Raw genomic sequence first — 144,179 nt, 5'->3', positions numbered from 1 at the left:
CACTAACCAATAGTAGCAATATTCAATTAAGATTTTAAAATGTAATAAAGTCAGTGACCAAGATTCATCCCACTTGCATAAATTCCCAGTAGGGGAAGAGGATGTGAAGGGGTTAAGCCCAGGAAATTTATCACTACACAAACAGGCAGCTGCAGAATTCCACTCCTATTGCTTCGGTGAGTCTATGCTGAGCAAAGCCTCCCACTGAACAGGAGTTTGGGGATAGGAGAACAGAAAAAAAATCTTTCCTCCAGTCCTTTCTGATTCACCTGTCTTACAATCTTTTGCATTTGATATTGTCCTTTGATTGGCTGATGACCTGATGATTCTCTCCATGCAGTTAGGTTTTGATATTTTACATCACACATCTTTATAGTCACCATCGTTACATTTCACCATTTTCTTCATTAACACAATGAAAACTGAATTACAGTGAGCCTCTATCTGAATAGAAAACACCTAATCTATCCATGGATATTCAAGAGAAATACAATTAATATAGAAAAATCTACTGGGTAAAAAAATCTTGATCCAAGCATGTAAAAATAAATTGATCTGATTACAGAGATTACTGAAAACTGGTCACCTTGGCTACATTAGGACCTTTAAAAGCAAACACAAATCAGTGAATCATTTTAATCAAATTTAATTTAGATTATACACTTTCACATAAAATCTAATTTAGTTGGAATTACTCGGTCATGACTTGTCTGCTCCCCACAGGACAAGGTTAAAGAGATTACATTTGGGTTCATGTCAGCAGCATCTGTTATTTAGCCCTCTGAATGCTGATTTAATGAGAGAGGTTATGCTTAGTCTCTTGGAAAGACTTCTGGTTTAGGCAGGTGCTTGAGAGATGTTATTAATTTAGTATGATACAAGGAGTGATGTTATCGTACTTGGAAAACTCTTGTATCATTATTTTCATGTGTATAAAATACCCTGGTGTTTTTGTTTACATCTGTTCAGCAGCTTTTGAAGGTTTCCGTCTAATCTGTCTTTAATATACTGCTTTAGAAAGATAGAAGATTCCTGTTAAACAAAGAACAGCTTTTTTAATATGAACAATTATCTTGGGGCTTGTCTACAAGAGGCAGCAAGTGAGCATTAAGCTACAATATGAATTTACAAAGAACTAGAAGATATCAACTTTACATGTAGGCAATGCCTTATTGTCTCTCACCTATAGAAAATCTACACCTACAGTCAGATCATTCACAGAGAGCACCTTGCGTGCTAGCCCACTTGCTCTACAAACAGACCTTTTATTTCTGTGTATTCAGCTATTCAGAGCCAGATTCTATCCCCCTTTGATACATAGCACTGAGTTTTTATGTTGAAATGAATAGGATGCATCGCAGTTAGTTACTAATTCATGAAAAAAAGTCTAAGTGAATTTAGCCTTTGGTGTTGTATGTAGGAGGGCAAGCTCCATTCTGATGGAGCAGCTACTTCGCAGCAAAGACAGACATAGGGGTCTCTACTTCTGCTTCTTCAGCCCAGTTGCAGAAGGTAAGAAGGTCAAAATAATTCTGAAAACCTGTTGCTCAGTACCTCACTCTGAACCAGAAAATTTACAATGGCATCATGAATCACCAGGGTTGCCGACGATACGCCCATGATTCTCCAGCCAGAAATCAGTGCACAGGCACAAAATGCAGTGTGCATAAGACAGGCTTACTCAGGTATCTGCTGCTCCTCCAACTTAACTGCTGGATGTGCAGAAATCAGAGACAAAGAGGCTAAGTCCACAAATTCTTCCTGGACAGAATTTCCACAAGGAAAGAAAGGACAGACAGAGACACTCCAGACATATGTAACCTTAACTGATTCCCTAACCCAGGAGGTAAACAGTGGACTCAAATGGACTTCACTGCCGTAAAGTATGTCCCTGCCTATCAAGGAGCCTTTCATCCTAAAGTAGTTTTCTCCCACATATAGAAAAGATGAGCCAGGAATTCATTTGGGGTAAATCAGCACCATTTCACTGAAATCAATAAGAGTTGCATCAATTTTAGACATACTGCATGTTTTCTGCTGTTTTTTTAAGCACTGTTTATGGTTCTCCAGAAGGAAAAAAGTACTGGAACTATTAACTCCCAAAGTTCTGATAAAGAATTTTGAATAACAATTGCAATTCATTACAAAATTTTACTATTTCAATGCATAATTTCCCTGGTGGAGGGGCTTAAAACCCTCTCTGTAATTACCATAACAGCATAAGGGTCGAGCCATTAAAATAATCTCTAGCAATTCTGTGTGATTCATGTTATTTATGAAGAATGCTGCAGACACAATGTTCTTTGCTACACTGTCTGTTTTCTGTATGTCTCCTACCCTTTCTCTTCCCCTATGTATAAATGGTCAATTCTTATATAGGTACTAGAAGAATGTACATCTCCAAAATTAATAAATCCACCCTGAAGAAATAGCATTTATATATAACATCCATAATCATACCAAAGAAAACTGGGCAAAATTGAGAAAAATGGGGACATACCTTATTACAATTACCTTCTATTCTAGCATATTTTTCTTATTAGCAGTGCAGACAAAAGGCAGCCCTCCTATTTTATTTTCAATGAGCCTGATAGAAATATCTCACCCACTTCATTTTCATATAAAATTGCACTGCAGAGCCTGATCCTCCTGCCTTTACTCAGGCAAAATACCTAGTGCTGTCCCTGGAAACAATGTCTATGTAAAGAGTACAAGGTTAGGACCTGGTACTTACACTTTTGCCACTGTTATTCATTCTGTGTTGCATGTGGCTTTCCCAAATCATCTTTGAAAGAGGGAAACATGCAAATGATGTACTGAACTGGGCCAGCCTTTGATAAGAAAAATATAAGCACCCAGTGATTTCATTTAGAAATGGCATGGTTCTGTGACCATGTTGTGACAAGGTAAGGATGTGTTAAGCTTGTGTGAATATATTTTCTTAGATGGTACTAGTGTTGAAATACCAAATGCTTTTTGCATCCAAATTACCTATTTGAGTTTACAGAAGTCTTACATTCACAAAAGACAGAAGAGGAGATCCTAAAGTTTTCTGCCAGTGTCCTACAGATATGCAGGCAAACCTTGGCTGGTTGAAATTTGGGAAGAACCAGCAAGGACAATAGAACCGTGCTGTTTCACATAGCTCGGCCATAGTATGGCTAGAGACGATTTATAATAAGAATTGCTGATTCTGGTGAAATTAGGTAAATCTGAATTTGAAGAAGCATTCACAAATATGCTATACAAACGTTGTGTAGCTAACACAACTACCTAGCTGATTACCTGTATGGAAACAAATTCCAAATTTAGTTGTGTTTGCGTAATCCTGATACAAACGTGCATAATTTACAGCATGTCCCTGCTGCCCTGAAATGTGTTTCTATCCCCAGAATTCACCCAAGTGAAATTCAAAAAGACAAAAAGGAAATTAAGTGAAACACAGTCAAGTTGTGCAATATTGCATTCTAAATTAAATATCCTATGCATTGACAAATAGATTTTTGACACATTCTATATTTGAAGTATAAATTTCAATGTTGGAGCAGTATGAAAAAAGGAATGCAATAAAAAATAAAAAAATGCTGACCCTAACAGTGCCAAAAATCAACAGAGTTCATACGGAGTTCTGAACTTCCTGATTTGAATCTCCTTCTGTTAAATTACCACAATAAACACACAGTCTAATCCAAAATACAGTACAGACACCAAACAACTCCTGCTTAGTTCAAGCTCATGAAGGAAAGATAAATAGCATTGCCACTCATCAAAATCAAGACTTTTAGAAAACTGGAAAAAAAGTGCTGAGTTTAATTACTCTTTTAATTAGCTCACTAGATAACTATTTAATGCCTGTGATTATAGAAGAACAAGCAGAGCCTTTCACATACTGTTTCTGTCAGAATTCTTCAGATGCAGAAAGACAATTTTCCCTGCTACTGCAGTAATTTTTATTTATAGACCATTTCTAATGCAAATAATGGCCTAAAATCAAGTACTAAGGAAGCTGACTGACTTGGCAATGGAGATAGAGTAGGAATGTAAAGGATTAGAGTGCTTAATGTACTGGAAAGAAGTTTATCAATACTGACAATTCTCACAGTGCTTAATCAAACATTTAAGACAAGTGGAGAAGCAGACAGTAAAGACTTTGGAGCTTTTGAACAATAAAAGCAAACAAACTGTCTTGTTAGAACATGTCAGTTTATGGTGGAATAAAGAAACACCTATAATTTAGTTACTCTTTTTATATCGATAACTGGTGGCTTTAGGTAACTAGCTAAAGTGTACTGAGTTTAAAATGACTGTAAGTAACTCCTGAGGAAAATGAAGCATAACTTTTCCCCTTTTTTTAATCGAATTCTGCCGTTAAGCTTCATTTACAGCTTGATGAGTATTAAGAAGGATTATGATTTTTTTTCCTTAAAGTGAATTTATCAATGGATTTTTTTAAAATCAACATGCAATAACAGACATAAGGGTCTGATTCTTCAGTCACACATCTGGTGTTTACCCTACCAGAGCTTGAGTCTGTGCTAGAGACAGGACCAGGACCAGATCTGGCAGACAAGTGCTGCTCTGTATGTCTCTGCAGGGTTCATTTGGGAAAGAGGCTCATAGACCTGAATTGCCTGGGCTAGATCTTCTCAAATAACAACAGTCTGCAGATCCCCTAACTGAAATTTTGCCATTGACTCAGGATATCTAGAATCCTATCTAAAAGGCCTGACTTAAATCCTACTGCAGTTTTGAGTAATATTCTTAGTGAAAATCTGGATCCAATTCAAAGAGAAAATAGATTCCGGTTTCTGGCTGGATTTCAGTGGCACTGAGATAAATGTAAGGTAACTTAGCAGTAATCACAGAATCACGGAATCACAGAATCACTAAGGTTGGAAAAGACCTGTAAGATCATCAAATCCAACCATAAAAAAAAAAAAAAAACCACACCACCCACACCCACCCACAAAAAACCAAAACCACCCACAAACCACAAACCACACCACAACCCACACCAAAAAACCCACCCACAACACACAGCACCATGCCCATCAAGCCACATCCCACAATGCCACATCCACACGCTCCTTGAATACCTTCAGGGAGGGTGACTCTACCACCTCCCTGGGCAGTCTGTTCCAATGTTTCACTACTCTCTCAGTAAAGAACTTTTCCCTAATATCCAGCCTGAACCTCCCCTGGCGCAACTTGAGGCCATTTCCTCTTGTCCTGTCACTAGTCACTTGGGAGAAGAGACCAACACCCACCTCTCTGCAACCTCCTTTCAGGTAATTGTAGAGAGCGATGAGGTCTCCCCTCAGCCTCCTCTTCTCCAGACTGAACAACCCCAGTTCCCTCAGCCGCTCCTCATAAGACTTGTGTTCCAGACCCCTCACCAGCTTCGTCGCCCTTCTCTGGACACGCTCCAGCACCTCAACGTCCTTCTTGTAGTGAGGGGCCCAAAACTGAACACAGCATTCGAGGTGCAGCCTCACCAGCACGGAGTACAGAGGCATGATCACCTCCCTACTCCTGCTGGCCACACTATTTCTGATACAAGCCAGGATGCCATTGGCCTTCTTGGCCACCTGGGCACACTGCTGGCTCATATTCAGCCAGCTGTCAATCAACACCCCCAGGTCCTTTTCTGTGGGGGAGCTTTCCAGCCACTCATCCCCAAGCCTGTAGTGTTGCCTGGGGTTGTTGTGGCCAAAGCGTAGAACCCGGCACTTGGCCTTGTTCAACTTCATCCAATTGGCCTCGGCCCATGGATCCAGCCTGTCCAGATCCCTCTGCAGAGCCTTCCTACCCTCAAGCACATCAACACTCCCGCCCAACTTGGTGTCGTCTGCAAACTTGCTGAGGGTGCACTCTATCCCCTCATCCAGATCATCAATAAAGACATTAAACAAGACCGGCCCCAAAACTGAGCCCTGGGGGACTCCACTTGTGACCAGCCACCAGCTGGATTTCACCCCATTCACCACAACTCTCTGGGCTCGGCCATCCAGCCAGTTTTTAACCCAGCGAAGAGTGTACCTGTCTAAACCACGAGTCGCCAGCTTCTCTAGGAGAATACTGTGGGAGACAGTGTCAAAGGCTTTACTGAAGTCCGGATAGACAACATCAACAGCCTTCCCCTCATCTGCTAGGCAGGTCACCTGGTCATAGAAAGAGATCAGGTTGGTCAAGCAGGACCTGCCTTTCGTGAACCCGTGCTGGCTGGGCCTGATCCCTTGGTTATCCTGCATGTGTCCCGTGAGCACCCTCAAGATGAGCCTCTCCATAATCTTCCCCGGCACCGAGGTCAGGCTGACAGGCCTGTAGTTCCCCGGATCTTCCTTCCGACCCTTCTTGTAGATGGGCATCACATTAGCAATCTTCCAGTCGTCCAGGACCTCCCCCGTTAACCAGGACTGTTGATAAATGATGGAGAGTGGTTTGGCAAGCTCCTCTGCCAGCTCCCTCAGCACCCTTGGGTGGATGCCATCAGGCCCCATAGACTTGTGAGTGTCCAGGTGGCATAGCAGGTCGTTAACTGCTTCCCCCTGGATCATGGGGAGCCTATTTTGCTCTCCATCCCTGTCATCCAGCTCAGGGAGACGGATACCCTGAGGATACCTGGTCTGACTATTAAAGACTGAGGCAAAGAAGGCATTAAGTACCTCAGCCTTTTCCTCATCCTTCGTGACAATGTTCCCCGTGGCATCCAGTAAAGGATGGAGATTCTCCTTGACTCTTTTTTTGTTGTTAATGTATTTATAGAAGCATTTTTGTTGTCCCTCACGACCATGGCCAGGTTGAGCTCTATCTGGGCTTTTGCCTTTCTAATTCCCTCCCTGCATGACCTAACGAGGTCCTTGTATTCTTCTTCACTTGCCTGCCCCTTCTTCCAGAGGTGGTAAATTCTCTTTTTTTCCCCGAGCCTCAGCAAAAGCTCCTTGTTCAGCCAGGCCGGTCGTCTTCCCCGCCGGCTCTTCTTACGGCACATGGGGACTGCCTGCTCCTGCGCCTTCAAGATTTCCTTCTTGAAGAAGGTCCAGCCTTCCTGGGCCCCTTTGCCCTTCAGGACCCTCTCCCAAGGGACCCTCTCAACTAGTGTCCTGAACAGGCCAAAGTCTGCCATACTGTATCATTTGATTTACATTCATATCAGAATGCTCCTAATCTGGCACTTAGTATCCTGATACCAGAACTAAAGATCAGTAAACATTTTTAAGAAAACAGGTGCTATAAGACCAGGAATGTTAAATTCCCATGTGACAGAGCAATAGGAACATACTACAGACTATGTGAGCAGAGAGAAAGGGAAGTTACTTCCTTGAGATAATCTCAGCAGCCACCTAAATAATAAAAATAGCGATGACTGTTTATCAAACTACTGGTAGTATGACACTTACTGCAATAACATATTTGTCATCCAGTAACTTAGTTAAATTCAACTCTCAGAAGAAGAGTAGAGCAGGACCCTGATCTATGTTAGCTAAAAACCACAAAATGCAATAAAAGATGTTCAGTTCAAGAGTTAAATTAATTAGGAAGCAGTAAGCAATTGAAAAGCAGTGAGAATTTTTATTCACTTTTTCAGAACTGAGTGAGTATAATTTCGTTTATCTTGAGTTCCTTTATGTAGTCTGCTGCTACAAGCAAATACCCTGTCCTTACTACCTCCCCACACTGCCTGAAGCTCATGGAAGCTGTGTATCAAATTCCCCCAAAACACTTCTGGCATTTTAACTTCATTTGTATCTATTAGTCTTTAACTACATAGCACATGCAAGCATTACCAGAGTTCAGATTAGTTACTGTTTGCTACTTGATCTCAATTAGCACTCAAAAATCTTGTTTGTCAAGAGGCTACGCTCCTGTTCAGCTCATGTTTTTCCACAAAACTGGATGATGCTACCCCAATCATAATTGTTCTAATGCAATTGTTTTTGACTACATAACAAATGTCCTAAAATAGAATATTTTCTCTCAAAGAGCAACAACAACAAAAAAGATAATTTACCTAACAAACAAGATTAAATTCTTCATCTAGACAGAATGCATATTTGAACTTTCTTGACATTGCTATCAAACTTTGCATCATCAATAGTATGTAAGGTGGTAGTAAACTGTAGCTTGATTTCAATAATAAAAAAATCAAGTATGCATTTTGGCAACCTAGTGATAGTTGTGTTTACACCAACTCTTCTAGTTTAGAATTTAATATGACTTTAGGCATGTTACAGTTGGACCTTGTAGGTCTGGTACTCAAAACTTAAAACTGCCCTGGCTACATATCTAATATGCAGATGTGAGCTTAAGTTGTGTGTCTGTTTACCATTATCACACATGCAAATAGACAACTACCTTGTTGGCCATTCACACCTGCTAATACCCCATGCGCACACACAAACATGGTAATTTCACATGCAGATTATAAGCACTGTTGCATGTCTTGAAGACCGAAAAATCCCATGTAGTAGTAATACCACTGTGGTATTTGTACTAAAATGGTTTTACCTTATTATGTGTAATCCTGTTCTTGTTCAGCCATTTACATTTTTCTGGACTCCATGTTTACGTGGACACATCTAGTTTTTTGAAAGAAGCTATTGCACAAAATATCGCATTTATTGCACTAGTCTATTAGCTGGAGTAACATCACTAAACACATTCCTGTTACACAGAATTCATACCAAGCAAGTGAAAATATGCTATGTGCAACCTTTTTATTTTTTTTTTTTAATTTTCATGTTATGGAGTCCTATTCTTCATAGAGAATATGTAGGTGGAAACATCTATTAATTTAACCAGTTTTAATCAGTCAGTTGCAGCCACTTGTAAAATCATACCATCAATGTTAACTTCAGTGAATTAAATTATCATTCTTCTATCCATTTTATAAAGGTGGAGTAAAGGGACTACTTATTGGTTTTCTAAAAAAAGCAGTAAATTGTATTTTCTTATGCTGTAATTTGCAGGTGCAGTAAGTCAATGGTATAATGACATTGTAAAATTTACATCAATAGATGACTTATCCTGGAGACCATATACCTTACCGTCTATTATTTTGATCATGTTTCTTTTACTACTCTTTCCCCAGAAACTCAGCAGAGAATAATACAAAACAGATAGTCTTCTCAAACTTGTCCTACTCCTATGCCTCAAACTTTAGAAATGATAACGCAAACTGACTTGTTCGCAGAACAATTTACTGGGAAAGGCTGATAATTCTGTATAATATTACCTTAAGTCTAGGTGAAAAGAATGACAGAACAAAATATGTTCTGCTATTAATAAATTAGGGTCTATGCTGTATAGTGCCTCGCCTGACCTGACCTGATGCCACGAGCATAATAAGTAAAAATCATAATTTTAAAAATCCCTCCCATTTTGCAAGCATGTAGCTGACAAAAATGGCAGGTGTGGGATTAGTATAACCATTTCAGGTCTATTCTAGGCAATAAACCCAGGGTCAGGTATTTCTTCAAGTCTATAAATAAATAGTTCATGTTGCTGGTTGTCTAATTAGCTCAATGGAAAATAGATCAAATTTGTTGTGGTAGCAGGGCCAGAAGGTGATAAATGACAAGGAAAATTTGAATGTTACTTTATATTGCAGCAACAATTTTTCTGATATAATTCTGAATGTGGAAACGTTGCTTTTTTATGTGTGTGATGTTAACAGGGGAATAGGGAGAAATACCGGATCAGCATTTTTTTTCAACTCAAAAGTCCTCTATTTCATCACAAACGTAATGGTATGAGCAGAAACAAGACCTGTTTATCCACATTTGCCTGGCAATTTAATTTGGAGGGCTCTTTATGTGCAGGAGCACTGTGTACAGTCCCCTTACCACATTCAGTTGATGATGACTGAGTTCCAATTGCAAGTTATTGAAGAGTTAATGATGCAAAAATGAGTACAGAGTAAGAGAACTAAGGGTTTCCAGCTCAGTGTACATAAGCCGGCGACACCTACCAGGTAGTAATGGTTTCCTTTTGTAACCCTCTGGGGACAGGCCCAAAGACCTAGAAATAAAGGGGTTTCTTTTGACCGGTTCACATCCTCTGTGCCGTCTTGTCCTTTTTTGAGCGGGAAGTTAGCACATGTCAGCAAACAGTGGAACTTGGCTTTGCTCTTATCTTCAAACAAAGTTTTTTAGGTAAGCTGTAACAGCATAAGTATCAAACCTGTGTAAATCCAGCAGGTCTCACATCAGCCTTCAACGTGGAAGTGTGCAGGTTTCCCTAGCACAAGGTAGTAAACCTTAAAAATGTGTGGTTGGTTCGAGCTCACATCTTTACTTGATTAATCTAGAGTCATGGTGTAACAGTTCTCAATGGCAAATTATTAGTCTGGGAAGTTTGATTGTTGCTTAATTCTGATTGTGCATTTTCATGCTATACAAAAGCACAGACATCTTTTCTCTGTAGCTCTCATTTCCTCAGACACTTAAAATTAAGGAAATCCAAAGGAATAATGACACTGTAAATTTAAATATGTTCTATGGCTTGTGATTAGTTTTGAATAGGAAAAATAGTAACACTTTCCCTCACATGAGGGAATGTTCTACCTGGTAGCTGTGCTTCCTGTGGCAGCACTTGAGAAGCACCCGACCGCTGTGGGAAGCACGGAGTGCCCTCGCCTGCATTAGGAAATCGTCCTGTTAACCACACAGCGCAGGAGCCACGGGACCTTTGCAAAGGAGGGACATGTGATTACTACTCCCATTTATGCTGGTACACGAAGGTGTAGGTTTTCTGTGTTTCAGTAGACAACCTAGCTGTGAGCCAAGACCATCTATCTTCATCTGTCTTGCATGAGCTTGAAATTTTTTTTTTTTTTTTGCAGACTAACTCTTACTCTTTAGAAAGTTTCACCTTTTTTGTTGTAATTACTGTAATAAAATATTTTCCATGCCACTCTAGTCAGGCCCCAGCTCATTCAAAACATATTCTTTACATACCATTTAACAGTTACAAATATGTAGAGCTTTAGATGGGACTGATAACATTTTCTTCATTCTCTGGATTCTTTTGTCCTGGTGTTTCATTTAGACTGTTCCCAGTGAGTTACAAAATGTAGATCTGACTGTTCCCTTTCCATTAGTTCACGTTTGCTTTGAGTCCTTTTCAGCTTGTAATATTTATGGGTATGATCTATTACAGGTATGCAAGATGATCAAGCCCTGGGCTAATCTGATCTAGCCCTATGTGATTCCACATTTCCTGTGTCTTTCGGGAAGTTTTCATGCATTACTATTACGCCCACTGTCTGAATCTCTCATCTGTCGATACAGCCAGTACTTCCTTACCCCACATAGAATGCTGTTAAGTAAAAACTGCACTGATTATTGTAATATATTCAAATACCATGATGGGAAGAGCCATAAAAGCATCAAAATAGAACCTGCAGTTCATTTTATTTTATGGACTCTGAAGAATGAAATAATAAAGTCATCATTTTTATTTAAAGACTGTATATGAATGTTGCAATGCTCTGTGTGAGTTAGCTGCCATTCTTCATGCAGTTTAGCTTGACTGAACCTGCAATGAGAAGTAGTGTCACTGTTGATAAGAACACTCTGGTTTTTCCATGCAACACTAGGGCACAACTACCTCCCACTAATTTTCCATTAGCGTTACTGGGAGCTGTTGGTGTGCAAATAGTGCAGGCTTGAGTCTTTATGGAGTTTGTGTATGGAAATTGGAAACCGGATACAGAAATCAAATCTGTATTAGCACTGATTAATCATAAATAGCAAATGTTTTCTTATCAACCTACAATTATTTTTCAGCTCCAATCCAAATATCCTCTAATAAATAAATAGGACTGGACAATCCTAAGGATTAAGTAACCTCTGACAATATACTTCCGAATGCTAATCCTAACACTTCACTGGATAGCCTTTGTATATGCCTTGTTTGTGAAGTTTTCAAATCAAGTTAAATCAAAGTCAAAGTTGAGTATGTCAGTTTTGTGAGATTACACTATTTTGCAGGGGGTCATGGAATCCTTTTCAAAAAGAAACTACACCTTATATTGTTGAGCTATTTTGCAAAAGTGTGAATGGGGTGGGCCAGGAAGACAGTGGCAGCTGACAAAAGAAAAAGATAGCAAAAGGAAAACCAACCATGCCACAGAGGACATAAACTGCCCCACAGACTGCATGGTATCCCACCTGGCTTCCCTTCTCTGCCACTGAATGTTTCCTTTTGAAGCCTTTTCTCCCTGTAGCTTCTCCCGCATCATAAAGCATCCTCTTCCTCACTTCCTAACAGGGTTCTTCAGGTAGTAGCCTCAGGACAGCATGCCAAATCCCCTCTTCCCCTCTGTGCTACACTCACTGAGTAGCCTTTTGTTTTCTTCTGCCAGAACACGGTTGTGTTTGGTGGGGTGTTTTCTCTTTTCTGACATGATGAGGGTCCTGTGACCCTCACCCACATTCAGATACAATGACTAATCCACCTGGAAACACCTTTACATTCCCGTACCTCATCACTGTCCCGTAGAGCAAGGAGCACCATCTCCCAGTAATTACTCTGCACATGGTTCTGATAGGTCTGGAGAAGGGAATCTAGTGGACTCAAAAGGGCTTCCTAACCACGGAGAACTGGGTTTTGATCAGATTCTTTGGCTGAGAAAGGTGATGGGTGTACCAGCAGTGAGATCCACCATGTGCCTCTAGATGCATATTGTGTGACTGGTCCACCTGTTTCAAAACTGGCCTTGAAATACCTATTTCACAAGTCCTTAACTTCTGTATCATTGCTGATTGATGCAGAAGTTCTTCCTCTGCAAGTGCCAACTGTACTTGCCCTTCTGGGAGAAGAGTGTAGTTATGTGTGACCTATGCTCAGGTCAGAAATGTGTTTGTGCCATGAAAACAGTCCATATAGTAACTGATTCTTCAGTGAGTTCCATTTCTGTTGCTTTGTATCTTTTGTATATGTATATGCATACATTTGGTTTACAAAAGACTGTGGAGCACATATTGCCCTCATTTATCAATATATGTTAGGAAAAAAAAGAGCAGAAAGGATCTTCTGGTCTAGAGAGTGGCTCTCATGGCTGGCCATGTCTTCTCCATGGTAGACTGGGAGGGCTAAAGCAATTGAAACCTCTCCCTGCTAACACTGAGCTTGTATTGATGTCTTTTACATCTGATCATGTCCAACCCCTCCAACACAGCCCCACTCACAAACTGTTCACTCTAGCTTTCACAGCTCTTTAGGTTCCCTACTTCTGTATTCTTAGTAGAACTTTGCTCCAAAATCTTGTTGCTCTGATACTTCAACAATTTTAGGTGAGATTTCGAGATTTTGAGAGTCAAGGTCAGTTTAGATTCACTTGTTATCCTGCAGACAGTTCTTTACCCTCCACTTGTTTACAGGGACTGAAGATGCTATCAGAAGTAAAACATTGCTGTGAGGTGTGGACTGAGAATTGCAGCACCAGTGCTGGGTTTTCCCAAGTTCTTCATCTCCTCACTGATGCAGATCTTTATGTAGGTTTTGTATTGTGAATTGCAGAAGTCGCAATGACACTTGAGCTGTCTATTTGCATGGAGGGAAGTTTTTCCCACTAGCTGGTATGGGTAACTTTTCTCAGACAAATTCATTTCAAATAAAATGCAATTTTAATTAGGATCTTACAAAACAAATGGAAGTTTTGCCCCAGTAAAAAATGAGGCAGAGACTTGCATTAATCATAATCTTCTAACTAAACTCAAGCAGGGATATTAGTTCAAATATTGACGTTAGTGACTCTAATTTCTGAGTTAGGAGATCATTCTTAACAGATTAATCTATTTCGTATTGTTTATTCCTACATATCACAAGGCCAAAGCAGGAGTGAGGAGGGATACAGACACTCAATAAAAAGCTGTCATTCATATCTCATATTAAAATCACATCTAGGTAGAAGACAAATGTGATTTAGTTTTCTGTACAATGAAAGTAATTTTTATTGAACACTTACTTGTTTGAGGGTGAAAAGGATAATTATAAGACACCTTATCACAACAAAAACAATTCATATATATTTGATTACCCCTTTGAATTAGCCGTGTAGCCTTATTTCCAAACAAATAGCACAATAGGGAGAGAGAGAAAAAGATACAAATAAAAGGAAAGGAAAAGGAAAAGGAAAAGGAAAAGGAAAAGGAAAAGGAAAAGGGAAAGGGAAAGGGAAAGGGAAAGGGAAAGGGAAAGAGAGAGAAAAGGGAGAAAGGAGAGAGAAAGGAAAAGGGAGAGAGAAAGAAAGAATGAAAGAAAGATAAATAAATAAATAAATAGATAAATAGGAAGAATGAAAAAATTAAGATGGGGGGGAATCTCTGTGATTTTATGTTATTTGTTAAAGAGATCTCTATAGTCCAGCTGAGGCAATATAAGAACAGGGCTTTTTTATGATAAAGCATTGTGACTATTATATGTTCAAATCATCACTGAAAGATTATTTCAATTACAGTACATTGCATGGCTAATAACAAATTATCACCTACTTGTTACACCTAATCATAAAAGTATGGTTAGGGAGAAATGCTGGAGGAAGAAAGGTGTGTTTTTATGATTGTGTCTCAGATTCATAAGAAAACTTACATTAGTTTTATATTCAGGAGAAATAACATGTTCAAAAATACTGTCCAAACGAAATAATTTGAAAGACAACCCATGTTTTAAAGTTATTACACAAGAAGTTAATTTTAAATTTTAAAAGTAAGAGTATGATTTCTAAAATAACCAAGATGTAAAAGTTAAAAGTAATGTGGGGAGAACATGTCTGAAATAATCTCTCAGTCCTGAGTATAATGAAAGAACATCAATTTCAATTCAGAAGAACTGGAGTTAGTTTTTTACTATAACCAAAAGACAGTGGAGTATTGTTCAGCATTTTCTTTTCCTCGAGTTCTTCAGTCTTGTTTTGTTTTCTCTGAAAAATGCACACAAGAATGAGATGCACATGCAAAATGTATTATTCAATGTGCAGCGGAACCATCCAACTACCTAACTTAAAGTTTCTCATGTTTTACTAGTTCCTTTACTGAATATAGTCCATCTTGATTGCTTGATTGAGCTAGAGAACGCAATACTGGATACTCTTGGTATTATAAAATATATAGTATTAGTCAACTGATTGCAATAAAAACAAAGGGAAATGGGAAGACTCCCTGCCTGCCCTATCTTGGGCTTTTTTGGTGCAACAGAGTTTATATTCCCCCTGTGTTTTTCCACTTTCCTTATATGAAATGAACAGCTGTAATTGAAAAGCAAGAAGCTCCGTGGTTTATAGAAATAGGTGTTGTTAAGAGCCTTAGCCATCTAATTTTCTTCCTATTGCAGGGCAGGCTTCCTATTGTCTGTCCTTTAGAGCTAATTTCTTTTCTGATCAAAAGGCCCACATCATTGAAAAGGTAGTAATGACTATTCATTTGGTTGAAACCTCCATTCTGCAGCCTGCAAAGCTTTATTTAGAAACTGCTATTTCTTTCTAAAAGGAAAACCTCATTTGTGTTCTCTATAATGTCAATTAAAGTAGAATATATTTTAATTATTTATCCTGGAGAGAAACCTTTCAGGGTCTCAATTTGCTGTGCCAGTGATACAGGCTGTAGTTTGAAACAATATGTGCCTTCAAAATTGTATGTCAGAGAGTAGGAATAAGGTGTGTTTTGATTTTAATTTGCCACTAATGAATAGTTTATTTGCAGCTAATTAGCAAGTTAGAGTTTTACAATTAATGTCTGATTTCTAATCTAACTCATAAAGAGGAGCCTAGCCATCATTACCAGCAAATAAGGTGGGTTACTGGATCTCTATGGAAAACGTTGTAGGAAAGATTCACGAAGTTTTAAATGGGCAAAACAGAGATGACTGGGGTGGGTTTCTCCTGAAGAAGGAGTGCCGCGACGTCTCGGTTGCCACCCGCGCCTGGGAAAGAGTCATTAAAGCACCGCAACAAGTAACCGGGGGGGACAGGCGGGTTCCCGGCACGGGGAGGCCCTCGTCCCGCGGCAGCTGCTGCGGGCGGCTTGAAGCGAGGGCCCGGGACGCGGGGGACAGGGCTTCCCTTTTGGGGGGCTCCGCTGCCCCACGCGAACACGCGTTCCGCGCGCGCAGGCGGTGCCCGCGGCAGCCGCGTCCCTCCGGCAGCAGCGCGCTGTGGGCAGGGCTGCTCCCGCTCGCGCCCCCTCTCCACGCGTGTCCCCGCGCCACGCTTCGGCGTGGGGGGCTCCTTGCACCCCAGTGCCGTCCCGCCCGGGGCCGTGTGAAGGCCACCGCGCACGCAGGGCTGCTCCTCCTGGAAGCCCTCGCCTCCGGGGGGCCGGGGGGCCCCGCCGCCGCCGGGAGCTCCGGGGAGACGGAGAAACGAGGGCGCTCGGAAACGCCCGGTGCGGTGTCCTCCGCTGCGCAGGGGCAGGAAGGATAAACCGGGCGGAGCTGAGACGTTAGAATGACAGAATCGTGGGATCATTTAGGCTGGAAAAGACCCTAAAGATCATCGAGTCCAACCGTAAACCTGGCTCTGCCAAGGCCACCACACCGTGTCCCTAAGCGCCCCATCCACACCTCTTTTAAACACCTCCAGGGACGGTGACTCCACCGCCTCCCTGGGCAGCCCGTTCCAGCGCTTGGTGACTCTTTCGGGGGTGCTGTGCAGTTGGTACTGTAACAGCGGAGGGAAGTTGCAGAAAGTTCTGGTTACTGGCTCGTCTCTTGGGAAAGATTCCTGCCGGGCTCGGCACAGGCTGCCCCGCAGCAGCCGCCGCCGGTGCAGGGGGCAGCCGGGGTCTCCGTAGCATCACTTTTCGTGCTCGTTTTTTCCTCGCTGTTTTTGCGTGAAAACACATGAGCTAAGCCTGTCGTTTCCTCGGGGCTCCGCAGCGAGCCCTGGCGAGTTGTCCTGTGCTGGTGGTCCTCTCCACAACTCTGTTAATTGGTAACTCGGAGATGGAGAGAGTCCTTATTAGCGATGCCCCCCCGCACCCCTCCGCTCCCGCTGAAGCCAACCCCATGAGGCGATTGCCAGGAGGAGCTGTTTGTCAAAGGCTAATAAACAAATTCCTCGCGAACACCTGAATGAACGAGGGCCAGGAACAACCCAATTAAGAAACGGAGCTACTGGTTGTTTTTTGTGGCGGTGGAAACAATCCGGGCTCGAAAAGGGTCTATTCAGCGGGCGCCCCAAGAGGTCTGTTTGCAGCCCGCTATTGTTGTCAGAAGCCAAATAAAAGTTCAGCTGGGGGGGGGGGTGGGGGTGTGATTAAAAACAACATTCGCTGCTGCCTCCTAAATGCACTGGGAGGCTCGGTTCAAAGGAATCGATCTGTACCCAAACGACGCTGCCCGGGTTTTTACCCACGCACTTAAGATTTTTGTTCTATTTTTACTATTTTTACTGATGTCGTCTAAAGCACCCCTTGCTTTCGCGTATACGTAAGCAGCAGGGACAACTGTAGCCTCTAGTGCAGCATCGATATCCATGCGGCGAGGTGCTGTGGAAGTCACAGAAAGGAGTTGGAGCTCGTTTGTCGGAACTAATGATTTGTCCTCCCTCTCGCTGGGCTGGAAGGTCGGTCCACCCATGTCAGCCCCGCAGTGAGGCGGGCAGCCTCGCAGGCAATCTCAAGCTGTATTTTTTTGACGTGACACTGTTAGATGGGGAATAAAAAATCTCTTAACGACCTTGGGCTGCAGAACCAGCCTGAAATGATCCATTTAGCAGCCACGTTACCACGCTGGAAATTTCTGGGGGAGGACGTGGATTCGAGCCTAAAACAGGGATCAAACAGAAAAGCACGTGAACTTTTATCTTAAGCATCGCTAAAAGCCTGGACATTTTCGGAGGATCATCCTGGCGAGGGTCAGCAGGGTCCGAACGAAAGGGGCGCTCAGCGCCCTTGTCTGGGCAAGTTTCGAGGACAAGCCCTCGCTGATCTCGGTCGGAAGTTAGGCTGGGGACCAGGGGGGATGTTTTAATAACAGAATTAAACGGGGCCGGTTTGGTGCATAGCGTTATTCTTTAAAAGCCAGCCGTCCTCCCTGACACGGTTCCAAGATTCCCCCAAGCTCTTCTGGAGCTGCAATTAACATATATTAACGGCTATCGCTTATTAAGCAGGGATTGCGTAAGAAGCAGACGGTCCCTTTCAAATATGCCTTTTCAACCGTGGGGTTTCTCTCGCGTTCAAGTTGGATCGTGCTGTAAACTGGTTTCGCCTTACGCTCCTTTGTCACCCAAAAGAAAAAAAAAATAAAAAATGTGTGTTTCTCTGCCTTTGACAACTGTGACAACTGTATTTACACGACCCCAAGTGTTCCCCGACCCCCACCTGACAGACGGGGCTCTCCGGCCCCGGACGGCTTCTCCCCGAGTCCCAGCCGCCGCCGGGGAGTGAATTTAAGAAAATGGCCCCAGGCATGAGGCTCCCCCCCCCGCCCCGTTTATTGCGCTGGCTGGGTCCTCTCCTGCTTTCTGTCCCTTGCCTACTTCAGGGCAGCTCCGCAGGCTCCGTCCCCTTTCCCGGCGTTCGGGACGGGCAGGACCGAGGAGCAGGGGGAGGCTTCGGTTCGCTTGTGGCTGCCAAGGGGGTGGTGGGGTTGGACCTTTTAAAGCGCTCTGCAGGTAACTTTCGGGAGCAGCAGTTGGTACAGCGGGGCTTGCCCCGCTTCCTCCTCTCCCCCACCCCGCCTCCCCGGCGATTTGTAGTTTTCAGACCGGAGGGAGAAGGAGCTGCTTCCACTCCCTGCGGCCCCGCTTGCGTTTGCGGGAGGGGTGGGATGCCAGCGCCGGAGGTAGCTCCAAGCCTCCCTTCCCGGCCCCGTGCTTCACTTCCCACCCTCTCGACCCGCATCAGCGGGCCCTTCCCCAGCCGCAGCCCCGGTCCCTCCAGGGGGGCACCGGCCGCAGGTGCCGCCCCGCCGCCGTGCAGCCGCGGGGCGGGCGGTGGGGAGGAGCCGCCCCGGCTGTGCTGCTGGCGGAGACCTGTGAGCGGCGACAGCGCCGGGCTGCCCCCGCGAGCTCCGCGCCCCGGTGCGCAGCGGCTGCGGGGCCGCGCCCGGGCGGGGGGCTCACCCGTCGGGCGGGGAAATACGGCTCCGAGGTAAAGCACCGCGACGAGCGCGGGACTCGGCCAGAGCCTGGGAGAGGAGCCGGCTTCTGGCTCTCCTCTGGGGTGCTCAGTCCGCCCAAGAAATCCTGCTGAGCTTCCGATGCGCACCCATCACTCACGCCGCGGCAGAAGGGTGCGAGCAGCGTGTCCCCTCTCACCTCTTCTTCTGGAAGTAGAAATCGGCCAAATTTTTAAGTATTTCTCAGAACATGTGCGGCGTGGAAACCCCAGTGCAGTGGCAGCATTACAGGGACCTGTGGAGTGTGGAAATACACGAATCTGTACTTACTTTTTTATTCAGTCAGGTTCAGTTCATCTACAAGGAGATTAGGGCTGTTTCAAGAGAAATGTTGTCTTGCTTTGAAATAATATGGATCTTAAAGTGTTAAATAGCGTGGCCTTTAGGAAAAAATGATGCAACTGGAGTCTCAAGCGGTGCAAAGACAAATCGAAAAACAAACTAAGAGTCTGAAGCTTAACGTTGTAATGTTTATTTAAACATCGAAAGAAACACCGTTCACAGGGCTTTCAGCATGTCCTCTAATCCATATACCGCCTCATTTTTCGGTGCGTGCAAGCGTGTTCAGTCCCTCCAACAAACTTCTATATAAAGTCATTTCAAAGAATTGTCAGGATATATATCAGTGCACGTTCCAGCCCAGCCTGGCACGACTTAAACCTCAACTGGAGCGGTCAAAATATTTGGAGGGGGTTGAGGTTAATCACAGCTGTCTGAAGCTTTTCCAAAAAAGTTGCAAAACTCACAAGCGAACGGCTCCCGAAGTGTGCTTTCTACTGTGGTACCGCCTGAAACACCTTCCGCTGTCACCCTGTCCTCTCGGGCTGCAAAATTTTGACTTCACCCAAGAACACACTAGCAGCAAAACAAACAGTAACAAAGACAAAATGCTGACTACACCCTAGCTCGTCGCAAGTGGGATTTATTTCCCCTTCGACTTTGTTCGACAGATGATTTTGTCAAAAAAGAAATCGGTACAAAACGAGTGACACCTTAAACTGCTGAATCACAGTAGTGCTCAGATCCAGTCCAACAAAAACCCCACCACGACACCGCGCTGTTTCCAGAGCACCGCCAGTGCCGGTTTAAGCGGGCTCGTTTGGCTCCCCCGGCCGCGGGGAGCGCTGAGGGGGCTGCGCGGTGCCGGGGAGAGCGGTCCCGTCCCCCGCCCTGCTGAAACCTCCCCGGCCCGGCCCGGCCCGGAGCCCCCTCCCCGGCGTCCGCAGCGCAGCGGGCTCGGGGCTGGCGGCACCGGCTTGGGCTGTGCCGCCGGGTCCAGCCTGGGGCTCGGCCCCGGGTGTCCTCTCCCCCGGTACCGATTACCGTCGTTATCCTCGCGGTCTTCTCTTTGGGACACCACCAACGGCTGCCAAGCCGAGGAAGCTGCGCCGCGAGCATCCCTCCTCGCCGGACCCCCCGGTACGGGACGTGATGCCCAGACACGTCCTTACCTCAAGCCCCCCCGACCCTCCCCTGCGCCCCACACGCCCCCGGGCCAGTTTGCTCAGGGCTGCACCGGCGGTGCTGCCCACCTCCTCCGGCACCGGGGCTCTCCCGGCGCGGCTCCGAGCAGACACCAGGCTCGGTTTGCCTCTCCTCCCCCAGCGCGCCCCGGCCGGGAGAACGGTCCGGCTTCCCCAGACGGAGCTGGACGCGGGGGGGGGGAGACGAGGAAGAGCAGGGACAGGGCAGCGCGCCCCGATCTCCCCCCCGACCCCGCAGAGGCAGGGCGAAGCAGGCTGGGCAGCTGTGCCCGCGGTGCTTCCAAAGAGCTGCCAGCCCTGTCCGTGCGGTTGTCCGTGCCTCTGGGAAGGGAAGGGAAGGAGGAAGGAAGGAAGGAAGGGAGAGAGAGAGGAAGAAAGGGAGGGAGGAAGGAAGGGAGGAAGGAAGGGAGGGAGGAAGGGAAGAAGGAAGGGAGGAAGGAACGGAAAGAGAAGCCAGTGATTGACAGCTCCAGTGAGCTCTGCTCCACTCACACCCCCTCCGCCAAAGTTTTCTTTCACACGGAGGGAACTTTGCTCTTGCCATGAAACTTGGGGGTTTTGCAAGCGCCATCCCCTCCCCCCCACTCTTTCTGGGGCAGCCCAGAGGGAAAACTCAAGTGGCAATGGGGTCGGCGTAGGTGGGGATGGCCGGGAGCGCCCTGCCGCCAGCTAGCCCGGCGCAGCTCGCATCCGCACCGCCGCCTCTCCCGGGCTGCGCCGGCCTGCTGCCGCGGGGCAGCCCGCCTCCCAGCGGGACGGACAGCTCGGCCGCCGTGCCCGGTGCCGGCAGGGCAGTGCGGGTTCTCCCCCAGGAGAGGGCTCGGAAGCGGAAGAGTTTGGCCCGTCCCCCCTCCTTCGTGCGCTCCGGGGGGGCGTCCGTGCAGCGCGGGCTCGCTCCGTCTCCGGGCAGCTTCCCCGGGCTTTGCACAGGGCTGTGCATCCACCCGGGAGCCCCAAATCTCTTCGTGGCAGGCAAACGCACGGCTCCCGCTTGCAGCGCAGCACCCCGCCCCGCCCCTCCTCCCCGCGCCACCGGAGAGCAGCCCCGGCCCTCCCGGCGCCAGGGCCCGCTCCTTCCCCGGCGGCGCGGCCGGCAGCTGCGGGAGCCCCCCGGCCTCTCTGCGCCGCGCAGCCCCGGCTCTCTGCCCCGTCCCGCCGCTCGGGCCGCCAGCTCAGAGCCGGGGGCAGGCGCAGGGCCCGGGGGTCGCGGCGCTCGGGGCGGCGGCGCGGGGGGTCCGGCACCGGTAGCCCCGAAAGGCCAACTTTTTGGCTCCCCCCAGCTGGTCAGCTACCGGCGTCGGGGCTGTCGGGAACCGCTCGCTGATTGGCTGCCGCCCTCTCATTTATAGCCCGTCAATCAAATACCCCCGGGACTGGTGTGCGCATCGCTTGGCGCTGCCCGCGGGAAGAGCTCCGCAGGCGCGGCCGCCGCCGCCGCAGCAGGAGCAACAGCAGCAGCAACACCAGCACCAGCAGCACCTCGAGCAGGAGCACCTCGGGGAGCGGCACCTCCGCCCACCAGGCAGAAAAACTTCCTCCTCCCGCAGCAGCCGCCCAGGCAGGTTCTTTCCCTTTCTTTTTTTTTTTATTTTTAAATTTTTTTAACTTCCTCTCCCTATTGGTGCCCGCCTGCCCGCCACCCTGGCGCACCTCTTGCCGGCTCCGGCCATGTACAGTATGCTGGAGACTGAGATCAAGACGCCGCAGGCCACACCGGGCAGCGCCGGGGGCAACCCCGCTCCGGGGAGCAACGGCAAAGGCGGCGGAGGCGGCGGGGCCAGCAACGGAGCGGGGGCCGGCTCGGACCAGGACCGGGTGAAGCGCCCCATGAACGCCTTCATGGTGTGGTCGCGGGGCCAGCGGAGGAAGATGGCCCAGGAGAACCCCAAGATGCACAACTCGGAGATCAGCAAGCGCCTCGGGGCCGACTGGAAGCTGCTGAGCGACGCCGAGAAGCGCCCCTTCATCGACGAGGCCAAGCGGCTGCGGGCCGTGCACATGAAGGAGTATCCGGATTACAAATACCGGCCCCGAAGGAAGACCAAGACCTTGCTGAAGAAGGACAAGTACTCGCTGCCCGGCAATCTGCTGGCCCCGGGCGGGGGCAACGCGGTGAGCAGCCCCGTCGGGGTGGGGCAGAGGATTGACACTTATGCCCACATGAACGGCTGGACCAACGGGGCTTACTCACTGATGCAAGACCAGCTGGGCTACAGCCAGCACCCGGGCATGAACAGCCCCCAGCTGCAGCAGATGCACCGCTACGACATGACGGGCCTGCAGTACAGCCCCATGATGTCCACGGCCCAGACCTACATGAACGCCGCCTCCACCTACAGCATGTCCCCCGCCGCCTACGGCCAGCAGCCCTCCACGGCCATGAGCCTGGGCTCCATGGGCTCGGTGGTGAAATCCGAGCCCAGCTCGCCGCCTCCTGCCATCACTTCCCACTCGCAGAGGGCCTGCCTGGGAGACCTGCGGGATATGATCAGCATGTACCTGCCCCCGGGGGGGGATGCCACAGACCCTTCCGCCCTGCAGGGCAGCAGGTTACACAGCGTCCACCAGCACTACCAGAGTGCCGGGACTGGCGTGAATGGTACCGTACCACTAACTCACATATAAACTTGCTGCTCCGGACGGCTCCCCGTCTTAATCCCTAACCCCACCACAGCTCCCTGACCACACCGGGACGTGCGGCAGTGTTGCTCGGCTTAGCAGACTTAATACTAACTTTGGAGAAATTTTAAAAAGGAAATCCGTTAGTTGTGTCCTTTTTTTTTTTTTGTACAAAAAAAGATTTGAGCCGGCTGTTATTTTAATAGATCACAACTCCTGCCTCCTAGAAGCCGCTGTGAGGTTTCTAAACCACGGCAACTTCTTTCCTGGTTTCTGCTAGGTTGGGCACTGTTTTATTTGCTTAAAGGTTTTTAAAACGTCTTGCATCTTCCAGTTTGATTTCTAGCGTTGCAATGACATAAAAAAAACGGCGGGCTTTTGTTTTTAAGCTCAGTTGTTCACATTATCGTTGTGGTTTCTTAAGTGTTTTGTTCTTCCCACGTTACCGAGCGTCACTTGGTTTCTATCCACAATCTGTAGCTTTCACGACTTTTTAACTTTAGGGTTTTGCTCCTTAAATAAAGGGGAGGTGGGAGAGAGCTGTGCGGGTCGCAAACGCATTTCTTTTATTTATAGTAAGTTGTGTGTCTTGGTTTATCTTAAGCTGTAAACTTATGTAAATTGGTTTGTGAATTTTACTGTGAACCATGTTTTGACATATCAGATGAAGAAACGTTTTAGTTTTGTTTACCGGATTTCTTCCCCCCCAAAAAAAAAAAAGTCATCGAAACACTCCTTCCCTCTCCCTGTCCCTAGTCCTCGTTTGCTTCCTTCTTCCAAACGAAGAGAGATCAATAAATTTTATATCAGGCACGACGGCAGTCTCCGGGCGCTTTGTGCGGGGTGGGCGCGCAGCCGGTCCCTCCGCGGCGGCGGGCAGCGCGCAGTGCGGGCAGCGCGCTCCTTCCCGGGGCTCCCCGCAGCAGCCGCGGAGCTGCCATCGCCTTTCGGCCGGGTTTCTGCGGCTGCCGCGCCGCGGTGTGTTTGGGGCGGGGGGCAGCCCTATTTCGAGCTGGTTTTCTTCTGAAGGAAAGCAGGAGCCGGGCCGGGAGAGCGGCGCTGCTGAAGCTGTTGCGCCCCGAGCCGCCGGCCACTTGTTGCCTCTCCGCCTGGCTCATCCCGACGGGGAGGGAAGGGGGTTACACGTGTGCGCCTCGGTTTTTTGGTTTTGTTTTTTTTTTTTTTTCTCTGGAAGATTTGCCTAGAAATCCGAGCTCGTCTGAAATATTTACAGAAGTAAAACCCGTTGGGGAACTCTTAATTAGACTCTATTAAAAATGAATGGTTACAGGAGTCCCCAGAGGAAATAAATAATTCAATCTTTTCAGCATGTTTGACGAGTGTGTTTTCAGTCTGGACAACTTTCCTTTCCTTTCCTTTCCTTTCCTTTTTTTTCCCCCTTTTTTTTTAGGGGTCTGCGTTATTCCTGGCTTGTGTTCCCGTGGGCACTGCGGAACTGCCCCGAGCTGCAGCCCCCGCGGAGCCCCGGGGCCGCCGGCCGAGCGGGAGACCGCTTATCCCTCCCTCTGCTCGGCGGCAAAAGGCGCGTTCCCGGGCGTGCCCTCGGCTCCTCCCGGCTTCGGGCGGCGGCCCGGCGGGGCCGTGGGCCGGCTCAGAGCCCGCCGGGTCCGGACGGCCGCTCCGCAGCCAGAGCGCCCTCGCAGCCGGTCAGGGCATCTCGCGGCGCAGCCCCCCCCGAGCCTCTGCTTTTCGCCCGCTTCGACCAACCTTTTCGCGATTTCTCTTGGTACGGAAGGAAGGGGAACGGGAGAATGCTTTTATTGTTTGGTTTGGCTGTGGTTACAGGGGCCTGCTCTGCTCGCCCCTTGCCAACAGCGGCTTCGGGGACACTTCGCGCCCCTCCGCTGCCCGCCTGCGGCGGCCGAGATCTGCCGGGGGCGGTGGGAGCCGCTTTCCTGCCCCGCTGCTTTCCACCCTCAGCCCCGGCCGGGCCGGGGGCCCCGCGCTGCCTCCCGGTCCCGCCGCGTAGATGCCCCGGCGGTGTGGATGCCCCGACGACGGCGCCTGCCTTGTTTTCTGCACGTCCGGGCTCGGTCAGGGCCTTCCTCCGGCTCTTTCAAGAGAAAAATCAATGTTCTGCAAACCACACCGCGAGTCTCCTTCCGTGGTGCGGGGTGCCTGGCTCCTGGCCACCCGGGGAAGGGGGAGTGCCGGGAGCAGCTGCTGCAGGTCCTCGACCCGGGGAGAGACCCCGGGCCACGCACGCTGCCCCCTGCACAGACAAGCCCCGGGGGCCATCCGCCTTCTGGTCCGTGCGGTAAGCCCCTGGCACCACACACGCTCCCTCTGCTCAGGAACAGCCGTGCCGGAATTGGCGGTATTCACTTTGCAAAGGAGAACCCGATGTGTTTAATACTCTCAGCTCAACTCCTTCCATAACATTTCTGGTGAAATCTGGCAACCGTGTGGCATTGCTTTCTCCTGTTTGCGCTGCTACCTTTCAGGTAGGAGCATGCCTGGTACTAGCTCTGTGAGGAGAGGCAGCCCCATAACCCGGAGCTCTGAGAGAAGGTGGTAAGACCAGTAGTGTTGGTACGGTACATGGAGATATGCAGGGGAGGCAGCAGCAGGTCCCATTTCATCCCAGCTGGGGGTCAAACTGGCCCTCAGTGCTCTCCTGAACAGGCAGTGCCAGGACAGCTCTGGGAGGGGAAGCGTGACCATCCTGTTCCCTAAAACAGGTCTTCCTCAGCCTTCCTAGACAGGCATGTGGTGCCAGCCTGACAAAAGTGAGGACTGCCGAGCAGGTGAGCTGCTGCCATCACTGGAGTTGTATTTGATAACTTCAGAGTTGACTTGCAGCTGCATTTTTATAAGTAGTTGTTCTCTTCATCTGAGTTCTCTGGAAGTGGATTCTGTGCCGTGAAAGGGGAGAAACACTGTTCTTCAAAGGTTTGCAGTATTTAAGTTCAAGTTATCCTCATTTGCCTTAAGTCAGGGCCTAAGGAGAGTTTGTGAGCAAGTCCCTGTGGGGTGACAGAGAGACGCCTCTGTATAAATTACCTTGTTCTCTCTGAAAACTCATCTTAGTGGATGCTTTTCCTGAGCTATTGATTTTGAGATGCCCAGGCAAAATCCTTCATGCAGTTTTCAGCTCCCTGGGGCTGAACTTTATCCTGAAGTTCATAAGTTGTGGGCAGAGCTTGTGGAAAGGGTTGTAAACAGGCACACACCACTGGATGGGGCAGAGACCCACTGCAAGCTGAAAGCAATGCACCAAGCCTTGTACATAAGTACAAGTACAGATACAGCCTCTTCTTCCCTGAACAGGAGTGCATATTCCATCATACCAACAGCAGAGAGGGAGACGTTGCCTGAAAGACAACTTTTTTCAAAGAGCACTGTTACATCCTTCGCTTGGACTCAAGAAATTTGCCTCAAGAACAAATGCAGAAACTTGTTCCTTTTAGAATTAAGGAAGGTATGTTTTATTTGTGCTGAACTTCATTTTTAAATTTTCAGTTTATTCTGGACATAGACATACATCCTGCATGCATTAAATCTAAATGCCTTTTGAGCAATGCCCATGTGGGATTTCATACTCCTGCATGTGTGGGAGGGATCAGAATCGAGCCACTAACATTCTCAGGGAGAGCAGGTGAAGTTACAAAGAGTTATGTACAAGACATGTTGGCTCTGTGGAAGATGTGCCTGCATAGGATCCTTTGCTCCAGAAATCCACAGCACTTTGCAAGATAAGGCTGTATCAGTGAAATGCTGAGTTGTTGCATGTGCAAAATCATTAGCAACTATTTGCACAGTTAAAAAAACTACAGCCTTATTCTAGGACATCTAGAATAGATGCAAGTGCATTCATTATCCCTAGAAAGACTGAACGTCGGCGTGGAGAGCTTAAGAATGTTAGCATTTCAGTGTAATGACAGTATTTAGGCTTTTGCATTAACACTTTTTTGAATGGAAGAGTGGAAGATCACACTTGGTGCTACTGTTAGCCTGTCAAAAAACAGCGTATTGGGTTACATGTTGATGGTTCCTCCTATACCAAAGAGCTGCAGAGTTAATTTATTTCAACAAAAATTGGTAAGTGAAAATATTTTAAATTAAAGTTTCGAGACGGTCTGTCTGGGGAGTAAATTCTCATAATTAGCAGAGGAATCTGATTGTGGGTATTTTAAGAATATTTTTTAAACCAAACGTTTTTGTATTTCTAATATTTTTTGCTATAAGAAGAGATTAATATTAAATTCAGTAAAAGGCATACAATTAGCATAAACACTTTATGAAAGCATTTATACATCAGTGCTTTCCCATATCAAACATGAGACTAAGAAAGTATACTTAGAAAGTATACTTTTCAGGAACATTAGAAAGATAGGAACTTGTCTAAGTATCTCCCGATGTTAATAGAAAGAATTATTTCATTGGAATGAATACAGCGGAAGAGATGAAGTTAAGTGATGCTCAGGACTGGAATGTTGCTGCTATTCCCAATGCCTGCGAAAGTATGAAGTTTGATGTGGCTTCTTTTCTACTTATATACACCTTTATCCTAGATTTATTGTAGTCAAGTCCAGTTAATTTACATGGTGCAGATTCAGACTATTTCTGCGGTAAACCTGGAGTGACAAAACACAAAACTCTTGAAGAGAAAGAGATAAAATTTGAATCCATTTCTTTTAAGATTTCTCAAGGAAGGAGTGGAGAGCTGTTACTGCAGATCTGTTTGCATGGGGTAGTTTAGTGGTTAATGCAGATTAGGTTTTCCAGAATAGTTTCCCATATGCTTCTCAATCGTGACTTTTTACTGATGCCACTGGATGCAACAATAATTGCAACACAGTGACTTATTTCACAACAGAATGTCCTCAGGATGAGGAATTAATTATTCTTTGCTGTGAATATCATTCACAGCCAATTTCTTTGTGTTGCTAGTCAGGTAAACAGGATTTCAGATTTGCCTCCTCTAAAGACATCCTCAGAAGCTCTTTATCCATTTTATACCTCAGTTTTCCTGTTTCTAAAACGAGATCTATACCTGCTTAGTGCAGCAGGGGAGGTTGTAATGCACGTGAGCAAGTGTGTATGTGTGAGCAAGAGAATGGGGGTGTGTCACAGTAAATCTATAAAGAGATGTATTTATACCTCCTCTGTGATTAAAAAAACTGTATGTATCACTTAAATGCTGTTTAAGTCAGCGTTATGCTCAGGATGCTCATCTTCATTGTTGTTGCTGAGTTCAATTATACCATATTTATGCCAGGTTACTTTTATTTGGTAATACATCAAATTAAGCTAAATCAGTCTGAGCATGATTTGGCCTGGTTTAAAAATGCTTATGCTAATGTAACTGAAGTCTCCGATTCCTGTCCACATGATGAAGCAGTTGTGGGCTTTTAACACATTACCGCCCCAGAGCTGTTTGCTCAGTTGATCTTCTGGAAATCACTACACCTTTTTCTGTGCTTTGGCCATCACATTTCACATGCTGGCGGACTGGTGCAAACTCACCCTGGCTGATGGGGAGAAGTGTGAAACATAAACTACTGCATAAACTGTGCTGCTTCCAAAGAAATGCAAAGTGAACCAGGTTCTCAGAGCCCCAAATGGCAATGTGTGTATTCCACGTGCACAGCAGCCCAGAGCTTGAAAAGAATCAGGCATAAGCGGGGAAGGGCCTAGAAATAAGGGGGAAATTAAGCAATGTTAAAAACTTGTGAGCTTCTCTCATTTATCTCTTCTGGGGCTTCTGATTGAGACTTCTGGCCTTGGTGAGCTTTTTTCTTTGTCTCCATGAAGAATATTATGCATCTTTTCTATACAGGCCATAGGAAATAGTATAGCAGTGATTGCACCAAGCCTTCAGGATTTCCACTTTGTACTAGACTCAGCTTATTCATTTCATGCATCATCATTCACAGCTTGCTGTGCTGATTTCAAAAATTCTATACATCTACTTGATACAAAGGGGAGAGACAGAACATAGTGGTGGACGTGTCTTAGGTGCATGTAACGACTGTTCTTGAATGCCATTTGCAAGGGAAGAAATCTTGAAAGTCAATGGGAACTTTGCCCATTCAGAGTTCAGGATAAGGTACTTGGCATTGATTTCATTTTCATTGTACTGTGCTGCCTAGTCAGAAAAGCTTCTCTTCCACAAAGTTAAGAAAAGATATTTTAATCCAAATCATTCTTTTCTTTTTTTTTTTCCTTCCTTTTTTTTTCCTCCTTTCCTTTTTTTTCCTTTAAGATGCACCGGGCAGTTTTCATTTTAGAGCCTGTAAACAGCAAATGTCATAGTAGGAATTCCTTTTAAAAAGTAAGTTATGCTTTGATTATTGAGCAAAAAGTTACTTTCTTTTAAACTTTAGTCTGTTAAACAGGTGAACATTTGTGAAACAGGGGTGAATTTTTTATGAGCATACCAGAGCTGGGATAGTAACTGAATTAATTGTCATGCCCCTAAAGTAAAATGAAGTAGAGGAGCTGAACAAACTGTCAAACGTATGCATCAAGGTGATTCTGTGTAGTTTTCCAAGCATTCAGCAGGTCTGCATGAGTTGCTGCAGTAAAGATTAGCCCTGTCTGCTTTCTCTCGGGGGAATGTCCTAAGAAGAGTTGAAGTTTTTCTGACTTGGCCGATTTTGTGCAGAGCATGCAATGTTATTAACAAAAGGTTTTTTAAAATATTCTCAAAGTAAGGAGACTAACTTCTTGAAAGTATTTTGCTTCCTTTCTCCACTAACTCTCCTGCTCTTCTTCTCTCAATAGATTTCAGTCTGTACTTGTGTCAAAGGGGAATTATTCTAGCCAAGAACAAGATGTTTTGATTTGAAAGTAAGCAGGTACTAATAATTTTGGATTAATTGTTAAAGGAAATAAGGATTCTTTTGCTGTTTTTTGTTTTGACAGCAGTATAACAAAAAGATTATTTAAGAATTTAGACTGTGGTGGTATTGAAAGATCTGCTGGAGATTCTGGAGTAGGAAACACGATTGTTTTGGCCTCTAGCAGAGGACTGTCCATCTGTGCGCTGGAGCTACTTTGTTATTCAATGACTGACAGGCCAATTAACGATAGGAAGAGAGTTGTGAGCTACCTGGAGAAGCATGGTGCTGCCAAAATCTGGCAGATTGTTTGGATTTCCTGTTACATGAAACTTCTCCCACAACCATTTTGTCTTCAATTATTCAAGAGAGGACTAGAATTTAGGCCAGCCTAAGCAGATTTCAATAGCACTGGACAAGTATTAGAAGAGATTTTGCAGTCCTATGTCTAATTCCTGTTCTCTGGTTCTGGTTGGCTCCATCTCCCTCCTCAAACCTGCCAAGATTCAGAAACTGGATAGAAACATAGCCACCACATCTAGGGGAGTACTGACCATGCAGTCCTACTCTTTTTCAGACAAATGCATTTTCACTGGGCTGTCAGAATGTCAGTTCAGGGTACTGCTCTGATACACACAGTCTTAAGAAAGTTCATTTCTCCTTACACTGAGGTTTCATCATGGGAAATCCCTCCTTTCCTAACAGAACTACTGATCTCTAGTTTTCACGAAATTATAGTTCCAAACAGCTTCACACCCGAAGCTTGTTGGTAGCCCCTAGCCTGTTGCTGACAAGATATGAAGTTATTGCTGACATCATGATACTGCAAGAGTTGGGTGCTGAGCACCGCTGTACCTGGCTCAGTATAGGACTTCAAGAGGAGGAAGGAGGACTAATGGAAAATACTGCCTAGGAGTGGTGTTGGGAAGGCACTGGCACAAATTCAGTGCTTGATTTGCTTCATCTTCAGTGCAAAGCAGGTAAATGAGTAGCAATGTCCTTTTGTCTGTATCCCCTTACAGGCAAGCCGGTCTGGGTTGAAACCATTGCTAAGTGAAACAAGAGTTTCTGTATCTGGATATAAGCCAGAAGAAGGAGGATAACTTGATGCTGAAGTAAGCATGTATTAACATTCACTGAAAGTGCTTTGTGGTTATAGCACTAGATTGTCTGCTTTGATTTGTGACAAGGAAGTAGGTGAATGTGGTCTGTGAACGAGAAGCAGTCCATAGGGTAACCTCCTTGGTGAGTTTCAAAACTCTGATGGCTGAGTTGATTGTTACCAACCTCTGAGAGAATTTCCTGAACAACTCCTAATAAGAACCACTGCCAGTTGTAGGTTTTAACATTTCTACCTTGGCTTGCCCATAGAAGCACTGGGGAGAGAAGAAGCAAATAGAACAGACCTTCATCATCAGGGAGATAAGGAAGTCAGGGTTATAAGCATAGGGCTAACTGCTCAGGTGGGAGGGAGAGGATTTGGGTTTACCTTGCCTACCTCATGAGAAACAAGAACGCTTCCAAAGGGGGAGCAGATAACTTTAACAAACTGCATCACAAGTTTTGTTGCAAAAATAACCCTTGAGCACTTTTTATTTTAACATGCTTTAGACTGTGAGCTTTTCAGAGGAATAGGGCTTGTTTTCCCCAACTTCTAAAGCATTAGGTGTGATTTTGATGATCACACTCATTCATATATCTAAGCAGGTTTAATCACCATTTGTGCCTGTCTTAATTCCAGCTCCAAAGACTGGCAGCCCAAAGGGAAGTGTGGGAAAGCAAATAGTAACCCACAGCATGGGAGGTAAGTGAAAGCTGTGGCTCTGTGAAACTCATTGTTCCAGCTAAACTGAGACGCTTTCCTTTTCTTTGAAGCCTTATAAGGCAGCGTTCATGATCTGCAGTGGTGCATGTGGAAGGGAGGACTAGAGACAGAATGCCAATTTAAAAGTAGGCTTTTATGATTTAATCACAAATATCATTCTCTTGCTGCAGACATGGGAAGTATGCATGTAGAAAGTGGCATTGTGACAAATAGTACCAAGAGGTTTTTTTCTGAGTCCATTTAGTGAAGGCTGGGCAGGGAGGTTAGATGTAAAAAAGGAGAATGATACAACTAATGGAGATGGAGGGGAAGGTCCAAAGATAATGGGATGAAAGGAGTTTATCACCTTGAAACATGTATGTTTCACTTCTAAGGATTATTTAACGCTGTGAAGAAAACAATGCAATGTTATTTTGTATTTAAAATACATCTGTATTTTCTATGTCTCATAGTTACTTTTCCAATATGCACAACGTGACCAGAATCTAGCTTATCCTTACCTTGAAGTGTGAACACAACAGAAAAATCAGTTGTAGCTAATGAATGAACAGGAACAATAGAGATCTACTGGCATTTGTCCCTAAAATCTCTGTGTGAAGGGGAGGATAGGGGAGCTTTGGGAGGGAGCTAGCCCAGATCTGCTGAATTTCGATGAGGATTTCTCTAGTTTGTCTCCCATTCTGGTTGGCTGCATTATTATTTATTTCATCACTCAAATTGTGGTAGGTGCTGCTTGCCTTACAGTATGAATAACAAGCTGTTGGGCTCAGCAGAGTTCACTTATGCAGTAGGCGAGAATAATTCTCTCCTCTGCAGGAACTGCTGGGTAAAACTTAATAGTCTCGGCTGTGCCCCAGGGGGTTAAGGTAAAGGATCATAATGGTCCCTTCTGACCTTAAAATATATAAGTATATAACAATATCTAAGTATATACCAGGATTGTATCCTGGCCACAGTACAGTCAACGGATTCCCCCTACAGCGTCTTCTCTGACACATTGCAGTCTAAAGGCTTGAGAAAGACACAGCATGGAGCAGCATGACTGCAACGGATGATGTAACAGAACAGACAAACTACTAAAAGAAGGTCCTCTGGTTATTTGGATATGTCATATGGCATACATATATGAACATATGCCCTTTGGCACAGGAAGTATCAGTAGATTATGCATAAATGTATGTGTTCATGTATATTCCCTTGTATCCCTGCAATAACTTTTGCTAAAGATAGGACATAAACATTACTGAAATAACTGTTGGATTAAGTAATACAGAAAACAAACATACTATCAGGTCCCCATGTTATCCCACAAATGGCTGCGTATTCCTACTTCTTTATTTGATAGCATCATTCATATTCATTGTTAAACTTAACCTGAAGAGGGACATTAGTAATAGTTCTCTGGTAAAATCTGACTAATCATAAACTGAAAATAGCAACTTTTTCACCTGAAACATCTGTCTGAGCACATTGTTGTTCCTTTAGTCCAGTGAAGTGCGTCATCTTCAGATTGGAGTATTTGTCAGTAGGATCAGCTGTTAAATGTTTGACAACATTTCTATTTCAGTGGCCTTAAGTACCTTCCACGTTTACAGGCTCCTGAGGTAGGAGGGAAAGGGAAGATAACACCCAGCTAGTGCTAATGATTCTGATGGCTGAATACCAAAGAGCTAATTAGGATTGCATTATCGAGGTGTCTTTCGAGCCAATAGGCTAGGAAACTATTTTTGTTATGAAAATCCAGATCATGTAGAAATTGCCATGCTTATCAGAGATCCTTGGGATCTGTGAATTTATGTCCTTGCTGGCAGGTAGAGAAGATGGCAGATTTCACAATCCAGTAATGATTTGTCATATGCTCTTAAGGAATCTCTCAAATGTCATGGCTGTGATAGAGGCACTGTACAGATGTACAGGAAGAGTGTGTGCTTTCAAGAAAGAAAACTAAATCAGGTAAAGGGAGGGTGACCAGGATGTTGATGCAGCCTTCCCACGTGTTGGTACCTGGGATGTAGCATGCATGTCTGTGCCACATTGTCAGTCACACAGAGCAGTTGGAGAAGGTTGAGACCGCAGCTAAAAAAATTACTTTGGGGTAAGAGGTCTAGAAGACATTCTCAGGAGACATGTAAAGAGGTGGATATATGTGGGACTATGTGATGACTAGTGAATGCAGTAAGAGGTCTGCATAACACCTGAAGGATGCAAAAAGAAAAACTAGTTCTGCTGGGTGGTGCCCTGTGACGCAGCCAGGAAAAATGGGTTAGATTTAAGGAGGATTTTATCAAAGGAATACCAGGAAAATAAAGGTCACATCCACGAGGTTCTTTCTGCGATAATATTTCAGATGTTAAAGCATGACTGGATAAAATATCTGTGGACTGCAGGGAAGAATCTTGTATTGGAAGAAGGGGAGATCAGTGCTTCATGGCTGTTCTCTGCACGTAATTTCTATGAGTCACCACTGGCAGTTAACATAGGCTGGTCAGTTTGACTTGTGTTTCCAGTAAGTTTCTCTGTATTGTTCTCCTGCCCTGCGTGAACTCGGGCTTTGTCTGAGCTCGAGCACTCGGTCATTTGTAAAAGAATTGATTTGCTCTGATTGAAACATACTCGATCAGGTGCATTCCTGACTGTCATGGAAGCCTGGGCTATACTGAGACAGAACTTGTGATTTGATAATTTGGGGGTTGTTTTCCCTGTTAGATCTCAAAGCACTTTGCAAAGGAAATCAGTGCAACTCAGTTACATTAGGAAAATGGTCCAGGGACACCCAGTAAGGCAGTGGCAGAGCCAGTAGTCATCCCTTGTCTCATGTTGATGTTCTGCCCACTGTTTGGAAGAGAAATTTCAGAACTGGGCTTATTATTGTCCTGTCTGCAGCATGATATGTTGATGATGGCTCCAGAAAATCTCCAGCAGCTCTAAGAGGGAATTGCTCCCAATTTTCTCCTTACACCTCTGCTAAGGGTTATTGGCCTTGGAGAGGGAAGTATACATACGCCAGCATTTCAGCTGCTGCATACTAGCTTAAACTAATCGTGTTGTCAGATACACTGGCCTACTTATGATAGAGGGCTGGTAATCTTGGTGTGTCATATTGGCTTTGTCACCCTGGTAGAGGCACAGCAGTCATGTAGTTGTTCCCTATTTTTCCCCAGCATGGCCTGCCAGAGCTTATCTAGGGACAGCCCAACTAGTAGTGTGTGAGGATGGCTCAGCCACTCAGCACTGTCTGGGCCTTCTTGGAGGCTTTGTGTGATGGCTTTGGAGATCCAAAGCATCTGCACGCCCTCCCTGGTGCAGACAAGGCCCTGTGTGTGTTTGCAATTTGCAGGAGGTGCTTTGTGCTACCAACTAGGTGGAACTTCAGAAACCAGTCAATACAAATTCACTGAAGTATTTTTAATTTAAAGATACCCATCCTCCTCCTAATAAAAAACCACACTTAAATGTTGGGCTTAATTTCACTAAAAATATAATCTCTTGAAGCGTGTGTCATGCTTTTCATTAAACACAAAAGGCATTTTATGTGTTTTGCAATGAAATATACAGATGAATCCTAAAGACAAGGAAAGATAATGGGAATTAAAGTCTATCAGTGTTCCCTTGCAAAATTTCTAAATTGCGGGGATTTGATGTAAGTTTATTTTGTTTCAAATCAGTTCTGTGGAAGGGTAACTTGTAGCTGAGTTTGCTGCTGGTTTGATACATCCGTTGAATCTACTAGCAGCTGCAAAATTCCAGGAGCCTGGCCTTTTCATGATTCAGTGACCATGTAATTGGCCATGGGATTTATTCAGCCTTTTCATTCTATGTGACCCTTCCGTACAACATCCTCCCAAAATGTCCTGGTAAAATTCTGTGGATTGATGTTGTGCATTCTGAATGAACAGCTCACAATTTAGAATCAGTTTTCCTTGCATATACAACCAGATAAAATATCATAATAATGACTGTCTACTTGTTTGCATCATCGTGAAAGCTTAAGTATACAACCTGATTTTAAAACATAGTGAAGCAAATGACATTGGATTTATTCTCTGTGTCTGCTTTGGGTACTGCCTGGAGTCAACTGACATCAGATATTTCTGCAAGCCAGTTACTAAATGGACCATCAGGAATGGACATAAGCACATGCAGAGGGATGAACAGTCAAGTACATACTCAGCCCCCATCCTGCACAAGTCTTAAAATACTGTGACTTAAGCGTTTAGCAACACTATTTGAGCAGTTTCAAACATAACTACTCTTGGGAGCCAGCTCCCTTGTCTTTATCCGCCCTCTGGCTAGGAGCTCTGGGTGTGGGAGGAATGCAGGATTGGGTGCTTATCTCTTCATCTCGTCTCTGCTGTGTTTTGAGTTGCTAACTTGAGTGGTAATGTGCCTGGAAATGATTGGCTGGGGGAGGTCACCTACTGCACTGGTAGGCACTGGTGGGAATGGAAGTGGAATATATACGGGGAATATAGTTTTTGTATTGTGGTCCAGATTCTTTATTCTAAAACCATGTAGTATAATTGAAATTACATACTTTCATGTGCATGATGTATGTCTTTATTATGTAAGCAATGGGTCACAGCTGGGAGTCTACCCAGAGGTTATCATCTGTGTGAGAGTTGTTGCTTCTAGCACTACTGGTCAAGATTTCCATCTCTGTTATATGCTTTAGTGTGGAATAACTAGTTTTACAAAGGTGTGGCTGAAATAAAAATTTACTGTAGGTTTCACTTCCAAGGCCTATAGTGTGACAGGATTACAACTGCAATATCATCCAGGAGAACTCTGCAAAACCACCAAAAGTGCCTTTTATATGTGAGAATTAAAGTTGTTGTAGGTTGTTTCAGGAAAGAAGGGAGAAACGAGTGCCTTAAAATGCTGCTGTTATTAAAAATATAAATAGAAAAAAGTCTTATGATAGTGAGGTGTCCTTTCTTAAACTAAGTCTGATTTTTTTCCAGAGCAGTGAAGCTCATCTTATACCAGCTGTTGCTGACTTAATTCGGAGGTGAAAAGTGATTATGCCAGTTACTCAGCTAAAGAAGCATTATCAATGTCTCAGTGAGCAATGACTGCTGCATGGTACGTGAATGGAGAGTGGTGAGGAAGAGCTTTGCTCAGGTCTCTAGTAGAAGGACAGTTGAACAGGACTGTAAGCACTCTGGCAGCCAACAGGACTGTCGGAGAAAGTATTATGATGGCATTTGCCATGTTACTCCTTCAGGTTTACCATATTTCCAGCCAGTGTTAGTGGATCCAAAATCTTTGTTGAAAAGAGCACTTTTAACCCTTCAGGATCAGCCTGAAACCTCTGTGATGGATTGCTCACCACTGCTTGGCAGGTCTGCTGTCTTTCACATTTTCTTCCTCTCTGACGAGTGAGACAGCTATCCATCCACCATGTGATGGTGAGCACTGGTGTGCCAGCTCACTTGAGAAAACTAAACTATTGCAAAGTGTGCCATACAGAAAGGCTCACTTGAGTCCAAGGCTTTCTGAGTGCTGCTACACAGCACCACACCTCCTTCCTCGTTTTCTGATCCCAGGGGCTAAAAGAAGGTCAATGGTCCATCAACCAAACGGAGAATTGGAAAAACCTAAAAATGGGAGACGGTTAGCTGTAGCTGTAAGGGAAAAAGAAACAGTGCAGGGCTAACAGTGCTGCAAAAATCTCAAGTTAAAGGCGACTCTGAGCACATTGATTTGAGAGACTCTTTTCTAACACTTCTTCAATTCTATAATAGCTGCTGGTCAGCCTGGCTCACAGTACAGCATTGAAAAGCACAGCTGCCGTATGAAGTAGGCTCATAAGACAACTCAGGGGTTTGCTATTTCTCAACCTTAGATGAATTTTCAACATTTCTGAGTTAAAATGGCAGATCACACAAGGTGATAGCAAATGCGCAATGCCCTAATTATCACTGGGTTAACCTCAGGGATGCCAGAATGCCCCATCAGTCGCAGTAAATGAGTGAGCCATCGAGGGACTGGAAGCTGTCGGATGGCATCCTGCATCTGCATTCATATCTTAAGAGGCTTTGGTTTCCCACATCGCATTCCACCCAGGAATGACCTCAAATCACTGTGCAGACTTCAGTGAGTTCAGCCACAAGTACCTGTACTCCCTGGTGCCCAGGATCCTAGCAGTCTTACAACATCCCCGGATAATGATAAGAGATCCCTAGAGATTAGAAATATGTAGCTTTTGCATAGACTTACAGATGATAAAGCCAAAATGTGAGAGCCTGAATGCATAAGGAGAGGGTGTTTTCATGCACAGAAGATAACTCAGGTTAAGATTATGCCTTTAGCTGAAGTAGTACAGCTTTTGATAAAATGCATTTTATTAATCTTCTTTAATAGATTAGAAAACCTGTTTTTTTTCTGCCAAACATAGTCACTTAACTTTTATTCTCTTTCTACAGGTGTTATGCATTTTTTTTTTCACTCTTGAGAGCTGGGCAACTGATTGAGGCATCCCTGAACTGATTTATGTAATTTAAAAGTTCATCTTCAAAAATCTTTACCTTGAACCAGGGCTGAATTAGAACAGTTATTTATTAGCTTCCAGACTCAGGACCTAGACCATCTTTTCTCTTTATTTCCAAGCTGAATATTTTTCTTCTCTAGCTTTCTGGGTATCCAGTGGATGCCAAACATTTTCACACCCATCTTCTATTATCTTGCCCCAGAGATAAACCCCATGTTCTCTTAGGCTCTAAACCTTCTCTGGTAAATTCCTCTCTTCCTTCTGGGAAAAAGAGACTTGTTTTCCAAGCCCATTATGGCAGGTGTAAGAGTAATGAAATTAAAATACTGTCAGTTTTTTTTTTTCACATATCAGAAAAGACACAATTGCAAGATTGGGACCTACATATGTGTTGGAGAATACAATCAGTGGCTAACTTACAGACACCAGCCATTGATATACACTACAGTCTTAAGTGTTAGAGAAGGTGTTAGGAAGGATGCTGTAAAATAAATAAAATTCATTTGGCTTAGAAAAAGCATTAAAGTCAGGCTTTTATTTTTTTCTTCTTTACATCCTCTATACAATGACACTTCTGTGGAAAGTGAATTCTAAGTATTGTAATGAAAAATATGAAGGCGTTATTATGCTGTGCCAGTTTAAGTGATGAATAACTGCAATTAATTTAACAAATATTGACTATATGCAATGACTCTTTGTGATGCCAAGCCATAGATCAAACTTATAACCCTCACTGGTACCTAACAAGCTCAGCCTCAGTGCAGTTAGGGGCATGCATGCATTGGGAATGCCCTCTTCAACATTTTGGCGACACATGGAACAATTCAGCTGCCTTTCCTGCTCCTCTGCCTGAGATTACCTGTTGCCTAAAGCTGAACTGCAGCAGGGATGTGCTCCTGAACTACTGGAATTCACAGGTTTGGTTTATCAGCATAAACCACCGTTAGTCCTGCTTTATTGTTCACAGCCCAGAATATTTGCATAGCGTTTGAAGGGAACACCTCTTTAGCTTCCACTGCTGAATCCAGTGGGAACTGTGCATCAGAGCCCTCAGGGATTTACAGCACCTTTTCCAGTCCCTAAATGAACAGCACAGAATGTAACTTTTTAGAGCTCCCAGCAGCAGAGAGCATGTGAATATTAGTGCCTTGTGCTGAAATCCTCGAGAAGAGTAGGGTGCAAGATCTGATTTATTCGATACCTGTCTTTGAACTGATCCGCACAGTGCAGCGCAGCCAGTTCCCGCTGGCTGCTGCAGAGACATGATAACATGAAATTGTCATCTTATGTGCCACTGGACACAACCTTGGTACTGTTAAACTCTAGGGCTTGTTTAATGCTATTCAAGGAATACTAGGGAGGCAGTTAGTTTTGTAATTCCAATTTTAAGGACTAGGAAACTTGGGCCAGCGGAGCCCAAGGCGATTCTGAAAATTCTTGCAGACAGTGAAGACCAGCAGGATTGGTGCCTGGTCCCCGCCACCCAGGGCACTAGTGCCGCCCCCCGGGGCAGTCACAGCAAAGAACTTTTCTGCCCTGTGGCTTCTGTGCTTTGTGGGCTAGTGAGGGCCACGGAGGAAGGTGCTAAAGTCTCACCCTTATATGTAGAAGTGCAAATGAGGCTTAGTCATGATGTGGACGTAAATGTTCCAGCTCAGAAGGATTTACAGGCAGGATCTGAATGAATGGAGGCCAGCCGCATGTTGACGGCTGTTTAAGTGAAGGGATTGACAAGGGGATCCATAGCTGCAGGCAGTGGACCAGCTCACCACTCCCAGCTGTCCACCCCACCCACATTGCCCACGCAGCTCAGCAGCTCATGAATGGGTTGCTGAGCTGCTGTGTTCAGTTCAGTGGCATTTCAGAGGGAAACGGACTGATTCGAGCTTGCCTTAAAATGTGCGACGCTTGAGCTCAGCAGCTGCCTTGCTTGTGGATGTGGGTAGCCTTAGCTGCCCCACACTGTGCCATCCCCATTTCCCAGCCAGTGCCCTCAGCATAGCGAGTTTTGCACTAGCAAACAGGCAGGACAGTTCCAGGGACTACTAATAAGCAAGCCGATAATTAATGCTGTTCTAACAACATTGCCTGCCATGCAGAAATGTGTTTTGGAAAACTCAAAAGGTGCTGAGAATGATTTCACATGAATTTGATGAATGAATAAGCAACCCTGGCTGAACAATTCCAGCAGTAGTCAAGGCTTCCCCAAAGCCCACGGTCTGGAGACCACACCATCCGCTGTTCCCCCCCACTGACTGGGCATATGGGACACTGCCAGCGCGGGCGAGGTGTCAAACCTGTGACCTCCAAGTGTGATAAACCCATTATTGAGCCCTAAAGCAATCTTCTTATGTACTTGGCGTTATTTGTTATTGTTATCTGTGCCGATCAGAAGACGGGGGAGTGGGGGCACCCTGATCTGTGAAGTCCCCGTTGAAAGGTGCTGGCCAGGGAGGAGGTGGAGGCCCATCCCGGTCTGGCTGCTGGGAGGGGACTGCATTCCTCCACTCTCTTCCACCCAGGGGTGGAGCAGGGTCGGAAGCAACATGTTTGCTTTCATCTGTCCCGATGATAAGCAGACAATACCCAGGTAACCCTGAAACATCTTTCCCCTGGCCTTTCTCTTCTGGAAAAGAGACATTCATATTTATCCTCTACCCAGGATTAATAAAGACATGATTGGGTATATAGAAAAAAAGATGCTGAGGATTGGATTAGGGCTGATCAGGGCTGATTAACTTTACCCTGAGCTACATCAGAAAAGACCTCTTATGACAGCCTAGACTTTTGCAAAGTGCTGCTCAGCAGTGGCTCTCCACGCTGGCCTCACCTGCACTTCCCTGCATACATAGTGATGCCTCCTGTTGTACCATGATATAAAAATGAAATTTCAGAGGAACAAGAAGAACAAAACCAAACCTCTCAAAAATGTTGTGATTGCCAAAATTGGCCAAGGCATGAGATTGATACAAACAGTAAAAAATATGAATGAGCAAGATTTCTAAATGTGATGTGGAGAAGCAAAGGCCCATAACTCTGATTGTAGGGTGGCACTCTGTTAGATAGGTGAGCAAAGAACCCAGTGTGTTGCATATAATATTAAAGGTAGAAAAGAGCTTCTTTTTAAGATTAACTGAAAATTTTAACCTGGAAAAATGTGGGATTGACTTTTTGGTTGGTATGGTGGTCCAGACTGATATACAGGAACATGTGTAGGATTTTTCCTGGGAGGGTAATTACAAGTTCTTTTACCCATTTCTAAAGGATCGGTCATTGCATCTGCTGCTATGCAAGTGCACATTTGCTTTTTTTTTTTTCCCGTTTATGCCTTAGTTTCCTCATCTTTGGTATTCTGTAGCAATGCTAACCTTTATAAAGTGTTCATGGGTTGAAAGCACTGTGTAGGTGATAGGCATTACTTTACCAGAGATATAAGTGATTGAGCACAATCAAGAGCTGCAGATCTAGCCCATTGCTTTTAGCAGGTATTTTGACTGTGCAGGTTTACTTCCAGTCAGACAGCTTAATAACATCGGCACTTTTAGCTCCCAATTAGATTTTTAAATTAACCCTTCATTAAGGTGACAGGAGGTGATAGAGACACATTTCATTGTCATGAATATAAATTAGGGGTATATTCTGCACCTCCCATTGTTCTGAATGTTTGGCTGGAGACAGCCTTCTCCAGGGGCTTGGGAAATAGCTTCTTTGAGAGGTTAGATTTTCAAAAGATTTGTAATCATACTAAAATCTCTCTTCTCCTAGTCATACATACACAAATATATGTCTGTTTAGAGAGTAACAATTGGGACTGCTTGAACAGGGGCATATGGGAAAGACAGAAATACTTTGTAGAGGGTCTAGGGGAGCCAACATTGCAGTATTTTTAACAGCTAATTTTTCATGGTGACTTTGGGCAGAGTTTTCACCTGTCTCTGCCAAGGACAAAGATTTTCCTTTGAGTTTGAATGCACATATTGAACTGGTATTTTTGCAAATGAAGGGCAGTTTATTATTTCTTTTTTTCTAGGTGATAGTAAAAGCTACTGAAAGAATTTTGTTTCTTTTCTCTTTTTCTTTTTTTTTTTTTTTTTTTTTTCCCAGGTCCTGTGCAGAGGTGTGTATAAATTGACCCAAAATATACTATGGCTACTTAACTTGGTGATCATTGCACATGTTGGGCGGTATGAGTCCAAGCATGAAGGAATGATATCTTCCTGCCAAACACCCTCAAGTGCTGGGCTGGAATTTTGTTAATTATGTATGCTATTTTATTGACTTAATGTTCATGTCATGGCAGTGCTCAGCAGTAGGACTCAGAGGCCTTGTGGTACAGTTTCATGCTAAGTCTGAGCTGCAGCCAAAGGTGCCGCCTTCTGCTTTGTGCAAGGGCTAATGTTCTTATGGTCACCTGGATCAAGGACATGATACTTCTGTAAACTAATATTTTTCTTCCAGAATGATTTTTCAGCTGGATTAACTCTTGCAAGTTACCAGTGCAAGAGGTGAGCGGTTGTGAGCCAGGAATGTGGTGTGAACTGTTTTAGTGTAGCACAGATTTAAAACAATGAAATCATGTCTGTAGGTGTGGTTGGGGAAGTTGTGATGCTCTCTGCTTCAGGGGTACATGTAATAGTCAGAATTGTGTGTTTAGGGGATTTGGTTAAAAATATATCAATGTGTCTGTTTGGCCAGTTTTTCAAGATAAGCAAAAGAGTATCTTTTATTCACCTATTTATTGTCTGTGCCTTTTTCTGTCGCTTTGGAATACTCATAGCAGTAAAGGTAGACGTATGCATAAGACTTTTCAGGATTGGGGTTAAATATAGTCCTTGGTGCAAAAAGGTCTGTCTTGGTTATGTGAGTTAACAGCATTATTTTTCTTCATCAGGACGTTAAAGAATTCTTTTTCAGCGGACTCCTCTGTTTGCGAAGTCTCATGGGTTTAAAATAACTTTTAAATAAATAACTTCGATTAATTTATTTTTTAAGTCTTTCTTTTTGCCATGGTAAAATACACTTTCTTTTTCCCTCAAATAAAACGTTTCCTCTCCCTCTGTTAAACATATGGAAAAACAGAGACTTTTATTCATTGCTGCTGTATTCAAAACAGCAAGGTTTTAAATTCTTCACTGAAAACATCATCAATGTATGCTGGCAATATAGGACTCAGCTCTTGCCGTTGTTTTAATTCAACTGTATGTACTTTCATGCAAAAGTATGTGCTGATTGCCATACACAGTCACAAGAAAATATGGTGATGAGCAGCTCTTCATTACTAAAACTCTGTCCCTTCTTTCCTCTTCCAAAGATTGTAGGTAATGGCTGCAATCTCTAAAGGAGGAGAAAGGTCTGAGAGGGTATGTGTCAGAGACGAGGGGAGAGGAACAGCAAAAATCTGCCTGTTGCATAGTGCTTTCCTTCAATAGCTGAGAGCACTTTACAATCAATAAGTAATGAGAGCTGTGAGCACCTAGACTGGCCAGAGCCTGGGGCAGGAATAGCACTTAAGTACCTTGGTCTCAGACAGGTGCTTGAGTGGCCCAATACATAATGCAGGAGACCCATGTCCTTTTTTTTCTTGTCTTTTTTTTTTTAACTTTCTTGTGTGTCTTACTGTCTAACCTGTGTTCAAGAACACACTGTCTTTTGGTGTAACAACTTCCTCTCATTTCCTGGAAATAATGAATGATATTAGTTGAGTGAGTTCTTAACAGTCCCGTTTTGTAGCTTTAAAATGTCCATCTATCTCGTCTGTCCTTCTGAGCATGCCAGAATCTACTATGTGGGACATTTTCACTGTGCTATTTGATTTTTGCAAACTGCGTTTTAAAGAAAGTTGAAGGAGTTTACTTTAGAGTCCTTCAGTTGCTGCCAACCCACCAGAGTAGAGGGTAGCTTCAGTACCTCTCCGGATAAGTAAACTGACAAAGCACATTTCCCTCAATGCGTGATGTACATGGCTGATTTGGGCTCTTTATATCTAGATTTGCTCTGAATGATCATAAAATAGCAGAAGGGGGATGCCTGAATGTAATTTCTCTGCTGCAATTAACTCACCTTGCTCTCTGATAATTTCAAAATCATAAAACATATTTTCTTCAGAATTTTTTGGAGACGAACTTTTTTTGTGCAAACCACATCGTAGGAAATGTCAGCCTGCAGAGGTTAGATAAATCACAGCTAGATAAGCTAGTTGTAAGAATAAAGGTAATTTCAGACTTCACAGTATTATTAGCAAGGAACTTTAACAGCATTTGACTGCAATGACAGAAAATTTATTTGAAAGCCCGTTAAATCTTGAAATATTTTAAGAGTTCTTCCCACAGTGACAGTGCTGTGGTAGTATTTTTCTAGGTGAAGTGGGGAAGTTATGAGGTTCCTTTAGCAAAGATAAACTGATCTGTCACACTGTTTTTCTTGTTTTTTACTCAGTGTAGTGATAATATTCTAGCTGGGAACTTTTTCTGAAGCATGCCGTACTGCATCAAAGGGTGTCTTAAGGCAACGGTAGTTTGTAGGCTAGTTATTAATGGCTGGTTTAGTGTTAAAAGTACCCAGGTTCTGAAAATTGCATGTTACTGATCATTTTAGAACTATGATCTATATAATTCCAGATAAATTTATTATTGGTTGGAGGAAAACTAACTGGAAAGGAGACATCATCTTGCACATGTTTAGCTCTAGTAATTTATTTTATGAAATGAGAGAATTGTGAGGTTGCATTATCAGCTTCATGGATTCCATATTGTGTCATTTATTGATTAGGTGCCATTGCTAATTTGTCATTTTTTTCATAATTTTGTCCTAAAGCGTTACCGTTAGCCAAATTTGTTGACTGGACTCATGTGACCAGACATGCTGTCAGTTCAGACATTTAGAAACAGAGTTGATGCACAGAATAAAGGTGTAATAATTGTTAGAATACACATTGAATTTTTCCACAGGGGAGAAAAGAAGTCTTACTGAAACATATCTGAGCCATTTTGAAAACCTGCTTTTTAAATGACAATCACGTATTACCAATACCATAGAAACGATACAACTCAAAATCTATTTCTGGACCAAGGATCATTTCTAAGTACTTCAACCCCTTACTTCTTTATTCTGTGTTATATGGGAAATAGTGTATGTGTGGAGGTGAGAACCGTCAAAAAAGTTGCTGTTTATGTTCCTGTCACCAAAGTTCATTTGGTGATACTACTGGGATTCCAGCAACAGAAGTTATCCAGGAACAGTCATGCTTTCATTTAGCCTGCTTCCTGAAAAACTCATTCCCAGAGAATGAATTACCTCTAAACCTTGCTTGCTTTTCATCCTCAGCTTTGTAATGTGTGTTACCACCATTACTATCTTTTTTTGTGCAGAGGTCCCTCGGAGGGGCTGCTGAGCTTCTTGAGGGCTCTACCAGTGCAACACAAGCAGGTAATTACTGAGATTCAAGGTTTCTTCCACAAACACCAATAGAAGGTTCAACAGAAGGCTTTTAGAAAATTTTGTCTACTCTGTACCCTGGTCTTTAACAACCAACATGCAAATATTGAAATGACAGGAGGCTTGAAGCACTTTAGCAGACCTCTACCTCCTGCCACTTGCAGAAGATGTGAAGATCTGTGTGCTGCCTGCTCATCTTGGCCAAGAGTTGTCTTTGATTTCTGTCTACTCACTTGCCAGGGGATACCTGATTCAGAGATACCAGGTCCCAGGAGCTGATGAATTCTGGCAGAGGACTGGCACAATTTAGTAAATTCTGCCTCTGCTGTAAAAATTTCTTCCACAGAGACAGCAATGTCAAATGGCTGCCACTGCTTCTTCACACTTGATGACACCTGTGGACACTTATGTACATTGACAGCTGAACTAATGGCTTTCTTCTAGCTTCCTCCCTTCTACTTGTTATTACTGAGCACACTGCAAATGGGAGGCATCAGCATCTTATTTGGCAGAGCCAGTCAGAAAGCTGCATTTGGCGCTTGAGAAAACCCTTTGTTGACTTTTCTAACAAATAGCCATTTTGTAAAAGGCAGGTATTTGTCTACAAGGCTGGTCTTGGATGAATGTTGTATCTATTACATTGAATAACGTTGGAGACGTTATCACGTAATATTACCCTGTACAGAGTTTCTCACAATTTCTGTTGAAAATCTGCTTGAACAACATGTACAGAGTAAGAAGGAGGACAAATTAGGACCGCTCTTGGGTACAAAGAACAAAACTACATTGGATAGCTGGAGCTGTGCTGATAACTTTACAGTTGGTTAAAAACTAATGGCTTCGTAGATCCGAACTGTAGCAAATCTAAGAAAAAGTCTTTCACTGGGAATATTGCTGCAGCAAGCTTCCCTTTGTTGACTGAGAAACAGCAATTTGGGATGGGAAATAAATAGAAGTTCTCAGCTGTTCAAGGTCTTAGTCCAGTGTAATGAACTCTGCTGCCTCTGAGGGGTAGTGTTGTGGTGTAGGGTTGACAGACGTATCCTCACTTGTTGCTGCTTTTACTCCCCATCCCACCTGAGTGCGCTCTGGGGGTGTTGCAGAGTATCTGCTACTGTTCGATTCTAATAATCAAAATCCGAAGATTCAGAGCATTTATCTGTCTACAGTGATTTCAGGGTCTCTGTGACAGCAAATATGGAGTGTGACCCACAGGAAAATCCCACTGTACTCTTGCAGAAATAGTCAGCATGCTAATAAAATATTCTAGAGAGCAAATAGCTCCTGCTGAGGGCTATAGGGAAAACTGCTTACTCTTAGAGAGTATCCATGTAAAAAATTAGTGGAGGACACTGAATCCGAGTTGTGACAGTAGAAGAACGTGCAGAGAAGGTACCAAATAAACCTTGCGGAGGCTTGACTGCAGGAAGAAGCTGACAAAACAGATTCTTCTTTTTAGAAGGCTTGCATGAGTAGATTCACTATTCCAAAGTGGATTCAAACCAGAACAGAAAAGAAGTGTTTACACTGTTATCCCAGAAGTGGTGCTGGAATAATTATTGCACGTTTAGTTCCTAGTTATTCCAGAACAACATCGCCATGGCCATTTATTAACAAGTAGGAAGAAAAATGTGTTTCCTGAGGTTGGATTCAGAACTGGGCTCTAGGCAGACCTCGCACTCCAGGCTGAGCTGTGCCAGGAAATCCCACACTGCTTGCCCAGGATGCTCTGCCAGAGGCCGTGGTCCCCTCTGGTCTGCCCATGGCAGTGTGCTTGGTCTACCCAAACCTGTTTCAGTCTAATAACCTGGCTGGATTGAAGGCTGTAGGTTTCTAGGGCTTATACCCACCTGACTCATTGGGGCCGGAGTAGAAGTGCCCGTACAACCTCCTGCTGGCAGCAGTGGGGTGGGTGTCTGCTACCAGTACAGAGCTATATAGCTACTACATAGCTAGCAATATATAACTAGTTGTGAGTGGGCTGGAGGAGGAACCTCTTCCAGTGGTTTCTGTGGATCTGAGACAGGACACATGTTCAGTCCCCATGTACTCTGCTTCTGCCATGTCTATGTAATTGGCTTCCCCCCCGGCAGCATCACCTACTGGAGGTGTTCCTCCCCTCCCGGATAGTCATTGTTAACTTGCATAACTCCAGCTTCCAAGGATGGCTAGAAAGCTGACATAGTGAATAGATCATTACCTGTAATAATCAGCAATTTAGAAATTTGCCTCTGTGGAAAGTGTTTAGCAGTCTTATTTGTTAGGGAAAAAAGACAAAGTGATAATTTCTGTAATTGGAAATGTATCCCTTTTCTTTCAGGGGGAGGGCTCTTTTACACTGAAATCAGCATAATGTAATTCTCATAGCTTCTTTTTAATTTGTTATAGTTTTAATTGCTGTTTAGATGCAACATTGCAGAGTAGAAAAATCAAGTTCAGATTTTTTTTTTCCTTTCCTTTTTATTTTTTAGACTGGTCACAGTAAAATGCAAATAGAAAATACTGAATGAATAGGAAACTTTGACGTAAACATGCTGAGACGATGTGGAACTTAATGCCAGGCAGCAAACAGTCAAGAGTAATAAATGATTATGTAAGGACTATTAAATCTTAATTTAGCATTTGTACAGCCCCATTGGCAAACATTTTTTTTTTGGTATCTAATTGGACAGTCTTCTGTGACTGTGAGGCAAAAATGATGATCCAAACTCATACCTGTTCTGATAAATGGAGATATCATTAGCAATATGAAGTAGGTGATCACGACTTCTCTCTTTTTCATAAATTACACTAAATAACCATAATGCTGCAATTTAGTGGTCCAAAGTTCATCCTATTCAGCAGGCCATCCATAGTCAACAGTTTAAAGAAAGGGGACCTGCTGAGAAAATGGTGGTCTAATCAGATGCCATAAAATCTGGCTGATCAGATGAGTCCCATTTTCTTTTTTTGTAAGGAGATCCTAATGAAGCAGTGCATTGAGGGGATTCACAACTTTTGTTCCTCCGTTTGATTATTCAGGTTGGCTGCACCAAGTTCTAAACTAAGCAAGTGGAGTCTAATCCTCTGGGCTGTTTGCATACATGCTGTGTTTTACAGGAGACTTATTAAATCCCACTTTGCCAGCTACCAAATTGTGTGCGTCTTATCTTCAGTCCAAACGATCAAAACACTAAAAAGATGCAACGAATCAAATCCAGTCATCAAATAGGAATCTACTATTATTGTCTACTCCCTGCTTGCTGGCTAATTTACCAAGCATAGCAAAAATGAAAAGAACTTCACACTGCATGCTTCATGAATATCTAAACTGCTGCAAAGCAGATGGGAGGCTGTATGCACGTTTAGCCAAAGGTTAAACTTGCAAACTTTGGGGCTGTTCTTAGTTATAACTAAATATTGAAGCGATAAAAGTCTAGTAGTACACCCATTTCTGTCCAGTTGTGTGCGTGGCAGTTTTGATTTGGCTACTTAAAATAGGCATACTCTTTCTTTAGAAGAAGATTTGGTACATTTATTTTTACTTACGCTTGCACTTAAATGGGACAGTGCTTGTTTCCCTTCAGCTGAGTTTTCAGTTTTCTTTTCCCTTTAACCACTGTCTTATAATTCTCAGTATCTTCACATCTTCCTCTTTGTGCTGCCCACTGGGACTGCTGCACACAGCTGGGCATTGCTCCCTCACATAAAATGTCTGGATGACAGCAGCCTGATCGAAAGCCCATTGAAGTCAATACTGTTTACGTATGAGCCTGTTAGGCCTGCCTTTGTAAAGTGATGAGCTCTTGCGCTCCCTTAGTAATGGGAACTGAAGCATCTAGCCCCCACTTAATATCTCAGTGAATCAGCAAATGGGAAAAGTGTTAAGAGAAACCTCCCAAGACCAGGAACAATTTGGTTCCTCATCCTTTTTTCAGAGCATTGCAGCAAGGAGCAGTGAGACTTTCAAAGAACTGTTCATCAAAGGTGATGAACACAAATGAGTACTTATTTTATTCTGTAAATGGTGAAAATGGTGCATCAATGTAAATAGCCAAATACGCTTATGGGAGGTATCACCTATACCGAGTGTTCTTCTCTGATTACAGATGCAGCGGGTTCCCCTTGCAGCCATAGAAATGAAGGGAAATCCACTCTCATGCTGCAGGAACCCAAATTCTAGTGCTGTGCTAAACAAAAAGATAGCACGCTGCCACGCTGTCTTGTGCTCCAAATAAGTCCTCACAGTGACGATAACTGTCTAACAAAAGTTGAAGCAGCTATTTTAGTTTTGGATTTTTTCATGTTCTATTATGGTGGCAAGTGCTGCGATTTTGTTTCTTCCATCAAGCAAGTTTCTTTCTGTGCGGGAATATTATGGAAGTCTTCCACTGGAAAGTCCAGAACAAAATTTCTCTGTGATTATTGCTGCCTCCTGACACCTTTAAGTATTTTTGCATATATATACATTAATTCACACCGAGCTCATTTCAAAACTGAGCTTACTGTGCTGCACATTGGCATGTCCTTCCCAGGAACACAGTAGTCATTAGTTTTTTCATTTTCTTCAGCATTTCTTTTCATTTCAAGCTCTCGGTGAGAAGTTTCTGTTAGTGCATTCACCCTGTAACATGTCTTGCTTTAATTTTCTACATTGATTCTTAAGAACTCAAAATTCTTGTGGTAAATTTGCCTTCTTTAACCACTGTTCTAATGACTTTCATCAGGGTCCTTTCCATAGCCTCCCATGCAAGCAGTTGATCCCCTACCTTTTATCACCCTCCATAAGTTCAGCTTATCCCAATTATCTTCTTTTGTCTTTCAGACAAGTCCTTAAGTATGCAATGCCCTCCTCATGCCAAGCTGTAGAACCATCTCTGTGGTTACCTTCCTTATAGCCACTTGTCCTAAACTGATGGCTCTAAAATTGCCAGCAGAAAATGGTCTGAGAGAGAAACAATAGGGATCGCTATTGTTTATCTTCCTCATTTATGTCTTGGTTCTCCAGCCAGTCAACCTCAAACCACCTGGCTCTGTAGGTATGTGCTTGTGTTTTAGGGAAACCTACCCACATGTCTCTATGGCTTTAATTAGTATTCAAATGTGTGTGTCTCTTTCTAGGTTCAGTTGTGCTGAAAACAGAGATGCTACCAGGTGTTTATAACTTTCCAGAGGTTACCACTGCTCGGTTTGCCAGCAAAGCTGTTCACAAGAGCACTTGAAGGTTAGCTTTAGGTTAAGCAAACTTGAATCTGTTTAAACTGTTCAAGTTAACCTGGCTTGTTCTGACTGAAACATCTTTGGAAGCAAACTTGTGAGTAGTGCTGCTGGGCTGAGGAGGTGATGACCTTTGGCAGATGGTGTTGCAGAGGATGCTTGGGGGCACACTGATGAGCAGTAACCTTTTTCAAACAGTTGTCTGCAGAGTGCTTGTTTGTCTCATTTTACTAGCATGATTTCCTATGTGGATGTGATTATATCAGAACAAGAATACCTTCTTTATTTCTTTTCCAGTTTAGTTTGCCACTGCTACGTAAGTGAGCGTATCTGCACTACATAAATCAGTATAATTTGAAAGGCAAAATTTTACTTTTAAAATTCCCTTGGCAAAAGAAACCAGAGGTCACTAGGCTCTTGAGACAGAAGCTATTGTCTACTCTATACCGACGATCAGTAAATTTTCTGAAGGTTATAGATACTGATGTAATAAAAATAGTTAATAATGTTGGCTGATCAACTCTCTATCTATGCAGGATAAGACTGTTTTCAACAATAAATATCCTTAAAAAGCATTTAAGAGTGAGGCTGTGTGTACACGACAGAAAGAGAAACTCTTATTTCTCTGATTTTCAGTAGTGTGATTTTTTTAGTTTTGGTGGGGGGGAGCAAAGTGAAAGGGAAATGATCAACAACTGTATTCTGAGGGCAAAAAAGAGCTTTGATCTGTACTGTTCATGTTTTAGATCTCTAACATAGCCGGGATGTGTTAGCTCACACAGAATTTGGTTGAAATGTGCTCAGCAAAGTACTTTGTGTGTGTCTGATTTCCAAAGCCCTGAGATTGGTGGCCTGCTAATCCCAGTAACACCACCCCTATACCAGTGCCCAGTGTTTTGGAAGAATCACATCCTTTGCAACCCTTTTTCATTTCAAAAATCATGAGATGGACTATTTGCAAGCAACTGAGTTGCTGCTCTTTCTCCTCTCTGTGGTTATAGTCACAGAAAGGTAATGTTCAGAGGTAATTTTAACCATATTTCTCTGCAATATTTGTGGTCATCTTAAATAGTTTCAAATACCAGGATATCACAGATTGTTTCGTCAGGGAGCAGGTTCTCTAGGGTATGGAGGTTTGTCAGCCATTTGATTTATTTTAGTCAAATGCAGCTGTTCAATGATGTTAAAATATTCCTAAGTTTTATCAAGTCAGATTGCACATGCTGTGATGGAAAAGACTGTATCGTCCTCTGTTTGTTCAACACTGCTCCCCTTGAATAAATAAAATATCCTAACAGTTTCCAGTGTCAAATGAACTGCTGATTAATGACTTTCAGTCTCTAGTTATGCTGGAGAATGCTAGATTGTCTGATTTCACTCCCACTTTTTCTTTATGTGTGTTCAGCCCTTTAAGATATGTATGTTGGATATATAATTTGGAACAAACCATACACAGAGCTGTGAGAGGTAGATCAGGGGTTCCCCAGCCAAACTGCTGATCACCTGGAAGCTAAGATAATGGGAATGTGAGTCTGTCGCAGTGCTAGCTGTCAGTGTTAAATATTCCCCAGATTTCCGATTTCCCTTTTGTCAGACGTAAAGTGTTTTAAACTAAGAAGCTGAGCTGACATGTAATTGCCTGCCTGTAGTACATGGTAACCTAACAAGTCATTGAGAGAGTAAAAGACATCGTGGTTTTAAATTGTTTTTTCTTTTTAGGTCAGGTGCTACTGCGCTGCTTGAACATCCAAGCGTAAATAGTAAAGTTTGTAAGACTGCTTTAAAGACCTCTGTTGTGGGTTCTGCTGTTGACAAGTTGGAAAGAACAGCTGAAGCATTAAGATAATACTTTGAAGGTAAAACGTTTACCCTCCTCCGATGTTACATACTCGGTTTTCTTCCTTTTTTTCTTTAAAAAAAAAACCTACACCAAAACACACACAACAAAACGGACACACACACACATGTTCAGACTTCTCTAGGTTTAGACTGATGTTTTACTTGAAATAACACTTTATTGATGTTTGGGATTCCCCAATTTCCAAGGAAGAAAAGCTGATTATCCTCGGAGGCAGTTTTATACAGAACAGCAGACCCCCACCAGCCTTCCGCTCCAGACTGGATCAATGCAGAGAAGTGCTCTTTGATGGACTTTCAGGCTCTGTGATCTCCCAGCCCTGGGGGTTTAAAGGATGAGCATATCAATCCAGGACCACTGAACTGCATTTCCATTGCATGAGGGCTCCTCCTCCTGGCTTTGTCCGGACAAACTCGGCTCCTCCTACTTTTGTCACTATTCTTTCATGCTTTGTTTAGCAAACACAAAAAAAGCTTTGTTTGTTGCTGGGTCTTTTTTAAGCTTTGCATAAAACAGTTTAAAGTGCCGTAATGCTGTGTACCTGTGATCACCTTCAGGGTCAAAATCAGTTTACAACAGATTAACCTATTTATCTCCCCACCACCACCACCCCCATCTTATAATTTGCACAAATACAGATTGTTGTTCTGATGAGCATAGTCTTCCTACTTTATTCTGAATTCTGACTTTGCAAGAATCACTAACTCTGTGGATTTCCCTGGGAACAGTCTTCTAGAAGACAGCACATGTGTGCCTGCCTTTCTTTACTGCTGTTGTCCTGCTGTGTTTCAGCATACTGAGCAAGAAGAAAACTGGCCACATGTAGTTTGTAGAAGTTTTGGTAACACTGGTGCAATTATTTTGCTTGCCTTAATAGTTGGCATTAAAAATGTGTGTGTTTAGGTTTAAATTTTTATTTCAGCTCTAAACCTTATTAGAACTACAGTGTTACAGACCCTCTATTTATTTCTGGTGTCATCTCCCTCTCAAACAAACAAAAAAACCCCACTCTCTGTGGTATTTTCCCTTCTGCCCACTGCTTTGGGCAGTAGATCACACCTAAGTCTCGAAGTAAGAAATGCTCATCAAGTACTTCTTTAGTAGTGAAGATCAATAAAATAACTCACCCAGTAGTATAATAGATTCTTCATTATCTGCATTCTTTAAAACCATTGCCCACACAAAAGGTCTCAGTCCATGGGAAAATAAATTTGTAGTTATTTGTGCTAAACTGGAAATAGCAGTATAGGCAATGTTGTTCTCACCCTCTCCCCCAAACCAGTGTGTGCACACAGCTTAAAAATCCATTAACTGAATGGCTCCCCAAAATGCCAAGGAAGTGTATCCCTAAGGAAAGGGTATTGTCTGGTGCTGTCTTGCTTTATCACACCCAAAGTCACCAGAGATGCTCATGAAAGTCACGTTAGATGAAATGGTGGAGTAATCCATCACCTTGGGAGACAGATGATGACTTCCTACAGGGCTCCTTTCTGAAGTATTCATAGGTTTCCCATAGGTGAGTCTTCAAATCTTAATGTGATAGAGCATATCATAGCTGTAGCCCTCATATGCTGAACTCAAACCACTTCTTTTCCAGTTCCCAGAAAAAAAAAAGTTGCCTCCCCTACTCCAGAAACCCCCTAGGTACTTCCTGTACTACAAAGGGCAGAAGAACTACAGCTCTGTGCTGCTCTTTTAATATTCTTGGATTATGTTTTCCTGAAGGACACTGATCCTTAAGCATTGCAACATCCCGGTAGCAAGGACTAAAAACTAGTGCTCTCAAGAGATGGCCTTGGAAACTTTTGCCAAGAGCCGTCTTTTCTGAACAGGCCAGTCAAGAGCTGGGGTGGATGCCACAGATCCGTCTCAGCCAAGCCTCAGGCTACAGGCAGGGAAAGAGCTCTTGTAGCCCTGATGGATGGGCTGATCCTAATGGACTCACTGTAACACTTGACTATTATTGATCCCTGTGCGTGTTCGTCTGTCCTATTTCCCAGAGCTGTGCGAGCGTAAAGGAAACATTCTGAAGTGGGTCAGTCCTTATTTCTTAGAGTGAGTGAGGGAAGCCCCTCTGAGCTCAGATGGCTCCCTGGTGATCAGAGCTCTTGCCCTGGGCATTGTCAGAGGGCTCGGGTACAGTTTAAACTCTCAGCCCTGAGGTAAGGGGACGTCCTGATCTTTATACTCTTCTCTCCTCCCTACAGCTCTTCAGTCCTGTCATTTGCTGACCCAGTGGGGACTGCTTTTGGTAGAAAAGTAATGTGCCAAAAGACAGTAGTTTTCTCTCAGTTTAGTGAACTGAACTGGTTTCTAAACATGAGCATTACAAAAAGTAGAGATGATGGGGAGTGACTGTGTGACAAAGAATAGGAACAGACGTTGGGACTACAGCAGCAGTAGGTCTGTAGACTGGCTCAGCCATCTTCTGTGACTGTCTTCTGCATAATCTCTGAAGTCTGAAGAGAGTGGGAGAATTGGTGAAACAAATAAAGACAGAGTGCCAGCAAGTCATGAACTAGATCAGTTTGCTGCCTCCTCTATGTCACCCATTCGCAGTATTTCTTGGCTGACCTTATGTTAAATCTAATTTGGCAGGGCCGAGGTTGTATTAAGTCAAGACATCCCTCTGCTGCATACTTTAAGGAGAGGTGAGTGTTTAGAGGTTAAGGTGGGGAAGCGTGGGACTGGGATAGGACCGTATGCAACCCTGTGCTCCTTTTGAACTCCTTGCTGCTACAGATGCCTACAGCCGTGGCAGCAAATTTCCCCTTTCCATCTGCCATGAGAGATGTCCCATTCAATTGGGCCTGGGTCTGACCAGGATGACCTATGCATTCCTGACCTCCCGACCATTCAGCGAGGCCACACATCCTGAAAACTTCAGTACAAAAGACAGCTATCAGCTCCCTTTGCTTAGTAACAATCATTACCGTAAGCACATCAGCCTGATGTTCTGCACTGAGGACTGACTCTTTAATGCAAAGTGCAGTTCAAGGTCTCTGCCATAACTTTAAAAGTCCTTTGCAGCACTGGTTTGATCACTCCCCCAGGACAGCTCTGTTGCAAAGATGCAGTGGTAAAATGTGAGGTGATAGGAAAACCTCTGTGGGGATATCAGGGCTGTGGTAGCAAGACAGGTTGGGCTCCTGTCATATGCATATGGCTTTTCCTGAGCGTTTCTTCTTGGTCTCTCTCTTTTGCTCATATACACACCATGAAAAAACTTAAAGTCTGCCCCAGATATTCCTCGTGTGAAAGAAAAAATGGTAAGTGATGCCATTGTTTCAGTTTATAGGTGTTTCTAAAGTATTTGAATGCAACTGTGATGGGGCGATAAAAGTACCTAAAGAGATCTCAGGAGAAGCCCAAGTTTAAAGTACTGAATCTGCTAGTCTCAGAGTCCATGAATGATATTGCATCCATATACCAAAATGCTCCAACCAGCCCCTTTGGAAGGAAATCATCCTGTAAAGCAACATTCAAACCTGCAGACTGTGACAAAGCAATAAATTCAATCCTTAAGAATTTGCTTTCAGAAGCCCTATTGTACCTACAGTCTTGCTAATGAGTAAGTCTCTAATACTCTTAGAGATAACGAGGTAAGAAAAGACTCTTGCTTTTAATATAGTATAATTTGATAAGACTTCTATGTTCCTGCAGAAAGCAGGAGCTGGAGATATTTTGAACATGTGGACAGCAACTGGAATCCCCTTTGCATTACATGTATTAACAGATAATTATGTCTTTCAAGAAGGATCATCTATTTCATTTGAATACATCAGATTTCTGTAACAGAATTAGGGGAAAACTCCTCAGTCCCTGTATGTAGAGAATCAATGGAAGTGGTGCTGTGGAGACCCATCTTCCATTTCCAGACATTCCAGATGTAGGATGTTACTCTCCCTTTTTTTCTCAACCTGCATCTGTCTTTCCCCGCTTAGTGTTTGGTAGTCCTTTTTGATCAATGCTTGTGTGAGTATTTCTTGCTTTAGTCTAAATGAGCTATGTTAGCTTAAGCGATGAAAATTACAGGGTTTTTTTGCTAGCTGGTGTTGTTTTCATTGAAATGGCACAAGTGCAGTTGGAAGAGACCACATGCCCTGAAACAGCTCACTCTGGGGCTTCCCGTACCACTGTCTGGAGCAGAAGTCAGCCAACATGGTCATGCGGGAAGCACAGTGGCCCAAAGCTGATCTCCTGCTCTGTCTCTCCACTTACAAATGTATCTGCTACTGCAACAACTCAGTTCTTCAAAGGATTCCTTGCCAAATCAATGAGGTCTGACCCGCACCATCATTCATGCTAGGTGATGGCATCCTTTAATACTCCTGCAAGATAAATATATCTTCAATAATTATCTGCTAATTAACAGGCACATCATAAAACTCATTCCACATAGAGTCAGTGTTTGAAGAGTGGAACTTGTCCCTTGCAAATCAAAAGAACACCCCCCCCACACCCCCACCCCCCCTTATTTTTTCTCTTTTTAGTAAGTCCTCCTGGTAAAAATCCAGTTGCACAAGTCCTGCAGTTAAGCAGGAACACGTGCCTCCTCCTCAGGAGCCTGGCTGTCAGGGGAGCAGTGTGTTACGTTACACACCAGACCCGTGTGTTGGGGCCAGTGTGCGAGGAGGTGTGGATTCACTGGTCTTACCCACATCACCTCCAAATCTCTCATTGTTACACCGTGGGTGAAGCAGTGAGGTATTGCTCATGTGATGGAAGGATACCCTGCGATATGTATCCCGTCAGCGTGGGATGTGGTTCTGCCAAATGGTCAACTTGAGAGGGCTATTGGAAAATAAGGGTTATGGTAAATATCATTCTGGAAAGTACTGATGAAAGGAAAGGATTTTGAGTCCAGCAAGCCAAATAAAAATAATCATAACTCACAGAAGGTAGTGCAAACTATCAGCAACAGGAGTTTTTCTGAAATGGTCTTGCTATCTAAAGCACAAGCCTTAAATACATATTTTATATTAATTGTATTAACTTAGTTTCACGTTTTTCACTTTGTAAGATTTGAAGTTCTTGAAAATGGATGTGCCACTAGTCTTTCTAAAGCTACCAAAATTCCTGCATCTCTAACCAGGTGATCTTCCGAGGTCAAAGCTTGACTCAACTGGTTTTAATCCAGTTTTTAGTTGGGAATTAATTCCTGGTTCAAAAATTGTGATAGACTAATTCTAGGGGAAAAATGATAAAACCAAAACATAGAGGGAAGTTCTAGGAGTTCTTACAGAAGGAAAAGTAACACAACCACAATAGTGAGTTTAGCTGCTTGGTGTCACATTTTAGAAAAAAAGTGTGCCTAGCATTACTTGTTTCAATGTTGGCTGGAATGGGAGATTATATTTCCTAATGATCTAAAATTACTGAAGAATATCAGCGAGCTATTAGAGAATTGCACTGGTAATTTCTAGTTTATAGTAAAGGGCTATGATAATTAAGATCTCATCTTTCATTCACAGATAGTACGTTTGAAGTCCTTCAGTCTCATCCTAGTGGCAACTGTTAGCTACAGCCCCTAGTTCAGTGGCTTTTTACTCTTTAGTGAAGAAAAAGATTACAAAAAATTCACCATCATCTGTGATGATCTGTGAGAACAGAGCCGAGTAAGTTTTAACTTTTGAAATCAAGGAAAAATGTGGTACAGGATAAAACTCTTCTCTCTTTCTTTAAGAAATCTGAAGTAGTTCCTTTTATTTTTGCTAGAGTCACTTCAGATTTACGGCCAGTTGCTAAGATGAGGCTCTGTCTGGCTGTGCTTCAACAGATGGAAAATATTGTATATCTCTGCAGCCTCAGAGCGTATCAATTTACTTTTCATAATTTCAGAATACTTCACAATATATGGTCAGTGTCTGACGTAGAACAGTCACCAAAGTTGGGGAGAATTCTCTGGCACTTAGTCGCACTTTTAATTTCTTCCTGTTACAGCCTTAATATTATGTTTCAGAATGACCCCCTTATGTAGAGTAAAATCTAGAAACGAAATGGAAGATTATAAAGGTTGTTAGAGTTATTGACAAAAATAATGCAGACATGGATCAAAGAACTGTACTTTCTCCTTTCCAAGAGAATGTTTGAAAGCCATGTTATCATCTTCCTGTGGAGCTGTAAGAATTTTGGCAACTGTGAAATGCTGCTCTATACTATTTATGATAACTTATTTTTAAATAACTGTCAACAGCTTCCTCAAACACCTGACGCCGGTAATTATTAGGACTCCAGATGCACAATTCATGTATGCATTGTGAGATGAGACCTGCATGAGCAGTATTAGCCTGAACAGGAAAGCTAGATTTCACTTCTTAACATAAATGTAATTACTCTTGTTATCTTATGTCTTAGGATGTAGTACTGTTCTCAGACTTTCATTTTGATACAAGCAAACCCTTTCTTCCTGAGTAAGTGTGTATTATACCATGGATTACCCCTGGTATTTAGTCTACTTACTGCTAGGTATCTCCCAACAGAACATTTATTTCATGTGTATGCTGCAGACTGATTTGCTTACACAATTGGGATTATGGATTAAGGCTTGTAATTAATTAAGGTTGTTTCCTACCCATTTTGCAGCGAGGATATCCTGAAGAGCTGAGCTCCCTATTTGAGTCCCAATGCCTGTGAATTCTTACCCTTCTACCTCTTCATTCAAACTTGTCTGTCTTGTGCTGGAAACCTGCAGTGGGGTAAGCTCTTTCAGTGTTAACTTTTTACTCTGTATAAGGAGCTTTGCTTTTTGTGCGACACTACCACTGACCTCAGAAAATGCCACTGCAGTCTGCAGCTAGCTAGCCAAGGGCAGCTTCCAGGATTGTGGATACTGCTTGCGGGAATACAACAAGGAGTACAATTTTGCGGACAAAGTGAATCTTCCCAAAGGGAGAGGAAGTGGCAGCCACCATTATCATTAATATTATTATTGTTATTATTGTTGTTGTTGTAAACATTAAAAATGGTGAATCTGTAATGATAAGCTTAGAATGCATTTCAGCATACACTATTTTTACAACATTAGTAGACTGATAATGCCTTTTGCCATTTCAGTAGTGTCCTCAAAATGAGAGTGCAGAGGGGCTTTCTGCATGGAAGGGGCAGCGTCCTGGTTATCCATCAAGGTGAAGACTGTACCTTGCCAGAGCCAGGCACCGTGCAGGTGAAAATCACTTTTGCAGTAGGACAAGGTGTGTGGATAGCTTGAATAGTATCCGCAAGGTTTATGTGCACGTGCTCCTTTTTGTGAGCTGAGCATGAGCACCCGATGGCCAGGGCTCCAGTGCAGCTCCTGTAATTCAGCCCCTGAAATCCAGCTTTTCTCTTTGGGTACGTTAGATGTGTTCATGCAGGGCTACTGCAGCTCTGACAAGTGACTTTCTAAAATCAAAGTGGCATACCAAAGAGCTCTTACCGTCACAGAAAAACAGCTTTCAAATGGTTATTGCAGCTTGGTTTGGAGTTTTCTCCTCCACTGTGTGTACAACCTGCTGCTGGTTCAGGCTAATTATTTAAAAAATACCTCAGTTCTGGCAAAACATTTGCAGTGAATACCTGCTTGCTTCAGCTTCTAAGTGGAATTTTTCATTCATTTTGTCCTGCAGACTTTTTACAGGAGGTTATATCTGTTAAGATTATTTTCTCTTCTTAAGCTGTTATTGCTCTTTTTTTTCCACAGGATTATCTTGTGAAATACAAGTTTCCATGGAGATTTTATTTAAATAGCTCCCAGGGCCTGTTTAATTCATAAATCAGAAATCTATAAACCACACCTCTCTCTTTTTTAAGTGTACATGGACATTTTTTGAAAGAGGATGTCGTTCATTGGCTTGTCAGTCAAATGTGTATTTGCAAACATTGGGGCTTAGGTCTGACAGAGCAGGGACTCATGGTTTGAACAGATTTATTTTGTTCATAAAACAGTTGGAAGAAAAGGTGACTGACAAGACCATACCAGCCAAAATACAGTTCATGTGGTTTCAAAGCAGCAGAAGTGCTTTTTTCCCCAAGCTTTTTCCATAGTTAATTTGTGTGATATATCATGTCTTAAAAATAAAATATTTTCTTTTCATCTGAATGAACGGAAGTCTTGAGCAAAAGATTTTAATACCATGAATATGACAAGCAAAATAATCTTCTGCCTATTTCTAATGTTCCCAAGTGACCTTTTTTTTTTTTAAGAACAAATACTTACTAATGCTGAGAATCAACAGGAGAAGCTTTTGCTAAATTAATGTATCTATTAAACACCTGCACAAGCAGAAGCCAATTTTATAAATAATATTTGACCATTTTATAACACTCTGGTCCACAGATGTACACAGTGGTGGGTGATTACTCCACCTGTACAGGAAGGAAACTGATGCATACAGCAGATGTAGCAATGTGGTATCTGGGTCCTTTCACCCCTTGGATCATCCCTTGCCAGCTGTTCCCTGCCCCAGGCATGTATGAATCTGCTACCTGTGTCCATTGGAGAGGGTACTATTTATGTCGGTGAATGATGTCGATGTAGTAAAATAAGAGTAAGAAAATAAGTGACGGAAAGCAAAAACTGGAAGGAAGTTGAATGGTCTGTCTGTGTACCAGAGTGATGTTGTTCAGTACAAAATACTGATACAAATGCCTTGAACTACCTGGGAAAGGGGGCTACGGTGTGTGGGGGAGAAGGAATAGTTGCTTTTCATATTTTGATCTCTTTTTGGCACGTGTATTTCATTCTTACAGTTTGAATATTACTGACTTTTAAATCATTCAGGAAAGAAACACTGTTTTAGTTTCTGCCTTTTCCGGTGAGTAGCCCAACAGGGACCTGTTTACTTCTCTGGGCTGATGGGTGTTGTGTTCATACAAATGAGAAATAATTTGGACAGGTATGCAGAGAACACAAATCATCCTGGTGTAGACCTGAGCTCACTCAACTAAGTTAAAGTGCGGAACTCAGCTCTCTGCATTTCAAGTCTTGTCATTTCTTCTTCTGGTAAAAAAAAATAAAAATAGAAAGGATGCATTCCTGACATTTACTGCTGTACTACTTAAATGAGTCAGCTGGATGAGTACAGGTTTTTTTTCCACATTCCACTTCCAATGCTTTCTGATACCTTTCTATTTAAGTTTGTAGTTTTGTATTTTAGTTTTGTTACAACTATTGGAAGTTCTGCTGTGAGTCAGCTCCACTGAATTCAAGGTAGGGCTTAATTGTTTATTTTTGAACAGAACAGTTCACTACAGCTTCTTTGCACATTTTCCCAGACTGAAGCAACTTGTGTATACCAACAAAATAGGACCAGATAATTAATCTGAGGCACCCCAAACTTTCAGCCTGCTTTCACAGTGTCTGTGATCTGGGGCCACATGCAAAGAGGATGGACAGGAAAGTGAAGGAGTCTGTGGCAGAAAGGTAAAGCTGACCTTAGTGGGAACAGCAGAATAGACAGACTTTTCTGAGCACACTCACACACTGAGGGTTGGACACTACAGTAAACAAAGGATCAGGTCCATTTCAAACTGGTATATTCTAGCGAAAGAAGGAAGTAAAGAGGAGGAGAGAGGGGATGACAAGTTATACCTGTAATCACTCTAGTTACCCGACTCCAGCGTCGCACAGTGCTCATGGATTGCTCTGTCTACCACAGAAAATGCAGCCATCTCTAGGGAACACTGAGGAATGCCAGTTGATATTTAATACAGACAGCAGACCATTAGGTCTGGTTTTGTCAGCTCTTCAGGAAACCCCTGAGAAACCCTGGCACCACATTAAAACTATATTCTTGGGCAATATTGTGCCCTTTGGAGAGAAATGTCCTTTCTGAGCATTGTGGGTATATCCAGAGCCACAAACACCTCTTTGAGACCACCTTAATCCTAGTATTGTTCATCAGAGTATACAATAACCTTCTCCAATAAGATAAAAATAAACCTTTGTGTAAAGTTTTTTTCTTATTCTTCCGGGATTGGATGAGAGAGGAGAAATAAAACTGCGTTTCAGTTGCATTGAGATATTATTCTAAACAGTTGTGTGATGGGGAGGTAGGAAATGCCAGCTCAGTGCAGTCATTTGCTCCATCAGTTGAACAGTTGTCCCAAATGATGGCTAATCAGAGATAAAGCAGGCACCAGCAGTGCAGTTTCAGTATTGCAGCTCCAGCAGATTTGCAAGGGAAATTCATATCGACAGGTGGTCCTTACCTTTGGCAGAAGGTCAAAAGAACATCACGACTTTCTTATCTCCCTGTTTTATCTGCCAAAGGTGAAGCGAACTGGGGAAAATATCTGAGTTTTTGTAGCGTTAGTCCATTATCAATACAGAGATATACATGCAGGGACTTTTTGATGTTTCCAGGATTTTAAAGATTGCGAAGTTAACCTTTTTTTTTTCACAAAACAAAGTTACAGTTTAGAAACTTGTTCTCCAAAACTCCAAGACAAAGCTGAGTAACTATTAAAAAGTTATTGTGGCAGTGATTTTGACATCTTATTTTGAAATAGAAAAGGGGTTTTGAACCATAACTTTTGTTGATGCTCATCTTCTGTATAATTTTTCCCTTGCTCAAGTCCTACAAAAGTGCTTGTTTTACTCAGTAACACTGGCAGTTCAGGTGAAATGATGGTTGATCAATGCAGCTCTCAATGTCAGGTTACTCAGCAGCGTTACTGGATGCCAACGTTAGACGTGCCTGCTTGGAAGTGGTGAGGCTTGGAGCATTAAAGCAGCCTGTAAGCAAGATCCCTGAATCAGATCAGATCAGCTGTAGATTTTTCCAGTCTGAATTAATCATACTGAGCTATCTTTGGTGGAAATACCCAGATGTCATTCCTTGGTGATCTATGAGAACAAGAGAGAAGTTTTGACCCTGCAGGCTGGGTACAGTTGGTGGTGTTAAACTTTCTGTCTTGAAAAATTTGCTGAAACTTTACCACTGGTGACAAAGCATTAATGCGTACTTCTTCCCAGGGGACAATGACATCTAGTCAGGTGTCTGGAGTTCTGTGCTGGAGGCTGTCTCTGAAACAGGTTGACAGTGGATACAGAAATCTCCAGCTGTTTGGTCTGCCACCTCCTGATATGCAGCGGGAGTTGCGTGGGTGATAAAGTGGTTGCAAGGACTCTTAAAAATAATTTATTTTGAATGTAATTGAAGGGAAAATAACTAGATTGTTCTCAGCTGACGAGCCAGAACCCATCTTTATAGAAAATTATTTTCTGCTTTCAACAATGAGCCACATCATAACCGAACTAAATAAAAATTATAAACATTCCCTTTCTTTTTAGAACTGCAGTTCTGGCTCATTCATAGCACGGCTGCACGGATCGACCAGGGAGACACAGAAAGTAAAGGTGATTAATTAAAAGAAGAAAAAGAAACAGAGGGTCAGGAGAAGCATACTGATGTGAAGGACGGGATAATTTGTACGCTCTGTGGTGCATAATTGTAATGTGTGTTACAGTTAAGTTTGTTGTTCGAAAATACGTGTCACAATTGTTTACCAGACTGCACAGCTAACTTGGGCCCTTACCTGAATTTCAGCTAGACCTGCTACAGGAAAACATCCTCTTGGAATAGAAAAGGGTTTTGGCTCCTGATGCTTTGCCTGTGCAGGGTTACAGTCCAGGCCCCAGCTTAATTTAGGCTGGAAAGTTTAATATTTGTAGTAAGATGTCAGAGCTTGAAGCTGTAATGAAGGTGTATTTTGTATCTTCAGTAAGATACGAAGTCATTGAGTGCAGATAATAGGTGATTTCCTATAACCTTCCTGAAGAATTGATAAGTTACTTGTATTTGATGGTGGAAGAAACCTAGAACTGCCTAGAACTGCGCATGGGATGTGTCTGTAGACCCACACACCCCAGAGAGTGAGGTCACAGCAGGGCAAGTATGATGTTGCTGTAATGCTGGTGATGTCATGCTAACTGGCACCCTGTCACCCAAGATAGCTGTGCATTGCAGACCAAGATCTAGGGTGGTTGTAGCTGAGCATGGATTTTTTTGAGCTGAGGGTTAAAACACAGCCAGCTCAAGGCTTTTCAGAATTATTTAATTCTTGTGCATGCAGAAGAAGAATGCGGTCTGCTGTGCAGGGACAGATCTTCAATGCCACCCTCCCTTTCTGCTGCTCCCAGTGCACCCCACAGAGCCAGAACCAGAGTCCTTCCTTGTGCTCTCCTTCCCCTTCTCCCCCTGGCCGAGCAACTGAAAAATTATTTCAACCACAACGCTCTGCCTCCCGGCCAGGCCCCAGGATGTGTGTGCTGTTGCTCTGCTTATGCAGCTGAAGCACGTTGATGCTCTTTCTCACCTCCTGCCCAGCAACCAAGGAGGAAGGTGACAGGCCGAGCACTCAGCGGGACTGAGTGCTGAGGCAGCGAGGCCACATCTGCCCATCCGTGGTGTTACGTTATTCACCGCACGATGCTGTTCTCTGCTTACGCTCAGGGAGGCAAGAGGGGCGGTGCGCCTGTCCTGGTGGGTGACAAGTGTGCCCCAGGGTAGCACTTGCACTTCTCTGACTTTGTTCCCTTAGCTGCTTGTCACCGTCACACTGGCGCTAGCCAGTGAGTAAATAGATTTGGGGGTTGAAGACCAGCCTCCGTATGCAGGTTGTGGTGGAGTTGGTCTTCAGACAAATTGGCAAATCCTTTCAGGTGTTCAGGATTTCTAAATGCTGAGCATCCCCACTCCTGTGAATTTCAGAGGCCCAACAGCCTTATTCTTGGCTTCCTCCTGTTCTCCATGAGTTTCAGTCTGATTTTAAATTTCTCACCCAGATGGTGCTGTTGCTTCCCTTGAAAAATTTTGAATAAATCCAGGTATCTTTACATCAATTTTTACAGATAACTCTTTCTTGAAAAGAAACGTGACTTTCAAACTGCTGTTTAAAAATAACGGGAAAGTTTATATTAAGTGATTGATTCTGGGCGCAATTTTCTTAGCTGAAGTGAAACAACTATGGTTTTTGAGCAGATCTATGGGTGGGATCTGTGAGCAGACAAGATATGCTTGAGTTCCAGTTTATCAAGTTGGAGCATAGCAGGTAAATCTTCAGTCTGCAACTCTCATTCTTTTTTTTTTTTTTTCCTTTTTTTAGGAAACCTAATCAAGGTAATTGGCATTTAACAATCAGGTTTTAGAATCTTGACAGTTCTGCAATGTGGTTTCTGTCACTGCTCTGGGAAAGCAAGACTGAGGAGGAAATGGGAGCTATCACGTCATGTGGATGAGTAACTGGCTCAGACAGAGCTTCCTTTGTATCAAGGCTTGAAGCCACACTGCTGTCTTATTACAGCCTGTGGCTATTGCAATAAAAAGCAGGTGCAGAAGAGAAGTAGGGGAAATGGAAATTTTTTTAAAAAATGGCTGGGTTTTGTATATTAACACTAATTTTTTTTAAGCTAGCTATAAGTCTTGGAATATATTTGAATTATTCAAATCTTAGCACAAAACTGATAGAATAGATTTTGTTAGCAACATTATTTTCTCTGTCAGCAATCTCAGCATGAAGTGGATTTTTAGCAGTCACTGTTGGCTCTTTGTATCATTCTTAATCACACAGAGGCAAATGTTTAGCTTTTAGGAAAATTACTCTACTCACCTGTCTTAGGTGTTTGTAGCTAAATATTTGTGTTCTTTTAACCAAATAAAAAAGATACAATACCCAATTTAAACACTTGTCGTGTCTTAAAACTTAATTTGTTTTTGAAGAACAGTATAAAAGCTAAGTGCACAGTTGAACATGGAAATATATCCAACCATTCTCCTTAGTATCAATTTGGCAAAGTAAAAATCTTCAGGTGAGTGGCTTTGTGTGTTTAGCTTCTCATTCAATTCTTGTTTGCTGTTTGTTTTATTTAAGCTCCTTTATTTCCTTGATGGGAAGAATTCAGCATAATAGCACTGAGAATTAATTACAGGTTCAGGACTGGTGCCAGTCAGATGTCTCCACAGTTTTTCAGGCACAAGAGAAGTATGAAAGCTTCTTTTGCAGAATCTGTCCCATGCTACCATGTTGGTGCATGTTACAGCACAGAATTTCTGTTTTTCAGATGGTTGTCTAAGTTGCTGTTAAGAGTCTGTAATTGCACATTGACTGATAGTTCTTGGAAGATGTATTTAGGAGTAGCAGCCCATGGATCTTCACAGAGAACAACCCTAACTTCAGAGCTTTGAGTAGACTTGGGTAGTTTTGTTGTAATAGGTGACTGTTTAAAACTAAGCCTGTAAATCTGCTTTAGATAGCTGACTACCAGGGTCATCTCCTCTGTATTTCCTTAGTAACTGGATGCAGCAGGCAGTGTGGACCAAAGAGGTGGTGATAATTCTCCTGTATTGTCCTCTGACATTGATAAACATAATTCAGCTTCTCATCATTGGTCCTGCAAAAAATTAAAATGTTTCATATGCAAACTCTTCAGTAATGCTGGTCTTTGGAACTGTGGCTCAGCTGATGTGGATTATTTTTCAAAGGTGTCATAACTGAATTTGTAGACACTTAATGGGAGGTAATCACTGAGTTACCTCAAGCTGGGCAGAAATATCAGTGCATGTTTTTGACAAAGCCTCTGTTATAATTCCATCGCTACATTTCCATCTGTGAAACGGGTAAGCAATGCCATCTTCTGCACCGCTGGAGGGTTGGTACTGTGCTTTGAAAACACTTAGCAGGCATAGTAGCAATTCTTTCACCTCTGAATGCCAGGATGTCAGGCCTCAGTATCATTTGGCAACAGGGCTGGGCAGAGAAACCAAAGCGTTTCTTAAATTCTTTGCTTTCCTCCAGTCATATATGAATAAGCCTAAAATTAGTTAAATAATTATGAAAAAACCAGAATTGTCTGTGACTGTAAACTGTCTCAGCTAAGCTCATGTGAAAAAAGATGTCTCTGGTTCTAACACAGTAAACTGAAAAATCATGAGTTCACTTGCCTTCCCCACGGTGTACTTAAAAACATCTCATGCTGGGGTGTACAGATAAGAGAGGTAGACAGCAGCATATTTGAAATGACTGTGCTCACAGCAACCCTGTTATCTCTCCTATGTTTTCTATACACTATAAAATACAAACCTTGGTTTTACTTACAAAATGACATTATTTTTATGTTATGACAACTCTGGGAAATTTGTTGAATTGCAGAAAGTTTGTCATCTTCTTTGTCTCTGGCACTGTTTTGAAAAGTAGTAGCAGCAAAAGTTTATCAACTAAGCTGTTAGTAATATGTACTTTAGTATTAATCTATATGAAAATGCTTTCATGGTCCCAGGTTGTCCTTCTCTGATATAAAACCTTTTTAGGTACCACTTCTAAGATTAGTTTCTCTATTATATCAATACCATCTCATTTACATGCCTAGCATTCTTGAAATAATAGAAAGACCCCAGGCAAAGAAAAAAAAGAAATCACAGTAAGCCCCATCTACTTGTGCTTAAACACATCTCACAGTCTTGAAAAAGTTATTTTTGTCTCTTGGTAGGTGTGAAAATTAGAGGTATGGTGCCAATAGGTTAAATCATAGCATGGAGTGAAGATCACTGATTTTAATGTTTAAATATTCCCCAGTACTGCTTGGGAATAGCTGCTAAATATCAATTACACACTGAGTAGGAAGTTTTAAGACAACTGGTACTGCTAGAAATTCTGCCTGTCAAATTTGTCATAGTTTATTTAATTACAAGTATGAAGAAGAAACAACTTAGTAGCTTTTCACAGTCTCTCCCCCCTAGGGCAGATGGGTATTAAAGCCAATTCAGTCTGTTTCCTGATTGCTTCAGGCTACAGAAAATTGTTCCCCAGGGAAGAGAAGTAAATCAGTTATGATCTTTAGTCTCTCGGAGGGAGATTAGAGCCACCACACTGGTGAAACAGCGGTAGGCTTCCTCTGTGTAACTGATTTCACCTTTAATCCTACCATTGATTGAATATTGCTAAGAACGCTGCCATGCATTTTAAGGTCAAACTGATGATGAACACCCCAGGCAAAGGAAGTTATTTACACAAAAAGGTAAAGACGAGCCTTTAGCTTTACTATTTCAAAAAAACCTGTAAAAGATCTACTTTGGAAAAAAAAAAGTTATTTCAATTTCAGCCATCAGCCTTCCCCAAGTTTTTGTAAGGCTGCTTATCACAGTGGTGTCTGAGCATCTTCCAGGTAATAAGGAATAGTGAAGTCTTTTGTGGTCTTTACTGAATCTCACTCTTCTTTCTTTTCCAGGTAAAAATTCTCCTTGAAGTGAGGCTTTTCTTCATCTGTTGCTGTTAATTTCCTTGTAGTATTAAGTAGAGATAGGACAAAAAGTAGTACTAAAGTTGCAAGAGTCGTTTTATGGCAGAAAGTGGTTTTATACAAAAGGAAAAAAAGGTTTTCTAAAACAAAAAGAAATTTACACCAGCTACTGCTGAATATTGTCTCTTAGTCTGTCATTTTGCTTTTCATATTACAGCATGTTTTCTCATTAAGTTCTTTTTTTTTTAATCAGTAAAAGAGAATTCTTCTGTCTGTGCTGGATTGGAAAGCCCAAAATTTGCCTGACAGGACACCTTTGTATAGTTGTATGCAAAATCTGTGTGTATTAAAGCTGTTGAGAATTACTGTGTATAGTACTGTGGTAGGCCGTGAAAAACACAATGTCTTGATATAGCTGCAGGTGAGGTCTGGCACAAAAATGCTTTCTGTTTATATTTTATTGCTGTTATAAACTGTTCTGGTTGTTGAGAGTCTCATTTGCCTTTTAATATGCATGCACCAACACCTGGATGGACAGTGAGGATAATTTCTTCTGCCTTGGGTGTTTGTATAAGGCATGTAGAGCTGTTTATTTGACATCTTGCATAACACTTGATTAGGTCTGAAGACCTTAGTCTGCTGACAATCTGTAAGTCTACCTGACAAAGATAAATTTTACCTTTTTTGTTACTCTTTCAGGATTTCATATATCCAGATGTAGCATGATTTGTTTCCAGGCCTTCACACTTGAAATGAACCTCCCTGGTTTCCCATTATAGAGGTTTTCCTCTAGAGTGAGGACTTGTATTTAGATCCTGTAATTATGTGTTCCCATCTCTGAAATGCAGGAGATCTGATCTGTTGGGTGATCTCTTCCCAGGTGATGCTGTATGCTGCTTACTTATACTGAAAGCTGTTGGGGGCAGAAACTTGGATCCAGCTCTTAAAAGGACTTCAAAACATCTGGGAGTTATGCCAATGACATATTAAAGATAATATAAAACAGAGTGGGACCTAGAGAGACATGTAGGATAAATACCCGGGTTGGTTGGAGAGAAATTATTGGACTCAACCAAAGTTGAGAAAATGTGGTAAATGAGAGGTAGCCGTGTTTTAAACCAGCTTTGTTATTGCTCACTGGCTGGGGCAACGTCATGCTTTCTTCATGTGGTCACAGCATTTCCCAGGAGACCTTTGGCTGGCTTAGGTATCCCATCTGTCTGTACCTTAACACAGCCTCCTGGTTTGTTGCTCTCTACCTAGGAGGTATCTCACATGGTGCTGCTTGATGCCAAATGTGCTTTACCTGTAGGGTGCGTTTGTGTCCTTTGTTGTCTCTTAATCCCACCATTGTTACTCATCATGTTGTGGGAATCCTGTCAGCTACTTCTGTGTGTGGCAGCGTGATTGCATTAACACCAGCAGAGCCAGCACTGGTATGTGCTCAGCTTTGGCTGTGCCTCACTGGTGGCTGTCCCGACCAGGGCTTGTGCCTCAACTAGTCAGCCGGGATCCAGCGACCTGATTGGCTGTGGTCACACCATGCTGAGTCCTGGCCACGACTGCAAACTAGCAGTTGACTTGTAGGTCTGGGCTCGTTTAGGACCTGCCACCCACACTTGAGCTTTTAGGGGAGAATCTAGAGAGATGGGGACCAAATGCATCACTGTGTGCGTCCAGAAACAGTGATCAGCAGGCATTTGGGCTCTCTCCCATACAAACAGCTTTTCAGAGCGGTTACATCCCAGCCCGTGGCAGCAGGTACTGCAATGCCTCTAAAAAGGGATGCAGAAAGGGCTGCCATGGACGTCAGTGTTTTTGCTGGCCAGTGCAGACCAGAAACTGAACCCTGGGTTCAGGCTGACTTTCTCTTCTGCAGAGTTGAAGGGTGCCCAACAAAGCTGGTGTTGGACTCACAGGGGCTCTGGGTAGCAGATAAAGCCTGGGTCCTTTCTCCCCCTCACACACCGGACTATTTGGGTTTGCTGGCTCTCTTCGCCTAGTGCAAGCCTCAGGCCCCTTCCCCCTTCTTCTGCCTCCTGCTGGGATGAGGTTTTAGGCCAAGTCTCCTGCTTGCACCCCTGGACTCTGTGAGGTGTGGGGGGAGCAGCTCTTGGTGCTCTTGGCAGTCAGGCAGGATTTGTTCAGTGCCTTGCCAAGGAGATGTCTGCAAAGATGTCCGTTTTTTGCAGCAGTCACTGTGGGAGGAGTAATGTGCTCTTTATATTATAGCCTTTTCTTGATATTTTCCTGGCTTACTTCACGCTTGTTCCTCTTCCCAAGCATTTCTCTGGTTTAGCCACAAGGTGCCATCAGTAGACACTTCTACACCAGTATTACGTCCGCTGGAAATAGAGAAAACCAGGCAAAAAGTCCCTGATGTTATGTAGAAGGAAAGGCTAATTAATGAAAACTGTAAGCAGAAGGAGATCAAAATTTAGGGCAAAACACACCTAGGAAAGGCAGCTTGAACTGTGTGCACTTTGCATGTTTTATGCTGTTGCACTGACAACCTGATCAGCTCAGATTTTTTTTTTTTTAACCTGATTTTAATACTTAGTACCCCTAATGACAATGGCATCAAGCAGTGTCCCTGAAGCCTTGTGTCCTATTATGTTTGCCGCTGTGAGAGGACAAATCAGAAGGCGTGGCCCCTGCCTCCGAGCGTTTCCTGTCCAGTCTGAGGGAGGAAATACATCAAGGGGAAATAATTGGAAAAAACAGAGTGAGAATAAAAGTTATAGGAAGAGTAGATTTTCTGGAGCATCTTCATGATTCTGAAAGAGTATTTCCTGCTGACCTTTTGTCTGCCCCTATCAGATGGCAATTTCAGGTAGGCAGGTCTGGAGGAGAGACCTGACAAAGCAGGTAACAGTGAGTTTACAGAACAATTCTGGAAGGAGTCATGCTTGAAGAACAGCAAACAGGAAAGGAGGCCCAGGACACACTTGTAAGACCAGCAGCAGATCTAGCGGAGACAGGTCTTGTTTACAGAGCAGTACAAGACCAAAGTGTTTTCAAGTATGTGATGCATCTGCAGAGTGAGCAGTTATTTTCTTACAGGCTAAACTTTGCAAATCGGAATGTAGGTCCTGGAAAAGCAGTTTATACTCACTGGAAAAGCAGTTTATACTCACTGGGAAAGCAGAGGACACGAAAAGATTTTCCCAGCAAGCATCATTATATTTTTGCTGTGTGGCAACATGGGTGGTAGGGTCTGATTCCCAGCAGCCTGGAAAGGAACAGCCAGGATGCAAGTAGGTAATGGTGCACGTGGAAGAAGTTAGGAGGATAAAGATAGTTTTGGAGGAGCTACCATGCATAAAAGCAGAACACCAGTGCTAGAGCAATGAGGTGAATGGGAAAGCTCGGGAGGAATGTGGGGCTATGACTGGAAGCGAGGCATGTCTTGCCTTCTTGGATGTGAGGAACTTCTTCCTAATTGCATTTCTGACTGCCTCTGATATAGCATGGTTTGTTTGCCGAGTTTCCTTTTTGGTTCCTTACAAATTGACCCATTTGCTTTACTTTGTGTGTTTTTAATTTTCCTTTGCAAAATATCCACACTTTGGGCTCATTTGGTAAATTAATATTAGTGTTTCAATAAGGCTACTATCAGTCCTTATTTTACACTAAATCTTTACTACAGGTTTTTCTTTTTCCCTCCTCCTCTCTATGACTAATAGATATAATTTCAACAGTTTGACTAACTGCCGTGTTATAGAAAAGGCAGTAATTTATACTGATGTAATGGCTATGATAAAAATCATTTGTGTGCTGATTTTATAAATTAGGTAGGAAATGTGAGTGCCTCTGAAAAATGAAGTGCTACCACATGAATTCCAGTGTTGTTAATGCTTCATACCTTTCTGCTTCATTAAACCAATTTCACGGGGAGATGAGTTAGAGGAGGAAGCTGTGCTGCTTAAGAGACGCAACAATGGTTTATTGAAAGAAATGGGGATAAGATTAAATTAAGTGCTACTTGAGAAATATGGAAATACAAAAATATTCAAGCTTATAGATGGTGAATTCAAAAATATGATAAGTTAGCTCTTTCATACCCAAAGAACTGTCTCATGATAATTGCATAGGCTGAATTCACAGGCTACTAATTAATATTGAAGAGTTTCTTGAACCACTCTTATAAATGAGTCAGAGTACCCTAGAACTAATTTATAACTATTTCCTTTTGGAAATCAAGACAACTTAAAATGCTGCTTTCAGTACATTCCTATCTTGGCTGCTAAATCCTTTGAAATTATTTCTGCCACATATTTTTAATTTATTTATTATTTCACATATTTCATTTATCAGCCGAATTTAAAGGGAGGAATAAAAAAGGTGTAAGATTAAGAAACCTTCAAGTCTGGTAAGACCCTTCTAATTTGGGATAATGATCCAGGACAGCCTAAAATAACTTTTCTGACCACTTTTGATCTGAATTCAGCTGCATTGAAACCAATATGTTTCAGTTACATTTATATCAGATTTTTTTCTGATTCAAGCTGTGGAATATGTAACTTAAGAAAGAACACATTTGTGTCCACAGAATGCCTTGAAGATCAGGTAAGATCTAAAACTAAGAGGCTAATTGATTTTTTACCACTTCCATAAAATAGCTGCATATTTTTTTCCTTTCGCTTCTCTCTCTTGAGGACTAGAAGTTTTCATTCTCAAATGACTAAACCCTATTTGTTCTGTGGATGGTGGAACATGTAAATACAAAGGGAGTCATTCATTAAATAAGAGGCTTATGCATACACAAGTTTTAAAAAATGCATAGTTTCAAAGCACAACTGAGAGGCTGCCATTTTACCCCTGATTCACAATGAGAACTCTGTGTACAAGTGACCCAAGTACTGGGATTTGGTCCAGCTCTCAGATTAGCACAGAAAACACGTAGAGACATGGACGTCCTCCATCCCCCTCCCACTAATGATAATAGGAGCTCATAAATGTACTCATCAGGAATGTGTGTGGGATCTTATTGATAGAAGCATATGCACCGCTATCTTCTGCTTGGAGAGAGACCACATTTCTTCTCACGTATGATGGGTGCATCACCTAACATTATCACTATTGCACCATTGACACTTGCTATCCATATGCTTTCATTTAAAATAAATCCCTCTATGAAATAGGATAATGTGCCAGACAGCTTTAAGGCTGGATCTTGCCAAGTGCTCTCAATTCCCAATGAGAGGCAATCAGAGCTGAGAACGTTTAGCCCGTCTCTGGATCAGTTCTAGTAGCAAGTATGTAATATTACAATGCAGCTCATTTCAATACTGGCAAGGATCTGCCTAACAAAGTGCTGGGCACCGTACAGTCCCAGTGCCACTGGATGACTTTAGTGAGATTTGGCACCTTACGGGGTTGGTCTGTAAGACATAATTAGAGATTCAACTCATCTGCAAGCGCAGTGCATAGGATTTACATCTTTATTTCCTCCTTTCTTAAAAGTCTGTTTGTTAAAGAAGGAAGGAGGAAATAAAATAGGAATAAAAATGAAATTTCTTCTAGCGGAAGAATTCTGAGAGTCCAAAATCTTTGTCACCAAGTCTAACAAAAAGTAAAAACCTTGGAATTTGGAATTGGTGAGATTTTCTAAAAATACATATTTGGTTTCACCTTATAGAAATAACTTTTCAACAATTTTCCAGGAAAACAAAAGCAACCTGTACATCCCCATTAGGATTTTTACTATAGATGTATCAATTTCCAAGGAAAAAGTGTGCTTTGAACTAGCCATAGTTACGCAGGACCCATACAGCTTATCCTTCGAATTACTCATTCGGTGATGTTCTCCCTCCTAACTCTACCAGAATGTTTTTCATTATACTGCAGAGTTACCTGGAAATTTTCTGTGCAGTTTGGTAAGTTCTCAGAGGATTGAGAATCAAATTGCTTTCTCTCTTTAAGTTTGTGCATGCCCATTTGGCAGACAATCATTTCTTTCTTACTCTCTGCTTATACGTTCAGAACGGAGCTGAGACTCGCACTGGACTCAGTGTGAATTACTGCCTTTGCATGCTGTTACTGGTGGTGTTTACAGTCACCCAGGTTGGCAGTGGTCGGACCTGCCTTTTCGCTACTGCTGGGCTCCTCTTAGTAGCAGTGGGGAGCTCTGCTTGTTCCCGGGAGAACTCAGTATGTTACAGGTCTGAGTTTATTTTAAGATTTTGATTTCTTTCTCTCTTTGACCATGCATTCTATTTCATCCTTCTTTCTCTTTTGAATTGTTTTTGGACTTTTTTTTTCTTTTTTTGCCTCTTATTCATATCCTTTCCTTACTTTTTCACTTCCTGTTTACTTTTTCATTTCTGCTACTCTGTCTTTTATCCTGCACTGTCTCAAGTGAATGTAGCTTGTTTTGAGTTCAGGAATATAAATGCTTGCCACTTTCCCTTTGCTCTGCTCCAGGCACATGTAAAGCAGCAGATGAATGTTGACAGCGTTTTGTCTTTGTACATGTTGGGCTTACTTCAAGCTTTGAGTGCAAATTGCAGAATAAATTCACGTGCTGTATACTGGAGAAGAATTACATCAAAGATCTAATAATGAGTAACTGAAGCTGCCCACAGTTACTAAAGCTTTTAGCTTAGTGAGACACTTATAAAAGGTAAACATATCTATGAAAGAACTGTATAGTTTGCCTACATGGAGTCTTGAACTCTATTCGTTTTTGTATCAATATGCATTTTGAATCACTCCATTAGAAGAAAATGAAAAGTAGAGTTTGTTTTACAGTGGCCACAAGATTTTGGCACACTCTTGGCCTCACTCTTTTAAACCTTGAGTTAGTTGTGCAAGGGACAGTCTCACTTCCTAATGTTTTTCCTACCCGCAGTTATATTATTGCCACAGCAGGTTTAATTTGGAGGCTTTCTAGAGAGCAAATTCTGTATGGAAGAATTGCATACTAGCCATTGTTAGAAACTACGTACAGGTTTGTGGACCGGCTTTGCTGTGGAAACGTAATTAGTTTATGTTAGAAACATTTTGGGGTTGCTTCTATATTTTAGATTATCTGTATTAATTTTAGAGATTTAATGGTGGTGGGTAACTGGGTTCAGAAGTAAAGCTTTGTAAAGAAGTGTGACATTTCCAGGTTTTCAGACTCTTTTAGAGTAAAAACGAGATATTTGTAAATCTTAAAGGTGTATTGACAGAGAAAAGCCATGGTAAAATTTAATATTAGCCTTCTTTTAAAGGCAGACTTTGAGAAAATGAGCATGTCTTGAGTAATACAGGTAAACGCGCACACTGTACAAGTGTTCTAGACTATGTCTGTGTTACTAGACCTGGCAGCATAGCAGTCTCCCTGACTCAGGCTTAGGCTTCAGCTGCACAGGCTCGGTCAGTCTGCCACAAGTCTTCCTGCTTGTGCTCCCACGTAGCCTTCCTGTTGAAACCATGGCTCGGTAGGGGAAGGGACTGGAGTATCTTTTCTCTTGCTCTGACTTGGTTCTTCTCCCTCCTTATCAATTGCTCTCAGCTCTGCCAAGTAAATAGTTTGTGCAAAGGTGTAAGATCCAAAGTTCTGCTCGCTTACTCCCCGCCAAGCAGGTAGCAGCTGACTGCTGTCATATTAATGATTTCCTATCCTCAAAACTACAAATGCTAAGCAGGAGGGATCGGCTTGCTTTGCACAGTGAAAATATGAGGGTTTGGTATGTTCAGACGATGGTGAATCTGGACACCATGAATTGCTTTACTGGCTCATCTCTAGGTGAGTCCCAGGCACATCTCTGGCAGAGTTATGAAATGAAACTCTCGAGAGTGCAAAACAAAAGTTTCAGTAGTTACGTGGCACTGCTCATTGGCTGGCAAAAAATCATCTGCTTATTGAAGCTGGATGCTTCATGCTGTACATGGCACTTTCTGGAATGTTTTATTCACTCACTGAGCATTTTGAGCTTTGGAAGTGACTCACGAGCACAAATCCCAGTACATTTAGCCTTTTTCACTTTAGACGGTGTGTTTCCAATATCAACCGTTTATGGTATTTTCCTGTCAGAATAGCAAGCTCTAAATGTGTAGATTCAGTGCCAGAATCAGAACAGACTGGTAAAAAATCCTCTGTCTGCTATCAGAATGGGGCAAATTCCTTTATTTTGCTATTTCCCACTGAGATGCAAGTTCAGACTTTTGAAAGCAGCATCTAAAGTTTTATACTTTGTTTGACTTCACAGTCAAGATACTGGGCAGAAACTACGGGGCTGTTAGTGCAGCTTTTCCCCTTTAATGAAGTTGAGTAGAGCTTGTCCACAACCAGCTTTATTTAGTCACTCACCACCCCTGTGCTTACTAGGCTGATGATGTTGCTGGTAAAGTAGATATAATGTTTACCTCACCAAAATCTTAGCAGGTTTCAATAATTTTTAAACAATACTGACAATGCTTGATTAGCAAAAATGTCAAATAGTGGGTGGAACATTCATAACAAGGAGCTATCACGATATCTCAAGTAGAAAAGAAGGGAAAACATGAATACAGAAGGGGACAATGGGCAATACCATTTGAAGGCAGTAAGATGCCTCCCATTAACTCCCACAGCCTCGGGCCTGAGTTTTTCCATCCTTTCTTACTGTTGACATCAGTGTTTCTTTTATATTATTGACCTGCAAGATGTCAAGAGTGGACAAATTAAAAATGCTGCTGTCATAGATGTGTATGACTCCAGAAAAGTGAGAGGAAAAGTTAGGCTGAAATCTCAACCATGCAGTAGGATAGTTTAACTGGTGAGTGAGCAGAAACGGCCCTGATAAATAAACCCAATTAATACCATAAAAAGCAATGCCTCTGTGCAGGATTTTTTGCAAGAGATTGCTGCTCTTTGGCTGTAGAATTGACACTTTTCACTTTTTCTGAACGTGGTGGTCTTATTTTCCCTAAATGTGCCACAGAAAAAAATCGTGACATGCAACAGTAATGACTTGTCCTGCCTTTATCCCTGTGTTCCCTTTCTGGTAACGCTGTAAGCAGAAATACTGCACTTCAATGTCATGCGGTTTATGACTTAACAGTGTTGGGCATCTTTTTGGCACAACCGAATATGTTCTAATGCCAGGAAAACATTTGCGTAGAATAATGCATTTTGGATCCTCTTTTGAAACATTCAGAAAAAGTGTTTTAAGTTATTTTTAACATCCAGCTTGTCTGTCTGTTGTGGAACTATAAATCTCCTTCCCTCCCTAAGACTTTCTAAATCAAGTTGTAGCCTATATAATCTGTTATATAGACCCTCATAAATGAGGTGGTTACATCGGAAATAGTGCCAAAATATGACATCAGGAAGGTGTTGCTATAATTAATGTTTTTGCTGAGAAAGATGGGAAAGTATTCTTAGGTTTCTTCTTCCTTTTATGGATACAAAATATAATAATATACTACCTCATGATAGCATGATTCCAATGCAAATAGCAGAGACTGGTGGCTTATTAATAGGCCTCGCCTGTAGCAAGCCTCCTTTCCCCGCTTCAGTTTGAAATTGATTATTTTAATACAGAATTCCTGAATGAAAGAGGTTCTTGGCCTTTTCCTGGGCTGTTGAATAATGTATGTGGGAGAAAGCAAATAGAAGCAGAGGGTCTCAGCTGCCGGAACAATGGGCTGCGCACAGAGCTGAGGGGGCACATTAGTTTATCATTGCCTTGTCAATCCTCATAGGCTGGGAATCGTGGGATAGCCTGGAAAGAAGCAGCTGCTGAACGTGTGGTAAACTGACCGGGGCACTTTAGAGAGACGACTACATTTACACATCTGAAAACAAGATATTGATTTTCTCCGCAAAGCTGGAGAGAAATAGTCATCCTGAAAATACATCTAGATCATGGCTTATTTGCAAAACTGCGGCACTTTCTGGCAGTTCCATGAGCCGGGAGCCTCCTCGTGATGGGGCTTGCAAATCTAAAAATAGCCTGCATAAACTTTGCTTTTCCTCTTAGTTGATTGACTGCCTTCCTAATCCTTTTAGTGATTCATTACAAGTAAAATGTAAATGCAAGCAAGCTGGATTTGTAAACGTTAACAAAAATATTTTCCCTAGATTAGTAGGTTTTTTTTAAAGGTAAAAATATTTTTAAAGTTACATATTCCCTTTCTGTGGGCCAAACTGATCTTGAAGATACACTTGTGTTATAGCCCTGGTATCACAGGCTCTGCCCTTTTTAACAGAAGTGGAATTAATTTCTGAATGCCAGTTTTGGTTTATTTCACCTCCTCAGGCAGAAGGTTTTCTTCATAGCTTTCAGAAGTGATAAAAATTAGGAAGTGAAACAATCCTTGACGTGAACAAAGCAAGATGGTTAATTATTTTAAATTATGAAAGATTTTAAAGCAGAGATGAGCACACTTTTCCAGGTATAGTGATTCCTAGTTCAGTGAGATGCTGATGTCTTGTTCCAGGCCAGGTTATGAGGATGCTGGTTTGTGGCTGTGATCAGAATTTATGACTATTATTTTAGCTCTCAGAAATCCTGTTTATGACTCAGGATCTCCTCTGCTGGGTCCATACACGACTGTGTTCACACTGTGAATCACATGTTGAGAAGTGCAAACTGAAATAATGTACCTTGCCAGAAAGGAAAAATCTTTATCTATGTACATCTAATTGCAGATCCAGATTCACCATAAGTGTAATGAGTTGGTTTGTTGTCCTTACCTGTGCAACTTGGATGACAAGTACAAACATGAAGACCCTTGGCTTCATGAGCTGCTTTCTTGGTTTTGTCTGTCAAAAACCAGGTGCCTCAGTGCTTACTAGCAGGTGTAATCATTGCGCCTTAGCATACAGTATGTAGGTTTTGCAAGGGCTACACTTTGTTAAATAAACAACTTTATATTTTGATACTGAATATAATCAACAGTAGTCAAAAGCCCCTCCAAAACCAGGACAAAATGAAGGCATTAATTTACCTGGGGTATTTTCAGACTATTACAGTGTTTTCCATCTGGATAGAAGTAGGAAATTAGGCCTCTCATTGCTTTCCAATCTGATATTGTGATGAGAGCAATAGAAGAAGTGGAATAGAAGAAAAAGATTTTGCTGTACCTTTTTAAAGTCAGGGAAAGTATAACAACTTAAGTGTGGTTTGATTCCTAAATCAGTGAGCTGTATCACAAGGTATTACAAAATACAATCACTTAAAATCAGGTTTCTAAGTCTGGATCTGGGAAAATTAATAAATGCTTGGGTTTTCCGATGTTCAGAGAAGCCAGAATCCTCCTGTTGATTGTAATGAGAATTCAGTGATTTTAGAAGTTGTTTCACTCATTCATATTTGGACTTAAGACTCTAGGTATAGGCAACTATCATCTTAATTATTTCAGGATAATGGCAGATTTTGCTCTCACAATGTGATAGAAGTTAACCTCACCAAATAAGTGCCCTCTTAGGAATTTGCAGGTTTCCCACAGAAAATCAGAGGCTTCTCAAAACACCATAATTGTATTGTGTGATTTCCTGACATCTCTGTACTCTGTTTTAAATTGGTCATTATGAATATTGTCCTTATGAATAACCACATCTGTGAAGATGTTAGGTGAGACATTTAAAATCTGTGGTTAGAGAATCCTGACTAAGCAACAAGAAAAAGGCTGAATGACATCAGCCAAAGAGGAAGCTTATAATTTACTGGAAGTTCACATTGTATTTGCTTCAGAGATCTTTTTTGAACACTAAAAAGATCAAAGTGCCCTATCTTGCATTCCTTTCCCTGTGATTTCAGTAGGAGTTTTGCATAGGATGAGCCAGAAAGAATCCTCTTAAACTGTCATGAAATACATGAAGGGTATTTGTTTCTCCTCATAGCTATATATTAAAATATTCCTAAAAGATTTAGTTGAATTAATTGCACAGGCAGCAAGTAGTAATAGACTAAGATGAAGTCTTGACCAAAAAGATACAGTTTAAGTATCTTTTTTCCCTGGTGAAATAAAAGCCAAGAATTTATAAGCAAAGGAAGCATTGGTGTACTTGTACTGAACACTTTTAACACTAGCCACAAACTCTAGAGTCATTAAAATTCATTACATATAGAATGATATGGCTGTCAGCTCTACTCAGTTTTCGTTCTGGAGGCACATACTATCGTGCCACTTGTCAATGGGATAATCTTCTAAGCAACATGTCCCAGGTTATATGTTTCTTCCCTTTCCTTAAATTCAAAACAACAACTACCCCAGAAGAGAATATAATGAGGGAATACATTCAAATATAGGCAAGGATGCTCAACAAGATGCAATAAGACTTATAGAACTACTAAGTAACTGAATAATATGTATAAATTATTGAGCTGTCTTCGAACAGCCAAGTTGTTACAGTCCTCAGAAACAGGAATATCTAGGGAGCTTGGTACCATTATTTAGAGGATGTTTGTGACTTGCAGTACAGGCCAGATTGTTCCTATGTGTAGGAAATACTGAAATAAATAATTGCATTACAAAGAAAGTACTGATTACAAGGAAGAGTTTTCTGGATGAGATGGTGGGTGACATAAATGTAGTATTTCTAAACAAAATATTTCTGATGGTTTAGATGTTTTACATGTGTGTATTTACAAGGCCATGGTGATAAAAATAGCTCTCAGCAACAGACATCAAAACTGCTTTAGAAGACAAGTGTCATCAAGCAGTCATCCCCAAACCTTTCCAGACACAAAGTCAACAGTAGTCTGTCGTAAGCCTAATTCTATAAATATAGGATTATGAAAATCCAATATTAATTGAGTTTGATATAAATTGATGTTTTTAATCTTTGTTTCATAATTGCAAATAAGGTCTTTTAAATAACTTCATGACCTGTCTTATTGGCTTCTACCTCTCTTACATGGCCTATCACAGAGCAGTAAGAGCTAGAAGAATGTGTTAATTGTTACCAGAAATAAAGACTTCAGTGCATGTGCTATTGAACATCACACACAGCACATGAGAAGTACTACGGTTCAGAAGCAGAAGAGGATAAAAAGAGAAGCAGAGACCACTGGATGCTGTAGTTTGAAGCAGTCCCCTGAATATGATGCTCTTTTTCTATAATACTATGGGAGTACCTCATCCAACAGTTGTTGGGTTATGTATCTGATTACATTAAGAAGAAATCTGAAAAACACAGGAATGTGTTGCCTGTTTCTTGAGAATAAATGTGGTTTTCACACTAAGAGAGAGACAGTTATCAGTGTTCCCTAATATGTCTGTGCACTGTGGGTTTTGATGAGAGATCATCAAACAGATTAATATAAAGTCTTGCTGAGCTGTGGAACTTCCCCTCTCTTGTCACCTCTGGTGATTCACCTCTTCCAGGGGAAACTGTCATTTCTTGACACCTTCAAGTGCACTACAGGCATTTTAGGAAAACAGAAGGCCAACACAGGAGTTCACAGTGTAAAGCTCTGATCCTTAAACTCCTGTTTCTCTTTGCCTCTGCAAAAGTCCACTGAAATCACTGTGTGCAGGAGTCAATAAGCAGAACCAGGGCCTGATTGCAGATGGTGTGCAATGAGTGAGGGGAATGTGAAGAAGGCTGTTTTCGCAGGAGCATGAGACCGTTACTCAGTATTATTACATGCACTATAAGTAGAGTCCGTTGAATGCTCTGCAGCACTGACAGGGAAGGACTGCTCTACAGGCTCACTTGGGTCAGGCAAGGCATTGCCAGCTGTTTGCCACTGGCTCCTCTATCTGGCAAATGAAAAGTTCTTTCACTTACAATCCCAGACATACCTGGGAAAAACAGTGGAGATGAGTTACAACACTGTCAGATAATAATTACAGAATGACTTGTAGCTGCCACCTTACTCTTCTCCCAGCTGGACAAATGCTTCACTCCTCTCCTGCCCTTCCTCGCTGACCAGTGCAAAAAGGTGTCCTGCTTCACTGCTGCCACAGAAGAATATCCGTTGTCTCCTTTCCCCTCTGCCCACCGTAAGTGAGAAGCAGGTCAGAGAAATGCATGCCTCATGCTCCCCCCGAGGCTGGCCCTGGATTTTTAAGCTTCTGCAACAGCGCTCGCTCACAACTCTTCCCACGCAAGAGACTCAGCACACCGGCGCCTTTCTCTATGACCAGTAATAGCATTTCCTGATTTTGGTTCACATTTCCCTTCTCCCAGTTTACAAAGCATACCACAAAGTTAAACGTCAATCTGCCTTTACCTTCCAGCTCCAGTAATGTGCTACTGTGGTCTGCATCCCGCCTTAGTAACACGGACTCTATTACAAGAAGAATATCAATATTAAAGTAATTTTCTCAAGACATTTCCTTTTGTGCATGTGTGGTGTGGGGGAGAAGCAAGAAGTAATACCTGCATTTTCTTTCAGAGTAAATGTTGTTTAAATTACTCATTCTGCAGAGCAGCTAAAAGCATTTCATGTTCCCCTAAAATTTCCTATTAAAATATATGCTGATACGTATTCTCCAATTTTGAAAGATTTTTGGAATATATGAAAAGTTGTAATGCAGAATAGTTACAGTCTTGCTTTGTTTTGAATGATGTTATAGAAACATTTAGATATTTTCCCAGACCAATTATCCTTCATAGAACACAGTTTTATGAAAGGCAATTTATGTGTTTTGTTTTAGAGGACAGAAATAGTAATTACTCAAAGCTATCTCTGTAGCGTGAAAAATAGTTAAATTTTAACTTCAAACAGTGAGGGAATACAGAAAAACCTGCAATGTACTCATTCTTTCTTGCCCACAGTGCCCACTGAGTGTAGTATTTCATGTCAATTTTTTTGTACACATCTGGCACAAACTATGTGATCTTTGAAAGTGTTGGTGAAAGTGTAAGGAATGGAGCATTTGATTGAGAATCTGGGTTGAGTATCCTTTTCTTTTAGTAAAACATTTGTTTCAAATTTGTTGCTTCTCTGTCCTTGCTGCTGCATTAATCCAAAGAAAGAGAAAAGATGACATCTATTTTTGCTCCTCCTATCCATGCTACCTGTCTTTAAAGTTAGTGATCTCCTTAATCTGGTTCCCACTTATCTGTTAACAGATAAGGCTCAGTGATTTAGTTAGTTAAACACTTATCTTCCAGCTGGCTTATTGTGATTTATTGACTTCTTATTGTCCAGAGAAAATGTCCGAGCTAGGTGCAATGCCAAGAAGCAGTCATTTGCTACCAGAGTTTCTGTTGTTTTTGTTGTTGTTAGTACACTGCATTTTCTTACTGTTCCACTTCTTTTCACATCCATCCTTGTCAAACCTGAAGAGCTGAACAGAGCTATACACAGTGGCTGCCCACTAGGCCATGCACGTCTGATAACACTCACAGCAGGACCGTGAGTAAATAGCATTAAGATGGGATGCAAACCAGCCAGGCCAGAAGTGCACAGTGATGGCTCCTGCTAACACTGAGCAAGTAGCTAAGCTATTATGGTAGACGCTTTATAGCTGGTTGTATGTAAGACTCTGGCCATCCCATTTTAATGTGGCACCATTTGGGAGTGATGTCCAGGACCAGAAGCATTGTTTGTAGCTTGTGATAGGTTGATCTGAGTTGATTTACAAGCAGATGAGCTCCACCCCAGCTGTCTTTCATGGAGAAATTATTTCTTTCCCTTACTAGCAGTTGCAGCACACTGGCTGTAGAAATAGAACTGTCTTCCTCTCTCAGAAGAGAGTTACATCACACGGATGGGATGAGGTGGGGAATTTGCTAGTGCTGTGCCTCTGGATTCAGGGTAGTAAATGTTTTACTTTTCTGCTAGGCTGACAACGAAGCTGGTGAAATGTAATTCTAGTTTAATGTCATCTAATGGAGCAGCATCTGTATTTCTGTGGGACATCTGCAGAAGCAACTTGTTGTCACACCTGAGGGCAGGTCTTCAGACTTCATCTCAGCAAAGCATTTATCAAAAGTTCACCAGTTCTTTTCATCCAAGACCAGGTATCTCCACATGCAGTTGAGAAGTGACTACAGATCCTCTCTACAGCCAGACAGACCCACAGGGAAGCATCTTCTTGACCTCTCCAGTAGTGTGAAAATCAAAAAAATACAAAACATTTTCAGGTAAACTGTAAATACCTCTGTTACATTACACATTTTTTGCTAATGATTTTCCTATATGAGTCAGACTGAAATCAAAGGCAACTTCCGTTGAAGGTAATCAAAGGTAGCTTTCTGTCAAATCTTGCCCTGACACTGATGCACTACGTGCACCCCAAAACTACACTGCTTTCCTAAAACCCAGTATTGTTACACTGGTATAGTCAGGGACCAAACATGTCACTGTAAGCATTCACTACAGCTTTTCCCCTATAGGAAGGGCAAAAAACTGGTCTGATGTATAAGAGAACTTTATATAGGTGCCCATACTAAGGATCATACCAGCTTATCTATTTAATTAGATGACATCACCAACCAAAATAGTGTCTACTGCTGCAACAGTTGTGTGTGGAAAAGGTCTCTGTATCAATTTGTCCAGTGAAAATGTGTTAACGTAGTTGGCATATATCTAATGTCATCTGTCTTCAGATCAAATCTGGACATCAGTAGGGCAAGACTCATGCAGGAACATTGTCTTCCTCCATTCTCCAAAGAACTTGAGAAGTTTTTAAGGTTTGTTTGAATTTGCTTAGTTTAATGTTACAATGAAAAGTAACTTTTTTACCTCCACAGCATTAGGAAACTTGGGCCCTTCCTGGCAAATACAAATCTAAATTAGAGACTTCATCTGGATGTTTAGTGTTCCTTAGACTTGGCCATCCCTGGCTTCAGATAGCATTAATCTGGTGCTGATTCCACTCAAAGGTAAGTACCAACTGCAGAAGAGCAGGACATTCAAGACAGCTCTTTCATAATATTTTCTGCACAGTCCAGGGACTGCACAGACATTTCAGATGTCCTTGAAGAGAGCCAGCATCCTGCCCTTGCTCCTTCACATTGGATCTGCTCTGCTATACACTATAGTATGGTCAATGTGGGAAGCCCAGTCAGGAATCAAACCTATAGGCATCTGCTCTGACCTAGAAGAGTATTTAATTTATATTAACTTTTTCTGGTCAAAAAGTATAATTGAATATGGAAGTATAAGAGGAAAGCTAAAGGCAAAACTCAGTCCTCAGTCTTCCATGGGCCAAGGAATTTGTACATTGATCAGGCAAAAGAAATCCCATAAATACAAACGTTTCATCTTGCTTATTGTTTCATTGATTCCTAAACTATGGAAAGAAAATTCCTAACCACTTTGTTAGAGATTACTTCCTATTTCCCCAGTTAACATTCAGCTTGCCTAAAATGCTAACATTTTCAATTTAATCCATGATATATATACAAAGTGACAATATTCAGTAAATGGAAAAACAGAGTTTAAAGCTAATTTTGGGAAACTCCTATGTAAGCTCATCTTACAACAGCTCTCTGAGCAGAAGAGCAAGTCTTTATCTCTAGTCTCTTTACATTTTTTAAACTCACAGCCTAAAGCATATTTTCTTTTCCCAAGACTGCTAGAATTCAAGATGCATCTTTAACTGGTTTAATGGAGCCACAAGGCATTGCATTAGACAGCTTTTTCCTAGTTCACAGAGGTCATATTGACATGTAACTCATGGTATTTCCTTGTTTTCAAGATAAGATAAAACAAAGGGGAAGTGTTCAGTTCCAGGTGAGTGGGAGAGGGCACAAGAAATGGGAAGAAGATAAGAGTGTTTGATGCAGGTGGGAATTTATCATGCAGTGTCTTTTTGCACTCAGGCTGCAATTGCGTAGGAGTCTGCCTGCTTACAGCATCTCAGTCTTCCTATTCCTTGTTTAAGAATGCAAGCAAATAAGAGAGTGGTATAGTGGAGTAATGAACAGTTGAATAAATCAGTGTCTCCTTCCAAATGTCATAAGGCTATAGCAGGTTTTACTAATACGGATGGTATGATGCTGAGTAACTCCCAGTCACCTCTCGTGTTAGAATAGCAGAATAAATGCAAGTAAAAGCTACTAGTGGCTGGTTTTCAATCCCATCCTCCTAGCAGAGCCAAATAAATTCTGCAGTTGTAAAACACTGGGTTGAATTTTAATAACTGAATGCAACTTCTTTTCAGCAAATAGATTTATAAATCTTCCCTCTTCAGAGAAGTGTCATATGCTTTTGGTCTCTTCCACACCAGTGCACATGGCAACCTTGACTAGCAGTGATAGGCAATAGTCCATCAGTATCTACTACTGTCCTAGCTGAGTGCAGCTAATCAATAGTGCAAGGTTGGTAAGATTCCCTCGTTCCAATTTCCTCCTTCCCACTCTGAACAATTGTTCTTGAGCCTTTTGTGCAACTCATGCAGAGGTGAAAATGTTCTGTCAGTCTTTTTTTTTAGGATTTTTTAGCCAACTCACAGCTGTAAGGGTCAAACTGGAGATCATGGTCAATAGCATGCACACTAAAGATGATTCTTAGAGGGGTTTCTAGTGGCTAGCTACTTTGAATGTAAGCATTACTTTTTCTTCCAGACTTAGGGTCTAATTTTCAGCTAGTGTAATGGATTTGAAGGTCAACAGGGATGATCTTGGTCATCTAACTTAACTTCCTGAATAACCTGGGCAGTGGGACTCCTCTATGAATTGTTGCTGCAAGGTCAGTACTTGTGCTTCAACTAGAATATCATCTTTACAGAGCCATCCATGCACAGTAAAGAAAAAAGTTACAGATTCTCAGCACTTACTCTGTTCTTCTACCAGCTCAACTTTGGAGTGAAATCTGAACTTTGCAGTTAACATGACTTTATCAAGTTTCAAATCCAGACACTGCATCTTCTGTCTAAAATACATCAGCATCAACTGTCAGATTTCTCTTCCTTTTGTACTGTGTAGGGACTATGATTGAGTCAGATGGTCTTTTTTGAAAGGAGCTAAATAGATTGAGCTTGTGGAGTCTTTCACCACAAAGCATGTTTTCCTGCCTTTTACTCATTCAAGTGCCTCTTCTCTGGACTCTTGGATTCTCCAGTATAATTTTTGAAGTGTAAATGCCAGAACTGCGCACAGATTTCAGGAACAGTAGTACCCATACCAGGTAAAAAGGTAATATAGCCTGCTGCTCCTTGAGATTCTGCTGTTTATATACCACAAGATTACACTGGCCCCCTTGGTTACTGTATTGTGCAGGACACTAATTTTCATTCACAACCCCACAGATTTTTTTCAAAGTTGGCGGTCCCCTGAATAGATTCCTCAGCCTGTTATCGTGGCCTGCATGCTTCATTTCCAGGTTTGTGATTTTATATTTCGCTCTACTGAAATGTGTATTGGCTCATTGTGCATAATTTACCAAACCATCCAGCTTACTTTGTATTATTGGTCTAGTCTTCTTTAGTTAACATTCCCCCAGTCTGTATTCTTTATCAGTAATGTTTTTGTATTTGGTTTTTATCCCAAGTCATCGATAGAAATGTTAAGTAACAGAGAACACACCCTTAGGGACTGCACTCAAAACAGCCGTTAAACACAATTTCTATTTATAATTACATGTGGAAACCTATTATTTAAACAGCTTTTAATCCATTTAATGTACGTAATTTTAGGTTTTTATCGGACTGGTTTATTAATCAAGATGTCACCCATAAAACATCACAGACGTACAAACACTTTGCATCAACCACTGGCACACAAACATCTCATTTTGAGTTAGTCTGACAGCATAAGTTGTAGATAAACCGATGCTGATTAGCTTTGGGCTGATGCCTTCCTTGTTACTACTGTGTGTCCTTAGTAGGTGTTGTGGTGTTTAACTCTCCTGGGGAGATGGCTCTTAACAAGTGAGAGGGTCAACCTCCCAAAGTTCACAGAAAGGTCCAAAGTGAGAGATGGATGCTGTCCATGGCTCACCATGAGCTCTAAGGCAAAGTGCAGCTCCTTTGTGGCTGCTGCAGTATTTCTTATTCGTTTGTTTGGACACCACATGGTTTAATATTTCCACACATAGCTAATGAAATTCTCAAAATAATATCATTACAACCTCTTTCTTTTTCTTTACTGGTGGATTATTTTTAAATAGGTAAAATAGCTAAAATGAAGATTGTGCAGATAAACAGTGTGATTTTTTTGAGCTCTAATCATCATGTAATGCAAGAAAATAATATTATTTTATGATATGGTAATAGCTAATGTTGAAATGTGTTACTGCCTACAGGTAAAACACCTGTATTACTTCAATGCAGCACAATTATTTCTGTGTTGTTAAATGATATCTAAGTAGGTATCTGGAGTAGCTTTTGTTAAAAAAGCAGAAATCTGTGATGAATAATACCATGTGTGTATTGCTTTGTGTGTCTTTTTTCCTGCATAAAATAAACAGTAAATTACTTTCAATATCTCATGAAAAATGTTTCTCCTCAAAAAACAAATCTCAGAGCATCTCTGTCTTATCACTGAGTTTAAATAAAAGGGGGAAATAACCATAGGCAGCAATTAATGTGACCTCCCCCCAAATTTTTCATCATCCAATTAATATTTTACTAAAACATTACAATTAGGCACAAAAAAATGCTGTGGTAAAACCATGATGACTTGTAAATTGTTACTCTGTGAACTGACTACTGTTGTTTCAATTATAGTGCCTCAACATTTGCAAATGCATAAGACCATTGCTAATAATTCTTCAACATAGAGATACGATGTATGACCCGTATACATGATTTTGGAAACCAGAAGGCTGGATAAATGATACAAGGAAATGATCTGTCCTATTTATTCTGTGTGAATCTTGAGGAAAGTATTCTAGATTTATAAAAAATTAAGTATTTTAGTGAAAACAGATTTTATAAGGGGTATTGAGCCACTGTCTGGTACATTAATACCAAGTAAAAAATGCCAGCGTATTCTTCAGACCTTTTACTAAATCAGTTCACTTTCTGAAAAGCCACGCTTCTTCTTTACACCTTTAAGTCAATGGTCACCCTCTATCATGTCACCATGATGGAAGCATGCTAGTGGAATTTGACTCTGAGCATTAAGGGTTAAGCTTTTTGAAAAGTGCATTGTTTTAAGTTTCCCAGAGGGTGAGTCATCTTGCAGTGCATTGCATCGAGGTGCATCAGTCATGTAGCTTTATGTCTTGGAGTCATAAAGTTACCTAATCAGATGTGACTGACACTATTTGACATGACAAGTCACCCAGGAAAGTGCAAGAAAACAAAAAACATGTTTTTTCTGAAAATTCTGGTTAAAGCTGCTGTCTTTTCCCATGTTTTGTTTTACATTGCACCAAGGAACATATGTTTTATAATGGGTAGGGGGAGGGAAAATACATGAAAAGATTTTCTGGTGTAGAAAAAATACAAGCTATTGTCATCTGGGCACAATAAAACTTATACAAAAAGTGTTCCTTCAGTCTTTTCACAGTGGAAGCCTTTGGGAACATTATTTCTCTTTGGATATGAGAAGTTGAAAAGACACAAGGCTCTTCATACAAAGCACGAGTACTTTTGTAATGTAGGGACAAACACACATAAACATACATGCACGAGGGTCTTTGTCAAGATCCACAAAAGAAATTAGACACCTATGCAACTTTATACGGCAGCACATCATACATGCTGAATATTTCTTCTACTTGAAAGTGCTCACACAAGACAGTTCTGGCACAAGAATACTGAAAGATTACAAACCAGGAGTCTCATAGACGTAAAGAAAAAGGCTCCTTTTACAGTAGAATTGTCCTCTTTACTTCTGGCTCAGTACCATGCTCAGGATGTGATACACAAAATTTTCACGGGGCTTCTAAAGTTATTCTCAGGAGGAAATGCAGCCTTCTTCCATTGCTGCTTTGCCTGACCGTCTATGAACACAGACCGTTGCACAAAAGATACTATACATCCTTGTAGACATGCTTATACTACGTGCATTTTTCAGTTCTCCTGAAGTGCTGCATAATTGCAAATGCCCGACAAGTTTATGCTAAGAAGAGTTCAGCTACGGCTTGTTTTTGCAATGTTGTTCTCTTTTTTATGATATTTGATAGCTTTATTTATGTAGTTTTGCCATTATGACAATCCTGTAAGCTAAATGCTTGAAAGGGGTCTATATGAATTCAAAGACCATAAGGTATCATAGTAAAAATTATCTGAAGAGTTTAGACAGGTTGGCTCTTGATTATTTTAATGCTTATGGTAGTCAAAAAATTGAAGAGTCTTACAGTAGAAATTTTCAGATCCTAAGAAAATTATCCCATAATTAAGTGCTCAAGTTCTAGCATCTGTTTTTCTATTTAGCCATCTTATTCCTTAGCCTTTTCCCAACACGTCATTCTTTCTCAGTGGAGGTAAGCAGGCAACAGCTTGTGCGTAGGAAAACATAAAGGTATCATGTACAGATATAAAGGCATAAAGTTCAGGCTTCTATAGCCAGGCAATGAGAAATCAACATTCAAAAAATCAAGTTTGCTTTTTTGTTGCACAGATGTGGATTTAGGACCTTAAATGTCAGTCCCTGAGTTCATGCTTTGTGCCATGCAACAGTAAGATTCATGCTGTGATAAAGCAGCTTCTCAAGAAGCAAGAAACTGAGCCTAGCTGAGGTATCAGCTTTCAAGAAGCTGGCTTTTATTTTGCTTCTGCAGTATTTATCCCCTAAGCCTCCTGTCAAGCATAGCAAGAGAAGCAGCTGTTTAAAATTAGAACAGTACACATGTTAACAAGCAACTGTACATCCACTAGCAGGAGCATGGGAATACACTGGAAAATAACAGTCTTTTAAGACTGCTTTAGTCGCACTGGAAGTCATTGATGTCTGAGAACTTCAGGTTTCTAGACGTTATATGTTTTCCAGGCAAGACTTTTCAGCTTGCTTGCACATAGGCACATTTCCTAGCTCCATACCTGGCATGGAAGTAACCTGCCAGCTAGCCAGGCAAATAGGGAATAAGCACAGTTGTCACCTGCCTGCTTTGCCAATGGATTGGCTCCAAACATCCCCATTTTTTCAATAGGCATTGGCACAGAGCATTCTGGTTTAGAGGAGTTTCTGTGATGTGAACTTTGTTCCCATATAGAAAGCAACACTGGAAGCCTCCAGTTTCCCATAAATAGAAGTTTTTATTTTCAGCCAAGCACAAATGAGTGTTGTGAGTCTGTGACATGCCCTACCTGTGATTAGGAGGCCTGGGGGGGATAGCTTGGCCCAGGTAGGGCCAGTGCTCCTTAGTTTCGGCATATTTTTGCTTTCACTGAGAGCGGGGAGAGCATCACCTATTCTTTCCCCCCGCGCTGCCCCGGCTGTGTTTGGACAGCTCCGCACCCGGTCCGCTGCGGGAGGCCCCTTCCCAGCTCGCAGGGTTGCCTTGTCCTCAGAAAGAGCCTCGCAGCCTCATCTTCCCCCAGGGACTGGAAACCTGAGACTGTGAGCCTGCAGCTCCCAACGGGAAGAATATCACATTAGCCTGGAATGATAACCTGGCCAGTCATGTTTCCCTTGGGGTCTCTTACAAGATATTATTTCAAACCTGCGATCGCTTTCTCAGAGCCTCAGTATTGAGTGTCAGCAACATCCCGTCTGACCCTCTGTGTTTCCATACATCCTCAAAGTTAGTCACCACTCTAATCTTTCTTTTCTCCATTTCTCTTTCCCCCTGCCCCTTTTACCCTCACAGCAGCTCTGTGTCCAGATGAATCTGTGCATTCTTGGGCTAAATTTGTTATTGCTTGCATTTTGTAAAACCTACTCCTCCAAAAACATGGATTATTGTAGGTTGTTAAACGTAAATGCATTACACTTCCCCATTGATTGTAAAGAGTTTTCCAAGTCTGTTTAAATAGAAAACATACAAATAAAGCACTGTCAGGTGGAAGTAAAAGATTTTGAAGAGGACAGTTGAAATCCATTAGTGAGACTGAATCTGTTTTCCTTTTGTTTAAATCACATGGAGATTAAGACTTAGTTTTAGACAAGTCCTTGACTACTCCTAAGAAGCACCGTAGTATCAAAAGGAGTCTTTCCAAAGTGCTATGCTTATATTGCCTGTTACTCTGACAAGAGGTTGCAGAAAATAGTAAGGCTAGGCTTCATGTTGTTCTTTCAGTTTCCTTAAAATTCTGTTTTTCATGTATGATATAGTGATTACTATCTGAATGAACAAAGCTGTCTTGCAGAAGTACTTCTGAATAGTTGAATCCCAGCTTAACAGATTGAAGCAGCAGCCTTAATTATTCTGAAAAGTATGCAAATGAAATTATTTTTATTCTCAAAAAATAATACACCTTTCTGAATTAATTTTTGTATGTCCCTATTTTTAGAGTGGATTGTTTCATCCCTGTTTACAAGCATTTAGCTTTTGTTACTATGGTTTGCTGTAAGTTTCTCCCCCCCCCTTTTTTTTCCTTCTCCCATTAGAAAGCCACGCTGCAACCTATTTGTTTAAACAATGATGTTTTCTCTCAATAAATCAGCAGACAAGCTATTGACTTCATAATCTTTACTTAAAAACAAAAATATCCACATGGGTGCACAGCATTTGGCTAATTAATTTCTGATAATTTGCAATGTTAACAGCCAGCTGCCAGGGGCTTGTGTGACTGTTAATCTGTGGAAGAAGCCATGGTGAAATGATTGGAGATCTGCTCCTGCTGGTTGCCAGATAAATTCTTCTTATGACAATGTCACTAGGTTAATTAATTCAATTAATGACTCCCAGTGCAATGTTTTTCTTTGTCTTTTTCATTTGCCACAGGCTGCTGAATAGGTACTCCTATGGATGTATTCTGAAGTTCTGTCACAGATAAGGAATAATGTATCACTTTCCTGTCTAGTTCTGAAGTGTCTTAATTTTTTAATGAAGTTTGGTAGCTGTTAATTCCATCAGAAATTAGTTCATTTTCCGTTTTTCTTAAATGTAAGCAATCAAATATCTGTCACTTTACTATTTTCAGGAACAGTCATGATTTTAGGTAACTTTAATGTTAGATCTTTTTTACATTAGCTTAAAGAAAGAAACTTGGTGTGGAACTCTGGTCTTCAGATGCCATGAACTGGATGTTTGCTTTCGTTCTTGAAAAAAGGAACTGCCAAGCTGAATCAGACCTCAGGTGTATCTAGCTTATCATCCTAGCTCAAATAATAGCAAGCACTATCTGTTTCAAAGTTCAAGAAGCAGAAAAATGCATCTTACATCTAGCTGATTGTTTTTTATAAAGGAAAAAGTGAAAGGAAAAATACTTCCAAAAGGGGGACATATGGAAAGAATCTCAGAGACACCATATGAGACTCTCAGGAGTCCTCTGTCTTGAATGCCATCTCATTTTTTTGAACAGAAAGAGGAGACTTTGGAAACAGTGCTTTAAAAAGTGTAGCCATCACTTTTTAGATTAGCTGAAATAAAAATGTAAATAAAGCACAGAGAAACCAGTGAAGTGGGAATGAAAGTCGATTTTTCTTCTTGATCCTCAGCTAAGGAGCAAACCAGGGCAGAGCATCGTGACACTCATCCAGATTATGCTCTCTGTTGATCTGGTTTTGCACCACCACCCTTTGGACTTCCTGCAGATCACTCTAGATTAATATTATACATTGATATTTGTGCTGAGGTCACCCTATGGCCCTCTGTATTCACTTTACTGTGTTTCCTATTCATAGTTTTAATTTCATTCCTTCTCTTGAATATGAGCTGAAAACATGATCGAATGTGAATTCCAGGTTTGGAAATGAACTGAAGCAAGTCGTAAATCCAAACCCCACTGACACTGAAGTTCTGGTAGCTGTTCTGGGTTAGTCCCCATTTGGTATGGGAGTAAATCAGATTTAGAATAATTTTAATAATCTGGATGACTGATTTAAACCCAGTGAAGACTCTAAAAGGCTTCCAATGAAAGCTGAATCTTGCTCTGGGGCATTGCAGCAACCTCATAAACCTGGAGGAAAAAGGTAGCGTGGAACAATTTGAGCTATTACCAGGAGATTCATTCTGGCTATTAGCATCACTCAAAAAGCTGAGGAACAGGTGATAGCTGATGTTAGCTGTGCAATAAAGGTGTGCACACAGAAAGTTGCCTCCCTCTGAACTATCAGTGGGAGCTGCATACTCCATTTGCTCTGCATAGGAATATCTGGCATTTTTTACTGTATTTTCAAAGTCTGTTGACTGACTCCCTCTCTCCTGTGCCATATTAGCCTTGCTGAACTGTGGATGCAAGGGTCAGCCTCCTCCTCACAGGGGAGCCGAGGGTAAGGTCTTCACTGTGTGGTTTGTGAGACGTCTGCTTTTCCTAAACCAGATGCACGCACTTGAACAGCCAGTTCAGGGATGGACGGGAGGACTCTGCAAGTTCACTGCTGAGCTCTGTGCAGCGCTGTGCCTTAACAAAGCCTGCCGTGAAGTTTATAGCATCTTTTGACGCTTGTTATCTAATGAAAAGACTATTATCCCCCTAAGGGGGAAATCACCATGTGCTTTTCTTTAAATTCAATCCAAACATATACTTTTTAAATAGAAACACTCCGGTGTTTCATGTCAGGGCCCTTTAGCGTAAGCAGCTGCTCAGGCAAGCCATACGCAAGAAGCATAATTTGAGCTGTCATTTCCTTGCAGTAAATGCTTTCCTTTGTCTCTAGGAGCTGAGTGATAGAAATCAGGATATGTAAATTTGGGCAATGGATCTTAATTATGAGCAGCAGGTGTCTGTGCAAGAGTGCTCAGGTGAGGGGGGGTAGTACAGCTACTGTGACCTGCTTGCTGTTGGTGTACAAACAGAGGGCTACAAAGCTCCAATTAATTATCCACATTAATGAGCTTGGCGACCCAAGTGAAAGAAGAGTGCCTTGTTGGCTGCTCCAGTTTAGTCTTCTCAGCAGACAGTGGTTTAAAAACCAGTTATACAGCTCAGCCTCTGAAGAGCACCAAAAGCCATCAGTAAGGATTAAATTACCATGATAAACCCTGAGAAATCAATTTGTGGGAGTATAGACTATGATGAATAATCCTGTTGGAGAAATTAATTGTTTGAGGAACAAGCAAAATTAATTGTTTTCCTTAAGATGTCTTGACCAGAGGAACATCTTCCCAGTGTGTTTGTAAATGTGACCGTCTTTGGGGAGACAACACTGTTTACCTTTTACTGATTTAAAAATAGGTAATTATCATGCGCTTTTTTTCATCAGCACACAACTAATCACACTGAAAGCATTGTCAGGTGAGCTGGGAGACATAATTCATGCCTAATGTAACATGTAGATTATTGTTGGACTGTAGCGTCTCTGTCTTGTGTCTGGACAGGCGCAGGTAAGGGAAGACAGACAGGAATGGTGTCTCCAGACCAGGTGCAGTCCACACTTTCTTCAGTCTGACCCCTAATCTGAGTGGTTAATTCAGTTTCTATGCCCATTCAACCATGGCTTTTCTACCAAGGGTGTTAATATTGTACCTTTTATTGAAAAATGAAGCATTATTGATCTTTTTTGCTGAAGTTACCAGTCTGCTTTGTAAGCAAACGCATAAAGGTGAAGTTATATGTTGTGGTTTGAGCTTATTTAAGGTCTTCCTGCTGTGTGGAGTGGGTCTCTGTCCCTGGTTGTGTGATGCTGCCCTTGTGCTGGCTCTGACATACATGAGGCTCTGTACTGAGTCAGTTCAACTTGCTGACCAACAGAAAGCTAACCCAGAAAAAATAGCAGATAGCTGAGTTCTTCCTTCCTCATCCCTCGGTGTTAGACCATCCCTTTTTTCCCCACCAGAGACATCTTAATTCCCTTTCAAGAAGGACAGTTTGAGTAGTAATAGACAGGAGCCCCCCATGTAGACAGTAGGGACCAGTCTGTCACCTGGATGATATACTTCAATCAGGTGGATTTTCCCTTGCAACTTGCTTCCTGTTCCCTGCACTGATGGGTTGAGACCTTGGGCCATTCTCGGAATAACCCAATTTTGTTATTATATAACTGCTGGCTTGGAGCAGATTGCTTTAGTCAGTCATCTTCCCAACCGTTTTTTTTTTTTTTTTTCTTCTTTTTGCCCCCTCCAACTGTGGCAATATCTATGCAGACATATGGGCCCTCATTACGCATTGTCCTACACCTTGTGTGGCCACTGAGATTGGTGCAAGGTGGGTGTTAAACAGCATCATTCTTATGTGGCAGCTTTTTACACCCCCTTGGTAAATGATTACGTGAGGTCCAGAGAAATAAACAGTCAGCCCCAATACACCACAGTGCAGTTTTGCTATAAATTTGGGGCACTGTAGTTTGAAGAAACGAAAGCCTTTTCTCCTTTGAAAAACAAAATCAAAACCAAAAGAAACAAGATCTGTAACAACTGTAACCATGTGAAGGGAGGGCATTTGGCCAGGTTATAGCAGAATAAGTTAATGGGTGACCTCACATGTCAAACAGTATATATAGACAAATAATTATTAAACAAAACCACTTTGCTTCTCTAGCTCTACTGCTTTTTGCAAAGCAATACTCCCTGATTTGATTTTCAGTATAAAATTTGGGGATAGGGGTGCAAGTTTAAAATTATAACATCCTATCCATTTGTAAATCTTTCCACAATCAGGAATATTTCTGAGTAAGAACTGAAGCATCTCTACTTGTTTAGAGGAAATCTTGTTACACAATGCAGGACAAACCAGTCAAGCCACTTTAAACAGGATAAATGAACGAAGGCTTCAAGGTAGGATCAGCTGTTTATTTACATCCATTGTCTCCTTGTTTCCCACACAAATATATTCTGTGTTTAAAATTTATAAAGCTGGGCAAGCCCTTCTCACGCTGTTCTCAGTAAAATATTGCTCGCTGCATCTCTCTGAGGGGCTACTGACAAATAGGCTCTTGTTGTCTAACTTTCTCTCTGCTGAGGTTAATGATTAAGTGGTTCAGAAGGTTAATTCCTGGAGATAGTGTTGTCTTTGGCTTGAACAGATGTTGGTAGTGCTTTAATGTGGTTATCAAACTCTGCTGCCCTTCATTCTTTGCTCTGTGCAGTCCTGGGTATTGTTCACCAATGCATTCCAGGCCCACTCTATGGAGATCCAGCAGAGCTGAACATACCATCGCATTACTGCTGCAGAGCATCGGCTTTCCTGAGGTCACACTGGATAATGCCAATATATAGCACATAAACTGATAACGACAGTCTTGATCTTTAAAAGATCTGTAAATATTTGTATATGCATAAAGATACAGAATACCTTTTGAGGCTCTCATTGAACGATCTGTAAAGCCGCTCACAGTCTTTATATCATCAAATCTCTCAATAGCCCCTATAGAGCAGTGCATCACTGTGTAAACCCTGCCCCTCCTCCCCTCAGCGCCTCATATCTTGTTAGATGATATGAATCTCAAGGGTGTCTGAAGTAATCTGTTGTGTAATCAGTACCTCTAACAGCCTGTTAAAACACTGGGGGTTGGACCAATATTTACAGCGCTTGAAGCTATGTCATTATAGGAGCTGCTGGATACGCGCAGAAGTCCTCTATTCCCACATCCACTGTGACATAACCATCCGTCAGTATCTTGCATTAGGTGATAGGAAGAGCAGTGTCAGGAATGCATTTACAAGGCAGCCTTGCTATACCTTCTGCCCTGTTCCTACACGCTGCTCTAGTCCTGCTAACAGAAAAGCTGTTGGAGTTAAAAGCATCTAACCTCACTCTGTCTGGATATGAAAATCTCATCATTTCAATTATTGCATTGATTTTCTTATTATGTGTTTTCTAGCATCACTAGCTCACAAATTGTATTCAGATTCAATACAGTATAAAGCACTGTGTTTTAATGTGGGGAAGAATTACTGTTAACTTGTCGGAGTTAACTGTCTTATGAAATCAGGTCATTTTCCAAGAACCTTGTGTTTCTATAACGTGTCATTTTTTTAAAAGCAATTCACAATTGCAAAGAGAAGCTGGGTCCTTTGATCAAAATACACGCTCTTATTTTAAATAGGAGGATGCAAAAAAAGAGTACAAACTTTATAATTTCTATAAGCAGTCTTTGAAGGAATCAATTTTAATCCAGCCTCAGGTGGGATTAATTATATTTGAATGTCAATACTGACAATGCCATAAGCGAATCATCATCTTGGACTTTACCTGTTCGTTGTTATTTGTGAAACAGTAAATGGAGAGGAATTGTTGCTTTTTGCTCTTCTTTCATTACGAGTTGAGATTAAACTTGAAGCTGATGATACCTGTGTCCCTACCCAGCAATGCTGTGTGGGAAGCTCTGCCCTTGTGACGTTGTGCACTCCTGACTCCCCGATGGTCACCAATGCTGAGAGGCACCATGCCCTGTTTTTAGGTTCCCTGGTGCAGTCCGCAGTTTTAAACCGCTGGAAAACATTGGTGTCATTGCATATGATTACAGGCAATGTCTTATGGCCACAACCTTATGGCACAAATGCAATACCTGGATTTAAGTGGTCCTCATCCTGTCAGGTTTCAAACATAATTGTGCCCAGAGGCTGCTCTGGATAAGGCTCTTCAGTGCTTCAACCGAAGCTGTGCCATGGGGCAGAAAAGAGTGAAAACTCCCAGGGCCAGGAAAAGAGAAAGAACGAATTATCACAGTAATGAGGGTGCTTCTCTGGGGACAGAGTACTAGGTCCCTACGCCCCACGACTCTTCACAAGCAATTAATTTGGGTTTGTGTCAGATTGTCTTTCAGCTGAAGTAGCCTTTGCTCTCCCTTTTTTTTACCCATGGTGTCTCTTTAAAAAACAATTTGTACCCTATTTTAGTTGTAATCTGAAGGAAGTTCTTTTAATCTTCTTGCATAAAGCTTTTTTTTTAATTTCTCTGCACTGGATTTAGGTTGGATCCCACTTTCTTAAAGGACTGGGCATGGTTATATCTGCTGAGGTTGCAGCGGTGTCCTGTGTGGTGGTATCAGTCCCTCCCGAACAGCCCTCCCCAGCTGGGGCCTGGGCTCACCTTTGCCTTTTTGTGCAGCTGCATCACTTCAGTCGATCTTTGTTGGCGGGTGATTGATTAGAATCTCCCTCCCACCCCGTCTTTCCCTTTCTCTGTCACTTCCAACTGATGAACTTGCCATCTCTGCTTTTGCCTCTTACTTGAGGCTCGTTATATTTGCTCTTGGTGCTACGAAAGACACAGCTCAGATTTAAAGGCCCAGTGTGCCAAGGGCTGGAGGGCATTCGCAGCTCTGAGGAGTTTCCAGTCTCAGGCAAAAGCCGGAGTGGGCATAAAGCAGCAAGCGTAAGCCCGGGTAAATTACTCTGTCAGACTTCACTGAGCAAACTCTTTCCAAAGTGCTCCTCCTCCTCACCCTGCTGAAGCTGGAGGTGTGATTCCCATAGATTTCCACGGCAACATAGTTAAAAAGCTTCTTTCCCTGTTAATAACTTAGATTTAGCCAACAATCTCGGTTAGTCTGAAGCTCTCTATGCTGCTTGTGTATGTGTTCAAACCAGGGACTTGCACGTATACACTTGATTTGATATGACATTTCTAGTGATTTTATGGAATTCTGGTTGAATATCCCCCAAATATTTCTCTACAGAACCATATGTACCGAAACATGAGACAGCTAGAGGGATGGCACCAGCAAACCCGTGTACTGAAGGATGAGAAAACAGTAGTCCATGCAAGACGGGAGCCAGCCTCTGGGCTTGCCTTTCTGCTGCATGTGCAGCAGAGGGAGCACAAGGTAACCGGCGAGTTACCTTTACCAGCGCTGGGGGGAACTTCGGGACAGCGCTGCTCGTGGCGAAGATTGGGAAGAGGAAAGGGGGTGGACGATAGGTAAAATCAGAAAATAATACCGTTTTTACGTACTTTAAAAAACCCCTAACACCTGGAGAGGCGGTTAGCCAGGTAGAGCTGATTGCAGTACAATAAAGAGAACAGTTATGTCTCAAACTTAGAGAAAATTGCCTACCACAGAATCTAATCCCCTCCACACTACACCTACCTATTTTCATGGGTCTGTTCTCATTGGTAATGTATTGGAAATTATTCTGACACTGTCCAAAGGGTGTTTTGAGCATAAGTAGAAATATGCTGCAGTGAATGGATTTTAATTTCTCCAGGGCTGTATTTCTTCTGGTGGGCTGTTGTGCACTTACATGTGTGCATCACACCAGGATATTAACTAACATTGCTAGATCTCTGCATGTAATGGCAGGGACTCCACAGGCTGGGAATGGTTTGATTTGCATGTGTATGAATTTCAAATTGCTAGCAGTAATCCTGTGATGTATCTGTTGTAACTGGTATTTGCAACATCTGAAGGCAGATGAAGGACGTGATAAGCGTGGTTACCTCTGAGGATGCCTGGCTTTCCACTGATCCTTCAGGACATGAGTGCTCTGCAAAGATTCAGTGGTGACTCTTGCAGAAAAGCAACCCTTTGTCCTTGCGGCTGATTTCCACCTTTTCTCTGGCTGTGGTGCTCGTAAGCCACATCATCAACTGAGATTGGCTGAAAAGTAGCCCAGCAAAAATTAAAAAATTATCCTTTTTCAGCTGGATAAATTTCACAGCTTCGTTCATCACAGAATTGCACAGGTGCCTGTGCTATCATGGCATAGGCATATACATGAAGGGGCAACAAGAAACCCTGGATGGAGAGGGGGATGTGGCTGTTGGCAGTGGTTTAAATGTACAGCAAGCCCTGGGCCAAGTGCCTTTTATGAAGTTGGTGCTGAGCAGAGCTTGTTCTGAATTAGAATTTATGCTAAAAAATTGTTATCCTCCCTGGAAATATAAAGTCCATGTTCAGCAGTTTCCCACAGTGGGGGAGAAATACAGTTTAGAAAGAAATATTTTTGTTTTGAAATCTTCCAAAGGACATTGAACCCAGACCTCCACCTCACAGGGATGGGGGAACGTGACTACTTAGCCAGAGCTGCAGGACTGAGGCCAGACCTCTCGCACCACAGGAGCCTGGAAAACCTGGGTGGAGAGTTAATTAACCATCTAGCACAGAGGAATGATCTTGGTGCTGAAAAAAAAAAGCTACTAAATAAAGGGAGTTGGTCAAGAGGAATTAGGGAATTAGGCTTGTCAATGAATCAGAGCAGGCAGCTCTGCAGTGGAAAAGCATCGCAGTCTGAGAAGCGCAATGAGGAAAGCGCTTTCTCAAGGTCCTTGTTAAGAGGCAGTGGAGTTTGGCGAAGGTACTCTAGGAGGTGGGACATGCCGCCAATGTCCTGCTGGGTGCCAGAGATGATGGGAAGCAGTGACATTGAGTTAAGGGCTTGCCATAGGTAAATGAAGAAATTAAAGTCATATTCTTAAAGAACTGTACAAAAGTAGGTGAAAAGGTGAAAGGTGAAGTACAATCAAGAAATTTGGTGGAGTTTCAGAATGGAAAAAAAAAATCTCTTTAGTTGAAGTGCTATAATTGAACAGAAAGTCTGAATGATGAAGTTTTTCATGACTCTCAAAGAGGGAGAAAAAGTCCAGATTCCTTTATTGTTTCTTTGGTTGCGGGTGTGAATTTTCAAAGTCACCTAAGACAGTGGGGTATACAGATTACATTAAGATTAATAAACAACTAAATACTTACTGGCATCATCAGGTCCCTTTGGAAAGCCTCACTGGCTGCCGAAAGTGTGTGTTGTATCTGTACTTGCATATAATGAGCTATTTACCAATGCGTGTGTCACCCAGACAGACCTACATTTGAGACTGCTGTTATTAACATCTGTCCCATGTGGGCATGGGTAGCAGTTAGGCAGCTGAACTGCATGTTTAGGGAAGTCAGTCTGTGTGACATGAGCACAAATAAAACATGGATTTGAAAAATCCAAAATTATTTCCTGCTACAGAACACGGGAGCCCTCAGGTCCTGTGAAAGTCCTTTTCAGATCACCATTCCTTATGATATCCAAGAGTGAGTCCAGAGTGATTCCCCCGTTATTTAAATGCCTGCTGCTCCCTAGAGGATGAAAATATTTGTGATGCAAGAACGTGTCATGGATCCTCTTTTCTTTGTCCACATTCCTGGGCACAGTATTTTAGCACTTTGAAACAATGAAAGTTCATAACAGAAATGTTCAATTAACTGTTAAACACTCTCATCAATTCAGGGATCATCTCCAAATCTGATGGATGAGTTCAAAATATTCAATTCATTCTAACCATCAGGCGGAAAAACAGTCGAACTCCTGAGGAGAAGAGAGCAGATAAATGTTGAATGAACTTGCATATCTTTAAGAGCTATGGTGCACTGGAGACACTGAGTTATGAACATGAAAACTTCCCAAGTGTGTACTGTAAGTGGAATAATAATGGGCAATGTCTCAAGTGTTTTCTTTCTCTGACTTCCTTTTGATCCAAGTTTAAAAGGTATGGCATTTGTGTACACATGGAGAGAGTCTCATACCATGCACAATTTGATTATTTCCCATAAAAGTAAATTAAAAAAGGAAAATACTATTAAAAATAAAAAGTTTTAAAGTATGCAAATATTAAAGTCCAAGAGGAAAAACTGAAAGAGGACTTAATGAATTCTTGGCTGAGTGAGTAATTTTTAGAACTGTCAAAAATAATGCCATTTTTAAGTTAGTTTATTTGGATAGTTAGGATATATTTTGGATTTTTAATCAGTTCTATTTCTCACAGATGCATCCAGTGGATTCATGTTGCATAAACTTTTGAGAGAGTTTTGAATCAATGCAATTTGTAAGCCACTGAAAAGTGAGTAGAAACAAATGCAATTTCCTGCTTTAAAACAGTGTGATTCTGACTTGTATCAGCAGTGCTCTGAAATTCACAGATTCTATATTTTATTAAAAATAGGTTATGTAACATGAAAAAACATTGTGGAGTATATTTTACTGAATCCCGTTACAGTTTTCTGTATTCTGCATTATGTATTCACAGACTCAATTATACTTCCAGTAGATTTTTAGACTCTGGTTCCATTGGCTTCCATTCAAAACTGCATTTTGAATATGATGAGCTATGAATTATTAAAAAAAAACAACAAAGGCCAAAGTAGGTGCATTGATAGCAATGGAACAGTCTTATTGCCTGATAATATCCATACTGTTACTTTTCAGAATATCCAGAGTTTCCATAGCTGAACTCTCTCCATTGTTATGGAGTGATGTGATGCATGGCATAAGTGAATCTACTCAAGACAAAATAGAGGTCAGTACGTTTGCTTAAACAATAATTTTAATAGTAATAATTTTAATACAAAAATGTATCAGAGATGCTGACTGGATTCCCATGAAGACAGCGTCCACGCTGTGCTTGGGGTTATATAGAAAAGGCTAGGAATTTGGAAGAAAAAGAAGAGTTATTCTTCCCATTTTGTGGGTGGAGAATCCTATCATTAAGATACCAAGTGACATATCCAGGTTGACTCAGGGAGTTGGTAAAGGAACTACGAACTGAGCCCAAATTTAGTAAGTCTCAAGGTGCAGTTCCATAATGCAGCGGAGCTACTAAAACTGCAGCTCCCCCTGAAAAGGGAGATCTTATTTCCTCTCATCCACTCCCTTCTGCCAATGCTGGCGCTTGTCTGACCGTTCATTGAGCCAGTTCAGGGAGGCCAACAAGCAAAAAACCCAACTCACCCCCACTCCTGGGACTTTGAGAAAGGAGAAGAGGAACACCACTGGGTTCTCCTCACTTTCCCTTGCTGTGTCTTTTTGAGTTACTGCAAAGATATGATAATGTTGTGTGAGCCTGTATGAACACCATAATCCCAGGGCAGCAGAGGTTTGAGCATTGAAAAGGGATCCTGCCCTCCTTTCCACCACCACTGCTCTCCTTGTTCTGGTCTGTTAGGGCCTGGCACGCTTCCAGCGCGGCTGCTTGGATTTCGCTATTAGATCAGTATAATATATCAACAGTGAAATGCAGGCTGGGTTTCTCCTTACCAGCTAGGTACTATAAAATAAGTAAATTGTGGGTACATGGAAGTAACTGCAGTTGGCAGAAAATGTCATTTGTGTGGTATATATGTATCACTTCCCATCACTTGTCAATTCTATAAAGTAACAAACTGCATTAGCTGACGCAAATGTAAGTACTAAAAATAAACACATCAGTAACACTTTGCTTGGTCTTTACAGAATAAAAATCTTCTGTTATTTACAGAGTCTGATTTTTCCATTTCCCTTAATACTTCAGCCTTTCTTTACTGGCCCGCTTATTAGTAACACTTACTTTTGGGAAATTGTAATGTTGCTGAAAGCACACAAAATACAATTCCTCTAGCCATTAATCCTTGTCTTGATGCTACCTCCACAGTACAATGCCTCTCTCTTTTACCCCTGGCTTTTTTTCTTTCTCTTTTTATTTCTTTTTTTTTATCCCCTCTGTTTACCCCAATGCGGCCACTCCATGAGGTAATTCCTTTTGTGGCAAGCTTGCCGCAAACTAACTCCTATTTACACTGGCTGCAATTTTCAATTAAAGACAAGAACTTAACTTTAGCAGAGGGTCCTATAGAGGCCACAAAGTCCAGCATTTGGGACTTAGATTTGCTTTCCCAGCTTGAGACTTTGAAGTTGGGAAGCATGAGAGAGTGCCTGGATGAGGTGGTAAAGTGTCTTTCAGATAAGAGCTTTAAAGCAGAAAACATGTTAACCCAAGGGCTCTGAGGTTAGGGAAAAACAAAAGGTAGGAAAACAAATCTCATGAAGAAATGCTGTATAGGCCTGGTACCCAGAAACATGATTTAAGGCAAACAAATTGCTGAATTACCCTTTGTACAGTATAATAATGTCAGTGACATGAAAACTGGACTTCTTTTAAAGAATATCTCTAAGGTGTCCAGTCTAAACCAATTAGGCTTTAAGCAGAAGACTGTGAAATGCCACTTAACATGCTGGTTTTAGGCTTATAAAAAACAACCGTAGTGAGAAGGAACTGTAAGCTTTTTGTTTTGCTAAACAAGCAAGCCACATGAGAAATTATAATCAGGCAATGAGAAGAATTTCAGTGTATAAAACAATTCCCCTTACAGTTTCTCATTTAACTCTATGTATATTGGAATAGTTTAGTAGATTGCTAATTAATTTTTTATTTAAAAAGTGTCATGTATACATGTGCCATTTATTTTGTCTGTACCTATCACACTACGTCATTAAAAAAACAGCCAAGATTTTCTGGCTGCGTTACCTGAAGTAATACGTGTCTTACAGTGGACAGGAAACAATCCTGAGTATTTTTGATCCTGTCAGCCCCCCCTGTTACAGATATGCACAGCCATAGAACAGCCATATCTAAACCAATCTTTTTTCAATTTTTCTGTCAGCTAATCGAACTCTACACCTTGTCTGCTAATAAGAATTAAATCGTGTAATAACCAGTGGATAAAAATATTAGTAGTACACAAATGCGACGATGCTCTATCTGCTTAACAATTTTTATCATTATTTTGAAGCAACCAAGAAAAACGGGGGCTGAAAAGAGTTACATCTGAATTAGCTTAACTACTTCTGACAAGTTTACACATGAGAGACATCAAGACTGTGTGTACTACTTGCTACTTTAAGTTTCCTCCTGGCTTTCTGTTTGAAAGATTCCAGCCAAAGTTAAATCAACCCACCCTTTGCTGATTTCCAACATTAGACATGTCCCCAACTTTTTTTTTTTTAACCTTGCTTTCAGACTGACTTTCTCCCAATTGAAATTCAGTCCCTGAATGGTTGGTTTTTTCCTTGCTTCTAAACGTTGATAAAAAAGGGTTTTCTTCACTGCCTCAATTTGATGTGACAGGGCCCTGACATGAATAATGGACGTGTTTCTTTCACAGGCAAATCAACTTAATTTAGTATGCTTTTATACATTCAATAGCAAAGCCACAAGCCTGTAAATTCCATGAGATCCTTTAGGTTTGCAGAAATCTTTAGAATTAGCAGAAAAACGTATAAAGTAAACAGCACTTATTTTGTCAAAATACTTGAATAACTTTTATGCAGGAGTTAGAGATGAATATATCACTTCCTAATCAGATTGTGATTTACATGCAGTTGAGGATGGGCTGCCCAGGCTCAGCCTGCTCTTTTGCTAAGGGAGAAAAGAGGGGTAGGAGGAATAAATTGTCACAAAAATTAAATAGAACTAAAATCCCAAACTCTCTTCCGAAGCTGAAGGAGAGAAGTGGAATTAGAAGAAGAGGTTTATGCAATAGAGGCTACATTAGGAGAATCCTAATCGTACTTGGAGGAGTTGCTGCTTTGCACAGGGTCCTGCTACCCAAGCAATGAGGACGGAAAGAGTATTATTTACTATCTACACAGGAGGGTGATCGACTAAAACAATCCACCAACTTTAGAAAAAAAGATGCATATGTGCAGCCGTGTGCGCTGATAGGTATTGTTTTAGAGAGGTCACACTTAGTGCCCTGTCTAGCTATGATGTCATTGTTTTAAGGGTAGCAGCTCCATCTCTGTCTATGCGATGCTGGAAAAGGTACATTAATAAGATGCTATAAGGTTTGCTCTATGTTGAACAAGGAGCAAAACTCCTCTTTGAAGCTTCAGAGAGCAACTTTGAATTCCTCCTTGGTTGTGTGGTTTCAGGATGCATCAGAACAGACTGGTACCTCCCTTTTGACCTACTATAAATCTTATGTGAAGCCAAAATATGCAAGGGTGAGCTCTGCTCTTTTCTCCCACAGAACTCCAAGGAGAGGAAATTAGGGTAACTTTCTCAGCTTGCCCTTTTCACCATTAGGACTCATCTCCCAGGATTGCTGCTAGCAGAAAGCAGCCTGGTAACACTATCAAAGGAAAACAGAGGTTAATTCTATTATCATTACTTATTATTGTAACATCAAGCAGCTGTAACAGCTCATTCATTAAAATATCCTGATAGTGTTGATAATGTATCAGTGAATAGTAAATAGGTTAGTTTGAGGGGTACAAACTCCATTGCTAAAAATCATTCTGTTTGCATAACAAATTGTTAAAAGAAATCCTTCCCTTTCTTTGTAGCATTAAATAAATAAAATAGAAGCTAGTTTAAAAAAGAATCTTCTCAAATGAAATGCTACTTGACTCTAAGCCATCAGCCTGAGTTGGAGAAAAACGGCCTGTACAGATGCTCTGCTGCATTCAGCCTTGCTTCACTAGATGAAATCAAGTTCCATGGCTAACAGGATCCCACATACCTCCAGGTCTGTCTGTAATAAGTAGTTAATCAGCCAATTAGGGGAACCAACAATTACAAATTGGGAAGAAGAGAAAAGGGAAAGAAGAAGGGGGAATGAGTCAAGGTAGGCTGTAATCCCTTTGAAAAGGTTTCTAACATTAACTCCTAAAGAATTACGTTCTACCATACCTTGACTGATTTGTTTTCCCCCTTACTCCCCCTTCTCCTTTTCCTACTCGTTGGGTCAGTTAATTGGCTGATTAACTAGCAATTACCTCTGGGACCAGCTCTACATAGGGTCTCTTTTAATCTAGAATTTTATTGACAAAAGTACCAGAGCAAATTCATCTCTGGTGTAAGCTTGTTGGAGTGAATGGGCTGACACCCAGGAAAAAGTTGATCCATTGTATCACAGGCACTGTGTTTTTAAAGCATTTGATTGACTCGGGACTTTTAAAATTACATTCCTTTTCTGCAAAATCTGTTCATTTTGGTTAGAAGAAGGAACAAGGGCTTAAGAGGGAAGTCTGTCAGGTGGCAGATAACTGTCTGGAGCAGCAATATCCGCCAGCCACTGTGTCTGTGTAATAATATAACAGCTAAACAGGGTGACACCTCCCTTCTCTCTCCGGCTGGCACTATTGCAGTCTTGCTGGCATGGACTTTTTACTTAGTATTGTCCGTAATGATTAATTGGCCTAAATTCTAACTCTCATCCAAGCAGCATCCCCAGAGGGTAGGGGACATCTCTTGTCTTTGGCCACTAAGCCTGGTACGTACAGCTGACTTCCCCAGCTAGGGGAAGGTGTGCCTAACAGTAATTGGTTACTCAGTATAGTGCAGCTCAGCTGTACCTGGTCCCCTCCCAGTCCCTGTTTGGGCCATCTTTTACATGACTTTCCCTCTCCTTCTTCCTGGTGCTTCTGCTGGCTTCCTGCAGCCCTATGAAGGGTATTTTGTGCTGTGGGAATCAAACCCAGTGTATTTGCTCTAAGCACCAGAAAACTTAAATGGGACTCTGCAAATAGAAATCCTTCGTTCTTGCATATGCCTATGTTGTCTGGAGGGTGGAGGGACTGGCTGCTCCTGCTGTTTCCTCAGGCTGCTCTGCTGGGGAAGGAAATGCTAAAGGGGATGGACCTTACCCGCAGTTACCAGGCAGTAGGAAAAGCGTGATATGGGAGGGGATGGAGATCTTGTTTTGGGAGAACTCAGACCAAAGAGCCAGCTCTGAACATTGGAGCCAAAAGGCAGAGGATCAGATTATTGAGGGATCTGGCAAATTCCCTAGAACACTGGGACCTGGCAGGAACACCATCCCTCCCGGCATGAAAGGGGCTCTGTATTTTACAGTTTCAAACAGTGCATGGGTTAAAGATAGGCTAGCCTGGGAAGAGAACAACTTAAAGACAAGTAATATGGTTTATCTATGGGGGTGGGGAATGGGAGAAACAATGTATTTTTCCCATGATATGCAAGGACACAAAATCCTGCTGCTGGGCCCTGTTTTCTAGGCAGGCAGATGGAACAGCAACAGTTTCAGCAGCAGATCTGTAGCTGCCATCCTGTTTGTGCTGCTACAAATGCTGCAAGGAACAGTGCAGGTGGGGCAAAGTAGTTTTGCAAATTTAGAGACAAAAGCCAGAGACACTAGTCATAAAAATGACAGCAGATATTTTATAGAGGTGGAGGGACAGAAGTGGGAGGTATGATTGCATTCTACCCATCTGCAGCTATGCAGCTGTCCAGAATCAGTGTGCAATGGTGGCATCTTCTGTAGCCAGCTCTGTCAGCTGGAAATGTCACCATTTCTAGCTGGGAATCACCTCTGTATAGGAGTTCACTCTCAGTCCTGTGGTGAGGGCATAATGTGAGCGTTTTCTTGCTTCAGACAATATTTTACAGGCTAACACAAGCTATCTTGTTAAAAATGTTTAAATTAAGCCATCCAGGTTTTGTCTGGAGCAGTCTGAGGGCACTCAGAGAAGCCATCCCACGAAGCGAGCAAGCAGCTGGACAGTGGTGACTTCTGGACTGTGGCAACAGCTGCCTGTGGAGTGGACATCTGCCTGTATCTTCAAGGGCCACAAAAAGGACAGGGGTGGCAGCTGCTTCAGTGCAGCCTAAGTATGGGTAAAATTTCTAGATGATATTATTAACGACTAGGATTTCACCTTTGTAGCCAAATCAGCATGGCCCTTTCGTAGAGAACTTGAGTTCAAAGACCGTCGCCTCTCACAGTCTGAAGTGTGCCTGCGGTAGAAATGCCACCAGAGAGAGCTGAGCCTGAGAGCTGGTGAGTATGTCACTGCTGAATAAACAGTAGCTGTTCCGCTTCTGTACAAAACCATTCTGAGTAGGTGTTTGGGCTTTTTTACAAGACTTTTACAAGTCCCTAAATAATGCTGGCATTTTTGAAAAAGCCTTGATCTTTCTCTTTCAAAATTCTGCACTGTAGTATACTTGAAATGAGAGGAGATTTGGGCTGGAAAAGCAGAGAAAAAGAGGGGAAGAGCACTTCCTTTTTTCCATGATGAAAACATGCTATCTGGTTCAGGGAGCAGCTGAAAAAAATCAGTAGGAGAACAGTTTTATCATAATTGGTCTCCTTGCAAAAAAGACTTGCTTTGCTGAAAAAAAATCTGTTATAGTGATAAGAAACTTGTAATACAATTACCAGGATGTGAGGGATGCAGGTATCAGAGGGAGATATTGGCTTTGAGTATCATTGGACTAAGTTCAATCCCACAAGGTATTTTTGAGCCTGGGAAACACCTGATACCCAGTTTGCATGTTTATTAGCGAATAATACATTTGCAGTATCATAAAAGTGATAAAACTTGTTCCTCAGATCTGGGCAAAGCCAGCACAGACTTGTCACTTTGGTGATCGCAATTCTGGATTCCCTGGAACACAGCTTATCCTAAACCTAGCCATTTAGCAATGTTGTGAAGGGGCTTAGCAGGTAACTTACCCAGAAACCATGTGAAATGCTGAAAAACATTCCTGTCTTTGCAGCTCTGAATAGTTCTTGATGCTAAAGGGTTTGGAAGCCTCAGATTAAAGGTAGATATTCCTCAGATGCCAAGATTATATGGGCCACATTGAGACAGGAGACCAGAAAAAATAATCTTTATAATAATTTTAAAGCAGTATATATTGGCCTTATAAATTAGGATCCCAATTTACAGCCAGAAGCGATAATACTATTAATGAGCATGAATGGAGAAAAGAAGTGCGTGCAGTAAGAGAGTCAGGATTAAAGTAGTGTCTCTGATCCATTGCATCAGTGAATGTATTCCTAGGATCGAGTCCTCCAGGAATAACTCGGGTGAGCAATGTCCCTGTCCAAGGATTAAGCTTTGGTAGGAGCAGGTGGTTCTTCATTCTATCTTCCTCCACCTGTGCTCTTTCCACAAACCATTAGCAGAGGTTTTCAGACATGGCAGAGAGTATGAAGGGAACGAATGGCAGGTCCAGGAACATTTCCCAGGACCTGATAAAATCAACAGGTTTTCCTATAGGCTAGAAAAATGCTTTTCATCCTAAGCCTGTTGAGGTCTATAAGGAAAGAGGTGGGTACTGTACTGTGCTGGGCTATGCACTTAAGTATTGCAAGTCTTCTGTGCTTGTAAAGTGAAGGAGGGAAATAGGGCTTTTGTGTAAATTGCTTAGTAGAAGACAACCTGAACAAGGGACTGTTAGTTATCTGTAGAAAAGAAGGACACCAGTTAGGGACTTCCCATGTCTAGGAAAATGCACATGTTAGAAGTGAGAAATAAAAAGTTATTTATTAGAGCTTTTGAAACTCTTCTTGTCATAAATTAGAAAACTGTAGTCATAATCACGGTGAAAAAGTGTAGTTAGTGTGTTTTTGAGGTTTGCTTTAGAAATAAGGCCATGGTTGCAATATGCAAAACTAAAAGGAGAATTTTTGTTTATCCTATTCTAATTTTCTGCTCATTAGATGTGTCTTAATGTTGTGCTGCCTTCAATCCTCTCATGTATGACAGTGGGGAGAGGGAGGGGAGCCTTTAATGGGTGCTAGTCTCCTATACCTGCATGATGTCAGCAGCTAGGTGCTTGGGTGAAAGCAGCTTGTTTTTAAAGGTGTGGAATGGCAGGTTCTCTTTCAGTTCTGGTCTGGGATTCAGGCAGCTTTTTTTCACTGCTAAGTATGGATTAGAGATGTAAAAAGCGGCTGCTTAAACAGTCAGCCCATCATAACAGAAGTAAAAACATTACAAAACAGGACAATAGGAAAAGAACTGACTGCTTTTTAGTTAATCAATCAGTTCACCCTTTGGGCTGTGCACTGTGCCTCCTCCCTGCACCCCTTCTCGCCAGGATGCTTTCCCCTCCCACTGATGCCAAAGGCATAATACCAAAAATACCAATGAGTTCAAAGCAATAATAAACTGTCACCTTTAAAAAAATTAAAAATACAAAAATCTAGTTCTCCTGTTTTCCTTCTCATGCCCCCATGCATCATTGTACAGGCTCTGAACAGACAAGCCCGCTATTACAATGTTGTCAGGGCCCTGCTAGTTTTCTAGTTCAAATCCTTGTTCATGCTGTTTGCTAAGTACTTGTTCACTGTGACAGCTTTCAGCAAAACAGAACACACTGAATGCTTCTTTCCAAACAGCTCTGTCCTGCTGGGCTTCAAGTGAAACAAGCCCTTCAGACTTCATCATGTGAACTTTTCATAAGGAACAATCTCCTTTAGACAATTCCTTTCAGAGATACTATCCGTGAAACTGGGACTTGGGGATGAGGTGACATCACAGCCTTCTTCCTCTGGCCAGGGTCATGGCCACCAAAGTTGTATTTGTCAGGAGGCCTCCACATGGCATGGTGCATGATTTCCTTAATTACCTAATGTTTCCCCATTAAAAAAACCCACCATACAACAACTTTAAAGTGTATTTTATTACATTTTCCGTTGAAAGAAAAGCAAATGCTTTTGTGCAGACAGTCAAATCCTGGGTTGTAAAAATCAGAACTGATTACCGAAAACATAACTCACATGCAGTTAAAGCTTAAAGGCACATGTGCCAGAGATGGTGGACCAAAACTGAGATAGGTCTTTGCTATTTCCCTTGTTGGTGTCTGTACCTTGTGCCATTCTCCTCTGGCTCACCTGCCTGTGCTCTTCTTGGTAGCAGTCATTCGTAGAAATAAACAGGAGGTTTGATGAACAAGGCAAGGTGCATATGCTCTTACCACTGAGTTAGCAATTAAATGGGGCAAAAAGGGCTGGGTTAGAGAGTCTGGAAGCATGCAAAATTCTGTGTGCACTTCAGCAGCAAGAACTTAGTCCCCCGGGTCTCCTCACACCCCCTTGCTGAGGAGAGACCTTAGAAAGGTACCACCACCTTTCCAGGAGGTGGAGGTGGAATTGATGACTCATGAAAGCTGTCCCGACCCAACTGACCACCACCCCAAGCATCTGCCATGCATGGGCAAGGGAGAAATAGTAACGTGGTAAAAGCACAAGAGAAACAGTCATGTGGAGAAAACTGATGGGAAAGAAAGGCTGCAGGTATATGATTTGATGCAGAAAATGGTCCTTCTGGTAGTGGCATGTCCCGTTGATATGGGAATGGAGCATTTATGTGGTTTTGTGCTTTTTACTATTCTTGGTTTGGTAGGTTAATATACAAAAAAGATACCTCATGAGTGACCTGGTATTTTGTACTGATATTTCTTTCTTACTTTTATATTGTATTAAAGAACTGTTCTTCTGCACTGCTTTACAAAAAAGAAGATAACCCCAAAATGCATTAAGAAGGCATTATCTTAAATAACTTAAACCAAAATGCCCATTGGAAAACAAATGTAACAAAATGTCCTTCAACCCCAAGTGGTGTTTGGTCCTTCATGAAAACACGCTAATAACAAGTCAGCTGCCTATTGGTGAAATTGGTAACTGAAAACATTTTTTTTATCCACCTTCCATGATGAAATGTGTCCCAATTATGAGCTCCAGAATGTGTCTTTTCCTTAACACAGTTGTATATGATGTTGTTTTCTAATAATGGATATAAGGGTTACTAGTTCAAAGGGAAAGGAGTCTGGTGTGCATGAGAATTATTAATAAGAAGGGATTCTGAAATCCCAACGTAAACTTTGCATTTTCACCAGGCTCCTATGCCACAACCAGAATCACATGAAGTAGGTGACAACTTTGGAGGGTAGCTGTATGGACCAAAACATGAGCAGTGCGTTTGTGGTTTGACAATGCAGATGAGCCAAACTAAAAGCTGTCTGTTGCCAGAAGGTTCGTAGTCTTGCTGCTTCCCTTGCACTGCCACTGCCATTCATCTGAAAACAGCAAAACTCCTAGCCAGGTAAAAAATTATGGAATGATGCTCAGAAACACTACAGAACAAGATGTATTGGAGCACTATATTCACGGCACTGAGCAAAAGTGATACAGCAAAGGTGAGCAAAGGAGACAGCAACCCGAGACTGCACAGGATTTGCACAGGCCCTCAGGTATCTCTGAAAGTTGTGGATCTCAGATGGTATTTCTTCTTTCTGTCTTAGTTGTTAGTTTCTGAGCAAGGTTTTATTTATCTGGCTGACAGTCATTCTATGGGCCAGACAAAGTTAAAGGACAAGTCATTTAAATGAAAATTTGGTCTACAACATGTGTGCTCTTTGGGATATATTCTGTACCATCTTTGGATGAAATTCATTGAATAGACTGAAAAAGTTTGCTTTCCTAAGTCCAGAAGTAGCAATTTTGTTTTTCTATCTGACATAAATTTTCATCCATTTTCAGTCAGATCAGGGAATAGCCCTCGTCTGTGTGAATCTGGCCAATAATTCAGAATTTTGGAACACTTGCTGAGAAGAGGCCAGGATAACTAGCCTGAGATGATGACAGGAGATGAACCTCACAAGATTCAGCAACAACATCTCTTTGGGAAAGCCCAGAGTGTAGGTTTATGGATTTTGTGGATATAGGGACAAGCAAACCCTTACTATGCTATGGTATTTCCACATTGCTCCTTTTATTTCCTTTCCAAAGGGAGCTGGGCTGCTCCAGCTACTCTCTGTACCGGCATCATCCCTTCCCTCCTGATTCCAGTAGCATAGATGGAAGCACTTGCATCCAGGACATGGAGGTTACTGACCAGTATGTCCTCCCCACTGACAACATATCCAAAAACCCTGCCAGATAGAAATTCCAGTACAGGTGTCACTAGAAGATTAGAAAAATTAGTAGGTGACACAAAGGCAGGCATCTCTTGTGCACCACTTCCATTTTCTCTTCACTGTCAAGGGGCTTCTGTTAGCTTGAACCACTTCAATGCCTCAAAGTTGAAGGAGCAATTGGGGTAGTGGCAACTTCTTTTTAAGACTGTAGAGTTTAGCTCAACTACTCATAGCAGTAGCTAAACTAACCAGAGCAGCATCCTGGATCACCAGCAGTGGTCCAGGGCACTTTTACCTGTGCAGAAATAACTAAGAATGTGCAACACCAAAGCAGTAAGTCAAATGAGAAATATTCACTCATAACTGCTAGAAATTATGCACTGGCCGCCTTATGCATTTTGCCTGCAGGGTTCTAGATCAAGTTAGTAAAAAACTGGAGCAGGCTTGGTGTAACTCCACAAGTTATTCGTATTCCTGTGTAAATTTATGCACACATGGAGTTATCCTATTGATGTTGTTGTGGAAGCTATTCTTCTTTCTAACTGCATCCTACCTTAATGAGAAATCTCTTCTACATGCAATTTCACAAGTATTTCCATGCTCAAATAAAGAAGGAAACTTTGAGGCCAAATCTTAAAGATATTGAACAGATAATAGCTTTGCTACATTTCAGTTAGAGATATAATTGCTCAGTACTTGTGATTCCCTCATTGATATGGAAAAGGGAGACCATCTTTATGCTCAAGTGTTTATGTCTGTTTCTTTTCACAGCTCAGGATCACAATGCTGTGTAATTCCCATTGAGGGCACTGGGAGTTTTCCCCACACCGTAATTTGAGATATTAAAGTCATTTTAGTACCAGTCAGTGACTAATTATTACTCCTGCTAAAGAAAAAAAAAAAAAAAAAAACAGCAGAAGGAAAAGGCCTCTGAAGAGTCCCAGAATATTTATAACTCAATTTACTATAATGTCTGTTTTAAATGTAATCGTATGAAATCATACTTGACATTAATAATACTGCTTTAATGTGGTTTGCCTTAAAATGCTTATCATATCCCATGCTGTCTAGTTCACATTCACCTGGAATAGCCAGTGATAAACAACCAATTTCAGGGTCAGCCAGGTGTGGAAGTTAGTCATACAACTTAGATCGTGGCTGTATTTCACAGGATCTCATAGATAACAGCCAGCTTCTGCCTGTTCTTTGTCTTTTAAATTCGTATAAGACTTTATGTATATACGCAGAGGAAAGGAAGGAGAGGAATGTACTCCAGATGGGAGAATTTAAACATAGAGTTACCTACAATCATATATAGCGTTTGTTTGTGCTGTGTAGAGGAACATAACTTCTGTGCTTCACTATTTTTCTTTAAAAGTGCATATCAGAGATTTCAAGTTCAGGCTGTAATAAAAGCAAACAAGCGTTGCATTCATTCAGCTGTGGGTTTCTCCTGTTCACTCCTCTGCATTCTCTCGTCACTCTCAAAAATGAGAAACGCACGTTTCCAAGTGGGGGGATGAGGGGGCACTGGAATTGAGCTTTTTCTATGCAACCCTTGCTTTTTCACGATTCATTAAACCCTTTCTCCCTCGCGTGTAATTGGACCTCTCTCATTTACATGCATGAGGGATGCATAATTCTGAGAGAGGTACTGTGGTCCAAAAAAAAAAAAACACGGAAAAAGGGAGACAGCCCTTGGGCCAGGGTGCAGGAGACACAGCAAAACTTGGCGAGAGCAACTCGCGTAGTGATATTGCATCTCTGGAGCGAGCGAGCTGGTCCCGCTGTGCAGTGCCGATGCTGTGCGGGGAAGCGAACTGCTGCTGGGAAAACTTTGGGCTGCCTCGACTGACCCCAGGGCCGGGGCTAACTTCAGACCCAATCTTTGCAGTGACTTCAGCTCCCCAGGGAAGTGCTGCTCTGTGTCTGAGGCAGCAAACAGCTGCCTGGGATCCTCTGCACACTGGCACCTGATTAATGAATTAATTATTGCTGATAGAGCACTGGGTGCTAAAATGCAGCCTCCAGGGCTTAAATCCCAGTCACCAAAGCTGAAATGGTAGCTTTAGGGAGGTGGAAGGGAAGAGACTCTGTTTCTCCCTTTCCCTGCACTATGGAAAATAACTCTTCATATTCAATGGATTTTTCCCTGCAAGACAATGCCAGATGTTTAATAGCCTTGTCCCTCCTGCTCATGGTGGGGAAAAGTCTCCAGCCAGAAGGTGAAACATTTTAGTTGGCTTTTTACTCAGTTAAATTTCTACTTAGAAAACTGCATCCCATGCTCAGTAGAAAATGCTTTTTTTCTTCCTTTGCACAAGCTCTGTTTAGCTCATCTTTACACAGCTCTTAAAGTTCTTGTGCCAATGCTGAGCTATGTTAAGAAAAGCTCTAATATCATGTCTCCCAGTAGTAACTCCTGATTTATCAGTAAGATGAAAATATAATCAAGCTCATTATGATCTAGATACTGAATAACAAAGCATATTTTTTAAGCTATGGTTTTGACTATATAATGCATAGGCCAGGCTGTCTGTGTGTGGGTCATACAAAAAATTAAGCACTGGTACCTGCCCTGCAGAAGAACTGCTGCCTCTCGAGGAATAGCTGCTCTGTCCTGCCTCGGCAGCTCTGCCTGCGGCTGCGCTTTCCTGCACTCCCTCAGGGGAAACAAGCAAGAATTATACTTTTCCTGGTACAAAGAACACTAGCGGCGTTTGCTGGCTGATGCTGCGGGCAAAGTATGAATATGTTCACATTTCAGGTCAATTTGTTGCAGGAGAATCTGCCATGCATGGAGCCTTAGTAAGTTACTTCTGGAGACAACGGTTGGCTTTACATGTCTTAAGAGATGATGCTTTGTGGTGGTAATAACTTGATAATTTTCAAACCCTTAACAGAAAAAAAGAATGTGATATTACTTTATGGTGTAGCATATAGGATTGTGTCTGTTGTTAAATGTCGAAACTCACTTCAGATTTTTTTTTTTAAATTATTTTTCGGATTATTTTTCATAAACTAGCTGAGTATGTTTGATGGGAGAAAATATTTAAACACTATCAGGGCTAATATTTGTTTGCATGTTGTTGATGGGAGAAGTTTTTAAGGAATGAAATAAAAAAACCATATATAAATATACAAACGAGCGATTCTTCTAAGCTCTTACTTGATATGCTCAAGCCCATCTTTTAGCTTAACTTCTATTTAAAAAGTTGAAAGAAACTAGGAAATCCCTGCAGAGAACAGCCAGCCACACTTCTGAATTTCAATGTGTTCTTCTCGACGAGCGCCTTTGATTTTAAATGGTAACGTTGTTGCTTTAATCAGGAGACAATCCTTATATATTAGTTGCACTGGCCTATAATTGTAAGAGCTAAATGATACACAAAACTGGATACACATCTTTGCAGGCCGATTAATGGGGAGGACTGAAAGCAAAAGTAAACACTAACCTTACGAAATAAAAGAAGTTAAAAGATAAGTGTTAAGGACCTTTTTCTTTTTTGGAGAATAAAACAAGATTTAGTAGCTTTCCACTTAATTTAAATGAAAAGAATTGCTACCTTACATATTGCACTGATAATGCGGGGGAGAGTGAAAACAAAACCGTCTTTGTAGCAGTGACACCTCCTATAGTTGTTGTGAAGAAACTTTTCCCCTTGGTATCTGCTAACCAATTCTAATTAATGCTGCACATTCCTCCACTGAAATCATTTAATGCATAACAAGGGGGTTGGAAAAAAAAGAGAGGGAGAGAGAGAAGAAATTCTCAATGCTGATGATTGCCCTGTTCAAATTATGGGAGTGAAAGCCCGGGCCCCCTAACCTACTGTCTATAAAGCAGAGCTTTGAAAGAGAGCTGCGACCTACAAAAGCTGTCAATCTCCCTTGCCCCGAAAGCCCGGGTTCACATGGATTCAAGTGACAGCCCTCCTCCCCCGCACACAATACATCAATCTGTCTCTCCCCCGAGCACCCACAGCCCATTGTGTGAGCCGCAGGTGCCTAATATAGCACCCATGGCCGCCCCCGGCCCCCCCTGAGAACCGGCCCGGCACAAAGGGGCCCGGGCGGGCCGCGGCCGCGGGCAGCGGGGCAGGGCCGGCGGGGAGGGGGCTGCCACGCAGGGCCCGGGGGTTCCGCTCTGTTTTGGGGGTGTCTCCGCTTCAGACCGGCGCCTTCCCCCCGCTTTGGCAAACCCGGTCACCCGCCCGTGGCAAGGGCTGGCGTGGGGTGTTCGGTGCTCGGTTTCCGGCATCTCCAAAAAAAGGGGTGTCGCAAACGCATGGCAGCGCTTTCGAAGGTATCAGCAAATACAGAGGCGGCGGCGGCTCCTGCCTAGGGCAGCGATCTGTAAAGGGGCTCCAACTCTCTTCCCACCATCCTAATTCGCAACCGAACCCTGGGGACATCTCTGTTCTGAATTACGTGCGTCTGTTCGGCACAAGGGCAGTGTAGGCACCCAGCTCTCCAGGCACTGAAGGACGGTCCTGGAGGTCAGTGCTGCTGGTGGCCCTAAAAGGAACCAACTGCCCGTTTGATACTGGGCTTTGGCCAGTGAAGTTCTGGCCTGTAATAGTGTCCCAGGTTTTCTGTAGACCGTGAGTAAACTGCTTTGTCACTTGATGTCTCAGTTGCCTCTACGTAAAATGGAGTGAAGGTTTTCCTCTTCTATCCATGCCTTTCCTTTTGATAGAAATCGTAAATTTGGGGAGATGGGGATGTGTCAGTGTGATTGTACAACACCCAGCACAGGAGGATGTTGCTGCCATAAAGCAAGCTAGTGGCAACGGTAATGTAGATGATGAAGACGACTTGCATCCTGTGCTACATCCTGCTAATGCACAGGGATAAAAGTGGCACTGGTTCATCTTTTGCTGCTTTCCATGTCTGAACTGTGAATGGTTTTTTTCCCCCACTTTAGATCTGCATTATTGAGGCAGGTTCAGAGAATCCAGAGGATAGCCATGGAGCATAATGTGTCAGAAAACTGCACAAGGAAACTGGATGTGGAGAAGAGGGACCTCATCCATGCACATGACAAGTGGTGCATAATTGGCTATTAATGTTGTTTTTTTCCAAAACTTACAGCACAGATCTTCTATTCTGATCTCTTCCAGTGCAAGTACACAGTCTGCTCCTAAGTAAACCAAGGAGCCTTGTAAGTCCAGAAATTACTCAATAACCTTGCCTTTACTGAAGTTAACATTTGCATGAAATAATCTTCTTTCAGTTTCCCTTTATATATATCAAAACCAAACAAGCAAGCAAATAAAAAATAACAGCACAAGCTTGACTTTTTAAAGTTCCTTTCCAGATTATTTTATTTTAAAATGTCCCAGCAAGTCTCCCTTTCTCATCACCAGTGACACAGCCCCATTATTTCAGAACTGCACCCTCACCCACAGGCTTTGCTGAGCGGCGGGGACATCCCAGAGCTCAGTAGCATGGCTGCTATAGCAGTGTGACTCCTGCAGTACTGAGTTGAGTGCAGGCTAATTGCTGAAGTATTTCCTTTGCTTTTGGTGAGGTTTTGCTTCAGTGGTTGCAAATTAAAATGACACTGCAATTCAAGTCAAAACAATGAAATGATGCTCTCGCTGCTTTGATCTTGGTCCTTAGATAGATAGCTCCTTAAAAATAAAAAAGGAACTGCTGACTAATTTAGTACTAAGCACCAGTCAGAGATCAAAAATGTCAAAGTGCAGAGCCTGCTTGTAGGTGTGATGATAAAATCTGTGGGTGAAGACAGGTAAAAATTTTCTGATTGTCCTGCAGCAGCTAAGTGTGTGTTCCACTTTGCTAGCTGAAGAACTACGTTTCAACTTCCATTTCAGATGGACATTTTAAAAACACCAGCCAGAGCTGGGGCTGAGAGAAACAGCAGTGCAGCACAGTCCAAGCCAGCCAGGTGAGCCTATTGGCAAAACTGTTTTGAGCTTATTTAAGAAAAAAAATCATGGATATAGGATGCCAGCTCTGTTGCAGCAAAGCAAGAAGCTGAGCATATGAACAGAAACAGTTTCATGGCTGTTAACTCTTTCTCAGTTTGGACTGACAGAGCACCTTCAGGCAGATTTTGAGCCTCCTGCCAAAATACATGACAAAAGCAAATTCAAACTGGCATTGGCTTGTCTCAGCAATTTCTTGCAGTGTGAGACCAAATGATCATGTTGTCCGATATCGTTTTCTTCACTTGCCTTCAGGACTAGATGAGTGGATTATTCAGTGTATCAGAACATGGAAAAGCTCAGCTGTTTCAAGACGAGCTTTATCTACAGCAGGGTCCTACTGCTGTCAATAGTAAAAATTCTCTAGCTTCAAGTGTAGGACCAAGTCATTAAATTGGAGGCTTACAGCAATTCTCATCTTTGCTTCTGGGAATGTTGCTGTCAAGTAGGAGCTTTTGTTTCCTTTTCAGGGCTGAGTCAGCTCCAAAGTACCTTGAAGATTCAGTGTTTAATATAGTTCATTAAAGAGAGGGATGCCCAGCCTTTGCTGGGACATGGCAACAGTGCAAAAAAAAAAATCTGGGTAGCATCATACTTTGCTTTCCTTCTTGACCTCAATCTTAGCATCTAAATTCTTGTGGCCACAAATGATGTTTAAATGTTTCCCTGAAGCCAGTGCTTCACCAAAAGTTTTAGAGAGAGACACCCTTTTGCCTTGAGCAGGGGTTCAAACAGGAAAAAAACCACCTGACGTGCCTGACCTCTCTGTCATGGTTATCTGCACAAGAAGTCAGGGTCTGGCAGTCCTGACTAAACAGTGCTCTGAATCAAGCTTTGTTCTCCTGAATTTAAACGCCTTAGGAGAAGTTTAAATCTATGCCCAGTACAGGGAAATGTAGTCTAAATATGACACCTTTCTTTGAAGGTAGCTGCTATCACTGAACAATAAATAAAAAAACCTAGGCTAGCTCTTCAAAAGACCTATCTGCTTCTTCCTTGTATAAGCAACCTCTTGCACACAGACAAGTTAAAAATAAAGGCAACAGCCCGGACACTAAGTTGAGCTTAACTCATCTGAAGTACAATTTGCTGTAAGAAAACTGGAACTGAACTATGGAATTGATTCATTAGCCATATATTCAGCTCCAACACAGTGTTGCAGACAGTTATGCTGGGCCTTAATTGCTTCTGTTAACATCATATTCTAGAGCTCATTAGTGATAAACAATGTGTATTAATATCATTCAGAGAAGAACTAAAGATTAAGGTGAAAATCCATTTGCTGTGATGGCCATTAGTCAATTCAGAGCTGTTGAATGATGCTTGAGAACCTAATATGAATTGAGAGTCAATATTTCATCAGGCAAATCCTCTCATCTGCCTGTGAAAAGTTCTTTGTCTAAAAAAAGTTACTTAATGAAAATTGCATGTTTGAAAAGGACACATACTAACTACTGCCCTATTGGTATCCTCAACAGTTTAAATTATAGAGTGGAGAAGGCAAATTTGGGGTCTAATAGAAGCATGTCCACTTTAGGAGGATTGTGATGCTTGTCACAGTGGTAAATTTGGCCCAGTGTTGCCAACATAAGTATTTTAAAATGTAGAGAGTTCTCAGCTTCGGTTCTGTTTTCTGGCTTCGGGCAGGTCATTTGCTTTTTTGTAAGTGACTATGCGCTGGGATTTCTCCAGATGTGTCTGACTGACAGCACAATTTGTTATTTCTTGTTCTTAATTCATAGTAGGGAGATCCCACAAATAGCCTAGCATCAGATGTATGAACATGAAATGTGCCAGTGGCACAAATAGTCTTGTTCACATTCAGAAGCTGTTGTAGAGCAAGTTCATCTGCTCTCTCCCCACACACTATTTCATGTCCCCTGAGTGCCAATAAATGTCCATTTCTCTTTATAACTTTGCTTTTAATGTCTTTTTCCTTAGAATAAAGAAGACCGACATTGCTGGCAGCCTGCGTGATTTGAGGAACAAACATGCTGTGGGTGACACAAAGACACAAGCGGCAGCTTCCGTCCTGCAGTGGGGCTCCTGCTGCCAGGTCTGGAGAGGTAAGTCACATCCATCTATCCGGTGTTTGTTCTCCCATGTAAAGGGATGAAGTAAAGGGAGTGAGTATATCAAGTAAAGGCGGGGATGGGGTCCTGTATATTTGAGTAGGAGCCCAGTTCTGGTGTAGAAGTTTGTAGGAGGATCTGGAACATCTTGAGAGAGTTCAAAGGAACTTGAAAAAAGGAACTTAAAGTCTTTAAGGTTAAATCTGAGAAACTGCCTGGTTTTAGTTTATTTAAAAAAAGAGTAGAGCGGTAGTTTGACTATTGAGTTACCTACAAAACAGGAGATCTGGAAAGGAGACCTTCTATGTGTGTTTTTAAAAGGCCTAGCAAGATTTAACAGCTAGAAGCAGAAATTTGCTACCTCCAGTGAAGGTGCCATTTCTTACCGATAAAGGGATTGTACATTGAAAGGTCTTGTTTGAGTGAGCTTGTAGAGTGTCACTGTTTGGAATACATTTCTAAGATACACTTTATTCAACTTCTGGGAAAAATTTTGCAACCTGTATACACAGGAGGTTGGACTAGATGACCCTAATGCTGCCCATCATAGCCCTCAGTACCCAAACTTCTATGAAAGTTGGAAAAGTGCTAGAAAATCAGCTGCATGTATTTGTATGAAATTGCATGTGACTTCTCTTGACAAGTTTCACCTATGAATCGCCTGTCCCTCACCAAACGAACCCAAATTTCTCCTACATTTTTTTGGTTGCTTTCTGTGATGTATTTCGTCTGAAGAAATTACTCCAGCCCACACCTGAGGAAGTCGGCATAAAGGTTTCTGTTCTCAGAGATCACCTATTCCTGATGCTGAATGTCTGCAGCGGTGTTTAGGGTGGTAATTGCTAATGTCAGCGCAATGATCCCATGTTTATCCTCGTTTCTTATTTATTCTCCAGCGCATTAATTTCTTTCTCTTTTCAGTGGAATTAAGCAGGCACTGCAGTTTACAGCAGGCAGCACAGCAGACCCGTGCGGCCGCATTTGCCACCCCCCGGACTTTCCAGAACACAAACCGCCTGAAGTTAGCCCTCTCCCTTCTCTCTCCAGAAGGCTCTAGGTGCCCAGTGCCTCCCGCTAAACCTGCCTTTAGTCCTCCCAGCTGAGAGCTGGATCCGGTTGGCGGCTCCCGCGGGAGCAGCTGAAGAGCGAGGGGCTCCTCCCCGCCGCGGGAAGGCGCAGACCCTCTCGCCCGGGCCCCCCTGTCGCAGGCAGGGAGCGCCACCTGCCGCGGGTGCCACGCGGAGCAGGGGGCTGCTGGGGCGGGCAGGGGCTGCCTGCAATACCTTGGTCTATCTTCAGCCCCTGACTTTTCCAGCTGCTCAACTCGAGGCTAGAGCTCAGGCAATGCCCTCCTCAGCTGTCTCTGATGTCCAGGGTGCTGCAGGAGGAGAAGCACTGATGGGATTACTACAGTTTGTCTAGGAAAAGGAATTAATCGCACATGAGTCCTCTTCTGTTCGGCTTTTTCAAACATAAAGAAAACTTCATTTTTTTACCTTAGTTTATATTTTCTGTTTTATTTTATTTTTTGAGAAGCAGCACACTTTCGGATGTCTACAGTACTGACATCATTCAAAACTGTGTGACCTAAAATGAGTACCAAAGATGCAGTTCTGATATTTTGTAATATAACCCTTTAGTGGAGCATTTCAGCAGGTAGAGAGATCTGATCACCACTATTAGTCAGATAAAAATCTTAGTTTGCACCAATTGGATACTAATTTTCTGTTTTAAATAGTGAACAGCAAAAAAAAAAGATCTGTTGAAACCAATCTGTCTGTAAGTCAGGACCCTCTCTGCAGCATATGGTCTTGCAGACCAATTTGATCAATGACTGTCAGAGCCCTGAGGGCACTAACAGGCCTTAATGGCCCTGAGCAGCCTCACCCGGGGCCTCCTCTCCACACCCTGCCGATGGGCTCAGGAACCTGTTTTAATCTGAGCCCTGCACTTTTGGTACCTGCTTGAGCTGCTCTACAGGAAAGATGGTCTCTGGCTCAGCCACAGCCATACCTTGGCTGTCCTTGGCCCCTGATCTGTGGACTCATGTCCTGGACTGACATTGGATCTGTCTCATCACCATTGCCCTGCCTCGCCATGCCAGGGCTGTGTGGATTTTTTTGCTCAACCTGATCCCGAGCTGTGGATTGACTTCCTAAACTTGACGTTGGACCTGCCTTGTCACCATGGACTTGTCTGGTGATCCAGGATCTTGGTTGAACCTGACTGCCCCCCTGGCCTGCCCTGCTCCCTCGCTGCGGGTGGTGGGATGGGTCCTGGCTGGTGAGGTCCTGACCTGCTGGCTGGGTTATCATCTCAGGTCCTGTCTCCCCATCCCTTGGGGAGCAGCTGGCCTTTGATGCAGCCTGAAAATGATCTAACAGATGAGCTAAAAAATACTAGTTATACCTGCTACATGCTACCAAATCTTAGTAGAGACCAGATTGACATGATACAGTTTTAACATAAATGCTGATATCTCTTAATTCTTTTGCTGAACTCATTTCAGACAATTGTGAAGAAGAAGAAGAAACTGTATTCTGAGGTGCAGTTTAACCACTGCTGTGACAAGAAGCTAGCAGCTGTGCTGTGAGTCCTGGGTTGTCTTCCCTGCCCAGCAAAGCCAGTGGGTTAGGATGTATTTCAGAAATAACACGGCTGTGTAAGGAGAAAAGGAGACTTGCTGGGGTAACCACATTGTTGCAGAGCAAATGTGATGTGGAAAGAAAATGACAAATTACAAAGCTCAGTCCAACCAAGGAAGTCACAAGGATACCTCTAAGTAGTCAGACACTGAAGATTTTTAACATCTTGTCTGTGGACAAGAGCATGTGAAAACAGGTAATCAGCATGTTTACAACTGCCTCTTGGCCATAGCTAGTGTTACAGAAGTCTACTTGGATTTCAAGTTAGAAGACTTTTCTACCAAGGTGGCAAAAAATAGTTTACCCTGTCACAGCTAGATGTATCTGTGTGGGATCATCTTCCAGACCTAAGAGAGAGGGAAGAGTCCAGTATGACTAGGGTAGAGGGAAGGATGTTGTGTTGCTTTGTTGCAGTGCTCTGGAGGAGATGGTGAAGTTGGGCAGTGGCAGAAGGCTCTTATCTGTGTTGTCCTGTGGAGTCCTGGATGTGGAAGCAGGTGGCTTGCTGGACAAATGAGCCAGTACCTCCCTGGGGCTCTGCCAGACCCTGTCAGAAGTGATTTTCAGAGTTAATCTCCCTCTACTTGCACCTCAGTGGCCCTGATGACTACCTCTCACTGCACAGCCAAAAATCCCATGTCAATCTGTGCCAAGTTCTGTATCTCACCAGCTCTGGCCTCGCTGTTTGGTGGTTCGGGTCCCTTTGTATCTGGCATGCCTCTGTGTCCTTTGACTTCTTTTTGATCTGTGGCACTGAAAGGGAAGCAGTTGCTGCCTGAAGCGGCTTTCTGAAGGAAATATTGCCCAGCTCCAAAGGAAATGGAGCAGGAGAAGATTTGAGCACAGAAAGATGTCCAAAACCCAAACTCCAACTTGAAAGAGCTGAAGTCTAACCTAACAGAACTGTTGGCTGTTCTGCTTCTGCCATTGTTGTTATCTGGCAACAGAAAAGCCTCTGATGGGCAGAGCTATGTCCCGTGTAGCAGCCAGGGGTATGTGAAAAGCACTGCTGTGTTGGATTTGTTTTATTGGTTTTGCCAGGTGCTGCAGGTGCACATGCTTGTTGACCTTAGAGAAATGCCTGAAGCAGGAGCACTACAGATTCACAGGAGGCTGGGGATAATGCGTCACCATATAAGCTGTGTGTTGCTCGGGTTTTGTGGAGGGGACTTCCTTTGAAGGGACTCGCCTCAGCTGGAGTTTTTTGTTCTGGAGAAAGACGAAAGCTCACCTCACTGAAGTGGGAAACAGTCTGGGGAGCAGATGCATCAATGTCTTTCCATGGAGACCTAAAAATTGTACAGAGATGTTTTACTTGGCCTTTTGAACTCAAGTCATACTGTGCTGTTTTTTCTTAGGCTGAGAGCAGTCCCATTTGCACATCATGGTAAGAAGCTGGCACTTGTTCCATTGGCCAACAAAATCCCCTCAGAGAATAACAAGACTTTGAGTCTTTGGTCTGATGCTGCATTTAGAAAAGGTCAAAATTTCTCTTCTTACAATGTAAGCTTTCCATGAAGCTTTAGAAGTACAGGTAACTAATATAAATAGCCTGAGCAACTTTGTAACCACTCTCCTTGCAGTTGTGCTGGTACCAATCTTCAGCATGAAAACCCAACTGCAGCAGAGGAAACCAGAACCCAGTGCTGGTTAGCTGTGTTCAGCTCTGCCTCAAATGAGGGCAGAGTATTATACTTAGATCAACACTTCACTGTCTCTTTCTGCCCATCTTTCTTTTGTATACCTACTGTTGAGCAGAATGTAGATGTACAGTTGTGGGTCAGCCAAGGGAGTTGCTCTGGATGGACGATGAATCAGTCTGTAAGTGCCTAAAACCAGGAAGATGCCAACATTTGACGCTGCTTTGCTACTTACTGCTTTACAAAGTATGTGAATTCTGGAAGCTACTTTTCTCCCCTCATGTTGAGCCACTTGTGAACCAAAAGGTAGACCAAGATGGCAAAAAGGATGAGTAGCAAAATGATCGTCACTGCGAAGAGTATAGACTTGTTCTGAAATCCAGGATTGTCTTGTTCATGATTGTTCAGGGACACCCCGGCAAAATAATGAATAGGTGTTAGTTTATATAAAAAAGTGCATCATGTTGTAAAATTGTAAGAATAGCAGAACTGGATTATGGAGAACCCAAGCATAGTGGTGTGCACATTACTGACATGGGGAAATGGCGTTCCAGCCTCTCTGGGATGCCATCTGGCATATACATCCAGTGCAATGCATTGAAAAAATGCCTATATAGTTGTATTCTGTGCTCTATTGCTTTAGGAAGGGTTGCTCCTCTTCTCATCCCCACGTTTTCCTGCACCTGGAACAAGTGGAACAGGAGCTTATTCTCAGCTGCAAAACCCAGAACTGCTGCGGCTACGCTTGGCAGGTGATTTCCAGTCTGCAGTGATGGCAGGATTGGAGACTGAGCCCAGTACTTTCCAGACCCACATTTCTCCTGAAGATCTTCTTCTAAAGTATTCTTTGCTTTGAAATGGATTCATAAATTCTTATTTTGCTGCGAGGTGCCACTTCCAGGCACCCATGGAAGCATGGTATCTTCCTTGGAAAGCCAAAATTAGAAAATGTTAGAATGGGAGAGGAGTTTTTAAGCTAGAGAACATACCTTCTCTTGCCTCAGGCGTGGTGAAACCACACACAATGGAGTTAAGCAAAAGAAAAGTCAAGCCTGAGCAGGCAGCCATGCTTCCTTGTACTCCGAAAGCCTGCATGCACAAATGCCCATCCAGCACCCACAGAATTCACATCAGCCTCACGGTGCTTTGACATCACTGGCACCTGTAAATATCTTCGAGGGTGTCATCAAATCCTCATAATGGGAACCTGGACGTGCGTGTGACCTGCTAGCTCACTCTAGCTCACGCTTAACAGAGCTTCTCTCCATGTCACCAAAAGGTGTTTTTCTACTGTGCTTTGCCATGTTTCATGGTGAGATCATCTTTCACAGGCTGTGTGGATGGGCTTACAAAGAGAATTAAGAAAACCAGGGAGGATGTACAGGATGAGGCTAGAAGAGTAGTTGGCTCCACACATTTAATCACAGTAAAAATATAAGTGTACCACCATTTGAGTGTTTACACTGGTGCATCTGCTTTATTTTACCCTGTGCTAGCCAAACCCATTATTTTCACCTAAGAAACAGAGGCAGTTGTTACTCTCCCTTACTTCTAGAGCTGACACAATGCCCTGGCAAGGCAGCAAAACCCCTGTCTCAGCCAGGATCCAGCTGTAAAAGAGGAAGGAAAACAAACTAATCTGGAATTTCCTAGATTGTGGAATAGCTTGTAGGCTTTGAGTTTTCATTCAGTAGTAGCTGAATTAGCTCATGCGTCTTAGGAGGGAATCGTCTGTCTTAAAGCACCTCACCCTAACAAAGAGCTTCCCCTGATCAGGTACCCCACATGGTACAAGGAGCAAAAAAACTGCGTGTCCCGTTGCATGATTCCCCCATGATTGTGCCCAGAGTGCTAATGGGAGCATCAATGAGAGCTATGTCAGGGGGTACCTTCATTGACAGGCACTTTTCTGAACTAAGGAGAGTCCATCAGATCTTTTTCCAAAATAGTGTCTGTGTCCTGCAACTAACTGCTTTTGGACTGCTGGCAGTGATGCAAGCTTTTGTGATAAGCAACAGTCCCTTGCACAGACAATGTTCCTGTTCCTCAAGAGAAATGTCTGTGCCTAGCAGGAAAGAGAGGAGCAGCTCCACCCCCAGCCCTGGAGACACATGCTTATGCTTCTTCTGTGCCATGTGGCTGGTGGCAGGCTGCCCAAAGAATATCTTGTCTTTGGAATAACATGAGAATGAACCAAAACATGGTAAGGCACTATTTTTTGGGTTTCCTGATGGTTTTTGGTGTGGGAAGTGAGTGGAGTTCCATTCACTTACACTCATTTGAATTTCTCCCACCTGATATTAGGCAGTACGGATTTATTTTTCATATCATGACAGCTGGAAGCAGGGCTTGTTACTCTGAGCACTTAGGGCTCTGATATGGAACCTGGCTCTTGTAAAGACATCACCTGAAGCTGGTTTAGTGCTTCTGGAATCTCTTACCTGTGAGGTAAGAAGTCTTACCTAGGAGCAAAGCTGATTGAGGGGAAAACCACTTTCATTACAGACTGTGAGCATAGCTCTTGGGTGTTTAAAACAGTTCTTGTGTAGTGAGAAGATTACCCTGAGACCCTTACGACTGCTCCAGTTCAAAAGCAGCTTGTTTGAGAACATTGCCAAAAGGAAGAGTGAGCAAGGATGCTGGAGAAGAACTGCCTGTAGAGGCTGACTTGGAACAGGTTGGTCCATGGAGTAATTCAGGTTGGAAGGGACCTCTGGAGGTCACCTATCTGACTGCCTGCACAAAGCAGGTTTAGTTCTGGCAGGTGGCTCAGGACCTTGTGCTGTTGAATTTACAGCTGCCTCATGTTTTGAAATGTTGGAGTTCTTTCTTCATGCTCTTGTGGTCACTGGACTGTGGGGACTTGTGTGCTGTTCGGGCTTTGTGATGGCATGGTGTGAGACCTCCTGCATGGAGAAATGAAGTTGTGACCTCCTTTGGAGAAGCCACAGGCAGCACAGCTCCCCCGCCTGCTTTCTGTTGACCTGGCTGGGTTGCTGGTGGGGTCTGGGTTAGCCACGTAAGAGGTGAGACCCTTTCCAGCAGCAGATCCAGAGGCAGGTGTCTTTACCGGTTGCAGTAGATATTTAAAAGCACTTTGCAATGATCTTTGGTTCTTCTGCCACCGTGTGGCTGACAGAAGGATGCAGGACTTGTTATCAGCTGTGCATGGTAAGAGCTTGATTCCCTTAGTAGTGACAGCTTAATGAATAAAAGGTCTTCTAATAAGGATTAGCTGTGAGCTTTCTCCCTTGAGAAAGCTCTATCAGGGAAAACAGGATTTACAGCACTCAGGCAGCTCTCCACTCACCGGCAGAGCAGGGGAGTACTGGGAAGGGCTCCTTAGCTTGGGGTGGAGGAGGTTGGGATCCCTGTCCCAGCAAAGTCTGAGGTGCAGGGCACTGAGAGCCTCCAGCAGCTGAGCTGTGCAGAGTGTTGCTGGGGGGGGGGGGGGCTGGTGGGGAAGAGCGCATGCTGTCTTCAGCCACCCTGAAGATGCAGCAGTGCTTCAGCTGTGCTGTGCATGGCTACAGCAGAGGGGATCTGAGTCCTGCCCCAATGGGACTGTTACCAAGCAGGGTGTTAGAAAGCCAAGTCAAGTGAATGCCTGCTAGCACAGCCCATGGGAGATGCAGAGCAGAGAAAGGCAGAAGCTGTTCCCAGTGTCAAGGTTCTTGCCAGCAATATCAAGGTGGCAATGACTGCACTGTGAAGAGAAGTATGTGTGAAAGCACAGGGAACAAGCCCTTAGGGGCGTGATAGGGTCTCATCACTGGCATCCCAATCTATGTCATACAGAAGTGATCCTGGTTAAACCACATGGGCACTGGTGTTGGTGCTTGGTGTGTGTAAATGGATGAAATCTGTATAAGAATGTACATGAGTGGGTTAAATCATGTTATTTGGAGATACTGTAAATAAATAGCTAGAACTCTATACCTACAAGTGCTGCAAGTCCCCCCATTCCTACAAAGGAACAAAAAGCAGATGGAGCCTTCAATTTCCAATATTTATTCATATTAGAACAGTGCTACTCATACTGATTTATGACAGTGATTTATGGTCTTGCAAATAGAACATATGAGTGTAAGTAGTTGGAGTTATACTTTCATCACTTTTGTAAAAAGAAGGAGAGAGCAAAGTGGTACAAGAACATCATTTGTAAAGGGAGTGGGAGGGATGGAGGGAAGGAAACAGCAGGAGGACACTTCCTTCCCCGGCTGTGATGCACTGAAAGGAGAGGAGTGATGCAGCTGGGAGATGAATGTGACTGTCAGCTGCTGCCTCTCAGCACTGGCAGCACAGCAGTGTGATCTTCCCAACAAGGACCTGTGTGAAAAGCAGAGGACGAGAAGCCATGTGAGCTATCTTTTTGTATGCTGAGAGCTGGGATTCTTCTGCTGTGTCTTAAATTAACCAAGTGTTGCATTGTCTTAGCTGTGGCTTTTTCCAAATCTCATTCCCAAGAGCAGAAATGATGCAGCATATTGCTAATATGGAATTGGTGCTCAGCTGTTCCTCGAGGAACAGCTCCACAGTGAGGGGAGCACAGGCTGCTGTGGAGGCAGAGCATGAGGGTGTGTCCAAACGTGCTGCAAGAATTACATGCCTTAGGCACGCTTCCTTCCTTCTGAAGCTTTTTACTGATGGGTAATGAATGCAAACTCCAGTGACTGCTTCTTCTGAAGGGTTATTTAGAAAACAAGCTCACTCTTTGGTGCCCCAGCTGCAATATTCCCAGATAGCCCCAAACAGCAGGTCAGAACAGGGGCAAAGACCAGTTATGGGTTCTTCCAACAGCAAGTACCTGAGAGTCAAAAAATGCACTTGGGCATCTTGGAGGAAAGGGAACCAAATCACAGCTTGACTATGCCAGTCAGTGGTGATCTGGCAAGCAAAGCTATGCCACAGCCTTCCCTTGGTTGGGAGGAAAGGCCCCAATTTGTCAGAGCAGCAAAGCACCAACTGCTCTTTGAAGTAAGGCAACATCTGCTAGCCCTGGGGAGAAGAGTCAATTAATTTGTGGAGAACAGCGAGGATACAGCGCCCACCTCCTGCTTGAGCATGCTTTGCCCGGCACTGTGTGCAAGTTGACATGCTGGTATCTAGCACGGAAGTGCTGTCACAGGGTCTGTACTGGCCATCCCCAATGGAGCAGGTGATCATCAGCTCTCCTAGGACTCTTCTGTCTCTGCACAAGGAAAAAGAAACACCTCTCCAGAGCTTCTGCTGTGTACACATCTCCTCCCCACACTGCCTGATGGCAACTTCTCCCTACAGAGATTTTTAGATGCCTTGTATAAATCCTGCCTCCCCTCCCCAAAAAGGTTTTATTTTCTCTGCTATGCCTCCATTACTTTCATTACAGATTTCCCAGTGCTCTACACAAACAAATGCAGAAAGGAGGGGGAGGAAGGAAGAAATTAAATCAGGAGAACTCAAGGCAGTTTTCCATTGCCTTGCCCTAACATAAAATGATACCAGGAAAGTAAGACTTAGAAGAAGAGTAGCTACACCCCTGGACGCAGAAGCTAGCGTAAACAAATTATTTTTAGCAGGCTATTAAGTAAAGTGGCTGCTGAGAAGCTTGGGACAACAAGGAGCAGCACTAGGAGTAATAGGTGAGGTAGCCTCCCGGTGCTTTGCCTAGCACAACACCAACACTGATTGAGTCAAGACTGGGTCAGCTGCCGACAAGTCCATGTCAGCTTGTCTCCTGCCTGTGGGACTTTTCCCAAAACACTAGCTAATCAGAGCAACCGGTCCTTAGATGTTAGTTACAGACCTTCCCAGGAAGCACTTTTTGTTTGCCAAGCTGCTCTAACTGACTCCACTGCATGTCATAGCCACCCACCTACAAGCCCTAGTCATTGGGCCTTGGGGGCACCACCTCAGGGACTGCTGGGTTCCCTGCTGGGACCCCTCATTTCAGCCTCTGGGAAGTCAGCAGTTGGGTCCCCAAAGGTAGATTAGGGTTTAGATTTTTTCACTTACTGGTTCAGAGCACTTCTGTATCTTCTGACACTCCTTGTCTGGGATGGACTTGTGCTCCTCACTGAGGCTTAAAGCTCTTTCTGTCTTTATTGTATTGACATAGCATCATCTGTGTTAGTACAAGACTCTTGTGAGGAAAAAAGAGCAAAACTGCAGCCAGAAGAACCTAACTCTTGAGCAAGGTTGCCCAATGGCAGCTCCCTTGCCTATACACATTCATTTTTTGCTTACAGACTCACAGAATCACAGAATCACTAAGGTTGGAAAAGACCTGTAAGATCATCAAGTCCAACCTAAAAAAAAAAAAAAACCAAAAAAACCCAAACCACAAAACAAAACAAAAACACACCAAAAACCAACCCACCCAATACCACACAGCACCATGCCCATCAAGCTACATCCCACAATGCCACATCCACACGCTCCTTGAATACCTCCAGGGAGGGTGACTCTACCACCTCCCTGGGCAGCCTATTCCAATGTTTCACTACTCTCTCAGTAAAGAACTTTTTCCTAATATCTAGCCTGAACCTCCCCTGGCACAACTTGAGGCCATTTCCTCTTGTCCTGTCACTAGTCACTTGGGAGAAGAGACCAACACCCACCTCTCTGCAACCCCCTTTCAGGTAGTTGTAGAGAGCGATGAGGTCTCCCCTCAGCCTCCTCTTCTCCAGACTGAACAACCCCAGCTCCCTCAGCCGCTCCTCATAAGACTTGTGCTCCAGACCCCTCACCAGCTTTGTCGCCCTTCTCTGGACACACTCCAGCACCTCAATGTCCTTCTTGTAGTGAGGGGCCCAAAACTGAACACAGCATTCGAGGTGCGGCCTCACCAGCACCGAGTACAGAGGCACGATCACCTCCCTACTCCTGCTGGCCACACTGTTTCTGACACAGGCCAGGATGCCGTTGGCCTTCTTGGCCACCTGGGCACACTGCTGGCTCATATTCAGCCGGCTGTCGACCAACACCCCCAGGTCCTTTTCTGCAGGGCAGCTTTCCAGCCACTCGTCCCCAAGCCTGTAGCATTGCCTGGGGTTGTTGTGGCCAAAGTGTAGAACCCGGCACTTGGCCTTGTTGAACTTCATACAACTGGCCTCGGCCCATGGATCCAGCCTGTCCAGATCCCTCTGCAGAGCCTTCCTACCCTCAAGCAGATCAACACAAGACTCAGTCTCATCCAGGACAGCATCATTTCAGTAACATGGTAAGTCTTTAAACAGATGGCATCCATGATCCCTTGTTTTGGTCCTTTCTGCACCATGCAACTTGTATTTACATCCAGGGTACAGGACAATCCTACAGAAAGCTTCACAGTCTTGCTCTGGCAGTACTCAGCTAGCCACCAGCGCTTCAGCCTGCAACAGCCAAGCTGGACGCAAGCAACTGGGTTCATGGAAAAACACAAGGAAAGTTCATGCTTCCTTTGCCCTGGTCAGAACTGACATGTAGGCCAAGAAATACAAGCATTTATACCTAGGGGCTCGATGGCAGCTTAAGATGTACTTCATATGTATAGAAGGTGTCCAAAAGTTTCCTTTTCATGCTTTTCTCCACCCTCATACTTTTCTGTCAGAATAGGGAAACAGTGACTATGCTCCACCTTCTAAGGTATGAAGCACCTTAGACCCATCTCCTTTATTTCAGCCAGTGATGCACCATGTCCAGCGTGATGGTACACCTCTCATACCCAGTGGGGTGCAGCTGTGAGCCCAGGTTATACCCTAGACCCACAAGGTAAAATACACAGGGAGTTCATGACATGATCCCCTACAGTTTCAGAAATGTGCCCGTTTAACAGGTGCCTCCTTTTTTTTTTTAAAAGCTGTCTTGCTGACAGTGCCTTGCAGGGCATGGAGCAGCACATCTCAACAGCTGTGCAGTGATTCACAACTGGCTACGGGTACCCTAGTGCCAAGAGGCTTTCACCTTATTCCCACCCATCTGCCACCACTCTGCATGGTCTGTATACGCAGACCTGCTCCAAGTACACAACAGTCACTGCAGAACTATGTCTGAAAAAGCTCATTCCCCTGCCTGACAGCCACAACTGCAAGGTATAAAGAATATGCATGTCCTCCACACACCTATTCCCTTCATCTCACATCTAAGACTTTTCTTACTCAGTAGACTGAATAGGTCCATTTTCCTGACAGCCTCTCTTTCCTGAAACAGAAAGGAAGATACACAGTGCTCCAAACCACACAAAGGACCGTAAGTCTCTGCCCGAACATTTAAGTATTTACACATACAAGCACTAAAAGCTTCTTCATACTTCTCCATTCCAGAAGGTGAAGTACGGAAGAGAGGTTGTGGACCATGAATTAGCTTAAAAGCAGCTAACATTTCACCCCAAGGGCACTGCAGCTCCAGAGCCCCTCCCAGCATTACACAGACATCAGTCCACAGATCCTGGAGCTCTTCACAGAGCACTTACTGCCACTGTGCTGCAGACAAGAGGCTCAGATCACTTCAGCAAATGAAGATCTCAGAACACACTTAATTTAAAAGCTAAATATAGTATCAGGATGATGCTTGACAGTGTTCCTTTAATAAAGAAGTTATGTTATTTGCCCAATGATTTATATCTTTCAAATGAGAATTTGATACCTGATGATAGCGCTTTTTCAAGTACCTATGCTTTCCATTCCTACAATTGTCATTTTACCCACTATAGAATCCCAAAGGTTGTATTAATGTGAATTAAACTGAGAACCTTTGACTATCCATGCTTAAGTTCAGGTACCCGAGGCACAAAAGCCAGCGATGTTGCCCCCCCAGCACCCTTGTGCTCCATAATACAGCTACTCAAAATGAGACATAATAATCCACTCCTGTGGCTTGCTGAAGGATGCAGAGCAGAGCTAAAGGTTCACTCTGAGTTTCCCAGCTGTCAACCCACAACACACCACAAAGCATGTTGTAATTCAGCTGCTCAAAGCAAGAGGGGTCAGTGTCACAGGCTTGGCTAAAGGAAAGTAGAGCTCTTCCACCTCTCTGTGACAACTGCCTTCAATGGCTTTATTCTCTGCTTCTGGTGGGCTGAGCCCACTTCCATTTGGGAGGGCAGAAGGTACAACCATCAGGGCTATCATTCAAGATGACATTTGTATCCTGCGAGTCTTCAGTTTCACCTTTCCTCTCTGCTGTATGGCTCTGTGTCCCCAAAATGCCCACTGTCTCTAATGGGAAACCAAGCAGACACACACAAATGAAAGTTCCCCATCTCCTACCCAAGCTCAGCTGACATCAGTAACTGCTTTGCTTCTGAATACCTGCCGCTAGCCTTATGGCCAAGAGAACCCCTTGCCCTGCAACAGCACATGTGATGCCTTGTGCTGATGCATTATACTTTATGACATGAATTTCGAAAGCGCCCCAAGGTTATCTGCTATAAAAGCAGCTGATATGACAGTGGAGGTTTATCGAAGCATTGCTGCAAGCCATGAGACTGGCAGCTCATCAATAGGGAAGGGACACTGGATGCTGAAATGCTTCAGATCAAACAACACATTCTTAAAGAGGATGCTAAAAATAGAAAAGCAAACCTGCCCTTTCCAAAACGCACAGCTCCCTTAGCACTACTGAACATGCCCTGTTCCCAAAGCCAGCATAACAGATGGATATCTGCGCTGAAGTCAAATGTGAAAGGACGGGGGTGTATCTCTCACCTGCTTTCTTAACAGTCCCTCAGCAGCGTGATTTGAAGTTCTCAAAAAAGAAAGTGAGCTGGACCAAAAAAAAGCTTCCAGAGACTCCCAAGCTCCTTCTGGGGGGCTAATGGGGACCTATGCTCCAAATGCAAATGCTACTAAGCCTCAGCAGCATTGGTAAGTCACCCAGGCAGGGGAGTTGAGAGCACCAAAAAGCAGGAGGAGTGTTCCTCAGGACATTGACAGCAATTCCCTCCCTACCAGAGGATGTAAATGCAAGTGGAATGAAGAACCAAAGCTCAGCTTTGGTCTGGACTTACTCAGCTCAGTGCCAAAAGTACAAATCAAGTATGTCTGAAAACCTCGACAAGCCTCTTCCATGTGTTCTTTGCTGCTGATCTTCTCTTCTTCCAAAGTTTTTTCTTGTCTCCTTTCCCAGGGCTCCCTATGGAGAGCTGCTCAGTAGCACAGGAAGCTAAAACAGAGAAGTGCAGATATCTGAGGACTTTGCAGTTCTATATTTTTTTTTTTTTTTTTTCTGGGAACTCTCCTGATTTCTAGCAGCTATTCCTTTTACTTTGAAGCACTAGTCTAGGAGCACAGGCTCACATTATCAAGTGATTGAGTTGGCCCTTGTCAGCTGAGACGTAATTGCTCACCACATACACAAAGCTTCCTGCCACTGCAAAGAAAACACACTAGGCTGGGATGACTGACACAAAGGCATTTTGCTTGGTATCTTGAATTTGCACAGTGAATGACTGCCTCATCATGGACCTGGACCCACAGAAGCACAAGAGGGTTTATCTGCCACAGTGGGACTGTGCTTGGCTGGCAGGTGGCCCTTGCATTTTTAATAAAAAATATGGTCACAGAGCATGCGTAGGATACTTTACTACTCTGAAAATGGACCATGCACTTGCTATATATTTAAAAAGGTGGGACACAAATTAGCAGAAATGACATTCACATGACATCTCAACTCTCACCGTCTGTCTGGAGACATATTCCTCACGACGCAGGAGTTACAGGCTTTCCTCCCAGCTCCTAACACACAATCGCTGGCACAAGCAAAAGTCTTGCTAGACTAGCAGTGTAGGTCTGAAGAAGCTTGTGCCCATGGCAGGGCAGCAATAAAATTTTAGCATGGGGTTTATGTTCAGCTAGCACTATCTTCACTTTAGCAATCATTACATTTCCTTTACCCACACATACAGGTAGCTTTCAGAACTAGCTTTCATGGCCCCAGGATGACTATACTTCAGCAAACAGACCTAAATTTAAGTCAGAGGACTCCAATTTAAATAATCAAAGCACAAACAGCACAGAAAAAGTGAAAAAAATTGCTAGTTTGGACCCAAAGTAAGTCATTACAGTACTAACACAACAATCTACACTGGTGCAACTTACCAGGAAGGGCCCAGAGGCTCTGGGAGGCTGGTCCACTTCTTAACCAAGTAACCCTGCTGGCAGGTGGGAGATAATCCAAAACACAAAAAGGTTCCCTTTTCTGGAAGAACTGGATACCTCTTTTCTGAAACCAGTTAACAGAAACCCTCTCTATGTAATGAAGAAAAATTTACACAGATTTTGACTTAAGAGATGCTGATAATAGAGACAGACACCTGAATGGCAGCAGGCATGTTTAGAGCCAGAGCAATGATGCCCTTACTGCCAAGATGACGGCATGCTGCTCCTGCCCATATCTGGGACAGCCACATGGCAGGCATTAGGAGCACCTCACACTCTGCCAGAGCACAGACCTGGGGAAACCGAGCAACAACTCCAATGCCACAAAAACTGATCTCCAGGGAACAGTCCGTGTGCAGGTTACCACTGAAGTGTACTGCAGGGGTCTGACTTCAGCTTGTCTGGCTGCTCCTAAACTCAGTTGATTTCAAGAAATTGCAGCATCATGGATTTCAAAGTGCACTTGGTAAAGTGCCTAACATGGTAGGTACCCCATTGCTACAGTCATTTGGCCTTAACCCTGCCATATGGGACATGTCTGCATAAACCATGGTACCGTTGTGATGCACAAACCCACCATGGATGAGAGAGAACAATTAAAGAGTATAAAACTTTGTGTTGTTTTTCAGTTGAAAAAGAAGTCTGGGAATTTGGAAGGCTGTTTTTTTTAACAGCTGCCTAGTATGTCAGGGGAAAAAGAAGAAAAAAAGAGAATCAGCCTTTTGCATGTAATTCATGTCTAAAAACACCCACACAGTTCATCACACTGACCTCAAAAGACAGAAATGCTGCAGCAAGACACTTCCAGAGAGGTAATCCATGGCCACTAAACCACAGTGAACAAAGAGCCCATGAATTATCATCTCTTCACAGCTAATCTGCTGAGCAAATATTAATACAATTAGTGCTGATTCCTGAATCTCATAATTTTCAAGTTATACTGAATTTTTTGAAAGATGGAAACTTGTCATTGCCTTCAGCAGATCTGAGCTGGGAGAAAAAAAACTGAGAAAAACCTAACGAATCAAGGAACCATTTCTTTGTGTAAGCAAGCTGGGTACGGCCAGAACGGCAGAGATGATGCTTAGTGTTGCTTTCATCAGGCTGTTCCAAAAACACTGTTCTCTGGGCTCTCAAAAAGTGGGATTGCCCATGACTGCTTGCTGTGCTGTCTCAATCTGTCATATATCAAGCTGGTCTAGATTTACTGAGAAGGGAAGGTCTGAAGGGTCTGTCATTGCCCTGTGCTCATGCTCTGGGTGCCTGCACAGCAAAACTGTGCTCCTGAAGTATTTCATATACCCCAACTGTAGCTCAGCCCAGCCCAGGCAGGAAGTTGCTCATGGCTCCCTAGGAGGGAAAAGGCTGCATATTAGAGTATGACCTAGAGCAATAGGCCAGCCACTGTCTCATCTCTGCAATGCTCATTGAATCCAAGCAAAGAAAAATCCCCTCTTTCTTCATCCCAATTAGAAGAGTAAAGAAGAAACCTACTGCTTGGATATCTACAGATGAATCTGTATGAATAATTATGAAATTATCTTCTGTGATTTAGAGAGTGATCAGATCCCAGAGGTTTTCAACCTCTTCTCCCACTGCTTCATGTGTTCTCCAGCCAGTTTCTGACTTCTCCACAAATTTTTGGACTCCTTGTAAGGTGAACCTGTCCATGGAGATAGAATTACTGGAGGGTTTGCACAGAGACCCTTGTTTGCTCAGTGCATATACAAATTTGTAAATTGTAGCCCTCAATGTTCAACCCAGCCAATTCTTGCTAAGAATCAAGGAGTAGGCTGCAGCTATCTGTTGTGTGAGCACCATAACCAGTGGTGTTGAACACTTCTGTCCACAAACGATGAACAAGCTGAAATACACTGTCCAGCTATGAAATCCACAGCAAGAATATCCAAGTGTCAGCCACAGCTTCAGCCCTTTGAAGATGGGGGAAGACTCTATATGCTCAGACTACCAGAGTCACAAGATATTCATAACTAAAAAGAAAAATCCCTACTATGTCAGCTCGAGCACTGAGCCCCCCAGCCCAGACCCCTCTGAAAAATGCACTACTTGGAGTTATTTTGGAATGAGACGACCTGAAGATCAGAACAACTAGCTCTTACAACTCATTCATACCTTATCTGTATCCAGGATAGTTTTAAGCATTTTTAACAGTTAAACACTATTCTGGGAAATTCCTGACCTAATACTGATTGTGGCTCAAAAATGATATGTGCCTGAAGGTAAAACATCTCGTGAAAATATGGAACAATATCAACATGCAAAACTGACAACATTTTATTCCAAAAGATGAATGAAAACCAGTCAGCAATACTCTAGCATATCAGTTTAGGCATTTTGTAAGAATTCATCTTTTACTTTCCAAATATAAACACTTATTACAGTTAAAAATTGTTTGTATAGAACAAAATTGCAGCAAGATCTACAGTTCAGCTAACGGCCGAGTGAAGAAACACAGCCTTTTGCTTGCTTCCAAACTGCTCCTATCAGTTTTATTTGATGCCTCCAGATGCTTGTAGTGGAAGAGAGGTCAACAGTCAGTGCCCAACCACTCTGTCTATTCTGCTTGTATATATACATGCTGGAGTAGATAGTGGATAGTATAACAGAATAGATATTGGAATTCAGTATGATAATATAAAGTCTTTTGATAGACTGATAGGTTCCCCCCCCCCTCAATTTGTCACAAGGCAAGACTTTTCAAAGGCTTCAGTGTGAACATTTCTGCATGAAAAACAATTTAAAAATAGCAGAATTTCCTTTGATACAAAAAATCTGGCTTCTGCTAAGCAGTGCTGTTGAACAAGCACATTCTGTGGCGCTTGTCCTCTATTGTTTCCTTCCAGAGACAAGCTCTGTGCTGTCCCCTTTCCAGGTGAAGTCTGTTACCAGTGAGAGGATGTGACAGGCAGTTTAGAAGTTTCCTTTTTCACCTACTCAAGAAAGGAGAGCTCTGAAGCTTGCAGCGGTGAAGTGATTTCTTGCCATTTTCTCTCTTTGTGCTTAGCTGCAGGTTTCCACCTCTGGTCTGCAGCACCCCAGGGAAAATACATACTACTTGTAAGCTGTCGAGACAAGGTAACTCACTGAAGGAAGTCATAATCAGAAGGCTTAAATTAGCTGTACAGGGGGCTGCATCTTTACTGGAAAATACTTAGATGTTGCATATTGATAAAAACTGAAAACAGAGAGGGCAGCCCTGGATGTGGTGGCTAGCAGAGAAATGATAGAAGCAGCATTTCTTCTTCTCCCTCCTATGTCCCGAAATATTGCTTCTCTTCTAATTTATGCACACTTTTGGTCTCTATCCATTTTAGCCAGAGCAGTGCAGAGGCTTTCCTCTCATAGGTGCTTTGCATTGTTTGTTTTTGTTTTCGTGGTTTTTTTTTTTTCTTTTTTCTTATTTTCCTCTCCTCATTTGCCCCTTTTCCTTTTCTCCAAAGAGTTTTCTTGCATGGAAAATGGCAGCCACCTGCTTCTATTGTGAGGCTGCTCACAAATGCAAACAGCCACTTTACTGAACACAACTGCCTTTGGGCAGAAGCAGGCCCAGCTGGGACTAAGATCTACAAGTGGACAATTAGCAGCCAAGTAGTGGACTAAAGCTGGTTATTTTTATGCTGCCCTGAGGAGATAGGTCAGGCAAGGCAAAACATTAGTATAACCAGCAAACTGAAGCTTCTGCAGGCCCCGAAATGCCTGCGTGCTACAATTCTGCACAGCACTTGGTAGCAGGAAGATGTTTTTCTCATCATGTTTGTAGCAAGAAAGCTATTGAAAGAGAAGCATGAAGCACCCTGGATTATTATTTTTTGTGTCTCAGTTTTAAAAGCCAATTTTGTATTTTTCTTCGCTCACCATGTTATGACTTTTCAGTGCTGGCTGCCAGCACCACTGGTCACTGACAGTGCCAGAATGGCATCTTCCATTTGCGTGTGCATTAGGTGAGATGGGGACCCTCTGTGCTAAACCCAGATCTCCAGAACCAGCCCAGAGACACAGGGCAGTCTCCAAGTGACCCATCTGTCCAGTCCTGCTGCCAGAGGAACTCAAAAGGAGGTGGCCACAGTTTTCTTATGCTTCTTTGCGCATCAGCACCATCAACCAGTGTTGCTGTTAGGCTGAGCTGGGCTGCCCTGTGAGGTAAGGATGTAGATCAGAGGTGGACGCTGGGATGCAGAAGTAGCCTTAAGCTTTGGATACGCCAGTGTGAAATTGCAAAGCCTGCTGGAATGACTTCCCTCACCAGACAACTGGCTGGACTTCGCTCCTTTCCGATTTTCAGGTGTGTTTTACTGCAGGAAATGGGACATTAGAGACACACCTGGAACCTGCTTGTCTGAATCCTCCACGTACTGTTACAACTGCTCTTGAAGCCACAGTGACAACCCATGTAGTGCCAACCTGGCAGCTGAGTTCCCAGAATAGATGCGCATGATTTTTTAAAAATCTGTTGTGATGTCAGAAAACTTCCCTTTTTAGTTTTTGCCTCATCTATCAGCTATAACTTGCTTGTGACTGCTGAGCCATAAATAGAGACTAGCAGTTAATGTAGGCTAAAATTCACAAAATCATTTGAAGACATTGAAGATCATTAAGAGGGATCCAAAATCTCCTACATGGCTTTTATTGCCTTAACCTCATGGCATGATGAGACGCATGAAAATGTGATGGAAATACAGAATACTTCATTATAATGCAGGGAAGCTCTTCCAACATACTTTATATCTATCATCATGAAAGACTTAAGGCATCAAGTAGATAAATTTTTTTGCTTGGCCTAAAAAAGTCAAAGGCTGCGAAGGGGGGGGGACAGACAGAGGGACTTGTACTCTACTTCCAGAGCACGATTCATCTCTCCCTGCAGTGACTGGAACGAATCATCTCCTAGAAGCGAACTATAAATGTAACTTTGGGTGAAAGCTTCATATGGGGACATCTGAACCATACATATCAGAAGCAAAGCGAGGAATTAGACTCTGCCCAGCTGTGGGTGCCTACAGCTCCACCAGTGAAACCCCCCAGCAGCTGGGGTCCTCAGCACAAGCTGAAAGCTGCTGGAGGCCCAGCAGGGTGAATCCAGACTGCGCCCCCCTCACTCCTAAAACCCTCTGGGACCTTCTGAAGTTGTGCCAATTGGCAGGGCACTGACCATTAGTCTTCCCAGACAGACCAAAACCCACCTCACTTCTAAACATCTATTCAGTCAAAGCATTGAATATCTGTGCCACAACCAGTGAATCAAAACCATCATGAGTCCAAACAGCAACATGAATCTGGCTAAGAGGTTGGTAGAGATGTTGTACATTTAAGCCAGAAGCATTTGCTGTTCTTTCTTCCTAGTTACTTACCACAAAGCAAGAACATGCAATGACACAACGCCTCCAGATACACTCATGTGCATCCACTTCTTAAGGAGTTTGTGAGCACACCCAGGGATCACCTATTGCTCTCGCAGCTGATAAAAGCTTGCTTTGCAGTGTCAAGCCCTGTGGAGGAGAAAGGCCAAAACTTTA

The 144,179-nt window shown here is 42.7% G+C and overlaps 1 protein-coding gene across 1 annotated transcript; it reads left to right on the top strand.

The window, feature by feature from the left end:
• The first annotated feature begins 21,669 nt into the window (after window positions 1-21,669).
• LOC132318168 (transcription factor SOX-3-like) lies at window positions 21,670-23,234 on the top strand. The gene is made up of 2 exons (XM_059824521.1): window positions 21,670-21,689; window positions 22,241-23,234. The coding sequence occupies exon 2, from the start codon at window positions 22,278-22,280 to the stop codon at window positions 23,232-23,234; it is 957 nt and encodes a 318-aa protein (XP_059680504.1). The 5' UTR covers window positions 21,670-21,689; window positions 22,241-22,277.
• The last annotated feature ends 120,945 nt before the right edge of the window (window positions 23,235-144,179 follow it).

Source organism: Gavia stellata, chromosome 14 (genome assembly GCF_030936135.1).
Source record: "Gavia stellata isolate bGavSte3 chromosome 14, bGavSte3.hap2, whole genome shotgun sequence".
Lineage (NCBI taxonomy): Eukaryota > Metazoa > Chordata > Aves > Gaviiformes > Gaviidae > Gavia > Gavia stellata.
The sequence above is the reverse complement of the archived record's forward strand: the minus strand, read 5'-3'. Positions and strand labels throughout refer to the sequence as shown.

Excerpts from the sequence above, each read along its gene's own strand:
- LOC132318168 (XM_059824521.1), top strand. The coding sequence starts at position 22,278 with ATGTACAGTATGCTGGAGACTGAGATCAAGACGCCGCAGGCCACACCG.